Source organism: Phycodurus eques, chromosome 13 (assembly GCF_024500275.1).
Source record: "Phycodurus eques isolate BA_2022a chromosome 13, UOR_Pequ_1.1, whole genome shotgun sequence".
Classification (NCBI taxonomy): domain Eukaryota; kingdom Metazoa; phylum Chordata; class Actinopteri; order Syngnathiformes; family Syngnathidae; genus Phycodurus; species Phycodurus eques.
The window spans coordinates 12,011,164-12,133,785 of NC_084537.1; the positions used below are offsets into that span (position 1 = coordinate 12,011,164).

At 40.2% G+C, this 122,622-nt stretch overlaps 6 protein-coding genes across 16 annotated transcripts; 1 reads left to right on the forward strand and 5 right to left on the reverse strand.

Annotated features, from left to right (window-relative positions):
• Window positions 1–14,148: 14,148 nt before the first annotated feature.
• Window positions 14,149–23,931, forward strand: angptl4 (angiopoietin-like 4). Its single transcript, XM_061694441.1, has 7 exons — window positions 14,149–14,745; window positions 15,882–15,992; window positions 17,155–17,239; window positions 20,084–20,197; window positions 20,306–20,401; window positions 20,711–20,995; window positions 22,035–23,931. Exons 1-7 carry the CDS (start codon window positions 14,164–14,166, stop codon window positions 22,217–22,219), a joined length of 1,458 nt encoding a protein of 485 aa, XP_061550425.1. The 5' UTR covers window positions 14,149–14,163; the 3' UTR covers window positions 22,220–23,931.
• Window positions 23,932–29,495: 5,564 nt separating this feature from the next.
• dpp9 (dipeptidyl-peptidase 9) lies at window positions 29,496–52,433 on the reverse strand. 4 transcript variants are annotated; one of them, XM_061694145.1, is made up of 21 exons: window positions 52,299–52,433; window positions 49,518–49,598; window positions 46,734–46,972; window positions 46,420–46,532; window positions 45,345–45,518; window positions 44,921–45,089; window positions 42,598–42,708; window positions 42,282–42,410; window positions 42,131–42,192; window positions 41,946–42,046; window positions 40,955–41,132; window positions 40,627–40,786; window positions 40,419–40,498; window positions 39,873–40,025; window positions 39,634–39,769; window positions 36,007–36,152; window positions 35,746–35,892; window positions 35,462–35,614; window positions 32,217–32,359; window positions 31,924–32,035; window positions 29,496–30,131 (listed from the first exon to the last, which is right to left on the reverse strand). In XM_061694145.1, the coding sequence occupies exons 2-21, from the start codon at window positions 49,571–49,573 to the stop codon at window positions 30,039–30,041; spliced, it is 2,655 nt and encodes an 884-aa protein (XP_061550129.1). In that variant the 5' UTR covers window positions 49,574–49,598; window positions 52,299–52,433; the 3' UTR covers window positions 29,496–30,038. The 4 variants fall into 4 exon arrangements, with proteins under 4 accessions (XP_061550129.1, XP_061550127.1, XP_061550128.1 ...); XM_061694143.1 differs by having other exon boundaries at window positions 44,921–45,092; XM_061694144.1 differs by having other exon boundaries at window positions 44,921–45,092; window positions 49,518–49,635.
• A 431-nt stretch (window positions 52,434–52,864) lies between these two features.
• On the reverse strand, window positions 52,865–55,532 carry rps15 (ribosomal protein S15). Its single transcript, XM_061694046.1, has 4 exons — window positions 55,468–55,532; window positions 55,030–55,115; window positions 53,340–53,574; window positions 52,865–53,029 (listed from the first exon to the last, which is right to left on the reverse strand). The coding sequence occupies exons 1-4, from the start codon at window positions 55,468–55,470 to the stop codon at window positions 52,916–52,918; spliced, it is 438 nt and encodes a 145-aa protein (XP_061550030.1). The 5' UTR covers window positions 55,471–55,532; the 3' UTR covers window positions 52,865–52,915.
• Window positions 55,533–56,329: 797 nt separating this feature from the next.
• On the reverse strand, window positions 56,330–68,735 carry cnn2 (calponin 2). Its single transcript, XM_061694137.1, has 7 exons — window positions 68,596–68,735; window positions 64,769–64,890; window positions 64,629–64,695; window positions 63,704–63,841; window positions 60,774–60,890; window positions 58,186–58,332; window positions 56,330–57,699 (listed from the first exon to the last, which is right to left on the reverse strand). Exons 1-7 carry the CDS (start codon window positions 68,647–68,649, stop codon window positions 57,400–57,402), a joined length of 945 nt encoding a protein of 314 aa, XP_061550121.1. The 5' UTR covers window positions 68,650–68,735; the 3' UTR covers window positions 56,330–57,399.
• A 6,029-nt stretch (window positions 68,736–74,764) lies between these two features.
• Window positions 74,765–84,190, reverse strand: crsp7 (cofactor required for Sp1 transcriptional activation, subunit 7). Of its 2 annotated transcripts, XM_061693927.1 has the most exons (4): window positions 83,643–84,190; window positions 83,296–83,479; window positions 82,185–82,259; window positions 74,765–78,780 (listed from the first exon to the last, which is right to left on the reverse strand). In XM_061693927.1, exons 2-4 carry the CDS (start codon window positions 83,365–83,367, stop codon window positions 77,125–77,127), a joined length of 1,803 nt encoding a protein of 600 aa, XP_061549911.1. In that variant the 5' UTR covers window positions 83,368–83,479; window positions 83,643–84,190; the 3' UTR covers window positions 74,765–77,124. The 2 variants fall into 2 exon arrangements, with proteins under 2 accessions (XP_061549911.1, XP_061549910.1); XM_061693926.1 differs by having other exon boundaries at window positions 83,296–84,190.
• Window positions 84,191–85,839: 1,649 nt separating this feature from the next.
• Window positions 85,840–119,522, reverse strand: LOC133411603 (CREB-regulated transcription coactivator 1-like). Of its 7 annotated transcripts, none has more exons than XR_009769679.1 (16): window positions 119,364–119,522; window positions 114,726–114,842; window positions 112,622–112,743; window positions 112,420–112,479; window positions 109,723–109,817; window positions 109,135–109,220; window positions 108,998–109,038; window positions 108,552–108,748; window positions 108,241–108,386; window positions 108,028–108,120; window positions 107,542–107,646; window positions 106,052–106,156; window positions 101,330–101,413; window positions 99,451–99,625; window positions 97,440–97,786; window positions 85,840–86,253 (listed from the first exon to the last, which is right to left on the reverse strand). XR_009769679.1 is itself a non-coding variant. In XM_061694163.1 (15 exons), the coding sequence occupies exons 1-15, from the start codon at window positions 119,487–119,489 to the stop codon at window positions 97,581–97,583; spliced, it is 1,743 nt and encodes a 580-aa protein (XP_061550147.1). In that variant the 5' UTR covers window positions 119,490–119,522; the 3' UTR covers window positions 91,147–97,580. The 7 variants fall into 7 exon arrangements, 5 of the variants coding, with proteins under 5 accessions (XP_061550147.1, XP_061550146.1, XP_061550150.1 ...); XR_009769678.1 differs by lacking the exon at window positions 85,840–86,253 and adding an exon at window positions 91,147–93,235; XM_061694163.1 differs by lacking the exon at window positions 85,840–86,253 and having other exon boundaries at window positions 91,147–97,786; window positions 108,552–108,733.
• Window positions 119,523–122,622: the final 3,100 nt, after the last annotated feature.

Sequence of the window (122,622 nt, forward strand, 5' to 3'; positions counted from 1 at the left end):
ACACCACGAAACGCCTCAAATTGTATCAAAACCTCCTTTCCTCAGCAAGAACACTGAAGATGGTTCATGAATGTGTCTTCCAGCATGACTATGATTCAAAACATACTGCTAGGGAGTGGCTCAATCCCTGTAAAGTGAAAAGTCTTCTAAAGTTAACACACCACAGAGAAGTGTTTTGTTAACAACCCTGCCAAATTTGAATGATTTCAAATTGTAAAGTATACAAAATGGAGGCTTAAAAATCATGAACACTCAAGCACATCTCTGAATTCACTTTACAGGGTCTTTAAGGCCATGCAGAGGCAAAGTCGGTCTTCAAGACCTCAACGCAATAGAAAACGTGTGGCGGGAACTCAAGCTTTGAGTTTCCAAGCGACAGCCAAGAAACTTAAAGGATTTAAAGCAAGTCCTGAGCTGTGGACAAACCTGGTGAGCAGCTACAAGAAACATCTACTGAATTAGTTTTGTTTTGGAATCAAACACATATTTCAAGCAATAAAATGCGCAATATTGTGTAACTTTGAAACAAAAGAACAGGAAAGGCCTGAGGTTATTCAACAGGCTTTGTTGTCTAAAAACAACTAGCTTGAAAACAACTCCAACATCGTCCTCATTCCATGTCTCTCCATCACTCTTCCTCCCTCGTTTGTTCAGTCCCTCTCCCTCAAACAAACCAAGGCCACCTCCTTATTTGTCTCCGTGCTAGCAAGGTCAGACTCAACCAGTACAAAACAGCAACTGGGAAACATGTCTTCACACGCTTATCTGCAATACTGTCCCTCAAGACATCAATAAGAACAAGGCCATAGTGTCTTCAGTGTGTGATTGTGTTGTTTTGTATTGGGTGTATGGTCCTTTAAAGGCCCTAATGCTCAACCACATAGTCCTCTATGGTAGCAAAAAGTTGAAAATAATATTGTACATTTTGGGAATACGAGTTGACTAGTGACCAGGGGTTGAACGACTAGACTAGATTTTGTGGTCGATTATAATGTGAAGAAAGTCGAGGGCAAGCTGATTAATCGATGACATCATTTATACTTTTTTCAGTAAAGTGCCGCTCAGCAGTCCCCAAACCTTTCTGCGCCACAGACCAGTTTTGTGTAAAGCCTTATTTCGACAGACCGGCAATCAAACAGAAACAAATGGTTAACAGTACAACTCAGCATGTAGTAGTTGAACGAACCGGCCTGTCTCATCTTGTGTTCCAGAGCTTAACATGTTCTAAGACAGGACAATGTAACCAGGCTCCAAAAAAATGAAAAATTTCTTTGTTTTACTGTTTCGATTTCAAGAGTGCTTTTATTGTATTTGAAAATATACTTGCATATTTCGCAAGTGACCGTGCTACCGGTCTCATTTTTTGGTAAAAATACTTCCACACGCTTGTAGTGTGCCATAGTACGGCTGTGTGTTACAACACAGTGTCGTAAAGTGACACAATGTCATGATGTTGCTTGTTGCGCGATGTAATCACAGTTGTTGCCCGCGCAATTTTCAACATAATATTTGGGCGATGAACAGGCACATGGCCAAGCGGTGCTCAAGCACCTTCCCCTTTTGCCCAGGATGAAAAAAAGTGCCCTTTTAGCTGCAGCCCCTTTTTTTCCTCACTCATCAATATTTTGAAAATATTTAATTACCCTTTTCGGTCATCAATTCCACAAATTTGAGGGACATTTATTTGTGTCCTTGGGAGAACTGTACATAGGCTCCCACCTTAATTTATTTGGGGTTTATCAGAGGCACTTTAAATAGCGGCAGTTGTGTGCTGACCACCATTTAACATGTGATTAATTCTAAACGAAGCCACATCCTCTTTTATGAAAGGGTGTGTGAACTTGTGCAACTACATTATCTCTATTTCTCCTCTCTAAAAAAAATTCTATTGAGTTGAACAGGTTAGAGGTTGGCGGCACGGTGGCCGACTGGTTAGCGCGTCTGCCTCACAGTTCTTCCACACCGCTAGTCTTGCAGTCCTGCTGGTATGAAGATTTTAAGACGAGTGGCACTTGGAATACTGCCATTCTTATCCATAACGAGCTTATTTTCGTATTCTCGGCCCCGTGCCGACGTATGAAGACTACATGCCTTTGTTGGCCACACACTCTGCTGCTCCACAGAGCGTTATAGTCCGCCGACGGCAGCAGAAGGGAGAGTTTATGGTGAGTCCTCCATAAATTGGACGACTGGAAGAAGAGATGACAAAAACACGCCAAGCTTTTAAGCGTTGACGCAGCGTTGTAAAGTCGACTAGTCAATGAGTGCACCCCTTACTAGTGACATGGTGGCAATGGTGAAAGTTTCACATCCTCAATATCCTCTTGACTATCATATTCATACAGTATTTCATCAACAATACATGTGATTTAATACCGTTGTTATGTAGGTTATACATTACTAGAGTACAGTATTGCGAAAGGTTTTAGGTCACCACTAGCTTTGTTGTTTTAGTCACCTTTTTTAGTCCTAAACATCGTTTACTTTCGGAATCTTCAAAAGATAAACGATGCACTGACAGTGTTCAAACTGTGAAAAACAAAACAAGGTGCTAAGGTCAGGAGCTACGTGGCGCTAACGTGTGGTAAAATCTTGTGAGTGACCCTAATGGAGGTATGCACTGTTGAAAATGGATGGTGCAGACAATAAAGGGCACAAACTACAAAAACAACTCGTTGAATTAAAATGCCTCTACAACTGTTATCAGTCCAAACTGAGCATTAGTACCAAATTTAGTGTAACCAATGAACTGTCTGCTGAGTGTACTAATGCAAAGGTGTAAAAAGATATATCGGATAAATCTTGCCATTTTCAGTGTTTAACTTTGCCTGACTATATAATCCCTGCTACATTTGCTCTGTTGATGGAACGAAGTGGAACTTGGCAGGAGACTATAAGCTTTGTCTCTCCCATGCTGGCTAACAGGATGCACAGCAGGAAGGCCACGGAGCCTCCAGGGGAACGAGAGGCCTCGGAAATGGGCTGCGACTCGGGTCAGGGCCGTGAACTGAACAAATGGGGCCAATGGGATGCCATTAATACACTCAAGTCAGGGGGTCACTGCAGGACTCTTACTCCTTTTGCAACATCTGCTGTCTCTTCCTCCCTTTCAAATAGTTGTGTCTGCCATTCAGTACTTGACACTGTATGCTTCGAATCACTGAAGCAAGTTTAGGCAAGTTGAGCGTGTTATGTTTGACACGCGACTCTGTTGAAGATGGTGCTGCTGGATTAATCAGGCCAAAGTTGTCAAATTGCTGAAGTGAGGTTTTTCGAATGAAAAAAAAAAACTTTAAAAAACTTGGGATTCAAACTTATTTTAAAGCATTTTTTTCTGACTTTTACCAAGCCAAGGCAGATGTTGTACAGGGTTGAACAAATTTTCACAGTACACCACCCAAAAAAAAAAATGACAGTGTTGCCTTGAGATAAGTTTAATTCATTCCGAGGCACCCAAAGCAAAATTTCACAAATTAATCACTAAGATATATTCACATCATTTTTGGAAAAAGATAAAGAATATATGCCTGTTATATTGTCTGTCTACATGTGTTGCTCCACCATGAGTGTTCAAATAGTCATTGCTTAAACGGTTCATAACATTGCAATGCTATTGCTATTTGTTAGCCTATGTCATTTGGCATTGTTTTTTAGCATTATGCTAAGGTGGATACACAGGTTAATTGTACCTTCTGCCATCTAGTGGAAGAGCATTTAGTTGTTCTGCCTGTCACTATATGTCACTGGCATACAAAAGATAATTTTCCGACTAATTAAATAAAATTGTATAAGTCCTAAGCGGAACGGAAAATGAATGAATGAATGTATAAGTCCTGGTTGGGAATCATTGCTCTAAAGCACAACATATGTTTTACCTGTTTAAGAAGCACAGGGCCTGAATTCACTCACTCTCTGGAAATGCATGAAAGCTACATAAAAACCCAAGCACGATCAAACGACACTCACTTGGGAGCAAGATACCGCAATGAGGAAAAATAAGCATTAAAAAGGAAGAAATACTTGATGGTGCACCGCAAAAAGCCAAACACGGCCTCCACGCTGTTGATTGGTTTTTAAAAGAGAGCCAAAGAGCAAAAGGGGAGACTTCATCGTGCGAAGGTTGCGAAAACAAGCCAGGCATTTATTTTTAAAAGGCTCAGTCTCCCCTGCTGCGCACTTGGCATACCAAATGTCTTTTTCGCCCACAATTCATACACAAAGCTGTCACGACACAACAACAGCAGGTGCACACACAGACAAGAGAGGCCACACTGGCTCACATGCTCGACTGTTGATCGCCGTTGTGAAGAAAGGTGACAAAACAAAATTTTGGGAACAGTGGCCCGGCACACGGCTGCACTGTTTGCTGCTCCTCCACATGTTGGCACACTTGGTACCAACCCAGGAGTGGGCAAAAAAAAAAGCCACATCTGAGTTTTCAGATGGACAGATGGGCCAGGAAGTCTGTAAGAAAAAGAGTTATAATTTGTAAGTAACCTGGCTAATTTAAATGATATTTCATACAAATATATAAATCATAAACAGATTTTTAACCAACCAATTTTAGGGAAAAAAACAAAAATCTAAACGTGTGTGCAAATATTACATTACTTTTGATCATGTAAATGCTTGGTGTGCCGGATTAAAGGAGAAAAACTGGAATAAAAAATATAGTTGGTTTTCTAATTGCAGCAACAACCGTAAACTGTAATTCATCCCGAAGATGTTTCATGGGGTTGAGGTCAGGGCTTTCATGTTCTTTCACCCCATGCCTTCTCCAAGCAGATTCCAGTATTCTCTAGTGTTATACTCAAGACCACACTATCCGAGACCAAGACTTTGCCCGAGACCAGAACTCACTGAGACCAAGATAAGACCAAGACTTGCGAGTCGAGACCGAATCAAGACCAAGACCGTAAAAAATCAATTTGAAAAAGGATCATGTTGAACAGTTAAACAGCATTCTCTCTTGAATTTGAATTGTTTTTAAATACGTTTGACAGCCAAAAACATGGTGTGTGAACTCTTTCAAAGCACAACATGCCAAATTCTTTCAAAAAATACATCTCGGTACATATTTAAAAATGATATACAAGTGTAGAAATTGATTACGAGTGCTGCTACAAAGAGTGATAAAATAGCCAATTTAGTTGATTTGTACTAAGCTATAGCCAAAGTATAATACTCTTAAACGTAGTCAGTTTAAGTTGGAATTAAAACTTCAAAATTTGGTTCGCTGGTGTTACTTACAGTTAACGTTAGCTTACCTAAATTGAAGGTGTTTGTTGTTTTACCAAGTGCTTCTCATTATAACAATAATGAAGTTGCAGAATAGCAGATCAGTGCTGGTCTTGACCGGTCTCAATGGCCAGTCCAAGACTGGGCCAAGATCAAGACTTTGGGAGTCAAGTCCAAGAGAAGACCAAGACCTTAGAAATGTGGTCTCGAGACCAAGACCAGTCTCGAGTGTTACAACACTAGTTTTATGACTCTCAATCTGAATATTGAGGGATTTTATTTGGGGGGTCAAAATGATTTTTCATGTCTGTTTCGAACCCCTATCATTTTCTTCTCTCTATAAAATGAAAAAAATAATAATAAATATCGTGATGTGAGAAGTAATCGTCTCCAGTTAGGATTTTAGGGAACTTAGGTTGAAGTTACTAAAACCTAACCACTTTAACGGTATATATCAATCCATCTATTTTCTATAGTGCTTGTCCTTGTGAGGTTCACCGGTGAGCTGGAGCCTATCCTAACTGACTTTAGGCAAGAAGCCGGGTACACCCCAAACTGGTCGTCAGCCAGTCGCAAGGCACTGGTCTATATACTCATTATGCAAAATTGGAAGAGAGTGGTACCTTGAATTCAAAATAAATGATCATCAAAAGCAGCAGTCAAACGAGTGGCTGTTTACACACCTGATGAGAACTACAGCTGGGTCAATATTTAACACGATCATACGTGAATGGAAGTTGACTATTTGAAAAATGTTGTTTTTACAAGCTTAGATCATCTGTCCTCGAGCTACAGCAGCAACATAATTGAGCCACTGAGAACTCCAGTGGGCTAACTCCATCTCGATCACTTTGCAGGAAAGTGATTTAAAGTTTTATGGCTATCGCGCAATTGACAAATGTGATCCAAGTTCAAACATTCGTCATTCAATGTTTATCAATAGTTTCATACATTATGACAAATAACAGTCACTAACATGCAGAAGCATTGGCATCCAAGCTAAAAAATAATAATAATAAGTGCAATAATTGACCACCCTGTCAAATTTGGTACTAAGCCTTGATTGAGACCAGTATTCAGCGGAAACCTCGTTGGTCCAAATACAGTGGAGCCCCGCTATTCGTGGGGGATAATGACCTGCCCCGACCACGAATAGCGAAAATCCTCGAATAATTGATGCCCATAATTGTGTTGAAAATGTTTTTGTTTTGTTTTACCCCCCAAAACATCTTGAATAAGCAGGAATATATTGCCCAAAAAAGTTTTCCATGAAAAAATGCAAGTCGGTTCTCGAAAAAAAATACAAAAATAAAAATTGAAGTCTGGATATTTTTTTTAGACAATAACAAAAGAAATTGGTTAGATACATTGGAGTAGGCCTGTTTGGTTAAAAATGGATCGCTGTGATGCTTCGATGCAGAAGGAGGTGGTCAGCCATGAACGTGCTTTTGCTTGTGGCTGTGTTTCATGAAAAGTGATTTTGGAGATGCGATGATTCTGCCCCAACCGTCACGATATGAAAGATATGCCTTTTCTCTATTGCTTTCTGCACTAAATTTAAAAATGACAAAAAGTGAAGTAGCCCACTCGGTGCTCCATCTGTCGAGTACAGCCAGTCACCTGTTTCATTTCCATTCTGGCACAAAGAATGACTCATTTTTGATACTTGCTTCGTAGACGATTTCACAAGATGACAAAACTAATGTTACTTTCCTGGGCCACTATAGCAATTAGTAGTCCGATTGGTGAGATTAGCACGGATCAGGGAGATTAATGAGGCAATTGAACAGATGGTCAAGAGGTCACAGACTCAGTGTGTGGTCTCAAATGCACGACAACGTAGAGTCGATTTGCATGTAAAAAATGTGTTCACACATTTGTATCATTACGATGAGTTACATTCTTCCATTGACATGCTTGCTTGAAAGTTTCCAAAGAGGTCGATTAGATCATGGGAATTGGGCACACACCCACAGTAGTCATGAAAAAGAGGAGGTCTGGTTTTAAAACCACAAGGGGAACTAAAAGCGGCTGCGCCCTTTGCAAACTTTGGGGAGAGAAACTCAGCACCTTAGAGACATGTTGGTCAGAGAAAAGAAGAAATGTCTTCTGGAGAGTTCCTTCAGCCTATCTGTACAAATCCCCTGACATAATAAATATGCTTTTACGTGATTATAAGCATGGGATCTATCCTTGACCTTTGCAGGAGTCCTGTCTTGTTTTTCACTAAGGGAATATAATCATCCGAATATATCTCTCAGGAAGCCTCATTTCCAAATGACCTGCTCACAGTCGCACGCACTCTGTCTGTGCAAGTGAGAATACCAACGTAAGTACTCAGTGAATGTCTCCAGTATTAAAGAGTAGATGAATGCCAAACACTGTAAATGAGGGAAATACACTTTTCATTTCACACACCATTAAGAACCCAAAGCACACATGGCTTTTCTGTACTTTTCTGCATCCTGCCAGCTTTGAGGCTCATTTGGCGCGCGAGCTGGACAGGAATTGAAAATGAACAAAACAATCAAGATCATCTTTCTGGCTTAAGCAGTACAGGACAGTAAAAAAAAAAAACTGTTTTCGTATCATACAAGCACGTCCATACATGTGCAAGCCTTAGTAGTGTGGAATGAACATGAAGAATTTGTGCATGCATGTTTTTATGCTTGAAGACCACAACGTGTGGAAAAACCCACACTACGTAAAAGTTGTTTGAGCATTTATTCAGTAATAGTCATCAATCAAAACCAGGGAAGGGATATTATTCCTTATTATATTTGATATTATTGTAAGCCACAGTAACATTATACACAGTTAACGCTGCACTTAAATATAGCAAAATAAAAAAAACAATTTAAAAAAAAATATATATATATATATTCATAAAAAGTGTCTCGACAAAAATGCATTCCACATAGGTTAAATCCGTTGACCTAAATAAATGTTTGAAAAAAATGATTTCTAAAAGTTTAACTGAAATGTACTGTACCTAAAATTCAAATGCAGATGACGTGTCCCTAACAAATGTACTGTACTGGATTTAAAGAAACTGTTGAAACCACTAACATTCTGCACATTTAATTTAGTGATTCTATCAGGTGCCACAACAGGGAGCCTGCATGCCACACAAATCACTGCACTAGTAAAACTTGGGTTTTTGCATGTTAAAGATCACTTTTTCATATGCCGAATACTCTTTGTACTTAGTCCTCACTTCAAAGACTATTCAGCACACAAGTACGATCCACTAGTAGAATGACTGTGTCTTACTAGTAACGTTTTTTTTCCCACTACCGTATGGCATTTCTGACCATAGCTGTAGGACAACTACATGTTACTAGTGAGACTGTGCACAAGTTGACATCTGCACGCTGCTAGTCCTATTGAAGCGCTAAACGTTACCTAGTAGAATTTAATAATGTCCACTTGCACGTATTTGTCCTAATATGCCAACGTTGTGTTGCTAGTGTGCTGAAATGTCCTACTAGTTGTGTGTGGTCACACACTAGTAGTGTGTAATTGAATACTAGTAACTTAGTAACTGTTTTGAGCATTTTTCCGATATCCGTGATATCCAGTTGAAGGTTGTACTTGCAGGCCACAAGTGGCACTGGGAGAGGAAAAAATCATTAGTCGTAAGACTTCTTGGCTACTAGTGCACCCTAGAGGGTACTAGTTCATGGCCCTTAAATTGGATACTACAGATATTCAATACATGCTCAATCGGCTTTCCATATTACCAAGACATTGACATTTAGAGCCTGGAAATGTTGCTCACCTAAATGAAATGGGAAATAAGTGAAAGTTTTATGCGGGCCATGAGGCAATTATGCTGAAACAAAATGAGTCCAACGGGGAAAGAGTCAAGAGGTTGAACAATAGAACTCTTTTGTTCATGTCTGGGGCCACGGGGGGGCAGTAGTGAGCTTTATAGGGCTGGTTTACAGAAACAGGTGAAAACAATCAACTTAACCACCATTTGCTTTTTCAGCCACAGAATAGATAGACACTGCTTTTCCAATGTGAATGATCCAATTCATGATGTACTTATTTAATATAGTTTATATTGTATATGATGTTCAGTGCATTGGGAAAGTATTCACTGCGCTTCACTTTGCCCACAAATTATTTTTCAGCCGTATTCCAAGTGAGTAAATTCCCCCCCTCCACACACACACACACACACAACACCCCATAATAACAACATGAAACATGGCAAAATAAATATTTGGCTTTGAAGGCTTAAACACTATCATAAAAACTGACATATGTACATTTACAGCCTAAATTCTAATATTTGTTCCATGAGCCTATATTAATTTGACTTGCAACAGTGTTTTCTCTTCATTTCAAAGCATTTCTCTTGGCTGCACTGCTTCCCATGTGTACAGTATGTAGCTTTTGGATTTTTTGTTTTTTGTGTTGTCCAATCAGATTTCAGCCTGTATGTGTTGCTGCGTTATTCTAATGTGCCCAGGGCCTTCCAAATTCATAGCGCCGCGATTGTGAACAACTGAGGGAAGCTCCTTTTATACCCTATCATGACACTCACCTGTTTCCAATTAACCTGTTCACCTGTGGACTGTTCCAAACAGGTGTTGTTTTTTTAGCATTCATCCACTTTCCCAGTCTTTTGTTGCCTCTGTCGCAGCTCTTTTGGAATGTGTTGCAGGCATCAAATTCAAAACTAGAGCATATTTGCAAAAAAAAACCAAAAAAAACAATAATGTTCCTCAGCTTGAACTTTACACCTGTATATCTTGTGTTTGTAGTGTATTCAATTGAATAAATGCTGGAAAGGATTTGCAGATCATTGTATGTCCCAACGTCCCAACTTCATTAGAATTGGGGTTTGTATATAAATATGACTGTACGTCTGTCTGTCAAGTCTAATCTATTATCTGATGCGGGGTCATCAGTATGTAATTAGAGCAACAAACAGCAATCAAGGCAGCCTTTCGTTCCCATTTAGTTCATGCTGAGTCATGGATTAGTGGGTCATGAATAGAAGAAAGCAAGGATGTAGTTTTTGTGACAAGGGAGTGTGTTCACCTGGAAGTCATTTAGCCTGCAAATTATTTAATTTGAGTAGAAATTAAATGATATATATATACACACACGCACCATGTTTAAGGTACCTCTGTTCAGTTACATCATTAGTATTTGCTTGACACTGTTTTTGTACATTCTAAGATGTTTTTTATAGATCTACAGTAGTTTTTCGTTTATTTGTTCTTGCACTTTATTGTTGTCCTTGCTGTTGCAGTTTTTTAGGCTTATACGATATTCAATATCCCACTTATTGCTTCATCCCTTTGAATGTTGTGTAACTCAACACCAGTTCATTCCTTTTAGTGAAATTATTTCCATTTATTACACTCATTGTAATCCATCAAGGGTGGATTCAACAATGAATGATCAATAATTCATATTATTGGCATAAATTGAGTTTCAAAAAATCTAATTTCGCTTAGGGGCCCCATGGAGACTTGGGCGGGCTCCGGTTTAATATTTGATAAAAATGTATACATTGAAACGTATATATTTACATGTGCTATATTTAATATTCAGAAACAAAACAAGTGGCTGATACAGTATGTGTTCTAGTCCTGGCTTTTGTTCTTGCATCTTTTTTCATACGCTCCATCCCCTGCTCCATGACTAAGAAATCGGTGGGTGGTTTGGGTGCAGGGGATTTACAGATGTTCTGTGCTCAGAATCTGGGTAAAAGGTCAGCATGCCGGTTGAGATGGGAGCGGACATTTTGGGTGATTGAATAAGCAGCTGTAGGTGAGGTGTAGATCTGCCACTGATCGTTAACGCACAACTGGCCACAAACATTCCTGACTATTTCCACTCACACTGCACTCTTGTTTTTTGTTTTAAATGCGGTACTTCATTCATGCTGTTAATTTAATTATGGATTCATAAAGTACCGGCATATGTCTCTATTATTCATTTAGGCCACTGATATAACCCTAGCTAGATGTTGTTGTGATTTCTATAGGGCACAACTTTGATGAAATATAGATTGGTAGATAGGCTATAAAATTCATTTTTTGTCAGCAATAAGTGGTTTTAGTGAGCACAGAAAATAAATGAATGGTGTTTTTCCCATTTAGTTCAATCATAATATAAAGGATCTGAAAATGATATATTGCTTTGTGAGACAAGTCCTCAATTTATTTATTTGACAATATAATTCCAATAGCATTCTTCAATGATTCTAAAGTTGCCATAGAAAGAGTGTCAAATAAATTTTTGTCACGAACCACGTCGTAGTTATGATTTTCCTCCGAGGGCTGTAAATTCACCTAATCGTATACTTCAGTAATTCTCAAAAGTGTGGTAAGTTTACCACTAGTGGAACGTGTGCTCCCCCCAGTGGTAGATGTAAGAATCACAGTACAGTTCAGTTGTATTTAACTTTTAAGTTAATACATTTTCATTTAAAAATTGTTTTATTTTTAAACAATTGTTTTGGTAACATTTTTATTCAACTTTTATTTGAAATACACATTGAATCATTATTTAATTGCAGTTTTGTGTGTTTCTCTAAGTCGAATTTTAATGTTAGTGTTATTCATTGCCTTTTTTGGGTCTAGTTTAGTATAGTATTGAAGCCTATACAATGAAGGCTTTTAATTCAATTTTTTATTTTTTTTTGTACACAAGAATATGTGGCGCTCGGGATTGACCTTTTTTCCCCTATATAATTAACAAGACGAATACCGGTTTTTAGTCTAAAAGTCCAGACTAACTGCAGTGCAAAAAAGTGTAATTTCACAGGCTGTATTTAAAAAACAAAACAAAAGCAGATTTTTTCTAAATGGGCTTCTTGAAAGCAATTGTTTCCTGTAAATGGGTATGAATGGCAGGAAGAGTCTTTTTGCCAGGAACTCAGCAACTTTTGGCAATCCTGGTGGAAAAACCACGCACACTTTGTCAAGGCTTTCAGGAGCATAAAGCATGTTTGTTACATTCCAGACACATAAGCGAGGGCCCTGTAATTCCTCTGCTGCAACGAATTTCGCCCCCAGGCACTGTCAACAGTCAGCAGTTACCTTTCACCTACTTAGTCTGCAGACAAGAGAGGGTTAAAGGCGTCTGCTCCGTCTTTGTGGTGCAGCCCTGCATCACATACAGCTCCCAGCAGAGGTTGTAATGTGGCTCTTTTCTGTGCTGTGAACTTTCCCCTAATTCTCACACTGGTTCTGCCTCCCAGCAGAATATCCATGAATAAGGTAGGTAGCATCAATGACACCGATAACATCAATTAGGACATTAAATACCAGAGTCATCGAGAAAATACATTTTATCGATCGCCGAAACACAAAATCTGAATTATTTGTACCATATTTCAGACCGACTGAATATGAGCAACCTTCCCTTGGTGTCATCATCAAAAGTGAAATCCGCCAATCAGAAAATTCTGTTAACAGGAGGATTTGCGTTTCGGCCTTTGTTATTTTGATCTTGAACTATGTTATCGTTTCAGCTTGAATTTCTTTGAAGTTTTCATCAATTCACGAAAAGTGGAATACAATTCTGTCTAAAGTCTTGTAAAGGCTGGTAGATGACAACTAAATGTAATTTCTGTGGTTGAACGACGAAAGATTTTTTTGTGGTCCACTACAATGTAATGAAAGTCGAACCCAAGTTTTTCAGCGCAGTACAGCGGCCCACAACAGTTTTTGCACCACGAATGAATAAAAATACAGGTCACCATTACGCTGAATGCAGTTGTTGTAATTAGTGAAAGCCGTGCACTTCCTTTTCCTCCTCAACAAGTCAACCAGTCCCATCGTTGTTCTGGGACATTGGAGCCAGGCTCCAAAAAATTACGAATTTCTCTGTTTCACTTGTTCATCAGTAGACTTTTAAGTTTCAAACGTCGATGCGGACTAGTATTTGTTGACTAGTCAGATAATTTGTTCAACCCTGATTCTGCACTAAATTGGATGAAGACCAATGGAATGAACACAATCAGTTCTGTGTCACTGGTTGACTTTCAAGCTGTTCTAATCCAGACAAATTTCGTTCCCCCCACTCGCTCACACAGTTCTCTAAATAAGAGGCCAAGCGTGTTTGCTCGAAGCTGGTTATTTGTCACTCCGAGTTATAGTTTACTGTTAAACTGACCAACAAAAATGTATTAATTATTGTTCATTTAACATCAAAATATTTGACCATACCATAAAATATCAAACATCTGGTATATTAATGTTAACATATAATATGAAACAGCATAGACGGGCTAATGGAAATTTGCTTAGATTTTACGGTAAGTATACACCTTCAATCAACTGCTACTTTAAAACATGGAGCAGCAACACATACAAGCAGTTACAACATACAACAATACTCACGGGCAAATATTCTCCGTGCTCTCTCGTAACAACAACTATTACTGAAGCTTTGTTTGGGACCTTCTCTGCCTCTTCTTCTTACTTTTAATCACGGCAGTAGACCTCAGTTATGTTATGTTGGGGTACAATATGGTTCTACACTGAAATTGCAAAACTAAAAATTCAGACTTTCCTGTATACTGTAAAAAGACATTTTAAAAAGGGTTGCTTAAAAAAACTGCGATATAGAGGGCCCAAACAATTAATTGTGACGTATAGCCTACTTGTACTGTATACGCCATTCTGTGTTTCATACGACTAACTATGAGTCATGAATTCTGCCCCACCTTGTAGGTTTACATATGGGTGAAGTAATCCTATGTTGTGTTACCCAGCGCACATTGTACAACGTACAGGATCCCACGAGAGAGACGATGGTTTTGTTATATCATGATCCCCCTCCGCTTCTGACATGAATAGTTAGCAGAGAGATGTAGGAGGGAACGAAATCTGAGCGAGGGTGCTCCCCTCCTTCTCCTGAGGGAGCCAATGGCGAGCCGTTCGCAGCTCAGACATGAGGGCTGTGGAAGTATATAACAGCTCAGCTTTGACTCTCCAGCCAGGAGTCGCAGCTCGCTCATTCAAACCTAAAAGACAGTGGGACAAGAACCGACACCTGAAGACAATGAAGACCACTCTAGCAACTCTGACGCTGTGCCTGGTGCTCATCATGGCCACAGGCTTCCCATTCGAGAGGAAAGGGGGCACGGAGAAGGAGAAGCGTGTGCAGTTCGCAGCCTGGGATGATGTCAATGTCATCGCCCATGGCCTCTTGCAGCTGGGTCAGACCCTCAAAGAGCACGTGGACAAAACCAAAGTCCAGATGAGGGACATCTTCACCAAGATCAAGGTCTACAACCGCACCGTCGGCGAACTGGGCAAGGAGAGCCAGAGGCTGAGGGCCGAGGGGGAGGTCCTGAAGGCTCGAGCCCGAGGGCTGGAGGACAGAGAGGGGCAGCTGCTCAACGTCACGGCCGAGCTGAGGGAGAAGACGGACGAGATGCAGCAGGAGAGGACGGTCGTGAGGGACAGGCTGAGCCGGCTGGAGGAGAGGCTGGACGATGCCAAGAACGGCACAGACGCGCACACCATCCAGGTAAGAAGACTTTTACTGTTAGGATGACCTTGCTAAGTGCATGAGTAATTTGCATTCATTGAACACTTTTCACAGAGAGGACTCGCAAAGTGCTTCACATTGTTAAATACAGACAAGAAAAACACAAATCAATCTTCAGTCTTACTTGAATGTGTTTAAGTAGTAAAGTAAGTACTGAGAGGTAAATAAAGGTGCTTCACTTCAACAGTCCAGTCAGAAAATATGTTACAAATGCTCTTTAAGGGAAAGTTACAGTGCCCCAGAAATGACATGGGGCAGGAAAATGTAAATTGGGGTCACAGTACAATATCAATATAAGGTGTGCGGAAAATGCTAATATAGCCACGGAATAGGCCAAATATGTGCATAAAATATTAATTTGTGGCCACAAAACACTATTTTGTGCTCACAAAATGGATATAACGTGCACACAAAATACTAACATGTGGCCACGAAATCAATGTAAAGTACACAGAAAATATTAATTTGTGTTTTTAACATTATTGCCATGAACAACTTGGGACGTTTGGGTAAACTAATGGGGTGCACACTAGAAACAGCAAACCTCCCTCTATTGACTTGCTTACCCAACTGTCCAGGAATAATATACGTTTTATTTATTTATTTATTTTAGCACACATTACAGCATACCAACTTCTGTGCTACAAATTAATATTGCTAGCGCATGTTGTAGATACTTGTTGGTCGCAAGAAATGTGAAATGTGAAAAATTTGAAATGTGTGCAGTAGTGGGAGCAGGAGCAGTGGGGGGTGTGGGGGTTGGGTTTCCAAGGTTACGTGATGTACGTGTTGTACGTGCGTGGAAGCACAAGGCAGCGGACAAAGTCCTCTGCACGCTTCACAAACTACTTTCACTTTCCAACTGAGACACACTATCGCAAATGTTTTTTGTTTGTTTGTTTTTTTTCTGTTTGGATGTGCCTGGTGGTGCAACTTTACTAAAAGCTGTGTGTTGAAACTTGCGCGCTCTCGCTGGAGTTACATAAGCAGCAGTTTCACTTTGAATGAAGATCTGCACGTGTGTCTACTGTGCATTTGGGGAGATTTTCATTATAAAATGTCAACTTTCGAATTAATGTTTTTTTCGCCCCCCCCCCCCCCCCCCCCCCATTTAGATGATGCTGGAGGCCCAAAACAGACGCATCGATGACCTGATGGCACGTATGAGACTCCAACAGGAGAAACTCGACAAGCAGAACATGCGCATTAGAACCCTGCAAAGTCAGGTGAGCACAATGATGCCAATTTAGCACTTCGATTGCTACATTTAGAAACGTTTCAGCCTAAACTAGCAACAACTTCAGCCACTTTTGAAAAAAACAAAATGCACTCTCTCCACCTCTAAATTACACAAAATAATTTTCTGAGTGCATTTTGATTTCCCGCGGCACGTTGGGAGACAGTTCTGAGAACTGGGGTTCAATCTCCGGCGCCGCCTGTGTGGAGTTAGCATGTTCTCCCCGTGCCTGCGTGGGTTTTCTCCAGGCACTCCGGTTTCCTCCCACATCCCAAAAACATGCATGCTAGGTTAATTGACAACTCTAAATTGCCCGTAGGTGTGAATGTGAGTGCGAACGGTTGTTTGTTTGTATGTGCCCTGCGATTGGCTGGCAACCAGTTCAGGGTGTACCCCGCCTCCTGCCTGATGTTTGCTGGGATAGGCTCCAGCACGCCCACGACCCTAGTGAGGAGAAGCGGCTCAGAAAATGGATGGATGGATGGATGGATGGATTTTGATTTCCTACATTTACTTGATAATAGTTCAATAACCACAGCACAGTTTGAACCAAATGAATATAGATATGAATATACATTAGATAAAAACAAATATCTTTGTTGCGTTTATATTACTTTTACAAATAAAAATGCGATGATGAACAAACTAACCTAAATTGACAGATTTCAAGTCGTTTTTTTGGCTGAGATACTGGCAGTGATGAAAAAAAATCCATGAGTAATTGACCACCCAAAATTGTTTATACAGTACTGTAATTGCCCATAAATGCCACAAGATGGCAGCAAATGACTACTTTTCTCTCAATGAAGTGCCTCAACTCACTTCAACAGTTTATTGGCACTGAGATGCCACCAAATGATGCACAAAACAGTAAATAGGTGAGTTTTCAAGAATAACGGTTGATGGGGGGAGGGTGGGGAAATCAGCGAATTCAAAGCTGTGTAATCTAGGTAAAAATTCTACTTATTTATGGAATGACATCATCAGGCAAAGGTCATTAAACTTTTGGCAACAAATAGACCTGACTATAGCAATATTTTCAGAAAACTAGTTGACAATACTGGTTGATTAAGAATTGACAAATACAAATATGGTTATTCCCCTCAACAAAACACTATCTGTATGAGCATATATTTTATTTTGGTTTTCAGATCCAACAGTCAAGACAACGGTCGTTCACCAACACCGACAGCTTCGCTGCAAGCGGCGTGGCCGAACAACGCGACTCCCCAGTCGGTAAGTAAAAGCCAAAGAGGATCTGAAATCCGCTCTGACACGTCGTCTTTAGTCGAGTGCACACAATCTGACACCAAATGTGGCCGGCCATCTGGTTAGCGAAGCCGCGAAAGAAGCTTAAATCACTCGCAATTACGATCAAGGGACGCAATCAACCTGGGAACACGCTCCTTCGCTCAGCTTGACTCCAGCAATCGGCAGACGCAATTTGAGCGTCTTAATTAGGACGAAACAAAGGGACAGGTTTATATGTATAGCACCATTCATACACAATGGTAGGAGTGCTTCAAAGAAATTGAGATCGAAAAACAAGAATAAATGATAAGGTGAAAATCAAGTGAAACATCAAATCAGGGTAAATGAAAAAGTCACAAAAGAAGTTGGAAGCAAGACATTTTTGATTGATGAAAAAGCAGCAGTGAACTACAGTATATTTGTTTTCAGGCCAGATTGAAATGTGTCGTCAGATTTCGCTGCTTTAAGCCACTCCTCACATCCAGAGGCTCACACTGAACTTCAGCACAATTCCTGATCCTGACATTGCACATTAGGCAATGCCCCTTAAAGGCACACATCCCCAAATACGACAATACATACAGTAATTACACTTTATGAAAATTCAATTCATTTCAATGGGGAATATTAATTTGATTTGAGATTATATTACGGGACAACTGGTTAGCACATCCACGTCATAGTTCTGGGGACCGGGGTTCAGATCCCGGCCCCGCCTGTGTGGAGTTTGCATGTTCTCCCCGTGCCTGGGTGGGTTTTCTCCGGGCAATCCGGTTTCCTCCCCCATCCCAAAAAACAAAAACATGCGTGGTAGGTTGATTGGAGACTCTAAATTGCCCGTAGGTGTGAATGTGAGTGCGAATGGTTGTTTGTTTATATGTGCCCTGCGATTGGCTGGCGACCAGTTCGGGGTGTACCCCGCCTCTCGCCCGGAGATAGCTGGGATAGGCTCCTGCAGCACGCGACCCTAGTGAGGATAAGCGGTAAAGGAAAGGGATGGATGGATTATATTATGGAACAAATTAAACCCATAAATCAAAGTAACACTGTACATCACGCTCAGTTACCGCCGTACTTAGTGTTTTTCATACAAAAATATACTGCAGTTACGACATTTGTACTCCGTAAGTGTAAATTAATGATGTGTTTAGACTTGTGTCCGATTTGTCTGACATCAGTACAAAATCAAAAAGAAGCAAGGTTCTCTGGCAAAATGTCAAGTGGGGAAAAGTTATTTTGTCTCCACAGCGTTCAGTCGGGGTCACCCACGGAAAGCGATTTACTACTCCCGCTGATTTGTTATCATGTACAAGACTTCCCTAGAATACAATTTGTTCTCGGGCCTGTCTGTACACGTATCTGCGAACTTTGTACACACCTATTCCCGGCAAGTAATTAGAGACTTCCCACTTTCTAGTGTGCGCATCCCTCAAGAACAAGCAACCTTTCCCCCAGTTCCGTCAGGTACTCAGACATCCCTCCCCCCCCCATCCTTGCAAACAACACCCACACCTTCTCCTCCTCCTCCCGCTCCTCTCATTTTAATGACTAAGAAGTGTGCTAAAGTTCAGGAGAACCCCCTGCCCTGAAGCGGCACGCGGCCACAACTGGCCAAGGGTTCACGCTTCTGGGGTAAAGGTCGAAGCGCACAAATGGGGCTTCCACTTGAACAATAAACAAAAGGACAACCCAGATTATTAACATATATTTGAATAGGCTCTTCATCTGTCATATTTGGTATTGTGATCAAATTAATCTTTATCATCTACCAGACATATAATGGAGGTAGTATGAAATTTATTGATTGAAATGTACGTATGTATTCATTATTTTTATTTATAAAATAAAAAACTAGGCTTATTAGTGGGCTGACTCAATATTTGCCTCACATTTGACTCCTCCACTATCACCCTCATTGCAAAAACAGCAACAACCCCACCGAACCCCCCCCCCACACACACACACACACTCACACACACACTCACTCCATCACTCCCCACGCATGCACAGAGCACACGCTGGCCATGCACCAGCCATGCACCCCTACGTCACCAACAGGCTGCTGCGCACGTGAGGAAGGCATGTCTGAGGAAGCTTGAAGGGGTTTGGGCTCGCGTGGGGGTTGAGGAATGTAAAGGGGAGTCGCAATTGATTTGAGGGAAGGCGGCGGTGACTGGGGAAGTGAGCTTGGGAACTGGGAGAAAGGTCATATTTATAGCCAGGGGAGAATTTCTCATGCAATCTCTGCAGCGGTTGTCACTGCTGGGTCAAAGGGCCCATCAGACACCGTGTTCTATTGCCAAGATAAGACCACTTGGAACAATAGTGTTATTTGGAAGCACTGCTTTCTGTGACCTACTTATGAATACATTATTATAAAAAAAAAAAAAAAAAAAAAAAGATCTAAAATAAGAAATGCCATATTATTTAAAAAAGAAAACTGTAACATTATGCACAGTTTGAACATTAACACTGAACTTAAGTAATAATTTAATTAAAAGGCATTGTACATATACGTTACATTAAAATTGTACCGAGATAAAAGAAAACAAAAGGTAAAGATTAAATGCAAATGTTTCGTACTAAAAAGTTAAATACAACTGAACTTCATTTAGACTGTGATTCTTTTACGTACCACTAGAAGAAGTCTGTGTACCACGAGTGGTGCTAGTACCACACTTTGAGAATGAACACACACTTTCAAAAAAAATGCTTTTCTTGAGTCAGTAGTGGCACAATGGAGAGAAATACATGTAGTAAATGTAGCAGGTGGATTGAAGTGGCCTAAGGTTCTTTGTGTAAGTGTTTATCTACCTCTCCTCCCTCCAGAGATGGCATCCGACTGTCACGAGCTTTTCCTGCGAGGCGAGTCCACCAGCGGGGTCTACACCATCCAGCCAGACAACATCGAACCCTTCAAAGTCTTCTGTGAGATGACAGCCGGTGAGCGGATGGAGCACTTTTGCATTTTAGACAATAATTTTGCAACTTTCGCCCAACATGACGTCAAAGTCTCTCAAATGACGCAATTTTGTCTTTGTGTCTGTCCAGATGGCGGATGGACTGTGGTCCAAAAGCGACAGGATGGCTCTGTAGATTTTGACCAGCTGTGGTCTGCCTACGAGAAAGGCTTCGGCAGCCTCAATGGTAAATTTTTACTTCACACCTTGTCATGTTAACTTGCTTGGGTCCCATTTAGTATTAACCTGTGTGTATCAAAGTTTCCTTATTACTTAAAAAATATTTGGCAGTGGATTCAAAGAAATAAGATATGAATTAGAAAATGTTTCAATGACAAAACAAATGGAATACAGGGTTTCCCCAAATATTTGACATCTGTTTGAAGTAAGAATATCTGAGTAACTACGTATACTGTAGTAATTGATCAGATGGAATGGAGTTTTTATTCACCATCATTCCACTGATCGTTGTTTCCCTTCTGTTTGTTTTCATTAGGTGAATTCTGGTTGGGACTGGAAAAGATCCATTCCATAGCCAAAAATGGCGGCTACGTCCTCCAAATCAAGCTCTCCGACTGGGGAAATGACTTGGCATCTATCCTCGTCCCTTTCCAACTGGGCGGAGAGGAGACCAAGTACTTGCTCCAGATCCAAGAAGTTGGCACTTTCAGTCATCTGGAAAGCGCCCTGGGCTCGGACGCGGCTTCAGGTCTGCCTTTCTCCACCCGCGACCAGGACAACGACCACAAAAAGGACGCCAACTGCGCCAAACATCTCTCCGGTGAGATGCTTGAAAGATGCTTGAGTTTTTTTGATAGCTACCCAGCAGATCAAAAACATGAAAACATGACGAAGACTCTCTGTAACTTCCGCTAACAACATAGGCTAAACTGAGCTCCTCCCCGACATAGATCTCTGTCTCTCAGTTGAGTTGCGTCACTTTAACATACGGGGTGGCACTTCGACTTTTGAGTGACTCGACTGACAAGTCGCTCGGGCCATTTTTGTCTTCAGTTACAAGCATTAAATGGTGGCAGTGGCGAACTTCACAATAAGGAACAGATGGTGAACTATTGTTCAGAAAATTGCTGGAAGCAGTTTTGCCAACCCCCAGTTGAGGTTTAACCATTAAACAAAGAGAATTTTGCATTGTGTATTTAATCAAACTACTGGCCTTAACTTACTGGCGTCCGCTAGCTTAATGCTAACACACAATGTAAAACACCATAGACAAGCTAACGAAATTACTATTGATGGTACAGTAGTTAAAACCTTTTGAGCAACGGCAATTTACACACAAAGGGTACAACTAATATTACGGCAGCTTACTGCGTCATTGTGAAAATCTTCACTTTTATCTGTATTGTGTATTCTTCTGCCCCCTGGTGGCCAAGGCATGCAGTAGAAGGAGTACCATGTGAAGCTAGGACAGATTAATTGCATTTCCATTAACTTCAATGGGGAAAGAGGATCTCCTCCAGCCGGCTCAGCCTGTCCCTCACGACCGTTGGACTGACCGTTGTTGTGCGTTACAATCGTGGTCATGTAACAAATTAAACTAGGAAGTCAAGGCACCACTGTACTTCCTTGACACCAATTACTACTTTTCCATTAGTCAGGGATTTGGCGCCATCGTGAGGTCAGAGGATGTTCTAGAAAGAGCTCAAAAAGTTTAGGTTCCAGAGAAAAAAACGTAACGAGGCGAACGTGACTAGCGAATCGCAATTAGGCGGAGGTTCACTGTTCATTATTTGTAGTAAATAAAGGAACATTTTCAGACCAATTATATCTAACTTGCTTTCCTTCTTTTGCCCCCATAGGTGGCTGGTGGTTCAGTAACTGCGGTCAGTCCAACCTCAACGGGCGATTCTTCCAGAGCCCGCCGCCCAAACAGCGGCACCAGAGGAAGCAGGGAATCTTCTGGAAGACCTGGAGGGGGCGCTACTATCCCCTCAAGTCCAGCACGATGATGATTGCCCCTTCTGTGATTGAGATAAAATCTTAAAGCCAGAGACACAAGGTGGCCTAGGTCAAGACAAAAGAGGGGGAGAAAGATGTAGATTTTGGACTATTCTTTCTTTTTGTTAGAACTTGGTTTAAGCGGTAGAGGTTGTCACCCTAGTACCTCAGCCAAGGCCCTCAGCATAGACGCAGGAAGGGGTTTTCGGGTTCTCTTCCCTGGTATCCCCGAGTCGCAGATGGGAAGACGGCAGCGAGCGGGAATGTTTTCGACGTCACCTTCTCCTGCGAGTCGCGGCGACCCGAATTTCCCAACAAGTCAAGACTCATCGGAAGTCATTGGGAGGCTGATAATCAGCACCAGAGCACAGCCTATATTTTGGAATTCTTGTGGCATGGAGAGGCCTGTAATGCAGGCAGATTAGCTCTCTGGCTCTATTCTGGCCCTTTGGGTCCACCTCACTTACTCTTTTACCATTTTAGTTGTTTTAATGCAAAATGTCATTTCCAATTTCAGCTCTTATATCAATAATATACTGTAACTGTTTGCATCAAATTGTACCTTTTGGCTCCATCGTGGCCACTTTTGGCCAATTGAAACCTATCAAAATTAGATATTTTAATTTGTTGTTTACTGGATTTGAATCATACAATTGGGGTAAAATGGGTTTTATCCTCAACCTAACGCTTGAAAATTGCACACAAAAAATATTTCTCAACCAAATTATCTTTTTAGCAATTTTTGGACAAAAATAAATCTTAGTTTCCAAAAGAGGTGTGTAATGGCTTTCTAAACTCTAAAAGCACAAATAAATGATGACAATTATATTTTAAGATGTGCAAAAATTACATTTCGTTAGCCTAATAGCATATTGAGTCATTTTTTAAAAACATTTTTGGAAACAAGCAAAACAAATTCAACGAAGAAGACTCCAGTTGCCTCAAATCAACTTTTGTGGATTATTATGACCTGAATGACTGAGAATCTACACAGACACAAAGAAAAAAAAACGACATTTTTAACAAGCACATTGTACGTTAAAAATGAATGAGGCAATTATGCTGGTAGGCTCATGATTTTAATTATTGCGTTTGTTTTTTTACAACCTGCCCATTGTGTCAACAAAGTGGCATTTTCAGGGTTGAAAAATAAAAATTAATGGCTACCTTATAAAAATGACAAGAACTGATGTTACTAAAAGACGCACAAAAACAAAAAAGTCTTAAAAATTACAACCTTATGGTCACAAACAAGCTGAAAAGGTAGTAAAATCAAACAGACTTTTTGGGTTTTTTATGGCGTGTGTTGTGGACCAAGATGTGACTGATTAAACAAAGGTTCACGATTTGCATGGGCATGAGGTTCAAGTTTAGAAGTTGTGATGTAAAGTTTAAATCACTGTACACTGACGAGGCTTAAAACTGTTGAGACGAATGTCAGCTCCCTTCTCTGATTTTCACAAAACGACATTGAAAAGCATTCCAGCTGATGTATATTCTTCACTATTTCTGGGAGGGAGATTTGCACAATTTTAAGTCATATTGACTTCCTTACCAATGTTGTACTACAGTGTAACAAGGAATTTGTCTTCTGGGACTGTTACTCGTGTGCTGTGTCTTTATCTTCATGTTGTCTCCTTTTCTTATTTAAATGCTGTCAAAAGAAATATTGTCATATATTTGTAATTTATATTTTGATGTGAGTGTTTTTAAGAGACCTTTTGGCCTTCGGGAGCCAATAAAATGGGTTTAAACCAATGCTGCTATTTGTGTGTGTTTTCTATCTTCCTTGAAAATGAATTAACACTAATATATATATACATATATATATCACAAAGTTATCATAACAATTGTATAACAGATTTTTGCATCCTCCATTTTCTATGATGCACTCAACCACTGTGCTTCCTTTTGCATACCCAGCTATTCTATACTTATTGTTCCCCATTTAAGTCATAAAATGTGCAAAAAGGGGAAAAGATGGTTTATATTTGGCGATAATAAAGTGATGAAGTGGAATTCAACTTAAATATAGCAAACAACTAAGAGGTGGCAAAAGTATAAGTACAGATACTTCTGTGGGGGGAAAAAGACAAGTAAAGGTTGGTACTTGATGACAGGTGTGTGCTGTTTGAATGTGACTGCTTCATTCTGAACACAGCCACACTCCTAGTTCTAAGAGGGTGTTCACACTTGTGCAGCCGCATTATCACAGTTTGTTATTTTTACTTTTGTATTATTTTTCCTTGTATTTTTACTACTTTGGCATTGACAAAAAAAAGTAAACCTCGTAAAAAATCGTTTGAGAAATTAGCAAGTTATGACGTAATTTCAATGTCAGTGCATTGCCTTTGAAGGGAACATCGACCTTCCAGATATGGCAGCCACGTAGGCACGTCGGTTAACCAGGCTGCTACAGTGCGCCGGTTATAGTCTTCATGTCTATGGTCAGAACCGCTACACACATTTCCAGTTGTGTTAACGCAAATGACCAGGCAATACTTGATTTACAACCCTGACACAATCGATGAAATGACAGGTGACCACGCGGTGATGCTTCATTGCCTCCTTTTGAAATGCTATATGTTATGCTTTGGCACTTGGGGATAGAGCCCTGTATAGTTGCGCTAGAAACCAGCTGAGTAAAGAAATTAACATCGCAAAGAGAAATTATGCAGTAAAAATAGAAAAACCGCTAACAACTCTAAATCAGTCTTGTGTGGATTGCAATCGCTAACCAACTACAACCGACCATCCCCCCAAGAAAGAGAACAATAAAGGGCTAGATACAAAATATGACTTGAACACCTACTGCAGATTTGAAAAGAACACTTTGACACCCCGCACCCACCCAGCCTCACCACCCGACCACCATCACACCTCTGACTCGCCCTCCTGCGTTGACCATCCACGAACAGGATGTGAGACTTATCTTCAAACAACAAAAGATGAACAAAGCTTGTGTCCCCATCCTGCTTCAAAGTCTGCGCAGGCCAGCTCCCTCCAGTCGTCACACAGATCTTCAATAGATCTCTGGATCTGTGCGATGTACCATACTGTTTCAAACGCCCCACCATCATCCCAGTCCCCAAGAAACCTGCAATCTCTGCTCTGAATGACTACAGGCCTGTCGCCCTGACATCTGTGGTCACGAAGTCCTTTGAACGCCTCGCGCTGGACCGCCTGCAGTTTGCCTACGGAACAAACAGGCCTGCGGATGACGTAGTCAACGTGGGACTGCACTTCATCCGAGAACACCTCGATGGCGTGAGGACCTACGCGAGGATACTGTTCGTGCACTTCAGCTCTGCGTTCAACACCGTCATTCCCGAACTCCTCTCCTTCAAGCTTCTCCAGCTCAGCGTCTCGCCTGCCGTTTGCCAGTGGATTTACAGCTTCCTGATGGGCAGGATACAGCAGGTGAGGCTGGGGGACACCACCTCATCCACACACACCATCGGCACCGGGGCGCCCCAAGATGTGTCCTCTCTGAGGTGGAGTTGTTTCCCAAACAATCGGAGGAACAGGAGATAAGGCGACACGAGGCGCAGACGGATTCATCAGCGTCATCCATGACAAATGAGGTGAGCCAGCACATTGAATCTCCCACAACCCTCCCTGCCCCATTGGAGCAAAACTCACTCTCTACTAGCCTAAATTCTCTGCTCGGTGGGACGGACAGGATGAAGACTATTGTCAATATTAGAATCCAACGCACACCACGCCAAGAGCTTCCTCCCATCCCCCCTCGCCTGAAACCACCGTCCACTAAGATGCAAAGGGGCCCTCCTCCACCCATGAAGAACCTTATCTGCGAATCTGACTGAGATCTGCGGGGTCTTTTCCAGAATAAGTCAGACCCCTATGGAGATCAGGCATTTTTTATCCCTGTATTTACAAGGGACAGAAAGTTGGTCAAAGAAATATGGCACAAAAAAAGTAGAAATACAAACTATCAAACCATTGTCTCCAGTTATCTCTGCGAGACTAGCTCTTTTCAATATCAGGTCACTGGGTAATACATCAATGTTGATTAATGACCTATGATCTCGACTTTTTTTTACTAAATGAAACGTGGTTAACAGAAAGTAGCTGTAATACCATTTTAAATGAGGCAACACCAGCAAATTTTTATTTTATGAACAAGTGTCAAATAGAGAAAAAAGGCTGTGGTATTGCTGTTATGTTTAAGTCATTATTTCAGTGTAAAGAAATTATACTGGGTGATTTTAGCTCTACCAGGGTTCAATCCCCGGCCCCGCCTGTGTGGAGTTTGCATGCTCTCTCCCCGTGCCTGTGTGGGTTTTCTCCGGGCACTCCGGTTTCCCATAAACATGCATGAATTGGAGACTCTAAATTGCCCGTAGGTGTGACTGTGAGTGCGACTGGTTGTTTGTTTGTATGTGCCCTGAGATTGGCTGGCAACCGGTTCAGGGTGTACCCCGCCTCCTGCCCAATGATAGCTGGGATAGGCTCCTGCATGCCCGCGACCCTAGTGAGGAGAAGCGGCTCAGAAAACGGATGGCTAGATGTATTCAACAAAAATACAGACACTTGAAAAATGTACTTATAAACTATTTGTCCTTGGTTACTCCCACCACTGTAACTAATTAACTTAGAAGTAAGCAACATTTTAGCTGTGTCAAGTTGAATTTTCCTAATCACCTTCACCTCCTCATCAGGTGTACCGTTAACGTGCTTGAGGATCAATCTCTGCAGCAGCTGATCTGAAGGCAGCTTGCTCTCGGCTGACCTGACAGGGCACTTGGCACCGCAGGTTCAAGTCCAGGCTGTCACGTGTCCCATTTACAGTAACTGGATCTGGGCAAGGAAACTTGGAGAGCGCCGTGCTCGGGAAAACATGATTCGGTTTCACTCTGGGCAACAAGGCGCTCTAACCAGATTGCATCTTGCTTGACTCAAGCCGCAGAGCACATTGAAACCAAATGAAACATTTCAGTGAGGAGCTCGGTTTTTATTATGGCCATAAAGCAAAAGTTGACACACAAATGGTCAAAATGAAGCTCTTTTAAGGCTTTCAACATCAAGCTTCTATCTATCTGTCTGTCATTCGATCGATCTGTTTAAAAAGAATTCATAAAGTGATTCATTCTCATTATTTAACTGTAAGCTTCATAATGAATGTATTTATAGTTATTTAAAAAAATAAAAATAGTAAACATTTATTTTACTAGTTTGATTATTCTAAATAAGTATATTAACCTATTATTTAAAAAATAAAACATATTAAATGTATGTCAAATTATTTTACTAAGTGTAGTTTATCTTCACAATTAGTATTTAATGAAAAAAAATGTCAAATGTTGTTTGTTATTACAATATTTCATGGTAAATTAACCAATTGTTTAATGAAACAAAAAACAATGTATACGTAATAATTAATTTTACCAATTTTATTTTACTATTCACAATAAATAATTTAACAAAATAAAGATAGTTAAAATACATGTAAAATTGCTTCAAAATTGGTTTGACTTGCAATAACCAATAAGCAATTATATAATGAAAAAAAGTTACATGTATATATCCATCCATCCATTTTCTGAGCCGCTTCTCCGCACTAGGGTCGCAGGCGTGCCGGAGCCTATCCCAGCTATCACCGGGCAGGAGGCGGGGTACACCCTGAACTGGTTGACAGCCAATCGCAGGGCACATACAACCAACCAACCATTCACACTCACATTCACACCTATGGGCAATTTAGAGTCGTCAAACAACCTACCACGCATGTTTTTGGGATGTGGGAGGAAACCGGAGTGCGCGGAGAAAACCCACGCAGGCATGGGGAGAACATGCAAACGCCACACAGGCGGGGACGGGGATTGAACCCCAGTCTCCAGAACTGTGAGGCAGACGCTCTAACCAGTCGAACACCGTGCCGCCACATGTATATATAATACTCTTTATTTTACTAATAATTTTGTTCCACTGGATTTATGTGAAAAATTGTTTATTATATATTTATATTTACAATGAACATATCAAAACATTATTTAAGAGATTGCTGAATTAAAAAAAAACAAAAAAACATTCAAATTCAACAAAAGAAACTACTAAATTAATGCAACAAATATTATTACAGGTCTCTTGAAAATGTAAATGCTCTATGGGCTGGAATAAAAAGCCCACGGGCACCCGGGCTGTACTTTACCCACTTCTCTATGCTCTATACCATCACTTATGCTACTCGCCATCTAAACACTGAATATAGCTACAGTACAGAGGTTCTAAAGCATTCCATGACAAGGACTGTCTAAAAATATACTGCTAAGTACGACCCTAATGACCAATATTAAGATAGTGTCTTCATCAAAAATGAGAGGTTTTATTCCTAAAAAGTATATTTATTATTGTAAGCCACCGGACATTAACCGTTTTAGTATAGTGGGGAAACTATTGAAATTATTTAATTAAAAAATTATTGCACATAAAAATGGTACTTCAGTAAGAATTTTAAACCAGTTACATTAAATGCAAATGTATTGTACTTAAAAGGTTCCATACAACTGAAAACTACTCAAAAAAATGAACTGTACTGGATTTTAAAATGTTTATACAGGCTTTATTCATGTCCATCTATAAGCTTCGTTTTAATGTTTGATTAATTGCATGGTTTAAATGTAAATGTTATTTGTATTTAATTCAGTGATTCTTTATCATACCAATAGAGGGAGCCCATGTACCAGACTTTGAGGATCATTGCAGTATAGTACACTTTTATCCTACACTACAGTTTCAGGTTGACTATAAAAGCACACCACTGTCACACCCTCTCTGGTTCTTTCTGAGGCAGAGACGCATGCAGGCTACATGTAAAAGGGCAGCGGATTGTCTGCAATCAGGTCCCTACAGTGTTATTAGTACCACTACGATCAACAGGTTGCCTGGCGACTGTCATCTCTACAAAAGAGGAGGACAGAAAAGAACAAACATCTGACAAAGCTGACAAACTGAGTGCTGCAAATGTTAGGTCAGGTACAAATACAACTTCACAATGGACAACGTTACATGTAGCAGAAGAAAGATTGGGATTGATTCATCCATTTATTCATTGTCTTGTATAAATTTTATTCTGGTGGTACAAAGCTGTTGTAAGCCTCCAGTGCTCAACCTTCTGTCGGCTGTAATGCAGTAAAAAAAACAAAAAAAAAAAAAAAAAATACCGGCATGATCAATAGTCAAGAGGTACTTTGGCAAATATAAATTATGTGTTGAGAAGGCAAGCGGATGTCTCAAATGTGATGTAAGGGGACAGAAAACAGCAATGAGCTGGCCTCTGTCATTAAAAATTATAATAAAAATTCATAAAAATATTTTATTTTAAACACACTTAAAACAAGTGGACACGGGAAAAGTCTTCTTTCCGTTTCTTCATTGTTATACACCGAAAAGGTACAGACTCACATTATGTATGGAGAGTTCTGTTCTATTCTGTAATAAACTGTATTTTAACACATATATTATGTATAATGTGTGCAACGATGTATGTTGATTTCCATTTTCATATCCATGAACTGTAACCTCTTTCCTACTACTGACACCAGGTGGCTATAACACTTGATTTCAAAGGATGTGGGGGAATATTGGCAAGGGTAAGGAGAAAGAAGAAGAAGGGTGAATATGATAACACAGTCCACACATACTATTCCATATGTCCTTGTCTTTGTTCACCAAATCTGTGTTGGTGACGCACAGCACACACTGCACACAGAGGAGAGTAAAAGAGTGAAAGCGCAACGAACTGATGAGGGGATACTTGATTTTAGTGTGTGAACCGAGAAGGCGGACAGCTTGTGTCCGGTCGGGCGCTGAGCTGAGCTGGAGGGAGGACATTTTGTATTGTTTCAGAGGTATTGTTGTAGAAAGTGCAGCAGCATTATTTCATAGTGTTCTCCAGACTCGGGGCAGCGGATACTGTGTCGCTCGTTGGGGTAGACCTGCAAATTGATACAAAACAAAACTAGTATGACAGCAAAACAAGGACAATTCACTTTTACGCCTTTCTGTGACTCTTCCAGTCTCTCTGTATCTCTGCTTCAACCTGCTGATGACATTCTAAGCTCTGTGGCTACTTCTGTCTGAGAACAACCTCTCTGAAGCCCCACAATGGCGAGGTACCGTTGATCAATTTTTTGGTGTCGTCTTGGTCTCATGATGTCAAAATGTGAACAGCTTGATGAGGCGATTGTTTAAATAATAATTCTAAATGAAAAAGGAAATTAATTGGTCGATTCAGAAGTGAATGAGCAAACATGACATGCCGTGATTTGCCGAACAAGATTTTGAAGTTTTGATGAAAACCCTAGTCGGCCGTAGTAAAGCGGTGTCAACGTAACCAAACCCGAAAGAACGTAGTAGGCCGTAAGAAAACTCGGACATTGTCCGTAGTGGGGACGGGAAGCAGCATCCCACATTTGCCGCCTACAACTCTTCTAAAGATAAGTCATCTGTTCAAATTTACCTACAATGCCCACCGTTAGATACCGCTTTATAACAACAGAGAGAGCGAGGGAGTAGAAAAAATTGTACAGTGGTGTATGTAAATAAGTTCATTTGAATGTTTTGGTAAAGCTGCATGTGCACCCTGCGTTGATGCTTATTATGGGCCGGACCTGGCAGGGGAGCTACATTTGACTCGGTGCCCAGCGATGTCCATGTTTCCCCCGTAGAAAACCCTCAGAGAGAATTTGAGAAACTGGAGGGATCCCATCAAAAAATGAGGGATCGGGAGGGAACATAAGGGAATTTGTGGTAAACTGATAGCAGAACCGTATTGCACCTTTGAGCCTCCGGGACGCCGCAGCTACTTACCCCAGGGCCCTAATGGATCCCGTGACGGACCGTGAGAAAACTTAGCAAGACTTAAAATATGGATGGAAAAAAGGCCCAAATCCCACGGTGTACTATGTTTCAGACTACAATGCACTACAATTTTTGGCCATACCATTACAAATACACAATGTGGCCCGAATAAAACCGTGACCTGTGTTCTGCACGCAAACAAATAAAATATTTGTGCCATTGACAAACGGACAACTATGACTCCAATGCATACCCAGGCTTCCCCTGCGGGATACAATAATGGTTAGTTGCTTTCCCCCCTTTCTTTTTTGTCTTATTTAACGACAGAACATGGGCAAAAAGTTGACATACAGTATGATGCAGGGCAATTCTAAATCCAACAAAAACGTTGATGCAGCTTTTGTATTGGATCTTATTCGATTCTATAATCATCGAAAGTTTTATTTATATACATTGGTGCCTTGCGATACGGGTTTAATTTGTTTAATGACTATGCTCATAACACCTCTACCTCAAATCCACTTTTCCCATTGAAATAAATGGAAATGTCATTAATCCGTTATAGTCTCCCCTCCAAAAAACAAACATTGTTGTAATAATGTTTTTAATAAGGAAAATAGGACTCTACAATATTGTACAGTAATCCCTCGTTTATCATGAGGGTTAGGTTCCAGACCACCCCCGCAATAGGTGAATCACCGTATTTAAAAAATATATTTATGCATATTCAAAAGCAGTATGAACCTTCCCGGACTCTTATTAATCTTCCCCACACTCCTATCAACCTCTACCAGAAGTTATTCAGTAAGCTGCAGTAAATTTTGTCATTTTCCGCAGAGGATAAAGAATATAAGTCGGGGTCATTCGTATCTCAAGGAACCACTGTAATTTACTGTTGTAAATGCCTTAAGTGTGTGTGACAGTAACCTGAAGTTGATAGGGCTTCCCAGCACGGATTATCTGTGACACCAAGAAATTGGTGTGGAAAAAGTGCACATTTTCATCTAGAAATCCATGGAGAATCAGCAAACGGTTTGGCCTGGAATGACATCAACAATGAACACAATCAACCTCTGTATGCCAGTAGTATTCAAAGCCACGTAAATCTTCCAACCCATAATAACATAACAATACAGTGCATCATAACCCATTGCATGCTGATTTAAAAAGGGCAAACAAAAATCATATGACATAGACACTACAGATGCAAATAAACTAACTCGCTGGGCAGCTTGTCCACATGCAAAGCCACAGAGCCTTCCTCGTAGCCCTGCTGGTTGTTCTCAGGCACATCCATGTAGCGTTCCGTGTAGCCCGTGTCGTACGCCATCCATACAGTCACCGGGGCACCTGCAATGGCCAACTGGCAGAGGCACAATGTGGTCATGTGGTGGATGAATAGGATATTCAAGTACAACTCCAATTCCAATGAAGTTGGGACATTGTGTTAAACACAAATAAAAACAGTATACAATGGTTTGCAAATCATGCTCAACCTATATTTAATTGAATACACTACAAAGACCTGATATTTAATGTTCAAACTGATCAACTTTATTGTTTTTAGCAAATAATCATTAACTTAGAATTTTATGGCTGCAACACGTTCCAAAAAATGGTAGACGGGGTCATGATTACCACTGTGTTACATCACCTTTTCTTTTAACAACATTCAATAAACATTTGGAAACTAAGGACACTAATTGTTGAAGCTTTGTAGGTGGAATTCTTTCCCATTCTTGCTTGATGTACAGCTTCAGCTGTTCAACAGTCCGGGGTCTCCGTTGTCGTATTTTACGCCACACATTTTCAATGGGAGACAGGTCTGGACTGCAGGCAGGCCTGTCTAGTACCCGCACTCTTTTACTACGAAGCCACGCTGTTGTAACACGTGCGGAATGTGGTTTGGCATTGTCTTGCTGAATTAAGCAGGGGCGTCCATGTAAAAGATGTTGCTTGGATGGCAGCATATCTTTCTCCAAAACTTGTATGTACCTTTCAGCATGAATGGTGGCTTCACAGATGTGTAAGTTACCCATGCCATTGGCACAAACACAGCCCATACCATCACAGATGCTGGCTTTTGAACTGGTTCCGGATGGTTCTTTTCCTCTTCGGCCCGGAGGACATGACGTCCACAATTTCCAAAAACAATTTGAAATGCGGGCTTATCGGACCACAGAACACTTTTCCACTTTGCATCAGTTCATCTTAGATGAGCTCGGGCCCAGAGAAGCCGCTGGCGTTTCTGGGTGTTGTTGATAAATGGCTTTTGCTTTGCATAGTAGAGTTTCAAGTTGCACTTACGGATGTAGCGCTGAACTGTATTTACTGACATTGGTTTTCTGAAGTGTTCCTGAGCCCATGAGGTGATATCCTTTCCACATTGATGTCGGATTTTGATGCAGTGCCGCCTGAGGGATCGAAGGTCACGGGCATTCGATGTTGCTTTTCGGCCTTGCCGCTTACATGCAGTGATTTCTCCAGATTCTCTGAACCTTTTGATGATATTATGGACCCTAGATGATGAAATCCCTAAATTCCTTGCAATTGTACGTTGAGGATCATTGTCCTGAAACTGTTGGACTATTTTCTCGCGCACGTGTTCATAAAGATGTGAACCTCGCCTCATCTTTGCTTGTGAATGACTGAGCAATTCAGGGAAGCTCCTTTTATACCCAATCATGGCACCCACCTGTTCCCAATTAGCCTGTTCACTTGTGGGATGTTCCAAACAGGTGTTTGATAAGCATTCCTCAACTTTCTCAGTCTTTTTGGAACGTGTGGCAGCCATAAAATTCTAAGTTAAGGATTATTTGCTAAAAACAAAGTTTATCAGTTTGAACATTAAATATCTTGTCTTTGTAGTGTATTCAATTAAATATAGGTTGAACATGATTTGCAAATCATTGTATTCTGTTTTTATTTATGTTTAACACAACGTCCCAACTTCATTGGAATTGGGGTTGTAGTTAAAATATAGGGAAATAACATTCTGGTATAGCATGACTTTATGGAACAGTAAGGTTGTACATTTGGTGGCGCTCAGCTAAACAAACTCCTCCACTTGAAGGGATTTTCCACAAGGTGTTTTATAACCTTGTCAAACACTGATACCATATGGACAGCAATTGCAACTACAACTGTTTAAACATACAATACTCCCAAAAAGTTTGGGATGTTCAGATTTCCGGTGAAATTTCAGGATGAACCTAAAATGTACTGTAAACTTCATAGGTGAACTGAAAAGTTTTAAAGGAGGCCGACGTTAACTTGTAAAGGTTATAATGCATTTAGGTTCGTCATGAAATTCCAACCAAAACCCTTTTTTGAGTAGTGTAAATCAGCTTGCTGTTCAAAGAGCCCTACTTTGAAGGAGTATTAGGGTCACATTGAAGAGAGGAAAAATTACATTACAAAATTAAAGTTGGAATCTTATGAGAAGTTGAATATTTTATTCGTTAAAAAGTCTAGTAATTATTCGTAATACTACGAGAAAAAAGTTGTACCGTATATTTTAGAGATACAAATTCTATTTTTTCATATAAAATCTCACATTTTAACAAGTGGATTTTAAAATCCACCCAAACCATTAAAAAAAAATTCTCAAAAATATAAAACTATTCTTATGCTACAGCTTTAATTTTTTAAAAAAATCATACTTTTTTTAAATACAACTTTATTCTTGTAAAATTACGACTTTAATCTTGAAAATATAAAACTTTTTATTTTTAAATTTTTCTCCAAAATACACAACCAGTCAAACGTTTGGACACGGTTTCTCATTTAATAACATGAGAATGTGTGCCTAAACTTTTGACTGGCAAAGTATGACTTTATTCTCACAAGATTGTGTCTTTAATCAGGAAACGTTTTTTCTCCAAAATATGCAACTTTATTCTCGTAGGTTACAACTTCAATCTCATATTTTCTTTTTATTTTCAGTGTGGCTCTAATAACTACTTTGTAGGCAACATATACTGCAATGACAATAAATATTGAAATTATAATATAAATAGGCGGCACGGTGGACGACTGGTTAGAGCGTCAGCCTCACAGTTCTGAGGACCCGGGTTCAATCCCCGGCCCCGCCTGTGTGGAGTTTGCATGTTCTCCCCGTGCCTGCGTGGGTTTTCTCCGGGCACTCCAGTTTCCTCCCACATCCCAAAAACATGCATTCATTGGAGACTCTAAATTGCCCGTAGGTGTGAATGTGAGTGCGGATGGTTGTTTGTTTCTATGTGCCCCGCGATTGGCTGGCAACCAGTTCAGGGTGTACCCCGCCTCCTGCCCGATGACAGCTGGGATAGGCTCCAGCACGCCCGCGACCCTAGTGAGGAGAAGCGGCTCAGAAAATGGATGGATAATATAAATAAACTGAAGTAGGTGTTTTTTATTTTTATTTATTAATTTTTTTTACTAAAAGTGGTACAAAGTGTCATACAACATTTTCAGGCCTGCTCACCTTAAATACATTCGGTCGCTGGATGAGGCCCATGAGAGAAAGGAAGCCGCCATAGGACCAACCATGGATAGCCACACGGCTGAGGTCCACAAAGTTAAACTTCTCCGCTACATACTGAAGGCCCTCCACCTGGTCTTCAATCTCCACCTGACCCTGAGCAAACCAATTCACTGGAGTCCTTAAACTGAAATTCAAGGCAACTAACCTTGGAATCGAACACACATTGCCAAAGTCCTAAAGAGTTATTATTATATTGAAAAAATAATAAATTGTATTCAGGTTACCATTTTGTTTTTAAGTGCGCCTTCAAATTCAAGGCCCCTCTGACAAGATCCCCTCCCATCAATGACAACTACAGCATAGCCCAGCGAGGCCAGCGTGTTCAGGCGGAGGTACTTCATCCCCTTGAAGGAGTTGTTTACCAACTGCACCTGAGAAAACAAAGAATCAACAACAGGTTTACAGTAAGTACCACTCCTTGAGTCATGAAACCACTTAACAAACAACACAGCATGGCTCAACAAAGAGCACTTGTAGGCACAAACCTGTGGGCCTCCATACACAAAGAGAACTGTTGGATGCTTCCTGCCGGGTTGCAGGTTGTGAGGCTTGTAAACCATCCCGTAAAGCTGGAAGCCAGATTTGCCAGGAAAGTCGAAAATCTCAGGCGGATTGTAATCTCCTGGGCAACCTGGCAGAAACACAAAACGTCAACCGTTTGCTTCTGTAAATACTGATTGTGAACTGTCCCAGATTGAATTCTGTTATATTGCATTTTTGTATAGTATTGGCAGTTTCTATAACTGCCACATGATAGTGGTGGTATTAAGAGGTCGATTAAGTCAGGTATGTACGTCCCCACTGAAGGCCCAGGTAACAAATGCACAGCCGGCCACCGCATGTCGTGTAGCGTTATCCTAACAACCGTAATTTCTCGTGTATAATGCGCACCCATGTATAATACACACCCCCAAAGTTGACCTCAAAATTCTGGAAAACCCTTCGACCTATGTATAAAGCATTTTTACAATGCATGATTTTGCTTCTACCCATATGATCAAAACATGAAGTATTATCTGTATTTTGTTAGGTTTTTTTCAAATAATTATTCGGAAGTTAAGCACTTTATTTGAACACGTAATCTTTTTTATTTACTTGCTCTTATTTTGAAATTAACAGCCCTACTTTTATTTTGTAAATTAGAAAACACACAGTTGTGCTCATATGTTTGATTACCCTGGCAGAATTTGTAAGATGGGTATAATTCTTTAAAGAAAAGATGAAGGACCAGCTGAAACATTTAATTTTATTTTAATGGGATTCAAATTAAACGGTCAATCATTTCAGAAAAGCATTATCATTAAACAAAACATAACCACAAAGAAATTAATGATGGTTGTTGTTCAGTCAGTCATATTAAAAAAAACAATATTTCACAAATTCTGCCCAGGCATGTAGACTTTTGAGTACAACTCTACATATATGCAGTCATACGTAACCCTGTCATATTGGAATGAAAGTGTAGGCTAAATCTTTTTGTATAACCACTAGGTGGCGGTGGTATTTTGGAATGAAAGTGTACAGCTTTTTCATAACCACAAAATGGCGGCATACATATATAAAATGTGAAAGTTTTTTTCGATTTGTCCCTATACCTATGTATAATGCGAACTATTGACCTTTGACAATTTTTGGGAGGGAAAATGCGCATTATACATGTGAAATTACGGTACATTAATGGTAGTTGTGTCTCCCTCCTGTGTCAGTGAATTACATCAACATCAACTTTGGCACAAAGCTAGATGGTCAGACTCGTCTGGAGGACGCGTATGTGACTAAAAATAGACTATTTAGTCCTTGATCTTATCACGTTCACAACTATACAGACCCTTTCCAAAAAAAAATTATATCATGGAAAAGTTTATTTATTTCCATAATTCCATTCAAAAAGTTAAATTTTCATAAATTATAGCAGCAGGGCCCACAATTTAAACAATTTCAAGTATTTATTTATTTATTTTTACATAATTCGGGCTTCCAGCTCATAAAACCCACGAAATCAGGAATTCAAAAAATTAGAATAATGTGAAGAAATCATTTACTTCTCAGTTTTTGTAGAAATAAAAGAAGTAAATGAGGGTCATTTCAAAATTATATGTTAATCTTCAATACTTGGTTGGGAATCCCTTTGCTTTAATTACTGCCTGGCTGCGTGCACCGTGGCATTGAGGCAATTAGCCTGTGCATTGCCTGGGAGTAATGGAAGCCCAGATTTCCTTGATGCTTGCTGTCATTTCTTCTTTGTTTTTGGGTCTGGTGCCCCTCATTTTCCTCTTGATAATACCCCATAGATTCTCAATGGGGTCTAGATCCGGTGAGTTGGGTGGCCAGTCAAGCACTGTGATGGCATGGGCATCAAACAAGGTTTTGGTGCTTCTGGCGGTCCTGCTGGAAGATGAAATCTGCATCTCCATACAGATCCTCAGCAGAAGGAATCATGAAGTCCTCTAAAACATTCTGGTAGACTGCTGCGGTGACCTTGGATTTAAGAAAGCGGAGTTACCAACACCTGCACTGGACATTGCACCCCAAATCATAACTGACTGTGGGTATTTCACAATGGACCTCAAGCAGCTTGGGTTCTGTTCTTCACCCGTCTTCCTCCGAATCCTTGGACCTTGATTCCCAAATGAAAGGCGCACTGTACTTACATCGGAAAAGAGTACCTTGGACCACTGGCCAACAGTCCAGTCGTTCTTCTCCTTGGCCCAGTTGAGACGCTTCCTACGTTGGCTCAGGCTCAGAAGTGGCTTGACCCGAGGAACCCGACAGATTTAGCCCATCTCGCGGATGGGATGCGTCTGAATGTGGAGGTTTTTGAAGCTATGACTCCTGCCTGAAGCCCACAGTCATTTCTTTTGCTGATGCATCTTCTCCTGTCACATTTCCTTCCATTGATATGCTTGGCCACAGCACTCTGTGAACAGCCAGCCTCCTTAGCTATGAACTTTTGTGGCTTACCCATTCTATGGAGGGTATCAATGAAGGTCTTCTGGCCAGTTGTCAAGTTTGCAGTCTTCCCCATATTGAAGCCAACTGTGACAATTGAACCAAACTGAAGCAATTTAATGACACCTGGGGAAACCTGTGCAGGTGCTTTGAGTTTAGTAGATGATTAGGGTGTGACACTCAGTTGAAGAATTTGGGCTGATTTCTTCACAGTATTCTAATTTGTTGAATTCCTGATTTCATGGGTTTTATGAGCTCGAAGCCCAAATTATGTAAATATAAACAAATAAATACTTGGGATTGTTTGAGATTGGGCCCTGAAGCTATAATCTTTGAAAGTTTCACTTTTTGAATGGAATTATGGAAATAAATGAACTTTTCCATGATATTCAAATTTTTTGGAAAGGGTCAGTACTCTGTCCCACAGACTTGTTTCCATTGTGTGTTTCAAAATTAAAGTCACAGATTGGTAGGCAACCTTCACAGTTCACACTGGACCAGACGGCTATCGAAGAAAAGGTCATGCACAGACCGTACCCTATATAAGCTGTTCTCACTAAATAAATAAATACAAATATGATATATCACTGAAACACAAGAGAAAAGAAAGACTGACAATGTTACTGAAGGAAATAAGTGAAAACAGCACAAAGAAATCTTTGGCGAAGCAAAACAATGGCTACATGTCACAACAAAATAGAGTCCGTAATCCTAGGACATTCACATTTATTCATTGTTGTCCTGTTCACGAAACCCACTTGAAGTCTTGGAGCAAGAAGGTTCACACACAATTCTTACCCTTCGTCTTATCACGGAATCTTTCATTCAAAGCTTTTTGAGGTGGCTCGATTGCCTTTTTCAACTGCCAGGTCGATCATCTTCAACGTGGAGGATGCATTGTAGGCATTACATCATGTTTTTAGCACGATGATTTGGTTTAGAAATGATTGAAAAACGTGAACCATTAACAACATGGAGCTCAGTCAACACAATTTTGGTGGGTTGAAGAGAAGCTAAGAATACACAAGAATGTGATGATCCTGAGATCGGGAAAAATCACACGTACCTATTTATTGGAGATTAAATCATTAAGGTCATAAGGTTTACAGTACCATTCAATATTGAAAAAGGTTGACAAAGGTGGAATAAATTATCATGTTTACCGGGTGACTCCATCATGCTGGCCCAGACTTCAGGCGCTATGTGTAACGGGTAACCTTCTGAGCTGGTCAGTTTGTAGACGTGAACACAAGGAGGAGTGCTCACATTACTGTAGTGACTGACAAAAAAGTCAAAGTTCTGCCGAGTGAGAGAGGAGATAAAGCAGAGGAAGTCATACATACAAGAAAACAACAATCATTTATAAATTATGAGTAAAAAACAAGGCTAATAATAATCTTACTTGACTAACGGAGCAGCTATGAGAGAAGCCAGGTTTGGTTAGTCTGACCACATCTCCTGGTGAGTCATAGCTGACCACATAGAGATGATGCTCCAGCGGAGTGTCTCTGGTGCCTTGAAAATACACCAACTTTGTAACCTCATTCACCCAGATCTAATAAGGGGGAAAAAGTAGGAGAAATATGGTCAGGATTAAAATGACAATGGCTAGACAATTGCTGTAACGTATGTATGCTCAGAGTAGATTCTTTCTTTGGAGAAAGTCAGATATAGAGGTTGCGGGTAACAGGATGTAGAGTTTTTTCCTCAGTTCTGCAACCTGGGGTAAGTTATGAGCAGTAAAAAAAGCATTAACTCACTAACATCATATAACAGGACTGGTAATAGTAAAAATAATAATATTGTCGATTCGCTTTAGACTTCTACTGCATCATCACTGATGGGCGAGTGTTTCTAGGTTAATTGAAGAAAATGCCCCGATCCAAATTCAAAATGATATACGTTAAATTGTACTTGTAGTATGTATCAGAGAGTTATTTTATCTTACCTTTGACCCATGCCTGGCAAGCACCTCCCATTCTCCACTCGTCAATGCAACTTCCTCCTTGATAGCACATTTAAATTGTCCTGTTGGAAAATTATTAATGAATCAACATGTTCCTTGGGATTAAAAAAAAGTAATAAAACATTTTCATAAAGAAATGACTTTTTCAATAAACTGACAAACAATGGAGCACTTACACACTCATCCTTACCTTCTATGTGCTGGTAATCATCTGTCCAATTGTAGCAGCTAGGTTGTAACAGGGATGTGATTTTATACAGATGACTGAAACCTGTTTTAGACTCATTGATCCAAATGAAATTAAACTCTTCTTCTGACGTCTGAATAAACGGATAAAATATATCATGGACCTGTACAGAGAAGCACAAAAGGTTCATCTTCAAACACCGTAATATTGCAATTACAATCAAGTACAATAACTTTAAATCAGAGGATGCTCATTTTTAATCATTGTTTTACAAAACTCACATATAAATGGTAAATATACAACGTATATAAATACAAAAGTAAGGATGTACATTAATCCAGATGTCGGTGGTCTCTTCATAGATAATGTATGGTTGTGTGTTGGTGGGGACTCCCTCCAGACTGGTCTGCCTCTGAGCCGGATCATTTGTGACCGGGATGAAAAGAGCTGGAGGCAGCAGGACCAGCTGCAATTTTCTCTGACTGCGGTCCAGCAAAACTGCCCAGCCACTGGGAGGCAGGAGCAGACAGTGTTTCAAGACTTCTTTATAATGGAAGGGTTTGTTCTATTTTAACCTAGTCATAATATGTTATTGCTGTTTCAAACATTATAGAGAGCGTCAATATTTTACTTCAAACAGCGTAGACATACAGGTTCATTTATTTCAGTAATTCACTTCAAAAAGTGAAACTCAGATTATACAGATTCATCAAACAAATTGTAAATTACTTTTCAGAAGGCCAATTCATAAATAATTATAAAAGTTATTTTGATTTCTTATGTAATATTCACATTTCTTGAGAAAATGATTTTTGTTACATGTAAACTGTAATTATCAGAAATATGAAAAATAAAACCACTAAATATTTCTCTCTGTGTGTGTAGTGAATATATATAGGCTACTGTGAGTTTCACTTTTTAAGATGAATTACTGAAATCAAGTTTTCCACAATATTCTAATTCATTGAGATGCTCCTTTGGGTAAGTATAATGGCATAAACTCCTTCTTAAACTTTTTTATTTCAAGTAGCAAGTGTTCAAAACAAGACAGGAACATTAAAAAAAAAAAAGTACTTTACAGTGATTAAGTTAAAGCTGCACTGCACATTAAAGTTAAATAAGAATTGTACCTCAATAAATGCTTAAAAACAAACAGCTCTTAAGGATTAAATGCAAATGTAACTGTTAAAAGTGAAATACAACTGGATGGGACTAAGACAGTGATTTTCCCCCCCCACATACCACTAGAGGAAGCCCACGTAACACTCGTGATAACAGGACCACACTTTGAGAATCACTGGCAAAACGGAATCAACACCTACTATTTGCCGTCACTTGTCCATCCTACCCTAGCGATGTATTCTGTCCCTGGAAACAAGGAGGTGAAAGGGACTACCAGCTCTTTATCTTGCATGCTCACAATCTGTAGATACACAGACACAGTATTAGGAGTGTAAGGTGATGATGGCATTGAAGAGAAAAGAACAACAAGGAAAGTGTGACTCACTCTTCCTTGATGATCTGTCTTGATCTCTGCTAGTTTAAGTGTTGCCTGTGGATTTTTGCTACCTACAAATTCCAGAATAAAAGGTTCAATAAAGTAGCACTGAACACATTTTAGTAATGTACTCCAAAGTTGTGTGTATGACTATAGTAACCTGTACGGGGGTATCTGTATGCGTCTGCTTTGCGCTCTTCCAGTGCTGGAGATGGAACATGAATAATTTCTACTTCCGTCTCATCTACCTCCTCATACAGCAGATATACTGTTTTCCCCCCACTCGAGTCTATGAGGGGAAAAAAATAACACAGGACGCACAGCACAAAATTTAAAATATGCTATGTTAAAGACAAAGTCAACAATACTTAAAAGGTTGGAGAACAGTTATTGTAATTTCAGAAACATTTTTAGCTGTGGATTATTGTCAAAATGTCAGCATAAAGATTTAGCTGTCTGAGCTTGTTGGTGCTGACCTTCTTCTGCTGTGGGACTCCACCAGTAGCCAGTAAAACGATCAAACTCTTCTTGGATGACAAATGTTGCTACACCTGCAGACTTGGGGTCTTCTTTGACATTATCCACACCTGGAAAAAAAAGAAGGAAATGAAGCTTACATCCTTATGATGGTTAATGGATATCTAAAATACTGTCTAGGACATCTTTGCTAACAGTGTAATATTGGATGAAAGACATGTTTGTACTTTCAGTATACCCTTTACTAAATAAACCATTGAACCACAAATGTAAAAATCAGTCTTTTTAGCTAAATGGCCCACTCAAAAGACTGAGAAAGTTGAGGAATGCTCATCAAACAACTGTTTGGAACATCCCACAGGTGAACAGGCTAATTGGGAACAGGTGGGTGCCATGATTGGGTATAAAAGGAGCTTCCCTGAATTGCTCAGTCATTCACAAGCAAAGATGCGGCGAGATTCACCTCTTTGTCAACAAGTGCGTGAGAAAATAGTCGAACAGTTTAAGGACAATGTTCCTCAACGTACAGTTGCAAGGAATTTAGGGATTTCATCATCTACGGTCCATAATATAATCAAAAGGTTCAGAGAATCTGGAGAAATCATTGCATGTAAGTGGCAAGGCCGAAAAGCAACATTGAATGCCCGTGACCTTCGATCCCTCAGGCGGCATTGCATCAAAAACCGACATCAATGTGGAAAGGATATCACCACATGGGCTCAGGAACACTTAAGAAAAACAATGTCAGTAAATACAGTTTGGTGCTACATCCGTAAGTGCAACTTGAAACTCGACTATACAAAGCAAAAGCCATTTATCAAAAACACCCAGAAACGCCACCGGCTTCTCTGGGCTCGAGCTCATCTAAGATGGACTGATGCAAAGTGGAAAAGTGGTATGTGGTCCGACGAGTCCACATTTCAAATTGTTTTTGGAAATTGTGGACGTCGTGTCCTCCAGGTCAAAGAGGAAAAGAACCAGCTGGACTGTTATGGAGGCAAAGTTCAAAAGCCAGCATCTGTGATGGTATGGGGCTGTGTTAGTGCCCAATGGCATGGGTAACTTACACATCTGTGAAGGCACCATTAATGCTGAAAGATACATACACTTTTTGGAGAAACATGCTGCCATCCAAGCAACGTCTTTTTCATGGATGCCCTTGTTTATTTCAGCAAGATAATGCCAAACCACATTCTGCGCGTGTTACAACAGCGTGGCTTTGTAGTAAAAGAGTGCGTGTACTAGACAGGCCTGCCTGCAGTCCAGACCTGTCTCCCATTGAAAATGTGTGGCGCATTATGAAGCGTAAAATACGACAAGGGAGACCCCGGACCGTTGAACAGCTGAAGCTGTACATCAAGCAAGAATGGGAAAGAATTCCCCCTACACAGCTTCTACAATTAGTGTCCTCGGTTCCCAAAGGTTTATTGAATGTTGTTAAAAGAAAAGGTCATGTAACACAGTGGTAAAGATGACCCTGTCCCAGCTTTTTGGAACGTATTGCAGCAATAAAATTACAAGTTAATGATTATTTGCTAAAAACAATAACGTTCATCAGTTTGAACATTAAATATCTTGTCTTTGTAGTGTATTCAATTAAAAATAGGTTGAACATGATTTGCAAATCATTGTATTCTGTTTTTATTTATGTTTAACACAACGTCCCAACTTCATTGGAATTGGGGTTGTAATAATGTCCTACAAAATCCCAAGGGACAAGTCAGACAACCTGATCTGATCAGAACTGACAAAGATACAAGTGAAGAAGCTTACAGGGGAATATACACACAAACAACGATTCAAACTCATTGGCAATCAAAAGTTTGCAATTAATCTAAGAATCATATATTTGGGATGTGGGAAGAAACCAGACTGTTCAGATGTTTCAACATAAATTCAAAAACAGATTGTATGACTGTCAGGCCACATATATACCTAATGTGGATATAAAATGTAGACAACACACCCCTGTTCAAATGCCAGGGCTTTGTGATATAAAAACATTACAAAGAGAAATTTAAAACGATTTCCACCATAAATGTGACCGATAAAATGTACGACTCAATTTAGTTTTTTATAATGTTTTTCGAGAGGGTAAGTAAAAATAAACAACTGCAATATGGTTGCACAAATACCTTTTGGAATTATGGCCAAAAGGTTAAACCTTGGTTTCATTTAACTATAACAAATCGTTTAAAAAACATGTGGGAAAATGTGTGATGGTAGCCATCAGTAAAATACCGAAGTGTCAAAACCTGTACATTTGCAAATAAACAAAGTTACACAATAAACAAAATGTAATTAAATTTGACATCTTCACACCTTTGTGACAGTAGGTTAGTCTCTTTTCTTCTCCAGTCTTAATGTTAGCTATCCACAGGTCATTATTGTTGATGAAGGCTATGAAGTCGGGGTTTCCCGGGCAGATTTTTGGGTCCATTCGGGTGCCCGAGCACTGGGTCTTGATCTCCACAGGCTTTACCGGAGCAGACTGCTAAAACCAGAAGAGAAGATAAATATTTGAATGTGTCGGAAAAACAAAAGTGCAAACTGATTTAAGAAAGAACTTAAATAAACAAAGATTCTGAACGTTGTGATGTTCAGTTGTACTGAAAAGACAAGATTTCCGCAAGTGGAAATAGACAATCGTGTGGCCAGACCGTGTGCTTCTCGAATCCATCAATCTATGCCGTAATAACTTACAGGATAAATTATTAAAGAAGATGCATAACAGCATTGTACTCACAATGAAGCCATTGTTGCCTCCGTCCCGACAGTAAAACAGGCTATTGCTAGCCTGGAAGAGGAACAGGCCCGTCTGTGTGTGGTAGTCATAGGAGGTGATTCCAAATGCTCCAAGACGTTTACGCTCCCTCAGCAGTTCTTCCTCTCGTGAGTAGGCCCCTTGGTGTGGCGTCGCCTTATAGAGCAACAGAAATTGGCAAGTTTTTGTGACAGAAGAAAAATTAGGCCAAGATAGATCATTTCCAAACTTTTTCCATCATTACTGTGACCTATAAGCTGTACAACACGATTAAAAAAAAAAAAAACATCTTTTCAAGAAGGGAAGTAAAAAAAAAACAACTGAGATAATGTGGTTGTGGGATGGAGGGAGGGAGGGAGCGCTCACAGTTCTGAAGACCAGGTTCAAATCCCGGCCCCACCTGTGTGGACTTTGGATGTTCTCCCCATGTCTGCGTGGGTTTTTTCCGGACACTCCGGTTTCCTCCCACATCCCAAAAACATGCATGGTAGGTTAAATGACAACTCTAATTTGCCCGTAGGTGAGAATGTGAGTGCGAATGGTTGTTTGTTTGTATGTGCCCTGCGATTGGCTGGCAACCAGTTCAGGGTGTACCCCGCCTCCTGCCCGATGATATCAGGGATAGCCTCCAGCACACACGTGACCCTAGTGAGGAGAAGCGGCTCAGAAAATGGATGGATGGATGGATGGATGGATGGATAATCTGGTTTCCTCCCACATCCCTTATACATGTGTGGTAGGTTGATTGAAGACTCTAAATTGCCCGTAGGTGTGAATGTGAGTGCGAATGGATGTTTGTTTATATGTGCCTTGCGATTGGCTGGCGACCAGTTCAGGGTGTACCCCGCGTCTCTCTCTCACACACACACACACACACACACATATATATATATATATATATATATATATATATATATATATATATATAAAAAACAAAACAAAAAAACTAACAAAAAAAACCATATATATATATATATATATATATATATATATATATATATATATAAAACAGCATATACAGTAGAGCTACTGATGCCACATAAGAGTGGAAATTCACCTGGAAGTGATCAAGCATTTGTTTCCAAGACAAGACTAAGAGAGCCTCTTTGCGGATCTTCTTTGGGATTTCTGAATAGAGCAAGGAGTTCTCTCTGCTTCCGTAAGGCATTCCTGATAAATGCACAGAAAAGAGACAAAGACATCTTCAAATAAAACCAGAAACCAGGAGAAATGTAATTATGTGATTGTTTTCATGTCATGAGGTCATATTTGTGGTGCAGAGGGAAGAGAACATGACTTGGGGTCAAGAGACGAAAAAGCACGAGGGAGCAATTGAAAGAAAGCACAAATCATAAACTTTATGAACCTTACCGAGGTAGTATAACCGGTGGGAATGGGCAGCATTTTCATCCTTCTTCTGCACAAACTGGAAGTCATGGGGAGCTTTGTTGGCAATCATGCCAGAGTACTTCCTGCTACAGTGGATGATGTCACGGAGTCCTTCCCATGAGTGTTTCGCCACAAAAAACTGAGAAGGCACATCCTCCATCTCCACCACCTCTGTGCTGTCCGATAGGCCGTCCACAGCCGTCATCCTAACTGTAACACAGCTGAACGTTGAACATTACATACAGATTAGTGGTGCTGAAAGTACTTCAAACTTGCGTCCTCTTTTTTTTTAATCACAGTGGAACCTCCAAAGTTTAACACAATTTGTCCTGTTAAGATGGCTGACTTGACAATTTTATATATATATATATATATATATATATATATATTTTTTTTTTTTTTTTTTATTATGTAAAGTGAATGACTGTGTTCCAAGGTCAAACTTTAACCACAATAAAACCTTTAATTACAGGCTTTAAGTCACATTTTAACATTGTTAACTGTCATAATAAACATTTCCTACTGTAAAACAAAACCGAAACGAAAGTCAAACCGTCGAACATATCTGACACACACACGTTGAGCCTTGCGGTTGCTTCACCGGTATGTGCTGTTTATCAAATTCATAGCCAACATCGGTGGTTGTGCAATAGAAAAAAATACTGCACACATTTTCAGTACGATATAAATGTGCCATTTTTTTACGAACTTCTCCTTTTTCATGCTGATCATTGGCCATTATGGTTTACATGCATGATGTTAGTATCTGCTTGGTAAAATTTAATTGTCTATGTAATAGCTATTTAATAACATGCGTATCGTACTGAGAGCCCAGACCCTTTCCTCTATCAGATAAGTTAAATTTAGGGTACTTTGGTTATTATTACACGTTAGGTGGTCAAACCAATTAGTCGACGAGTCGACTTTACGACTGTGCATCGATGTTTAACGCTTAAATCACTAATCACATTTTTGGCATCAAGTCTTCTGATCGGCCAATTAACAGAGGATTTCTGACTCGCCTGTCTGCTGCCGTCCCAAAATTATAATGCTCTGTGGAGTAGCGAAATGTCCGGCCGACAAGGCAACACAATCTTCAAACATCTGCTTGTCCGAATACCAAAATAGGCTGGTTGTGGATAAGAATGGCTGTTAACCTCGCTAGCTTCGGCTGTTCAAATTGCAGCTAGTCTTAAAATTTTGATACAAGCGGTACCCCGGGAAGTCGTCACCATCGTCGTCACCAAAATGTTTTGCCTAATAATGCACAGACAACAATTATGTGCTAACGAGAAATGCATTATTTTACCAAAAATGCGAGCCATAGCAGTCTATCCTCAAACGCAAGAAAAAGCAAAAGTGAAATTGAAACAGCGAAACAGAAAAATGCTAATTTTTTTTGTTAAAGACAAACATGCACACGACTCCCACTAATTACAACTCCAATTAGGATAATGGTGATTTTTAATAATTTGTTTAGTTCTCTGTGCCGTTCCGAATACACTATATTGCCACGAGTATTCGCTCACCTGCCTCGACTCACATATGATTTTAAGTGACATCCCATTCTAAACCCATATGGTTTAATACGATGGTGGTCTACCCTTTGCAGGTGTAACATCTTCAACTATTGTGGGAAGGCTGTCAACAAGGTTTAGGAGTGAATTTATGGGAATTTTTGGTCTATCAGGACTCTGCGCAGGCAAGTTAAGTTCATCCATACAAAACTCTCTCATTCATGTCTTTATGGACCTTGCTTTGTGCACTGGTGCACAGACATTTTGAAAAGTGAGTGGTAATGCCCAAACTGTTTGACTGTCCAAAATCTCTTGGTATGCTGGCTGAAGCATTCAGATTTCCTTTCACTGGCGCTCAGGGACTAATATTTTGGGCATTTCCAACTTTGTCCGGAGATTGCTCCTTACTGTTCCAACACGACTGTGCATCAGTGCACAAATCTACGTTCATAAAGACATGGATGAGAGAGTTTGATGTGGATGAACATTACTGGCCAGCACAATCCCGACCTCAACCCTCTAGAACTCTGGGATGAATTAGAGCAGACACTGAGAGCCAGGTGTTCTCGTCCAACATTAATGTGTCACCTCACAAATGCGATTCTGAAAGAATGGTTATAAATTCCCAGAAACACACTCCTAAACCTTGTGGAAAACCGTCCCAGAATAGTTCAAATTGTTATAATTGCCGAGGGTGGACCGATGTTATATTAAACCCTATGGATTAAGAATGGAATGTCACTTAAATTCATATCTGAGTCAAGGCAGGTGAGCGAATAGTTTTAGCAATATACTGTATCTTTACGTGAAACCTGTCTGTGGCACCCAAAAAGGTTGGGTACCGCTATAATGCACTAAAAAAATATCAATGACGGGATCGATTAATCAACTTGAAATTGGCCTTTATCACATTATAGCCGACAACAAAAAATCTTCAGCCGTTCAACCCCTGTTACAAGTTTCTTCTTTGCCATCAATGGTACAATTCTGCGGTGACATCACCCCAAAACGCCAGAGAAAAAGCAATGCGGAGTGGAGTTAATTCTTTTGATGCTCACTGAGCATGATGTCACACCCCCAAATTTTATTTGACTTTCGAGACATATTTATAGTAAACTTGGTTGAACTCCAAATGATCCAACTTTTGGAGTATATTTCACTTTGGAGGTTCCACTGTAACTACTTCAAGAAGACTAGATCAAATGTGTTTATCTATCTTCATAAGCATCAGTGAAAGGAGACGTTGTACCTTTTCCAAATACCCTCTTTAGTCTCGCAAAGCTTGACCTTCTTGACTCTATGCATTCACCGGTCAACAGCCTCTCAAAGCCTGCAACATGCGAGTAGCAGGTACAGCAGGGAAATTCCTTCAATAAAGTTCACAATCACACAATTGTCCACATTCTCCAAGAAGATATGTCAAGCTTTAAAAATAGCTTGTTTTTCCCACTAGTCAATTTCTGCTGGATCATCCCAAAAAGCATGCCCTTACCAAAAATCAATGTCACAAAGTAAACCTTTCCCGAAGATGTTATGGAGCACAGTGGCTCAGAAGCAGAAAATATTGTTCAAACTATGGTTATGAGTAGTCTTCAAATTTTATTATCTGTTGGGTAAGACGAAAATATTTGTCTTCGGTTTTGGTAGAAGTAAAGTACAGTGTTCATGCAATTCTCCACATTCCTTCCTTTATAATCTGAGTTGGGTGAGGGATTAGTGTGAGGCGAACAGATGAAGGAAAAATGTACTGTATACTCTGGAGAAGGGGTGCATTTATGATTATCCTAGGACAGTGGTTCAAAGTGTGGTACGTGAAAGAGTCACTGAATTAAATGTTCAACCAGGCTTGTGCATAATGTTACAGTGGCCTAAACTGTTTTTTAAACCAGTACTGTAATTTGTTAAATACAGTTCAAATGTAATTAACTTTTAAATGGAATAAATTTAATATTTAACAACTGTTTCTTTTCAGATACTTATTTTGGGACATTTTTCATCTAACTTGAATGTGCAATACATTTTAATTAAATCATTATTTAAATGCAGTTTTTTGATTTTCCTAAATTTAAGCGCAGTATTGATGTTCAAACTGGAGATAATGTTACAGTGGCTTATATTTCAATTCAATTTTATTTTTATCGCCCTTAATCACAAATGTCTCAAAGGGTTTGGCAATAACTAATACGAAAATCTCAAAAGCAAAACAATGCACCCCACAAATAACCTATGCATACAAATATACTCTATAATATCATAATCTAGCAAAAAATCCAAATAACATCAATATTAAAATCAGCATCGGAAGCCCACAACTCACAGAGACAAAGCTCTTTTCATTCAACGACATCCCAAGATCTAAACCAGTAGATTGTAAATTGGTGGGTCAGGACCCAAAAGCAGGTCGCGGGCAACGAGTAAAAAATTATATGTATTATGATTTTTCCCATACAGTATAGATGTGTACCAAGTCCCCACACAAAACCTAGGTAAGCAAAAGGAAGTGTGACTGCCTAACACTCTAGCCACTAGTATACGCCGTAAACAAATACAGTGCAGCTCAGCCTCTGGCTCACAGGCATCATAGCTAGCAATACATTTGGCAGAATGTTTATATAAAACATTTTGTTTATTGTTCTTAACTTTTATTGATTAAATGCAGCTCCTAGGGTGACACCAGTTGAGAACCACTGGTCAAATCCCACTTTCATGAATAAAACCTCTGCCTTGTTTTTGATGGACACCAGGGCCTACTACACTATTGTATTTCTGTGGCAGTCATTCTGATGTTACTTGGAGAGCCAAGTATTTTTTTGGGTGGTACTTAAAAAAGTTGAAAACCACTGTGCTAGCAGGTTATCCCAGACCCACCGATTTTGATGGTGTAATTTAAATACTGTATGTTAAGACACTAAATATGTCAGTGATGACACGGTGGCCGACTGGTTAGAGTGTCTGCCTCACAGTTCTGAGGACCGGGATTCAATCCCTGGCCCCGCCTGTGTGGAGTTTGCATGTTCTCCCCGTGCTTGTGTGGGTTTTCTCTGGGCACTCCGGTTTCCTCCCACATATGAAAAAATATGCATGGTAGGTTAATTGACAACTCTAAATTGCCCATAGGTGTGACTGTGAGTGTGAATGGTTTTTTGTTTGTATGTGCCCTGCGATTGGCTGGCGACCTGCTCAGGGTGTATCCCGCCTCCTGCCCGATGGTAGCTGGGATAGGCCCGCGACCCTAGTGAGGAGAAGCAGCTCCGAAAATGGATGGATGGATGTACTGTATATAACTTAAAATGCAATGACAATAAAAACCAGTGCGCATGAAAATGACTTATGTTGGTTTGCGCTGTCACCTGGTGTCTAAAGTGGGATGAATGAGAAGGAACTTATGAATGAGCATACAGTACTATCTGCTTTTCTTGTCGCAGTGACAAATTGTACAAGAGTAATGTTAATTCATGGCTTCTGATAAAATCACTGACTTTCCGAGCAATGTGATATGTAAGTGGTAATGAGTAATATGTATGACAGAAAACGGGAAAAACACACGCGATGACTCATAAATGTCTGTGTTATCCTGACATAGAACGAAATATCTATATCGTCAACCGGATTGCTTTAAGTGTGGCGTACAACTGAATTGTAGCAATGTCCCTAATGTTGGGAGGAAGCCAATCGACAATAGATCTTTGTTCTCCCGGTTTTATTTACTGACACATAGGGAACACCGGTAAATTCCGATCCAATGTTTTTACAGTTGATTTGGCACACACACACGATACGATTAATCTGGCAGCGGGTGCCAACACCCGAAATCGTGTGACGATTGGCTCTCAAACAATGCTAACAGTGGATACATTCTTATTTCCTTTCATTTGACATCAGCGTTCTCTTCTGTCATTTGCGCTCCGAAGCTATCCGGCTAACGACTGCTACCGTTAATTTAGCTAGCTGGCCGCTTGGTAATGCTATTGTGGGAAAAAATACGTACATCGTCCGTACGAAACAAGCCGTAATAAAGTGAATCACTTACCAAACTACCCGTTGTTTTTTTTACCCGAGTAGACGGCTTTACTAGCTTGTTGTCAATATTTTTAGACCCCTAAAGGTTGTAGCCATTGCCCAGAGTGGCCACACAAAAATGTAGCTTGCTTACAGAGCGGAAAGGGGGAGGAACCTTTGCTCGGGTGGGTCGTGCACACTCCCGGAATACTTTCGGGAACGCACTGTGCCACTCCCGATGGGGTCATCAATGTTGGCGTCACTAATCCCCGCGTGACTCTTCATTCTGCAGCTTTTTCCGTGGCGCAGAAACATTTAGGCCGTCTGTTTACACCTTTGAACGAACCTCCTGTTGTGCATATGAAGCGCTGTTTTTTGCAACTCTACCACTCGACTCGAACTGTGAATATTCATATTTGTCATATTATGCAGATTTATGTTGCTTTACAATATTGTGCACGTTGAACATTTCCACCAGGATACAAAACATCCTGTTTGTCCCCCCTTTTTTAAAAGGGAAATATTTCTCAAAACAGATTAAAGAGGCAGGCAATCAACATCTGGAACTTAAAAAAAATATTTTAAAAAGCAGACAAGTTTCATGGAGTACCCATTTTTTATTTTATTTATACAAAGTGTACAGCCATTTTACTTCAGAGGGATGAAACGGGAAGAGTGTGTGGCTCCGATACCGGGGCGACCGTGCTTGACCGGCTTGTAGGTGATTGAGAACTCGCCCAAGTAGTGACCACACATCTCAGGCTGTGGAGGACAAAGAACTTTTTTAGTAAGATGACAAATTCCTTATATCAAGGACAAACAGTTATGTTTATTTTTCCAGACAGGAATGGACAACAGTAATACAACAGTCATTAGTAACAGTGTGCAAGTTTCAGCACACACATGTAAACGTACCCGTTATGACTATATGGTGATTGGCTAATTCAGAATTAGACAATGCAAGTGTACACACAATGGCATCTTTGCATAAAACAGATTTAGATTAAACTAAACATAATGACCATACAATCAATAATACATATTTAGCCAATGCTGGTTTCCAACAACTCACCTTGATTTCAACCTGGTTGAAAGTCTTCCCGTTGTAGACGCCAACCATGGACCCAACCATCTCGGGCAGGATTACCATGTCCCTCAGATGGGTCTTCACCACCTCGGGCTTCTCCATGGGTGGAGCTTCTTTCTTGGCCTTGCGCAGACGCTTCAGGAGGGACTGCTGCTTACGGCGCAGGCCGCGGTTCAGCCTCCTCCTCTGGCGAGCACAGTACAGCTGCATGAGCTGCTCACTATGGGGTGGGGATGGGGGAACATCAGATTGTGATGTTGCTTCAAGATATTTGTGTTACTACAAAGCAGCTTCAATGGTAAAATATCTCAACTAGGGAGTCAACTAATGATTATTTTACTCGATTAATATGTTGATTATTTTTTGATGAATCAATGACTTTGCTTTCAAAAACACTTACTGTAATTTCCATGTTTATTCAAAAACAGGACTAATTCAAATTGACAGTGCAGAAAATGCAGACTGCCTGCTCAATTTGTCTGACCTTTTAATTTCACTCATAACAAACACAGATTCAATTGCAAAGTTAATAACTTTGTTATGAACTTAGCAAAGCTAACAAATCTGTCTGTTTGTCTAGCTATCCGTGTCGACATTTCAAGATACTAGTTAAAAAGCCCAGATTACTTTAAAGAGAATTGTAGAGGGGGAAAAAAACTATCATTAAAATAAACTGCACTAATTGCTGTAGTAATGATTTATCCATGTTGTTTGGGACTATGATGTTAAATAGGTAAAGTGGTTTGTTTTGTTACTAAAACAGTGTGAATAATCATAAACGCTACTTTTATATGGTCGTGGTACACTTGCCAACGTTTTTCAATGTATGTCAATCATATGGTGTTAATGCTAAAAATGAAGTGGTTTTCGCAGGACAAGAGGATAAGGAGCCCTCATCGTAAGAACTGGCCCCTCTGAGTCAAACAATGATCAAACAAAAGTAAAGCTTTTGTTTTTCAAATTTGGCCTGTTTTGTTTGTTACTGCTTGTTGCGGACAAACCTCTTGTTCACAGTAACATATTTTTCAAATAGATCTGGAGTCACTGTCCATCTTTACATCATATGCACGGTCATGCTGTACCGCCACAAAAAAATGGTGCAACCAACTGAAAAAGTGTTACTAGTGCAAAAGTTAGTGTAGAGGTCTGAAATGTCAGAAAATAGGCCTTAATGTTGATCTTTGTTTTCCAAAGTAAACACAAATGTTTGCAAATGTGTTATTTTGCTTAAACAAAGATCATCAGTCTACTTTCATGGAGGACTACAGAAATCTGCAAACATTTACTGCTCACAGTACAGTAAAGGCTCAAATAAAGATAGTTTACAATATGTGTATTGACAAAAATTAGTACTTGTGTATCACTAAGTCAAAAATAAAATGGCTAATAGGAAAGTTGCACTTATGCTTTAGTGTCCTTAAACATTGGGTTTATCTTTTTTGTCTTCTGTAAGCCATTTATTTTTTTGTGTAATGTAAGACAAGTTTTGACATGATCAAAGTGTGTTGTGTATATTTAGGGTTTACATTATTTTCGCTATTCCAGTCGGTCCCTTGTAAGGGTTCACCATACAGAACAGGGAGTAAACTCTTCTGCCACAGTTGCACCATTAAATTGTATACATAACAACCCCAGAACAAGTATCGGAGATGCGTCCCTGCACTGTCCAACTTACTAGGACATGTCCAGAAGCTGGTCCAGATCAACACCCCTGTAGGTGAACTTCCTGAAGGTACGCTTCTTCTTGAGCTCTGCATCCGCCTGGGAAAAAAAATATTTAGAATTGATTCACTTACAATTAGCAGGTGAATATTAAGACGAATGTATCAGGTGATATGTTATAGATAGCCCCAAATCAAAACAAAATGCAGACACTTGAAACGGAATTGTTAACAGCGACCACCGCTCGCAGTTAGCCTAGCACAGCCCGTCACGAAACTACACAGCCAGTAAACACATTTAGCTGCTTTTAGAATCAACATTTAGGACTGGGGAGTCGTTTATCGAGTCAAATAACCGAACGGTACATTCGTTTGGCCCGAACATTTTTTGGGAAGGGCAGATGCAGTTAGATGTTTTTTTTTTTAAAGCTTAGCGATGTGTTAGCACCTACCATCTTGCCGAGAGTTCCGCGGCGAAAGGGGGACTTAAAATCACGTTTGCCCTCATATCGCGCGATTTCAGTTCCATCCGGCTGTCTTTTCCGGTGGTAATTTCCTCTAGTAAACGGTGGATGGCGACAAAATTCTACAAACACTGCTGATGTTTCAGCAGTCCCAACCACTTATCTGAAAAAGTGCGTTTTCGTTTTAACTTTCAATATTATACTTCCGACTTTGCACTAATTGTACAAATTTTACTCATATAAGTGGACTATATGTATTACTTTGCACATACCAGCACGCAAACATCTTAATCTTGTTTTTTCTTTAGATAAAAAAAATAAAATAAAATATTCATCGTTAGTGATGCGCTTTGTATTTGTTTGTACATTTTTGGTTCATTCTATATTATTAATACGAGTGTATATGTGTTAATATTGCTGTTGTGACAATGAGATGACGTCACATACCTGTATTTAAGTAATATTCAAATTGCCTATTATATTTTTCTATTATAGTCAATACTTTTGAAATTTATTTTCAATGGGTAACGGTCCAAAAGATTTGTGACCCCCTGGTTCCAAATCTCAAGTCCTTAAAACAATGACATCTTACGTATGGTGAACATTTCAATATTACCATAGTGGTGATGGCTAAAAATTACTTGTTTTAACTATAATCTGCATTGCGTCAGACATTTTACAGTATAGCTGTAACGTAGTGCGTGCAAAAACAATAACCAAAAATGACTTGGTGGCCACCTCTGACAAATATGGTAACTTCCCCTATAGTATGCATTAGTTTTACAAGTCAGGACTTTTAACTACTGTACACAAAAGACTATCATCACTAAATACACCAAACCACATCAGATAATGAATACACATTTATTACACTGCATAAACAAAAACTACACTTGCCAATTTATTCTGTACATGTAGATACCACTAAAGCATCATAACTCAACAGGGATGATGATGCTCATTCGCTCAAACAGACAAACCAAAACAAAATCCAATTAAGAGCGGTGATAGTTTTTTTTTTTCTATGTGTACATGACAAACTAGCAGGTAACTTTATGGATCAAATTGTTTTGCTATCAGTAAAGATCACTCCAAAGGGAAAACAAAACGAGCATAGTACTATATGTAAATGTTATTCAAGAGTCATGGTAAAAAATAAACCAGCCCCCCTCCCCCTCAATTCACGACTACATATAAATAAAAAATAATTGAGTGATTGGTTTTCACATCAACAAATGTAAAAGGAATGATTCACTTGATATAAGAATATCCAGTATTCATACTTGGAATGTTAAAAAAATGGATTGAGTAATGTTCAATCCCCACCCCCCTTCATTTGTCAAACAAGTTGGACTGGATATGTAGTCAATGGAAATGTATACTCTACTGTAAGAAAACGAACTGATCAAAATCCCTCATTTGCATGTAAAATCAAAACTGCTGTCTAAAATGACACCTGGAATTTAGTTTTGATAGATGAAAGGGTGTTTTAATCTGAAGTACACATTTCAAGAAAAATATGGTTCCCTTAAAAATCTCCCTAAACGTGACTAAGATGTTAATGATACACTGACGAAAAGGAAATTTGGCACATCAAAAAGCTCCCTGGGATACAAAACTACATACAAGGAGTCAAATGACTTGACTTTTGTAGTCACTTTCCAGATACAAAAAAAAAACACTAAACTAAAATCACACAAATACAGTTCATTTTGATATGTGTACCAAACACGGGGGTAAGAGAACATTTCATCAAATACTATAAGGACAAATCACAGACAGTGTGACATCCTTTGGATATAAAACTAAAACATCTGCCTTAAGTTTTTTTTTTGTTTTTTCTTTTTTGCAGGGCATGCCTCGGTTTACACAATCTCTCTTCCCCCTTTGCCAAATTTCTTTTTCTTCTTTCCCATCTCTTTAATAATCAGTCCCATCCTCTCTGTAGACCTGCTCCTCCTCTTGGTAACCCTGGTAACCCTCATCTTGGTAGTCTGGGATGTAGGCTCCACTTGCTCCATCAGTTTCATCCATGACTTCGCCGCCTTTGGAACAGTACTTGGCGTCGTAGATCTGCCGGCCCAAGCCGAAGTTCTGGCCACTCTGATTGGCTCCCTGTCTGTAGCCCATCTGGAGGGACATAGTGCTGTTGTCGCACTTATCCGTTCCCAGTTTATGGTCATAAATCATGCGTCTTGTCCCTGGCGCGGTCATTCCGGCCTGAAAAGAAACGCATCAGTAAGCTTTCAAGAACAACAGTGTACTTTTTTTTTTTTTTTTTTTTTCCATTCCCTTGATGGGGTTGCTCCCCGATGACAAGTGTGTGCTTCATAAAAACAAATTTAAAATAAAAAACCGCACATCCCCTCATACAAGAGTCAACAAGTTAGCTCACGGCAGAGGAATGACAGCCCTGAGGAGGATTTCCACTTGCAGCCCTATAATCCTCGTTTTATGACTAATTGGGACTATCTTCACAGTGGTGGTTTTTCTCCCGTCACAAGAGTCATTAAATTAATTGTTTGGTATAAAGATTGATTGTGAACTGCTCGAGATTTATGTGGCACAGTTGTGTACGGTTATATTGCGTCCTTTGTATACTATTGAGGTTTTCCATAATTGTAACGCGATAGTGGTGGTATTAAGAGGGTCCCCACCGAAGGCCCAGGTATAAAATGCATGTCCCGCCTCTGTATTTTCATGTACCTGGCTTGCCCCCTTGTTGGTACCCATTTGCAGACTGATGGTGGAATTGTCCATGGGTGCCAGCATTTGACTTTTGGGGTCATACAAATGCCTCCTGGTGCCATACGCATTCATACCTGCCTGGCTGGCACACTTGTTGGTCCCCATCTAAAAAGGACAAACACACAAAAAAACACACACACAAATCTCAGGTTCCATTCTTGGTTCTATGCCAGTCTTCCAGAGGAGATAAATAATAATAATAATAATAATAATAATAATATTTACTTACTACAATATTATCTTTGTTCATCAAGGTAGGCCAGTGACAGGAAGAACAAATGCTCTTACACAACAACCTCATCATTAGTTCAATATATTGCTGTCTGTACTTTTTGTGACATTCGTTTTGTATGCAGTGAGATTTTTCTCATGTAAAATACGTGACATGACTCAAAGGTTTGGAAACACGAATTTACAGTATAAAAACACCCCCTGGAAGGCATTCCCCCCTGTAAAAATGTCAGGGATCACAACACGTCAAATTCAGAGAGTCCTTCTTCATCTCACGTTTCTTTGTGACCATAGCAACAATAACACCAACAGAGAGACTTAAGAAGCAGAACAATGAGCAGCTTTGACAGACAAGTATGTGGTGACATGAGATCATGACAAACTGTGCGTTCACAACAGTTTCACCCATGTAGCCATATATACACCATATTCCACAGGGAACATTTTACAGCCTTGACTTAGTGCAGTTGTTATTTTTACCCACCCATGTGATAATATGACAAGTTTTTCCATCTCAGTGAATATAACATAAGAACTTCCACTTAAATTCACATTAAATGATACTTTAATTATTTAGTATTGTGTGTATTATTATGGTTGTAGTTTAAAGTGATGTAGAACTGTGTTATTATACAATAGCTCTTTTCTAACATTTTGGTTAGACCAAGTAATTACATGAGTAAAAAAACTGCCAGCTCTCAGGGTGATGCAGTACAGTTCTACATCACTAAACGACAACAATGAATATGTTGATGGAGGCTGACAGTGTCAATTCATCTTTGTAAAGGCAGCATTTTTTATACGACTTTTGTATCGGATATCAGTATTGTGCAAGTGGTCAAAATGTGTATAATGTTAAGTGTGTAAACATTTTCTGTTAAGTGTGTTGTGTGACTATTGCTGCTCAGCTGTGATTTAATTTCCACTTGCAGAATTAAGTCTATCAAATGTAATCTAAATGTTGAGTTAGTGAAATTCTATTTTAAGAATAGCGTTGTGTTAAATGATATGAAAACATTTGCTGATTTTAAATTGTTTTTATTTGGATAAATAAATGATTTGAACATTCATTCATTCAGCTTCCGTTCAGCTTCTCCTCACTCGGGTCGCGGGCGTGCTGGAGCCTAACCCAGCTATCTCCGGACGAGAGGCTGGGTACACCCCGAACTGGTCGCCAGCCAATCGCAGGGCACATATAAACGAACAACCATTCGCACTCACATTCATTCATACGGGCAATTTAGAGTCTTCAATTAACCTACCCTGCATGTTTTTGTGATGTGGAAGGAAACCGGAGTACCCGGAGAAAACCCACGCAGGCACGGGGAGAACATGCAAACTCCACACAGGCGGGTCCGGGATTTGAACCCCGGTCCTCAGAACTGTGAGGCAGATGCGCTAACCAATCATCCACCGTGCCGTAATTTTCATGTTCAAAATGATTAATACACTCAATACAGGTATATACAATGTCCTGAATTTATAATTGATTAGAATGATCTAGATCAGTGTTTCCAAACCTTTAATGAACCAAGGCACATAATTTACATGAGAAAAATTTCATGGCACCCCACAAAATAGTGTTCTAAAAGTATATATACTAAAATAATGGTGATCTCGTCTCAATTTACTCACATAGGTCATTAGTGGAAAATGTGGGCCCGTTTAGTTGAAAACAAAGCTAGTATTCTGTTATATGAATAGCAACAGGTCGATACACAGGTTAATTGTACCTTCTGCCATCTCATGGAACTGAATATAATTGTTCTGCCTGTCACTATACTTCACAAGCATTGATGGATGAACAAAGATGCATTATGTGCAGTAAATAATACTTTTGAGACCAATAAAGTGAAATTGGATAATTTCCCACACGTGGATGGGAATCACTGATTTAGCTGATGCACAAATTTACCAGGATCCTTTGTTTGGGATGACCACCTCAAACAAACAAAAACAAAGGTTGAGGAGTGAGTTCATGGGAATTCATGACCATTTGTGAGGTTACACACTGATGATTCTGATGAGAAGGCCTGGCTCCTAGGCTGCGCTCTAATTCATCCAAAAGTGTTCTACAGGGTTGAGGTCAGGATTACTTTGTCACACGGGGCCGGTAGCTTGGAATAATTTGTTTCCTTAATATATTAAAAAAAAAACATTTAAAAACTGTATTTTATGATTATTTGGGTCATCTGTGTCTGATATTTAGATTTGTTTTGTTTGGCGAACTTAAAGTGGGGAAAAATGCAGAAAAATAAAAACTTAAAGAGGGCAAAAATAACAGACAATATGATGAGTTACTGAGTGATGTGTACCTGGAGGCCAATAACACACTGTCCAGCCCTCATCTTCTCCTCATCAAATGTCCTCTTCTGCTTGTCTGCATATTTTACGCCAATGTCGACCCGCGACTGGGAGCCATTGGTCTTGGCCTGCACAAAGAGTCCAAGGTTTCAGTGCATCACTCTGCAAGCTATCACTCTGGCAGTTTTTGCAATCACTTGCCATTTTGTATTGCTGTTTCAAGGTGTACCGAGTATACTTAGGTTATCCCCTTTATACTCCCATCAATACATCCCACAATACATCTTGAAAAGTAGTGACCAACCAATTTTCAAGAAAAGCAATATATCCCATGATGCATTGTGCCAATACAGAAAATTCAAAGGAAAGAAATGGCAGACTGATGAGGGGAGCAGCGAGAGCTATCATAGAGAATTCCACCTACAAAGCTTCAACAGTTAGTGTCCTTAGTTCTCAAATGAGTGTTGTTCAAAGCAAAGATGATGTTACAAAGTGGTAAACATGCCCCTGTCCCAGCTTTTTTACAATGTGTTGCAGGCATTAAATTCAAAATGGGTATTTGATAGATGAAAGAAAAAAGCTTATCAGTTTGAACGTGAAATATCTTGTCTTTGTAGTGTATTCAATGGAATATAGATTGAAAAGGATTTTCAAATCTTCGTATTCTGTTTTTATTTCCTTTTTACACAACATCCAAACTTCACTGGAATTGGGGGTTGTTTAATCCTCTTGTTTTATGAGTCAGTTTTCCAGTGAACTTTAATTGGGTAAGACGCACAGCATGACGCAAGCATGCTTTGCCTCTTATTGGGATAACTGCGAGCGGGAGCATGAGTACAAAGGAATACTTCAAAAAGTGTGGTTTAATAAGTGTTTCATTCATAAGTTTGAATGTGTTTAAACTGTGCCTGGAGGGATAACTATAACAAAACAAAAAACTATATAGTCTCTCTATATTGCGGCTTTTCCCCTACTGCGGGTGCATCTGGAACATATCCCAACCGATAACTGGGGTTTAATGTCATATTATAATTAATAACTTTTTTCAATATTTATTGAGAGGGTTCACCAACTGATGTTGATCCAGTAAATTGTAATCATGCGACAGGAATGCTGTAATTTACAGGGTGCTTGAGTAATGCTCAAAAGCTATTTTTCATTTGACTGATGAGTGAACTATATAGTCCACTGTATAAAAATCCATATATACTGTAGTGATTAGGGTGTAGGGCATTGGTGTCAAACGTTTTTGTCTTGGGCCACATTGTAGTTATGATTTACCTTAGAGGGCCGTTGGAACAGTGAAACCATATAAATGTTTAATCATCACCAAAGCATATTATTACCATTACACAACAATTTGAGGGATAACTAGTCAGAAGACAAGGATAATTGTTCATGTATTGTTTAAGTTAATGTAGATGAAGGGTTTGGTAACAGAAAAATGCAGTATCTCAACATTATTGTGACAATTTGGAATTTGGGTACAGATTTTAGCAAAAATCACAGAAGTTGACGAGTATGATTTGCATTCGCGGGCCACATAAAATGATGTGGCGGGCCTCACCTTCCCCCCGGCCGGGCCTTGAGTTTGACATCTATGGAGTAGGGAATGAGTTGGAATTATTCTCTACACTCTAATCACTATATAGGGATTTTTAGTGAACTGGATAGTCTACTATATAAAAATCTTCAGATAGTAATTAGAACAGGCCTTGGTAATTATTTTCAACTGGGGGCCACATGCAAAATCTGAACTGTAATGGAGACCTGGACCAACAAAAATTTAAACTTTTTTCCTCATTACCTGCTACTGCTAAAGAGAAGAATCAGAATATTCTCTGAATATTTGAATTATGGTTTAGATGAAAGAGGGAAATAATACAATAGAAGTAATATGCAGTTCAAAACAACAACAACCGTTGCGTCACAGTTTCACTTTATTTCTAACTTGTTCATCTTCATAAATACTGAGGTGTTTTGCAGTAAATGAAAGATAAGTGATCAATTATATAAAAAGAAAAATAGGTTTTAAAGTTTTCAGAAAACATTTCCAAAACTTGTTCACAATATTTAGTAAGAAAAATCAGGTGTGCAAAAAGACAGTAAGTGGTTTTAAGAGCATTTTCTCATCATTCAGTGAGAAAAATCCAGTCTGTCGTGGGCTTGAACAACTGCCTTCAAATCTGGCTGAATGACTAAACTCAACATTTCCCGCAAACTTGCTGTCAAAAAAATTATTTACTTTTTTTGGGTGATTCTGTGAGATATGTCTTGTCTTGTCTTGACAGCTGCTTCTCTGGATGTGAAAAGTTTTTTGAAAAGTCCTTGCCTTGTTTGCAGCTTGGCTAGCAAAGCCTTTGACTCCTTTGGCCACACGCTGAGTCAATCCAATTCTTGTATTTTCCCTCGTGTTTGGTGACATAGTGGCAATTCAGATTATAGTCCTTGAACACAATTATATGTGCCACAAACTAACCGCACAGCTTTACCTTGGACTTCAGTCAAAAAAATATTAAGCAGCCCACGTCTTGTTGATAACGCGGCATTCAGCATCAACTTTTCTTTTTTTGAACGCGAGCTGACATTATTAATGGGATAGCCTGCATACAAGTGTGACCAGCATCACTTGTTACCGCCTGCAGTGAGCACTTGGCACATCTGGCTTTTCAAAATAAAAGTATTTTGAAAATTGAGTGTACAATAAATACAAATATATACTTGCCCGAATGTATTCTGAGGGACATAAGGCGGGCCGGATGTGGCCCGCAGGCCTTAAAATGCCCAGGTCTGGATTAGAACATAGGGAATGAATGATTCCGAACACAGCCTCTGTATTTCATGGAGCTGTTCGGCATGACAGAACATTCATACATGCCCTACAACATGTGGCAGTGACACAGCATTTCACAATGTCACCAGACAACAGCACATCACTTACCATGCTCGCCAGCGCCAGCAGCGTGGTCTGTAGCTGCGTCTTGTTGCCGTTCTCAAACACGTCGTTGGCCTCAAAGGTGTCATGGGGCTTCAGGCCATACGCTTTGATCGCTGTGATGAAGTTGGTCAAGTTCTCTAGCTAAAATCGAAATGAACCAAATGAAGATTAGTGCCGAGGGTTATGAAGTTTAAAAAAAAGGGAGCCCACTGACCTCTCAGCAGTCGCTTCGAATTGTCTAGTGTTGTGTAATCTAGGTTTATTAAATGTCTGTTCAATTGTATATTGGAACAGTCCAGTTCACATGCGTGCAGATGGTTAGTGCCAGTGACGTCACAGTAGGTGTGTGCGTCAATGACAAAGTGGGTTGGGACATACTGTACAAGTACACTGTAAGTGCCTTCTTACTTCTTGCACAAGAATGCATTAGTAGAGTGATTTACATCATGTTAATTTAAGAAAGTTACAGTGTCAATCGCTCAGTCAGTTACCATCCACTACTGGAAGCCGTGTGCTTTGTCTTTCACAAGAAAAGCTTACGTTAACTATGTAAATTATGCTAACTAAATCGTGTTCGTGACATTGTAGACATCAATTGTAAAAATAAACATTTGTAATTGAAATAATTTGTAAGTGGAATTATTAGATTGTTATTATTTAACCTCTTTTTGGGTTCACTTACCATTCTCTCTTAGCTAACCCCCCCCCCCCCCCCCCACACACACACACACACACACACACACACATTAAAAATACAAACAGACTATGAATTCACTTTTCTTTTTTTCCCCCCTCAAACCAAGGAGTACCTAGTACAAAGTTGCTCGTCGCTATTTCCAAGTATCACAAGAGGACGCAATCAATGCGATTACCCAATTAACATCACCACACCCTCATTAATGTGACAATGCATCATCGTCCCACTCACCTGGTGCCAGTTGAGTGACGAATGGTTGATCGTTTTCACAGAACCTGGCCGGAGTTTGTTGACAAGCCTCAGAGAGAGAAAAAAATATTTAAAGTGTCTCAAAGGACGATGACAAGGGAGGTTTCGTCATCTCTACTTACTGGCACAAGATGACTCCATTTTTGAGGCCATTGTGGAAGTCAGGGCCAATGGAGGCGCCGGTCAGGTCCTCGATCCAGATCCTCAGCTCCTCCTCCTTCTGGAGGTCGTATTTCAGTGCAATCTGTTCAGGAAGACGGGTCGGGAGGTCATTAGAATTCCTTGGGAAGTGATTTCACCCCCAATTTAAAAATAGTCGTCGTCACCAAGTTCATTCGCGAAGACAAGGCCAAGTCATAAAGACGCATTTGACGGACTAAAAGTGTGATAACAACATATCTTGTTTGTTAGGTTTATTATGACTGCATATTGTGGTCCACATTCACCACCTCAATTTCTATTTTCCTGAGCTACAGTATGTCTACACAGTGCTTTTTGTCTCGTTTTACACTCTTAAATAAAAAGGTGACTATGACTGAACACACACCCCCACACACAAGAAAGGATATCCTGTTTACTAAATAGCTAAACTCTCCCCAAAGTAAAGGAAGGAGGGGAGTGTGCACAAGGTTGTGTTTTTCTAGCAAGTTAAAAGCGTTTCAGGCTTCAAGGACGTGTTGAGTCAACTCTGAAGGGAGTCATTCAAAAGCAGCATTAGAAAAGTAGAACAGGTATCCTTCTCTTCTTCCCACCCCCACATCTATAGTGAAGGATAAGAACAAGCTGTCAATTTCCCTCAGAGTCCAAAAGGAGACATAAGTGTGAGACATAAAATAACCACAGACGCACACATTTTGCCAGCTTTTACCTTCCAGAGGAGACCGTTCAGGAATGCCTGAATTACATTCTCTTAATTCAGTAATCCCCATGAAAGAAATTTGAATTGCCCTCAAGGAGCCTCACAGACGTGATTTCCAGAGACACGTTGAATGCGAGGAATGCGACCCGCAGCAGTGTGGCTCAACGTGGCTCCTAATAGCATTTTGATGCCATTGGAAACTTGTCAAGAGTGGCTTTAACAAAACAAAAACAAAACAGAGAGGGAGTACAGAGGAGTTGAATTCCTGGCATTTTACAGCGCAACTGCTACGTCATTGATGGCAGGTAATACCAAAGTCAGCATCTACAGGCCTCCACCCTTCAGGTTGCATGTAGTTTTAAAATGTCTTTGTGTCTGTGCATATTTGGGGAGGAGACACGTTTCATTTTCTCCTATATAAACAAGCACAAATGCACATGGGTGGTGTAAGTGAATTTCCCTTTTGGTTGAATAAAGTATCTACCGTCTATCTCTTGTCCATCGATCAATCTATAAGCAGGTGATGGTGAGTTCAAGGAGTGTAGTAAAACACACAAATGCAATGCGCACACTCACACACCAGCTGCTGTCAGCCACAGCATTAGGGTTGGGCATCATTTGAATCTGAGCGATTTCGGTTCCGATTCCGGTTCCAAACAATTCTCGATTCAGATTCTTTTAGGGGGCTAGGTCAAACAGGTTTGCACGGTGTAAATAAAGGGGGTCCAAATTATGAACATCCATTTTCTCAGCAGCCCACAGCATAGACTAAAATGAACATTTGACTCGACGTTCTTTATAACCAGTACCAATATCAAACCTATGAACTAAAAGGCAATGAGTGTGGAACCAACCCAATTGACTTAATATTCATTAATTAATGTTTCAGCTAAAAGTTAAATATAGAATTGTTAAAATAGTTATTTTAACAGTTTTATTTTATTGTTTTCACTCACCCAGTTGACTTCACTGACAGCATTGTTAAAATAGTTATTTTTATTTATTATTTAAAATAACTACTTTAACAATGCTGCCCCTGTATTCTGTTTCAACACGTCAAATGGTTTATATGTGCAAGTTTTAACTTGACTTCTTGTTTTAAGCTTGTAGCCTTTTATTTTGAAGGGTACGCATCGGAACTCAGCATTTTGGCACAAAAAGTAACGTCACACACTGGTGATTTATTTTTTTATTTTTATTTTTTTTCTAAAATGCTGATTCCTTTCCCTACCCACCGATGAGGCACAAGGTTAGTGTTTGTGATACTGTGAGACAACGTTTATGTCAAGTTTGCAGTTGACGTGCAGTTTTAGCCCAATGTTAAGCGTTTTTTGGGTTTTTTTTTTTTTTGTCATCGCCGCTTACATTGGTTTGAAGACTAAAATAAACGCAAAAAACCATCATTGCAAAAATGCAAGCAACCGTTTACCTTGTTAGCTGTCTCAATGTTGGCATAGATGCATTTTATTGTTTCACACACAGTTGACTGAGAGTTGATTTCACTGAAGCTCCGCACACTGTAGGCTGAGGCTCGGAGCGCGTCAGACGCTGCACATCGGGAATAACTCCTTTGCACAATATAATCTTATTCCAAGTGTTGCACTGAGGCAACTGGTCATTCCTTTTAACAAAGTTAAGACACACGTTTGGTCGCCGCCACTGCCGTTGGGTACAAGCACGCCATTGTGCCCGTTCTTCTTCGTTGGTTTACCCCGTTTCTTTGTTGCTTTTCGCCACTACTTCTTCGCGGCCGGAGGACTGGATCTCGAAACAAGGAGCCAAATTTTTTTAATTTGAACGGTTCCGGGAGAACCGGACCATTAGTCCCGGTTTCAATCGGTTCTCAATTCCCAACCCTACACAGCGTACACCAGGACACTCACATGCAGATGTCACCCCACCCGGCTCCGCCTCTTAAAGACACATATCTAACACTGTGACTACTATATGTAAAGTATTTTTTTATGCTTGCAATGTTTTTTTGTGCTCAAATACATTTAGAATGCATTTAAAAATCTATCTATCGAGCTATGGGTCTATCCAGCTATTGTATCTATTGTAGCTACTAAATCAATTCATCGTATATACTGTATCAATTGTATCTACTGCTGTACTCATCAATCTACTCGACTATTTATATGTTTCAATCTATCTATAATAATCACAGGAGTATAGTGTTAGTATTTCAATGCCGTACAATAAAGTAAACAGAACTATGCTGGAAGAACTTATTGCAGTAAAGAAATATTATCTCCCCCATATGCTGTGGTATGTTAAGTGGATCCGGATGCTCAGGGGGAGACTTGCACACTTTCCCCACACAAACACACCACTTCTCTCCAGAAGTTTCCACAAGCAAGGTCATTTAGGAGACAACATTCCACACGGGGCCCTCATTGAAATGCATCGCCATAGCAAAAAAAAATAAAAAAATAAAACTTTAAAAGGGGGGGGGGGGGGGGCGGGGGGGAGTCGTAAAGGACGGACTTCAGCAACAAAGGTTCAGATCGCGACTTTGACCCAGAAAGTGGTAGAATTTTGCATTAAGAGATACTTTTGAAGGAGTACAATGAGGATGATTGGCCAGGTCTAATGGCCGAATTGCATTATGCGCTAATGTGGGTCACAATGCGGACGTGCAAACAGGATAGAAAATGCTCGAAAGTGATTTTAAATATGCCACAACGACACTTCTTTGCCAGAAGGACAACGCCCAGAGTATGCTTTGTACACACACACACGACTGCGATACTTTATTTAAAAAAATTTTTTTTTTTAAATACATTTGAAAAAAATAACAATTCTTCACGAATACTTTTATGATTACGGCAATATCAAACTGATCAACACATTTTATGCTACTTTTTCACGCATCCATTTGAGGAAGTTACATTTTTATTTTCGAAAACCTTTTTAACGCCATCCACCTCAACTAAAGAGGCGCATCAAAATGGAGGATCCGCAGATTCGCTACAGAGAAAAATGCAACAGCGACTGGAAGAAGCGCAAAAACGTTCAACTAACTAGCTGACAGTTTTAGGGTTTTTTTTTTTGCAAAAAAAAAACAAACAAAAAACTAACATTACGTACCTTGTTTCTTACTTCCGCGGTTAAACCGTAAGCGGGACCTTTGTTGAAGCTCATTGTGAGAGTTTAGATGTGTCAAACTGAGCCAAAAAAAAAAAACGAGTCGTTTGGAGTTTTGGGGGAAAAAAAGTGCGGAAAATAAATTGCCCGTGGCCGGAGGTTGGACTAAATACTTCCTTTCCCCTTTGACGGCCGCCTATTAGAAAGCGCTGACGGTTTCGTCCAAAGAGTGTGACTTGTACACACAAGCGTATTCCCTCCTACACGTGTACTCAAAGTCGTAACCTATGTCGAGAAAGTCCTGCCAGCAATGTGCGTGGGCACCAAATTGTTACCAACATTAAAGCCAGTACTTTAACACGTGGTGCTGTGTACACCTATCAGTGCCAGTTGGTTGTTATCAGGTTTGGGGTTTGTATACAGTACTTCTAGCCCAAGATACGACATGGGTTGGGGGGAATATATTGGGGGCCAGATTACAGACAAAACGTGCATAAAATGCTCAATTGTGGCCAAGAATGAGGTATAATGTGTATCCAAAATACAATCAAATAATATAGTATTAATATTCATGGACAGTTTGGTAATACAATTGAGCGTGCCTGCTCTACCTTACCATGCTCGATTTGCTGACCAAACTGTCCAGGAATGGTATTAACCTTACCCAGGAACTGCAATACATGCTGTCCTTTACCTGGTAGATAGCGTGTTGCAGTTCCTAGCGAAGTTGCACTCCATTTGTCTACAAAGACGTCCAAGACAATTATGGGAATATTTCGTGGCCACAAATTAGCATTTCGTGCACACGTTATAGCTGTAGTTTGGCCACATCTTTTTGTCATGTCTGGGGCTCCGTACAATTCACACAACAATAGACCCATACAAACGTGATGAACCGGTAACCATCTCGCATGAGCACATCCTCTTTGTCAATCGATCCCAGACTCCTCCTCTCGTCTTTTATTCGTTAGGTGCCGATTGATATGAAAAAGTCCATATATGGAAGGAAACTTCCCGAATTCCTGAAGGGTGGGAGTGCGGTGGGGGTCTCTCCCTGCATACCAGACGAGCAGTGGACACTTTTTTTTTTTTTTTTTTTATAGGTCTCACGAACTTGACTCACTGATGTAAGAAACGAAGCGCGGCGAGCTACTGAGCTGACGTAATGTCGGCGCCGCATCCCAAACTACCAAAGTACACACCGTGTGCTACTTTTACACACGTCACGAGCAGAGGGGCCAAAGGTACTCACACGCTGTACGTAAGTAGAAGTACATATTTTTGTACAAAAATAGACTGGTGAATGGACAAGTACTAATTCAACTCCTGTAGTTAGGTAAAAGTAAAAAGTTCAATTGTATACAATCGGCCGTTTAGCCATGACGTCACGTCACACGTCGTTCTACTCAAAGACAACCCAACCTAATATTTGATATACATGGCTGTAAAAAATAAAATAAATAAAATAATATCTTCTGCCAACCAGATTTGGGTCCCAGTCTGTCCGTTTAGAAGTACTCACCCACAAGTTCCACCTGTGTGTGTGTGTGTGTGTGTGGATATATATATATATATATATATATATATATATATATATATATATATATATATATTTTTAAGAAATAAAATTCGGGTATACCTAGCGGCGCGATCTAAAACACAAGTTTCTGTCATCTACCAGTATCATCATGAAATGATCTACTGTATACCCGTTTTGATTATTTGGCAAAGAGAAAATAAATAACCTTCTCTGCAATTGTCCAGTTTCTCTTAAAAGGGGACATTGCATTTTTTTTTTTTTTTTTAAAGAAACCACAGCACCCCCGAATATCCCCCCGTGGGGGAAAAAAACATGCCGCTCCCTTGTTTGCTGAAAACTGGGCATAAGATTAACAAACAGAAGCAGTTGAGAATATTCAGAAGTGACACAGAATAATCCAAGTGATCATCACAAAAACTATAATTTTGCACAATGAACTTATGTATTGCATATAGCAACAATATAAACTCGGATAACATTTGGCTCAAGTTGATTATAAAATCTCCAAAGCCTCTCTACTCCTTTGATAATTGCAAAGCTGACCTCAGTATGCTTTTTCAAATAAAACAGCGAGTTCTTGAAAGCCATTCACTGGCAGTATTTTGGTTCGCAGTTTGCAGCGCATTTGAAAGAAGTTGTTTTGGCATTCAACCATTTCGAAAAAGTTCTTGCAGTTACGGCCAGGGTTGGCTGGCCTTCCTGGCTTATAACCCTTCTCGCTGCTGGTACCTGGTTGGAACTTTTGGTTTGAGTTCTCTGCCAAGGACATCTTATGGGCTACGCTATTCGTCTGCTTTCTATCTCTTAGTGCGATGATTTGTCTTTGATTTATTTTTTATTTTTTTACTTGATTAGTGTCATGTGCAGGTGCAATGGATTGTGTATGTGTTTTTGAACAATGACAAGCAGGAATGAACACTATCCAAAATGAAATCGAATGAGACTTGTTTTTTTTTTTTAAGTGTAAGGAGTAGAAAGTAGACATAATTGTGTGAACATGTAAAGAGGAGAAGTGAAAAGTCGGCTGAGAAATAAACACTGCAGGAAAGTACAAAATTTCTACTTAAATAAGATACCAAAGTATTGGCACTTTGTTACTTGACAACCTGTGTATCCACTTTTGTTCGGCGGTGTGCCATGAGATTTTTCTGATATTAAATATGTGCCCTGGCTCGATCAAGGTTGGGAAACACTTCCCAAGATGACGAAATAGAATACGGTCTCTTCTTATCAACCAATAAAGCAGCGTGTTTGTTGCACAATCGCACATCAAAACACAAGTGACTGGTGAAGAGGCTTGAGTTGAGCCTCACTAACAGCTGCACGTCAGGCTGTTTATGTACACATGCAGCCGCTGGTGACATCATCCAGGTGCGCACAGGCCTGATTCAGAGTAAACACCTGGGGGGAAAATCACGACTCATCCTGCTTGGCGTCTGTGAGGCGACGTCAATTCATTGACTAATAGCAGGGAGTGACACACGCAAGCAACTTTATCTTCTTACTGCTGTCATTCTGGAGATGGCAAAACTAGTCACACTCTGTATTTAAGTAGAATTATAGATACTTGTGTTTCTTCCCCCCCCCCCCCCCAAAAAAAAAAAAAACAGCAACAAAGATTGTTGTAATCTGTATTTTAATGAGGAAAAAGCACTCCATAATATTGTACATACAATAATATGATAAATAGATATAAAAAATATATATATAAATAATATAAAAATAGAACAATAAAAGGAATTGAACAGTTTATTGGCCATAGTGCCAATTAATTGTTGAATTCCATCACTCTTTCTAGTTTGGCCACTGGACAGACAGACAGACGAATATCCTGTTTCTTGAAAAATTCAGTTCTGGACTAACTCCAAAAGTATTGGAACGACAATTTAAATTCCTTTGTTTTTGTTGTGTACTGAAGACATTTGGGTTTCAAATGAAATGATGAATTTGAGAAAAAAGTTCAGAATTCCAGCTTTCATGTCATTGTATTTACATCTAGATGTGTAAAACAATTCAGGACAGAGCACCTTTTGTTTGAAGCCACCCACCTTCCAAGTGAGCAAACATCGGAACAGAAATTATTAAATTAACTTTAAGTGAATAACATTTAATATTTGGTGGCATAACCCTTACTTTCAATAACTGCATCAAGCCTGCGACCCATTGACTTCAGTAGACTGTTGCATTCTTCATTTGAAATGCTTTTCCAGGCCTTTACTGCAGCCTTTCAGTTCTTGTTTGTTCTGGGGGGTTTTCCCCCCTTCAGTCTCCTCTTCAGGAAGTAAAATGCATGGTGTATTGGGTTAAGGTCCGGTGATTTACTTGGCCATTCTAAGACATTCCACTTTTTCCCCCTGATAAAGTCCTTTGTTGTGTTGGCAGTGTGTTTTGGGGTCATTGTCTTGTTGCATGGTGAAGCTTCACCTGATTAGTTTGGATACATTTTTCTGTAAATTGCCAGACAAAATGGTTTTGTAGACTTAAGAATTCATTCTGATGCTACCATCATGAGTTACATCATCAATAAAAGATAATAAATTCTAGATTAAATATTAAATTATAATTATATTCAAGATGATAAAAGACTAGTGAGTCCGTTCCAGAAGCAGTCATGCAAGCCCAAACCATGACATGACCTCCACCAAGGTTCACAGATGAGCTTGTGTGTTTTGGATCATAAGCAGATCCTTTCTTTCTCCATACTTTGGCCTTTCCATCACATTGGTAGAGGTTAATCTTCGTCTCATCAGTCCATAAAACTTTGTTCTAAAACGTTTGTGGCTCATCTCTGTACTTATTTGCAAAATCCAATCTGGGCTTCCGATTCTTTTTGCTGATGACTGGTATGCATCTTGTTGTATGGCCTATATATTTCTTCTCTTGAAGTCTTCTTCAAGCAGTGGATTGTGACACCTTCACCCCTGCCCTTTGGGGGTTGACAGTGAGGTCACTCACTGTTGTCTTTGGGTGTATAGAGTAGTGGACTTTACTACTCCACAAGGACATTTAGAGCGTGATGTCGACCAGTTGCCTGTCACGTGATTTTGGCTTGAGGATGAGCCACAGCTGCTTGCAGCAATAGATAAGTGTGCTGAATGAAATTAGTCTCTCACCCTAATGTGCTTAAGCTGTCTTGTCTTCTATTTCTGAATGTGCGGCTTTGGTAAGTGAGGGAATACCAGTAAGGGGCGAAAACACAAGTTGAGCAACTTTTCAGCCCAGACTATCAAAGTGGTAGGAGAGCGGGGAATTATCCCTCCACACACAAAGAGGTTTGTAATTATTTGCTAACCCTACAAATGCCCAGCATGCAGATCCCACTGCTGTCGTGGGCCCAGAACAGGTTTTTGTTGTTTGCCCAAGTTGTGCAACCGTTACCTGACTGCATCAATGGCAAGCGCACAGAGCAAGAGGATTAAAAATAAATAAGTAAAATGTATGTCACTTGCTGGAAATGCATCAGGAGAGCTTTTACCCATGTCGGGTCGATACTCATGTTGCCTAAGTACTGCCTAAATTTGCTGTATTAGCTGTCAATTGTTAATCAATATAGATTGCAAAGCATTCCCTATTTTCCCTGATTTTTAAAAATATAATACTGTACTGTACTGAATAATATCAGTGACATCAGCAACTAGTCGACATCAACTAAACTTTCATAACATTAGTGACCACTTACAAAACTCTAAAGTTGTGCAACTCCTACAAAAGTTTGTGTACTGGTACTGTTCTTGTCCTCACCGGTAAGACAATTTAAAGCACTAATAGAACGACAAGGACACAATTGTAGAACAACTCTGTCTGACCAGTGACATTTTTCCTAATCCTAGTTGCCTACCACTTTTGGCCTACTTTTATGCAATTAAATCTTACTTGTAACCTATTGTGCTGCACTTGTACTACAGGTATTAGGCTCATCTAATAGGCATGTGTCATGCGCTATTAGCCTCCTGAACCCTACTAGTAGCACCAAAATGCCCATCTGCTTTGACTCGCTAGTTACATGTAGTTGTTTGTAGTGTTCAGAAATATCAGTCAGTAGTGAAAAGTTACTATTAAGGCAGTCGTTCTACTAATGCGCCATAGTCCTATTATTGCTGAATTGCCTAACTGGTGAGCCATCTTAAGGCCCATGTACTAGTTTGTACTTTGTCATCACCAGTATGACACATTTTGCATACTAGTAACTGTTACTAATGAGGCAAAGCTGTGCACTAGTTGGTACGAGTGACAAAATTCAACTAGTTAAGCTTTAGCACTTGTCTAGCACTACACAGATGTCAACTAGTGCAGCTTTGTCTCACTGGTAACATGTACTTGTCCTACTAGCATGCTAAAGCTGCCCTACTAGTATACATAAATGTCATACAGTAGTGGAAAATGCCACTTTAAGACAATTGAATTGTCTCACTAGTGGGCAAAAAAGGTGTACTCGAACATGGACCTTAAATTGGATATCAAGGCCACCGAATATATGCTCAAATGGCTTTCCAAGCTTTCGCCTCTGGGAGCAGTACGGACCGAGTGCACCCCCTTGTGGACGAGCTAGTAACAACACATTTCAGAATACTGGGATGTTCCCAATCCCAAATTCACGCAACCCGATGTTCACACAATTAAACAGCCGCGATGAAGAATTGGATCATTTTATTTGTCAAAGAATTGAGAGATGTTAAACACTGAACAAAAACGCCCCAGTCAAAACTCCAAAAAACATTATCAACCAGTTGTAGCACTTTTATTGCCAGCTGTGTTGTGCACTTTCTTCTGCCACCTGTACTTGCACACCTCACCAAAAATTCTTTGTGTACAAAAAAAGAAAAGAAAAAAGAAATAAAAGAAGACAGGAAACAATGCATTTGCCAGCTTCATAATGATCACGGATTTTGGAGCTCTCTTGACAAACTATCCGGCTACGAGGACGGTGCCTCACACACGGAAGCAAATCCAGATTTACAATTTACCAAAGGCACGTTGGTAGGGAATAATGAGCGAGTGCACTAGCCAATTTGACATCTCGTAGGATGTTGAAGGATGCGTGTAAAGGGAACGCAAAATTAAGTATTCACACAAACATGATGTGACACTGGGCTCTCACTAGTCTCCATTTTGCTTGGCTTGACTATTGATGTGAACAAAATGATACTAAACTGAGCTCAAGATAGAATCTGTTTCTACATGTATTGATTTAAGTGTGGGGGCGACGACGACTGGAATGAGATCCATACAAGCCAATACAGTGGTGCCTTGAGATAGTTTAATCCGTTCAGTGACTCAAAACGCCCATCTCAAATCATCGTTTCCCATCGAAATGAATGGAAATGCCCTTAATCTGTTACAGCCTTCTCAAAACAACAAAATGTGGTGTATTTTAATGAGGAAAATTAGAACTCTGTAATATTGTACTTAAAAAAAACATGCAATAACAACAAATGAAGAATTAAACCGGTTTTGTCACACTGCTTCAATCGTCATTATCCCGCTCCTGCTGTGCACACCATGGCCACCTGGGGGCAGAATAATAGACTTACAGATATACTGTACATGGAGACAGATGTCGTCACAACTCCTTAGCAGTAACAGTCGTTTGCCGTTGAGTATTATATGTCCACGTTGCTCCGTATGTATTCAAATATTAGCTCCTTAAAGGGTTACAAAACAACCATGTAGACACTATTCATGAGCACTTCCATGGCATTTCCCTTTGTGTCAGCATTAAGCCAGCAGACATAAAGGTTACACTGTGGTTTTAAATACTCACGTAATGCTCTTCATTTTGTTTAGCAAGACCATAAACTTCCAACAGTGTCAATAAACAGCTTGAAGCCTTTTTTGAAGAACTGCTTATTAATTCTATCTGCGAAACTGCTGCTTGTTGCGAAGCGAGTTCACTGCCACTATACAGCGTTCCTATCTCAAGTTTGTGCTCACAACTCAAAGCAAAAAAAAAAAAATAATAATCAGAACGACTGCTCATATTTCGAAAAACTCAGTCAAGTCACCCGTATCTCAAGGCACCACTATACCTAAATTTGGAGCAGTAATGCGTACTGCAGCAAATAGTATTATGTGTAATTTAAGATTTACCTTCCAATTTATACTTTATGTATTTATAGTTTTTGAAACATTTAGGCACAATTTAAAACCTTGGAAGCAAATCTTCCAGAACGTTTATTTCTGAGTTGAAGACAGTGCACTAAGGCAAAGGGACTATGGAATGTTAAGCCCAAAATGAACTGATGGCCAATCAAGAAGACTGATGCATAAGAGGGGGGGGGAAAAAAAAAACAACTTAAAACTTAAAAGATGCGAATGAAAACACTGCTGCAACAAGGTACAGAAGAAAAAGCAGTATGTTTATGAACATCACAATGGAAGTCCTGTAAAATGTACTAGCCAAAATAAATAGATGTGTACATGACGAAATTTATAATTTACTCTTTTTATAATTCACATAAAGCTTCTCGTAACCGCCAGTATTTCAGACTAGGAGATATGTTCATATACTTGGAGATGAACACCGGTATGGCGGCCTGAACAGGACAGCTAAACACCAGCCCACCCTCCTATTGAGAACCACAGATCGCAGAAATCAAAAAGGTAAGAAAAAAAGAGAGCAGTATTAACCCTGTGAGCCTACAATACTGGTGACATTTCCTGCTAGCAGGGCTCATTCTGCCCTCTTTTCTTGTGAGCTAGTAGCAGCACTCTGCAACTTGGGGAGGCCTCCATCCTTCCTGTGGCTTTCAGCTTGAAAAATGAAAACAAAAGCAGCCCTTGGTATCACAAACTCAAATTTTTTTTTTAATTTCTCATCTTGTTTTGTACCAAAATCTCAAATCACAGAAAGAGGAGGAGGCACGGGAGGGATGAGGGAGTTTAGCAGGCCTGGCTTTTGCAAAACTAAATCCAAAATGATCTCGTTTGTATGGGGGAGACAGACCAAAAAAAAAAAAAAAATAAAAAAAAAAACAGGAGTTGAAAACGAGCCCTCAGTCGAGGCAAACGTACGGCAGGATATTCAGCTTGCTTTCATCCCCGTGAGGATCCAACGATATGCACTCTGTCCAGTCATACCAGGTGTCCTTAGTGTCCAAACACCCATTGACCCCGGGCCAGTGCTGGTTGTGTATCCTGTCCAGGTCCTCATCGCTGATGTCCCGACTCATGCCTGGTAGATCCGATGCCGCGCTGTCCGCCTGCAAAACGTGCATTTGACTCAACTCTTTCACTTCCTGTTCTTCCCTTTTCAGATACTGGGACATGAAAAAGTGTGCGCTCGGGGCCTGGACCCCAGACGAGGTGAGCACATTACTCTGAAGGTTCAAGTAGGACTGGATGATTTCGTTTCTGGACAGCTCCTTCCAGTTTGTCTGGTGAAAAGGATTAGGGTTGGTTCCCGGCACAGTGTCTGGTACAGCGACTTCAGTTCTCTGCTTGGGCTCGACGGGCTCAGGAGTGGGGGGTTCCTCGGACTGTGGTTCTTTGTGGATGAGGGGCTTAATTTGACGTGTGACGGGGTCAAACGTTAGCCTACGTTCTTTTAACCGTACTGGCTTAGTGGTGTCCTCTATTTTCTGGCCATCTAAGTTGACAGAGTAGTCTCTAGAGCGGTACTTCCTCCTCTTATACTCCGAGGCGGAAGTCAGCGAGCCGTCCGTGTCGTCCCACACGGTCGTGGTCACTTCGGACGCGGGCCTGTGGAGTTCTGAGTTGTGTTGCGGGCGAGGAGGGGGCGTGGGTGAGACAGAGGGGGATTCCAGTGTTGTGGATAAGTCTTGTGGAGGGCAATGAGAGGGGACCTCTGGTGAGGTGTCCCAGTGCATTGAGGACCTGTAGGAAGAGTGAGAGCTTTGAGCCGGGGGCGACGCAGGCTGGGGCAAAGGCGAATCCCTGGACGACGGGCTGGGGACAGACGTTAGCATTTGTGCATATGCCGCAGAGCGCTTGGTCGTGGAGTCTTGTTTTGTGCTCCTTGGACTGGTGGAAAGGCCACGGGGACTTCTGGCCTGATAATGCCCTCCTCCTCCTCCTACACCTCCGCCACCCCCATCATCCATTCTCGCCTGCTGCTGCATAACAGCAACCTTGATTAAAGATGAAGTGCTAGGGAGTTTGGCCACTCCGGGGGAGCTGGGCCGAGGCTTGACAGCATTTACGGGGATTCTATTGATTTTATCATTGTCAAGGTGCTCTATCCGAGATCGGTCGGGAGACGGGACGATGTCCTGGTCGAGCAGGGTGTCGGGGCTGCCGGCGATTCCATTGGTGGGCGGTGGTGAAACAGAGTTATCGTACGAAGTCAACTTTGAGATTTTTTCTGGTAAGTGCACTCCACTGTCTCTGTGCTCTCCCCGACGCTTGCGGCTGCTTGACTTTTCAGCCTTTGGCGAGTACGTGTTGTGAACGTCATTTCTGACTTTGACTTCAGCGACTCCCTTTGCCAATAAAGAGATGTCGGGCAGCGAGGCTTCCGTCCTGCATGGGTGAGAGCTGCCATTGGTGGAACTGGGAGCGCTCACTGTGACCACAGGCCCGGGTTCGATCAGCTTTTGCCAGTTTCGCAAGAGCTTCTTGGCCCGCTTGGCAAGGTCTTCATCCTTGGTCTTCTTCCGTACATCGTTGATCAGCTTTCCAAGTCGGGTTTCCTAATGCAAACATGTGAGCGTTAGGGAGAAATCAAATGCACAAATAAAGCTTTTCCACTAAAAGGCTTTGGTTGTCGCAGCAGTTGAAACGAGACAGGCTAACAAACAAAAACAGAACAATCTCCTGCATATTAGCAGTTCATTATTCACAAATTCACCTATTTGTGTTTTTTCCTGTTAAACCTATCCCACTGATAGTCTTTGAAAAACTAACTTTTTTCCCATTTTTTGTGCTCTTTCTGCTACGTCCTAACATGCCACAAAATGACTCCCAAGCCCTGTCTTAATAGAAATTGGTCTTAAGGAAGTATGTTCAAGGGATACATCTTGACTAAAATACAAGCTTTGTATGTCAGGGAGGAGCTTAAATTTAGCCTGGGTTATTGGCTAAAGTCTTGGCCACATCAGCATGCACAGTTTTTAATTTAAAAAAAAAAAACAAACTGTAATCAATTTATTTTAAAGGACATATTTTGCCAAACCAACTTTTTCCAGTATTTGGGATGTAATGTCTTTTTGGTGCCTCAGTAAACATGTTTAATATGAATTAAAATCATCCACGCATTCCTGAGTTCCAGACGTTTTTTATGGTGAGAGGCCTGAAATCAAGTAATTCGAATTTCTCTAGCGAAGATCTCCGCCTTCCCTTTCTGCTCCCAAGCCAGCGCTGTCAACAAACGTGTGCTCAAGTGGTTCTTCTACACAAAGGCAACCAATTAAAGGAAAGAGGCTGTCTTAGCCAAATATGGACAAAGTGGATACAACGCTAGGTCAAACAGAAGTAGCTCTCAGGTTTTTTTTTTTTTTTTTTAATGAAATTGACACTTTTGTACCAAGTCCATGTTAGAGGGTCGCTCATGGAGGTTTAAACAGCAAATATATAGAACCTTTAATGGGTAATAAACTGAAATATGATACTTTTTTGGGAATCATAGTTTGTGGTATATTTAAAGTAGGGCTGGGAAAACCAACCATAAGTCAACCACAAAAATTGGTCAATGCCAAAAATTTCTTCCATTTAAATAATAAAAGCATATTTGTGCCACCTGGAACCATGTTTGGCCACTGTCCATGTTTACCACACAGACATTTGTTGCACACGCACGCACTGAGTCTATGGAACATGGTTGAAAGAGAGGAGTACAGAGAGGGAAAAAGGTTGTCCAAGGTCTGAGGTTGCTTTAAACTATAAAAGGATGAAAATAAAGTGGTAGATAATTTCTGCAAAGGAGAGCTGGGGTAGCTTGGACAGAAAACATCCACACGGTGGAGGGGCGATTACTTGATTAGTCAACGGAATAATTGATAGGATAATCAAATCTAAAAAAAAGAAAATTGATAGTGACAGTCCTAATTCACAGTTTAACTATTAACGGTTCACTCATCGATGTGTATAGACATCAAGTACATTTTTTCCCGAATGGGATCCTTAGAGGAGGGTCTGCCGCAGCTTGTCTGTGGGCATCAAGTTCGTTAAGAACTGTACTTCTGAACTGATTCCTGCAGATAGCAGCAGCGCAGTGTTTTGGAATCAGCAAAGCTTTTGTGGAGAAAATGTTTAGGGGGTGAGTGGGCTTTTCCTGTCAATTATAAGGGAGAGAAATGGCAACATTTTGAAAGTCAGACATGTTCCCGTATCTCACATTCGAACAGAGCATGGATGTATAGTGTAAAGTGTAAACACAGTATGCGTCGCAGTAGTTAGTGCGTTGCGATTTTGAGAAAAGGGGAGGCAGTTCATAGAGTGAATGACAAAGACTAGGGCTGCGCGATTATGGCCCAAATAGTCACAAATATGTTGATCAATATTGTATGCACGATTGTATTACACGATTGTTAATCACAATTATTCCACGTTAGAGAAAAATATTTAATATTCAGTTCAAAATTATTCTGTAACTAACAAAGAGATAATAAAATATAAAGGCAAAACAAAAAAATGTTTTACTTCACTAAGGGCTAACTGAATAAATGTGCTATTACAAAGTACAATCACGAATTGCAACTTAATGGAAGCAAATACAGTTCATGCATACAACAATACCATTAAGCTGCAAGCACCAACTTTTCATTTGAAAATCCCCATCAATATAGTAAACTGTAAAGAACGGTACGTCGCCGTTGTTCTGCTTGACCATTGGTCGGCTGTGCACGGTCACAAAAAGCAAAGAAGAGTTGTGATTTCCCTCTCTATTTACTCCCGCCGTTTTTTTCGTTGCGGTCAGGCCAGCAGCAAATTTGAAGGCAGCTGCTACAACGATTGTTAATCGTGTCTTATCGTGACGCGTCACCTCTCGACCTACATGCTGAGAAGGCTAACTAAAAGCTTCATATATTATTACATTGGACATCAATGCCATTTTTGGCTGTTATTTTGAAGTTGGCACCAGCTTGCGGTGCCGGCCCTTAAATCAAGTCTTTACGATACGGTCGCCCCCTGGTGACTGGCTGACTATGTTGCAGGCACTGCTAAAAATTAAACGCTTTTCATATGCAGCACAGCCTCCATTTAAATGTAAAAAAAAAATCACCAATGATCAGGCTATTTAATCGTGGCAGTCAAAGTCACGATCACGATTAAATTTGATTAATTGTGCAGCCCTAACAAACGACATGTAAAAGAAGCCACTGACATTCAACCTGGGCCATGTGGTGAGTTAGCATTGCATTTCACAGTTGCATATCTGTAAATAAATTATTTTGCTATAAAAAGCCCTTTCGTAGCCTTGTTTTTGTTCGGCACAGTCACTGTTTTGCTTACTGGTTTCTTTTCACAAGTTTTTCACCGTGTGGTAAAACAAATCCATGTTCTACAGCTGATTAGTAAAGAACAGAAAAAGCTAGAAACACTCTTTTCTCGCGAAAGAAGAGTCTACTTTTTCTTTTGGTAGATTCAGTGCTTATATTGTTAAAGAAAACCAGTCAAAATGCTCTAAAACGGCTGACAATATGGTGAAAACTGCTTTGAAAATGTCTGACAGTGAATGAGCTAATATAGGCAATTATAAACATTTTCAGGACTATAATTAATGGCCACGATGTTGGCTATGATAAGAAGATGAATTTTTGAGAGCAGGCAGAAAGAAAATGGACAGCAAAGTGCAGCATCCAGAGCTAAGGCGCAGCAACAGGGTAAGCTAATGTTACCATACATGTTAATTTTGTCATTTCTAGTATGGTATCTTCAAATCTACAGTGAGTACAAGTGCGAAGCTACCAGTGGTTCAACGCAACCCTAATGGTACTGGCCCTGCTTGGAATTCTTGCTCACCGGCTTGAACCTTATGTAATTTTGCCAATAGAAAAGTGCTAATAGGTAGTAGAGCCATGCCAAGATGATTGGGTACTCTGCAGTGGAAAACGGGCAAAAGTCTATCTAGAAAAATTTTTGACATTTATCTCACCTCAAGTGCTTCTTTGGTGATAGGATACTTCTCAAGACAGGTAATCACCTCAAGTACAACCACCATATTGCATATCTGTAACAGAAAAAAACAAATAATTCGCCTTCAAACTGTTCAAAAATGAATTGTGAATTTAATACCATTATTTGCCATGATGGATTGATTAGATATTGGTGGAGAGAAATAGGTAATTGATAGATGATTGCAAAGTACTTAAAAATGTAATGTGAATTGCAAAATACAAAGGTAATGTGAATTACCACGACTAGGTCCATGGGTAATGGTGAATAGAATACCATTCAGATGACAAGATAGATAGATAGATAGATAGATAACCCAATGCAAACTAACTTAATTGTAATGGAAGGTGTGAGTAACAGGGCAGGTTAGCGACGAGGCATTAGCTTCAAAGTAAAGAGAGGGTCGTTGAAAGTACTTAGCAATGTGTCAACTCTCCTAAAGACTTAACCGTGGCAAACGTAACGGCAAACTTGCGTCACGAGAGCGTGTTAAAACTAGCCAGCACGTCGTTTATCAAAACGAAACTGGGAAATTCAATTTTTTTTAAGACGCCAAAGTCACCCAGGGTTAGTGAACATTTACCTGCGTTCACGTTAGCCGACCGTGCTAATGCTACAGAGAGGAGTCGGAAGGCTCGCTCGCTTAGCTTTCCCAAGCTATCGCTAGCCGCACCCGACACTTGTTTAACGGGACAAATGTGAGCGTTTAGCGGTCGGCAGCCAAAGTCTATCCCTTAGGAGATACGTGGATGGTGTTTCCGAAGAGTTTAAGTTAATCGACCGTGCGTTTGTTGGTGTTGTTCCGTTGTAAAGTTAAAAATGCTACTTCCCTGCTTTGGTGTTGGGGCTAGCAAGCTAGGAGGGGGGGACCAGCTACTGTTGCTAAATTAGCTTCCAAGCTGTCAACTCCACTATCCCCGGCGAACTTCTCCTCCCTTTTTTTTGACACATTCGCCATTGTCAGTGACAAACGCGAGTCACGCAGCTTTATGGCCACCAAATGGAAACACTTGACTCGGGCGCGTTAAGTTGGGAGTTTGCCGGACTTGCAGCCCCCACAGCCCCCGGATAGCCACTTTAGCTTTACTCACATTGCTCTGACTGTCGATGGCCTGCAGCAGCCGGTCCCTCATCTGCTGCGGGGTTGCCGAGACCGTTGTCATTGCCCGGAGGATGGAGGAAGGAATCCTCCAAAATGGAAACCGACAGACAATCGTGACTCAAACGCCGCCGCGGTGACTCGCCAGGCGTCCTCGCAGCATATTTCTCTGTCGCCTGGAAGGTAGACAAGTCAGTCTATTCCCCCTCCTGCTCACATGGAGCTTCCCCCCCCCCCCCTCCCACCACCCCAGTGGGATAATGTATGTGCTGTGTTGTGTGGAGCACAGAAGGATTGGTGCCTGCCTTGCTCGGCGCTGTGGCGACTGGCGAGACTCACTAGCAGCTGCTGGAGCTCTCAACGGCCTCGCGGTGCACGCTGGGATCGCTCGCTCTGACGTCCGCGCCGCCGACGCCGAGTAAACATCCACGCCGCGCGTGCACCTTCCCTACCCGGCCTGCCTCTTTTGTACACCCCGGTACCCGCTGCCTCTTTCCCGAGCCCCCATGCGGCTGAAGTACTCACACCCATGTAGAAATGAATTCAAAGGTGGCAAAAGTACTCACACTCTATGCTGCAGTAAAAGTCATGCAGAAAATTCAAATCTGGCAGAAGTAGGCTGCTCACATTCTCTACTTAAAGGTGGAGTTTGTAGTTGATAAAAAAGAAACATTTTCACATATGTTAAAACTAGGCAGCACGGTGGACGACTGGTTAGTACACCTGCCTCTGAGGACTAGAGTTCAAATCCGGCCTTTCCCGTGTGGACTTTGTATGTTCTTCGGGTACTCCGGGTTCCTCCCACATCCCAAAAACAATCAACATGCATGGTAGGTTAATTGAAAACTCCAAATTGTCCGAAGGTGTGTATGTGAGTGTGAATGGTTGTTTGTTTATATGTGCCCTGCGATTGGCTGGCGACCAGTTCAGGGTGTACACCGACAGTCACATGGGATAGGCCCCAGCACCCCTGCAACCGAGTGAGGACAAGCGGTATGGAAATTGGATGGATACGTTAAAACTGTCTGACCTGACTGTAGAATATTATTAAAATGATCTTTTGAAAAATCATCCATTTCTGGTCCAACCTTTGCAGCTGTAACAGCTTCAGCTCTTCTGGGAAGGCTGTCCACAAGGTTTAGGAGTGTGGTCATGGGAATTTTTTTTACCATTCTTTCAGAAGCGCATTTGTGAGGTCACACACTGATGTTAGACGAGAAGGCCGTAGCTCTCAGTCTCCGCTCTAATCAATCCCAAAGGTGTTCTATCGGGTTGAGGTCAGGACTCTGTGCAGGCCAGTTAAGTTCATCCACACCAAACTCTCACATCCATGTCTTTATGGACCTTGCTTTGTACACTGGTGCACAGCCGTGTTAGAAATGGAAGAAATGTTCCCACAAAGTTGGGAGCATGGAATTGTCCATAATATTGGCTCCCCAGTTCCAGTGAAAGGAACTCTGAAAAATTCAGCATACTAAGAGCTTTTGGACAATTCATTGCTCCCAACTTTGTGGGAACAGTTTGGGAATAGCCCCCTTCCTGTTCCAACATGACTGTGCACCAGTGCACAAAGCAAGGTCCATAGGACATGGATGAGAGAGTTTTATTTGGATGAACATGATGGGCCTGCACAGAGTCCTGCCCTCAACCTGATAGAACACATTTGGGATGAATTAGCCAGGCCTTCTCATCCAACAAAACTGTGTGTCCTCACAAATGTGCATCGAGAAGATCATGATCAGAAATTCCCTCTCCACACTCCTGAACCTTGTGGAAAGCCTTTTCAGATGAGTTAAATTTGTAAAAGGTGGACCAATGTCATATTAAAGCCTATTGATTAAGAAGGGGATGTCAGTTCCAATCATGTGAGTCAAGGCAGGTGAGCGAATAATATTGGCAATATAGTGTAAATATAGGGGTAGCCCGATGGCCTGGGGCCAGTAACCTGGAGTGTCTGCTCACCACCTAACTATAGACGCTGGCCCAACTGCGTCAGTACAAATTTCTAAGTCACCGAAAATTTTAGCCACCGAAAATGGTCCAAATCTGCATTCTTGGTTTTGATCGAAAGACTTTTATCACCAACACAACGTGCCCAAGACAGGATGTTTTGATGACGCAAAAAACAAGACCGGTGTTCTGTCAAAACAAGCTTCTTGTCGAACCACACGGTCCAGTCCTTCTACACATCCGCAAGCTGAGCTATCAAGTTAGACTTTTTGTGAAAAAGAGTTAAGGCATTGGGGGAGTGAGAATCACATACTCGTCCAGCACTTCAGGACAGACACAGAATTATTAATGTTTCTGCTCGACAGGTGAGTTTATTTCATCCATCCATCCATTTTCCAAGCCGCTTATCCTCACAAGGGTCGCGGGCGTGCTGGAGCCTATCCCAGCTGTCATCGGGCAGGAGGCGGGGTACACCCTGAACTGGTTGCCAGTCAATCGCAGGGCACATATGAACAAACAACCATTCGCAGTCACATTCACACCTACGGGCAATGTAGAGTCTTCAATTAAACTACCATGCATGTTTTTGGGATGTGGGAGGGATGAAGGAAACCGGAGTGCCCGGAGAAAACCCACGCAGGCACGGGGAGAACATGCCAACTCCACACAGGCGGGGCCGGGGATTGAACCCCGGTCCTCAGAACTGTGAGGCAGACACTCTAACCAGTCGACCACCATGTCGCGTGAGTTTATTTATTTATTTATTTTTTAATTATTATTTTTTTAACCTGTCCTGTTCAACTGCATGGACGACTGGTTTATGAATGTGCGTGTCCACATCAGTGAAAAGCGTGGTTTCGGTCAGAGACGCGAAGGGCATCTGATTAGGATGCCTCCTGCCTCCAGCTGGCCTGGGAACGCCTCGGGATCCCCCGAGAAGAGCTGGACGAAGTGGCTGAGGAGAGGGGAAGTCCCTGCAAAAGCTGCTGCCACCTGCGAACTGAAGAGAATGTATGAATGGTACTCATATTGAGCTTGTCAATATGTTCAAATATCTCAGAATCTGGCTGGATAACAATCTAGAATTTCAATATGTCAAGGCCTTAGTAAAAAAAAAAAAAAAAAAAAATGAAGTTCACCATTGTTTTCTTTTGTAGGATAAAATCAAGCTTTGCTGCTTATTCCCACGCAACCATTTTTTTTTTATGGGCCTCCTTCTATCACAATTAGATTATGGTCACACTGTTTATAAATGTGTGTTAGTACTAGTTAAACTCAAGTCACTCTACCATGCAGCTCTAAGATTTATTACAAACTCAGCATATAGAACACACCACTGTACCCTTTACTCATTCGTTGGTTGGTCCTCGCTTGCTACACACAGGCTGCAACACTGCTATACTTTTACATATAAGTCTATTCTTGACAAGCTTCCATGTCTTATCTGCACCAAGTTTGTGATGATTTAAAATTCCACGAATCACAGATCTAGGAACTGAGTAAATTTTATATTAAAGTGCTGTCAGTGCGAACAGAGGCCAGTAAGAGAAGCCTATTTTACCTTGGCCCACGGTCCTGGAATGACCTTCAGTCGACTCAAACTTGCCGAGTTGGTTTCTATTTATAGTTTTCAACTAATTGTTGCAGAATTTTTTTTTGATACCAGTTGATCCTGCTCTTATATGTAACACTTTGCAAATTGACTTTGAAGATCTTACTCACTGTGTTGTATTGTGCTTGCTTGCATTATGTACATTTCATCAGTATTTACTGCTCTGTGTGAAGTGTAATACAAATAAAAACAAATAAAAACTGTGTAAAGTGTAAAACAAATAAAAACAGAATACAATGATTTGCAAATCACTTTCAACCAATATTCAGTTGAAAACACGACAAAGATATTTAATGTTCAAACTGATGAACGTTAGTTTTTGTTGTTGTTTTTTTGGTTGCAAATATTCTCTCATTTTGAATTTGATGGCTGCAACTTGTTCCAAAAAAGCCGGGACCGGGGCAACAAAATACTGGGAAAGATGAGGAATGCTTAAAAGACACCCGTTTGGAACAATCCCCAGGCGAACAGGATAATTGAAAACAGGTGAGTACAGTCGGGTATAAAAAGAGCATCCCGAAAGGCTCAGTTGTTCACAAGCAACGATGGGGTGAGTTTCAAAACTTTGTGAACAACTGCCTGAGCAAAAAGTCCAACAGTTTAAGAACAATGTTAGTCAATGTACAATTGCAAGGCATTTAGGGATTTCATCATCTACAGTCTATATTGTCATCAAAAGATTCAGAGAATCTGGAAAAACCAAAATTGAATGCCTCTGACTCAGGGGGCACTGCATTAAAAATCGGTATTATTGTGTAAAGGATATTGCTATGTGTGCTCAGGAAACAATCGGAAAAGTTTAAAAAGATAAATCTTAGCTGACAATTCTTCACACAACAAGTAAATTGCTGCACATTTCAGCAAGAATGGACAGAGGAATTTGCCTTTGTGGAGAGTGCATGTTCCCCCCTTATCGTTCCCCTGTCGGGAGCCCCCTGTCCGCCATTCTAATTTACATAATTAATGCCACCACACTTCAGTTGTACAGCCGGGTTCACGACCCTGGTCCTGCATGCTTCTTCTCCTGTCCTTGTCCTGTTCTATCTTGTCCTGTCCTTCCCTCACAGGGTGTAGCACTACAGCCCCATGCAACACTCATATTTAACGTTTCATTGTTGTAGATAATGTAATGATTTACTTCACTCATCCCGTTTACAATTAGTGCTTTGTCTTTTATCTTTGTTTCTTTCTCCCTTCGAGAAACTTTGTGCTGTTCGACTGATCAAGTCGGATTCTCAATAAACCTCAATTATAATACCACAGCGGAAGCTTAAAAACTCCACTGTGACACAGTCAAACTGTTTCGGCATAAAAGGGATACAGATTTTCCATTCTCCTTGTCCTAACAGCCGAACAGGACAAAAAAAAAAAAAAAAAAGAAAAGAGAGTGCAGGTTCTGCTGTGTGTCTATAATGCAATGATAAAATGTAATCGATGAAACGGTTAAATATAAAGCAGCACTTTGACACACACCATGCTACATATGCATGGAAATATCCGGCAGGGCACAGCAGGAAGAAGGCATGCCAAGCGCTACTGTGCAGAGTACAAGCTAGTCGGCAGCAACTTTGGGTATGGACCCGACAAGATGACTGGAATTCGGCTAGCTTTGCTGGTTCCTTAGGAATAGTGAGGAACGGAAAGCCATTCGCAGACGGTGAATACGCCAAAGCATTCGTGCTTGAGGTGGCCGATGAACTTTTTGACCACTTTTCAGTTAAAGATAAGTCAATTAAACGGATAAAATATATGACTTTGTCAGCAAGAACTGTTGATCGTATGATCGTACGATCATGATGGCAAATCAAGTGGAGGAAACAAGTGAAGGACATAAATATCCTATTTGGGAGACAGAACTGTATCTGAGCCTGAGTCTGCTTGTTCCACAGGGTTCAATTTTAGGGCTGCTGCTTTTCTATTTGTATTTGCTGTCTCTGAGTTCCATCTTCAAAAGTACAGGACTTAATTCCATTTCTATGCTAACGATAGATTTATGTCCCCTTGAATAAGGAAGATTTTTTTTTTCCTTTAAAAGTGCTTTTATTACAGCTTGAAGACAAAGCCTGGATGGCCTTGAACCTCTTGACTTTAAACAAAAAGAAAACCCAAGTGTTGGTGTTTGGTCCCAGTGACCCTTATGAATCTCTCCTGTTGACTTGGGCAATTTGGCACACTTGTGAAGCCAACAGTTTTAAATTTGGGTTTTAAATTGGGCAGTGACTTTAAATTGGATCGGAAATTTGGTGCAATAGTTAAGTCATAATTATGTAACCTCAGGTGGCTGGCAAAGGGTGAAGCCTTTTCTCACACAGCAGCACTTTGAAACAGTAATCTATGCCTTCATCACATTTCGGCCGAATGACTGTAATGCACTTTGGAGTCAAAATGCTGCACCTCGCCTCTTAACTGGAACACATAAGAGGGAGCACATCAATCCTATTCTGGTCTCCCTCAGCTAGCTGACTGTGAACTTTTGACTTTTATTCCTTGTATCAAAAATAAATACTCAACTGCTTGAAAATGTTACTTCAGGACAGTAACGAAATATTTTTTACCTTGCACCACTGGAAATGACTGCATACATGGACCAGCTGCCACATTATGACTACTTTTGATTTTGAATGACACTGCTGCACAGGAATTTAACATTATCGTTACTGTACTGATGGCACGTTGGACGACAGTTCTGAGGACTTGGGTTCAATCCCCGGCCCCGCCTGTGTGGAGTTGGCATGTTCTCCCCGTGCCTGCGTAGGTTTTCTCCGGGCACTCCGGTTTCCTTCATCCCTCCCACATCCCAAAAACATGCATGGTAGGTTAATTGAAGACTCTACATTGCCCGTAGGTGTGAATGTGAGTGCGTATGGTTGTTTGTTTGTGTGCTCTGCGATTGGCTGGCAACCAGTTCAGGGTGTACCCCGCCTCCTGCCCGATGATAGCTGGGATAGGCTCCAGCACGCCCGCGACCCCAGTGAGGAGAAACGGCTCAGAAAATGGATGGATGGATGGATGTTGCTGTACTTTGCAGTCATGAAAAATCTAAAGATATACTTTGTTATTAAGTATTATTATTTTTGGGCTATAGTACTAGAGTAACTGACTCCAACCACTGGAGACAAATTCAATTATCTACTGGTCCTAAATTGCTGAGTGTATTATTGTGATTAATATAAATGGATTTTTGACAGCTGTATTCCTGCAGAGGGCGCCAAGACAAGTGTGGCTTCTACTATCGACACTCCACATTACGAGCTAACTTTGGTTAAGACGTCTACGATTGTCTTATCTCCATTTTATAGTTAGGCGTGAAAACCGAATTTTGCATGTTTAGTAGCTGCACTCATTTGCTTTATGACTCGCTACTTTCAAGTTTATATGATGACAGTCTCAGGTCGTACGTACATTTCTTTGTTTGTGTCCGGTGTCGCCAGCACACACACTCTTTGATGGATTTCTTTGTTGCGGGGGGGTCAACCAATTTTTGTTTTTGTAAGACATTTAGAATTAATATTTTTAATAAGAGACAATTTTGCATACTTGTGTACAGTATGTACGACAAAAGAAATTTAAATGTGGATTCTATGATCTGTCTATCCATCCATCCATCTCTTGCCCCCATTTAAAAAAAAAAAAAAGGTCTACAACAGTTCATCTTCATAGACGTTTTCCTCGTAAATTCCATGTACAAATAATAATACAAAGATACAAAGACATTAGCCGTCAGAAACTAAATACATATACAAATACATCAGGTACATTTAAAAACAAGCAACAGCCAACTTATGATGCATTTGGTCCAATTTGACGGGTCATTTATATAAGAAAACAAAAAGAACAAAAATTGCCATTTTTAAGGGTGAAGTTTGCAGTGAGCTCGTAACAACACAGTGCAGCCCTTCTCGGCAGAAAAACACGTGAAACTTGAGGAATTGTTTACTCTTAACAAAAAATATATATTATGTCATAATTTAGCTGCCATTGGATGAGGTTTGGACCAGCACGGCTGTCCTCAAAATGCACAAAAAAGACTCAGATGAGTGACATCTATGTTGATGGTTCGGAAATTGTTTTTGTACTTTTCACGTTGCATATCAAAGTGCATTTAAATGTGAGGTGATCTGTACAGGCAGTGGGCTGGTAAGCAAAATAATGCAATTAACATAATGTGAGAGTTATCAAGTATTAGACAGAACAAATCATATATTTATTTTTTTCTCCCCCCCTAATAGGGAAAAAGCCTGATGGCAAAAAAAAGTACTCACACACACCATAATGGTAGAAGAGGGTTTGAAATTATTTATCTTGGTCAAATTTATATATATATATATATATATATATATATTATATATAAAACTGGCATTTGAACAGGGGTGTGTAGACTTTTTATATCCACTGTCGCTTAACAAGGATGAAAAATAGGGTGCAGTCCGAGCTCAAAGAAAATGGCCCAACAACGATGTCTGTCTCACCATAAATAATGATAATTCCATATTGCAGCATGTTACATCATAGTGCATTTTCTTACTGTGCCATCATATTACATAAAGCACAAAGCAATATACAAAGCAAGTACCATGACAATATAAAAGTAGTAAGCACATATGGTACCGTATTTCGCAGTGTAACACTACGAAAAAAAACAGTTAACAGATAACTGATGGTTTTTTTTTTCTTCCAACTTATCGGGATAACATGATTCGATAGACAAATGACAGTTTAAACCAACAGGTAGGATATAAAAATCAAGCCATAAAAGGGAATCAGACTCAAGTCAGTCATGCAATCACAAAATTATTACAATCAATAAAACAAGCAAAGTAATGCAAAAACTTAATTTTAAAACATGATATATCCAAGGGCCCTCACATATGTGAGTACATCACATTTTTCATTTTCATTAAATAACATGAAAAAAATGGTTAAATAGACAGAAGTGCAGTCCGAGCTCAAAGAAAATGGCCCAACAAAGATGTCTGTCTCACCATAAATAATGATAATGACATATTGCAGCATGCATGTAACTTTAATGGGCATCTTTAATGTTGTTTCCCCCCCCTAAAATTACTAACAGCTTGAAAGTCATAAAATGAGATTTACTGAGAATTTGAAAGTCGTAAAATGAGATTTACTGAGAATTTTATTTTTTTTCTATTTTAATAATACAATTTTAGGAACATTTTGTAATATGTATTTTATACCTCAAAATGAATAACCGTGGAAACCAGCTGTATTATAAAAAAATCCCCAAATGAAAGGTGTATTTGTATCTGTGTGTATTTGCTGATCATGGGAAAATATCTCAAAATGTGTATTTGAGTTATAGAACAATTATTTTAATTTGCTAATAAGAATGTTATGTTTGATGAGTCCAGTCCACACAAGAGTTAAAGAGGTGTGGTATGAAAACTGTCTCTTTAAAGTAGTGTAGTGTAGTTGTAGTGTAGAAGTTTTAAGTAAACACACTGACTAATTGAAATGTGAACCCAGACACCAGAGGGGCGAACTAAGAATAAATTAGACAGATAGACACCATAAATACTATAAAAACAATGAAAGTAATCAGTATTACTATAGTGTATAGAAAACAAAGATCCTTTCAAACAATATCCCAAATCTGCTCATGGAGACCAAACAATAGAATCGACTGTAAATACAAAAGGTTATCGCATAAATACTCAAGGTCAAACATTTTTCCATAGACCTCAATACATTCTGATTGCATCAACAATGCTGTTCTAGAATACAGGCTGTTTAAATGTCTGGGGAAAAATATATATATTTCTACTACACTGATGTCATCTTTGGGAGCAATCAAGAGACTTCAATTTGTCTCTGCGAAGTTTTTTTTTTTTTTTTTTAAATATCAAAATACATACTGTATAAACATGGCAGCATTTCTGTGCACCGTATAAGAATTGTGTACATACTTAAGCTTCCTCTAAGCAAGGATCTAAAAGGTTAAAATCAGTTTTACTGACTGCAGTTCAAAATCAATTCTGTGTTTTGCATAGGTCAACTTCATCAATCTACTCACATTATGTACATGGAGGATCAAATGTACATACTATGTAAACACCTACGCCACAACAAAAAACCCATTTAGTATACTGTACTTGAAGGTAAAATACAAAACAATGTTTGTGACAAGTAACAAAAAAACATCAATACATCTCAAAAATACAGTGACAGTAACTCCGCTGTAACAGAAAATATTACTCAAGATGATGGAAATATGTCATTTCCATTTTAGCAATCTTTCTGTGAAAATTGAAACGTGGGAGCACTTAAGGCATAACAAGGATGCACAGTGATTAGAGTTCATGCAGAACAGATGATTGTCAAGGTGAGTCAAATCAAACTCCAGCATCTCCTGTGTGGGATTAAAACATTGCAAACTCAGTAAAGGGAAGTCTGAAGCTGCTCTCAGTGGGTCTCACAGTGGCACAGCATGGGTTTCCAGAACCTAGGACCAGTCAAGTATTTGCGGCCCCGTTAACCTGCTCCCTGGGTCCTACCAATTCAGTGTAGCAGTGTTTATCTGGACGTTCACAGCACTTATTGTATGTAAAACGTTCATACAATGTTGTGCTACAATAGACCCGCATTAACATCCTGCGATAGACAATCATCAAATCAACAAAGTAGCGACCATATGCAGTGTGTGTGTGTGTGTATATATATATATATATATATATATATATATACATATATATATATGTGTATATATTTACACACACACACAGCGGCTGAAATAAGTAACGCATCACCATTTTTCTCACTAAATAGATTTCCAAAGATGCTATTGACATGAAAATTTCACCAGTTGTTGGGAACAACCCAAGTAATCCAGACGTACAAAGAAAGTACCGGTAAAACAAATAAGCTAAATTAAGTTGTGCTTAATAAATGTGAAATGACACAGGGAAAAAGTATTGAGCATGCCAACTGTTTGCAATGACAGGTTCAAAAGCCTCCTGTATGGAGAAACTAGGCGCATGCATTGCTCTGGTGTGATTTTGGCCCATTCCTCCACACAAGCAGTCTTCAAATCTTGAAGGTTCTGGTAGATTTTCCCATTCATCCTTCCTTCAATAATGGAAAGTTTACAGTACCATTTGCTGAAAAGCAGCCCCACAGCATCATGTCCCCTCCTCCGAACTTCACTGTTGGTATGATGTTTTTAGGGTGATGTGCAGTGCCATTTCCCCTCCAAACGTGGTGTGCATTGTGGCATCCAAACAGTTCAATTTTGCTCTCATCCGACCACACTTTATTCTCCCAGTATTTAACGGTCTTACCCAAATATTGTTCAGCAAACTTTAAACAAGCTTTGGCATGCTTTTTTTTTCAGCAATGGGGTCTTGCATGGTGACCGTGCATACAGCCCATGGCGGCGGAGTGCATTACTCACTGTTTTCCTTGTGACAACAGTATCTGCTAATTCCAGGTCTTTTTGAAGCTCTCCACAGGTGGTCCTTGGCTCTCGAACAACTCATCTGATTATTCTTTGCACCTGATCGAGGCAAATTTATGGTGGTATGATTGGCTTTCCACTTATGTATTAAGGCCCCAACCGTGCTCACTGAAACATTCAGAAGCTGTAGATATGCTCCTGTAACCAATGCTATCGTTATGTTTTGCAACAATTAGTTTGCGATGGTCTTGAGAGAGCTCTTTGCTCTTACCCATCATGTGATGTGTCTTGACTCACACCTTGGCAATGACACCTTTTTGTAGGCCATCAATTACAACTGAACCAGCTAATATTCATTTGCACTGACAAGGGGCAGGATTGCTGTTGGATTATTTATAGATTTTAGGTGTTGTCTTGGCTTTCCGTGCCTTTTTGCACCTCCCTTTCTTCATGTGTTCAATACTTTTTTCCTTTTACCCATGTGTCATTTCACATTATTACACACAACTTAATTTCTGAGCTTATTTGTTTTACTTTGTATGTATGGATTACTTGGGTTGTTCCCAACATCTGGTGAAATTTCCATGTCAATAGCACCTTTGTAAATATATTTAAGGACAAAAAACAAATAAAAACTGAATACAATGATTTCAACCTATATTCAATAAAATACACTACAAAGACCGGATTTTCTTTTCAAATATTCACTCATTTTGAATTTGATGCCCGCAACACATTCCCAAAAAGCTGGGACAGGCATGTTTACTCCTGTTTTACATCACCTTTCCTTTTAACAACACTCAATAAGCATTTTGGGAACTGAGGACATAATTGTTGAAACTTTGTAAGTGAAATTCTTTCCCATTCTTGCTTGATGTACAACTTCAGTTGCTTAACAGTCTGGGGTCTCCGTTGTCATATTTTGTGCTTCATAATGGACTGCTGGCAGGCCAGTCTTATACTTGCACCTTTTTACTACGAAGCCACGATGTTGTAACACGTGTAGAATGTGGCTTAGCATTGTCTTGCTGAAATAAGCAGGGATGTCCCTGAAAAAGACATTGCTTGGATGGCAGCATATGTTGCTCCAAAACCTGTATGTACCTTTCAGCATTAATGGTGCCTTCACAGAAGTGCAAGTTACCCATGCCATGGGCTCTAACACACCCTCACACCATCACAGATGCTCGCTTTTGAACTTTGCCCTGATAACAATCCGGATGGTCCTTTTCCTCTTTGGCCCAGAGGACACGACGTCCATGATTTCAAAAAAATATTTAAAATGCGGATTCGTCAGACCCCAGCACACTTTTCAACCTTGCGCTAGTCCATCTCAGATGAGCTAGGGCCCAGAGAAGCCGGTGGAATTTCTGGGTGTTGCTGACATATGGCTTTCATTTTACATGGTCGCGTTTTAGTTTTCATTTGTAGATGTAGCGACGAACTGTGTTAACTGACTATGTTCCTGTGCCCATGTGGCAATATCCTTTACACAATAATGTCAGTTTTTAATGCATGGCCGCCTCAGGGATCGAAGGTCACGGGCATTAAATTTTGGTTTTTGGCCTTGCCGCTTACTGTGGAGAGATTTCTCCAGATTCTTTCAATCTTTAGATTATATTATCGAATTTAGATGATGAAATCCATAAATTCCTTGCAATTGTACATTGAGAAACGTTCTTAAACTGTTAGATTATTTGCTCACGTAGATGTTCATAAAGTGGTGAAACTCACCCCATCCTTGCTTGTGAACAATGGGATCACTGAAAATAAATAGTTAATTTGAGGTAATGTTTTAATTTTTAATGTAGGTATACACCCTATAAGTGAGATAAGTAGACTGTCCCAACGTTTTAAGTCGTCACAATGTTTTTCCAGTACAGGTACGTTTTTCCTTTAGTACTAGTGTTCTGCTGTATCGCTGTTGCCAGTGGTTCGATAAATAGTGCGAATAGTAGGGGCGAGAGTGGTCATCCTTGTCTAGTTCCTCTTTGTAAAGTGAAACTTTGTGATGTGACTCCATTTGTGGTGACAGTTGCATTGGGTAAGTTATATAACGTCGCGATCCAGTGAACATACGAGTCACAGAAGCCCAATTTGTGAAGTAGTGCGAAAAGAAAAGACCAGTTAACTTTGTCAAACGCTTATTCTGCATCTAGTAACAAGATGATTGCTTTTAGATTATTACACTGAGACATACTTATTAGGTATCTCAGTCGACTGAAATTGTTGGTGGACCTCTGACCTTTAGTGAAACCGGTTTGGTCACCAGGTATTATCGACGGGAGAATTTCTTTTTAATCTGTTGGCTAAAGCCTTAGAAATTATTTTGATGTCCATAATAATTGGTGACAGTGGTCAGTAATTCGCTGGGTGGTGGGGTCTTTCCCTGGTTTCAGTAGTAGTTTTATTGCGGGTGTGTTCATATGGCTTCTAGTTAGGCCTTTATCTTTCTCATCTTTCTATCTTTTATCTATATTTCCTTTTATCACGGTGACGCTCCTTTTATACCCAATCATGACACTCACCTGTTTCCAGTTAACCTGTTCATCTGTGGAACATTCCAAACGAGTGTTTTCTTTAGCATTCCTCAACTTTCCCCGGTCTTTTGTAGCCTCTGTCCCAGTTTTTGGAATGTATTGCAGGCATCAAATTCAAAATGAGAGTATATTTGCCCAAAAAAAAATAATGTTCATCAGTTTGAATATTAAATATCTTGTCTTTGTAGTGTATTCAATTGAATATAGGATGAAATCATTGCATTCTGTTTATATTTACGTTAATCACAAAGTCCCAAATTCAATGGAATTGGGGCTTATTTATTTATATATTTTTCCAATTTTTTTTGTTATGTTAGATAAATAATGGTGGCTGGCAACCAGTCCACGGTGCACCCTGCCCATCACCCAAAGTCAGCTGGGACAGGTTCCAGCTCACCCCCAACCCTAATGAGAATAAGCACTCTGGAAAATGGATGAATGGAGGTTTTGAGCCTGTGGGTGTCGGCCATTTCACAGCCCCACACTACGCCACTGCTTTTGCTTTACAATGCTTCGTCAGTTTGCCCAGACCACACGATTCCTTCAAACCATATAACCTTTTACCAAATAATCACAACTCATTTACTTGTCATTATCAGAACCGCAAACAGAGTTTGTACCTTGATGCTTTTAGGATGTTGCCACTTTTCCAGTCCAGAAGAAGGGAAGCTGGCCGTTCTCTTTAAAAAGCTTTTTATGGGAGTAAATCGGGCAAATTGGTGAATAAGCCAAAACGAAGCCAAGACCAGTGCACTCTGCAATCAGAGGCGATCCAGTCGAAAGGCATCCTCTGTGGTTGGGTCAGCGAGCACCATGTCTGGGTCATTGAGCATGTGCAGGCCATCAAGTGTCAGTAGGTCGATATTTAGGTCGTCCAGTGGGAAGTGGGCATCAACATCGAAGCTGATATCTGTTGACAGGGGGTCAGCTTGGTCCTTCGGCAGGCTGGGAGGAGACTCTCCACTCACTGCATAGGAGCCAAACACAAAATGTGAGGAAGGTAAATGGCCTCATTTGTCTCTTTGGCATTGAGATCCCACAACTAGCTTTTTACCAGAGGGGGAGGACTTGGGTCACATGACTCTTGTTTAGATAAACTTTATGAAATACCCAACCTGACTTTGACTTAGTATTTGTAAGACTTAATTGACTTCAACTTTGAACTACCAAGCTACCAGATTTAGCTTAATGCTAACAAATAATGCAAAAAGTCATAGACGGCTGACAAATAACACTGGTGATGTGGTTTTATAACCCTTTAAGCAATGGCTATTTGAACTCAAACGGTGGAGCAACATGTAAAAAGATAATATAACAATACTCACCAGCATATATTCTTTACCCTTTGCAAATATTTTTATAATATAACTCCAGCTCACTGAGGAGTTGTAACCGTCTCTCTGTACATCCTTATGTCTGTATTTCACTGCCCCTTGGTGGCCAAGGCGCACACATTGATCCATCCATTTTTTTACCACTTATCCTCACTAGGGTCACGGGCTGCTGGAGCCTATCCCAGCTATCTTAAAACAGATTAATGGCACTTCCATTAATTTCAGTGGGGAAAGATGATTTGCGATACGAGTGTTTTGAATTACAAATGTGGTCACTAAACAAGCTTGTACCTCAAGGCACCACTGCCTGGCAAGAAGTGTTTCTCAACCACAAATTGACTGTAAACATGACTTGCGTAGGCACGGTGGCCGACTGGTTAGAGCGTCTGCCTCACAGTTCTGAGGAGTGGGGTTCAATCCCCGGCCCCGCCTGTGTGGAGTTTGCATGTTCTCCCCGTGCCTGCGTGGGTTTTCTCCGGGCACTCCGGTTTCCTCCCACATCCCAAAAACATGCATGGTAGGTTAATTGACAACTTTAAATTGCCCGTAGGTGTGAATGTGAGTGCGAATGGTTGTTTGTTTGTATGTGCCCTGCGATTGGCTGGCAACCAGTTCAGGGTGTACCCCGCCTCCTGGCCGATGATAGCTGAGATAGGCTCCAGCACGCCCGCGACCCTAGTGAGGAGAAGCGGCTCAGAAAATGGGTGGATGACTTGTGTACAAACTTGGGTTACGTCACCGCTGTATAAACTACCTGCACTACCTCCAAAGGCAGGAATATTGTTGGGACGGGGTGGTCTTACTATTCCATGCTAATTTGCTTCTACTCACTTTTATGTTTGTAGCATGTCTTTTGTTGGTAAAAAAAAATCACTTTGGCGACTGCCATGTGTAGTATTCTAAATGGTTACCTGTTGTCATGGGTTTTTACCAGGATTTCATGCAAATGCAATATGCCCTGCGATTGGCTACCAACCAGTCCAGGCTATAGAAATTGGATGGATAAATGCAATGCAATAGAGTAAGTGCAAAATCGATACACTGCATTACTGCTGTTACTTGAAATAGATTTTATTTCACCATAATCACTAATCATAAAACACAGGGAGCATTTTTGTCTTTAAAAATACAATTGCAATATGAGTATTACAGTGTTTAACATTTCACACAATTTCTGATTTCAACTTATGTCAAAAGGAGTGTTTCTCGATCTCCAAAGGTTCTCTGCATTAAGGCTAAAACTCGTTCTAAAACATATTTGTATTTCTTAATATTTCTGAGTATGACAGAAGAGCACCTGTGAGAATGATGTTAGGGATGTTGCCATGGCTACTGTAGCCCAGCTGCTGAGAGCCCTGGTGGTTACAGTGGCCACCAGACAAGCCCATCATCTGGGAGTAGTTGAGGGTGGAGGTCTGGTTGTTGAAGCTGTCACAGCAGTTGGATGTTTCTGTCATGTTGAACTGCTCCAGCTGGCAATCACAAGGAGGAAGAAACAATACAATAGTGCAGGGGCTTTCAAAATCAAACAAAATTTTGCAAGAACCCCCATTATAATCCTAGCACTGATAAGACAAAGGCCATGCCAACCCCTAAATGCCATGGGAATTGCTATTTTTTTTTGACAATTTCAAAGTATATATTCATGAGCTGTTTAATTAAAAAAAGGAACCAAAAGGGCAGATTGTCATTAAAAAAATAAAATGTTCTCATATTTGTTGAAACTCATTATGACTTGACAGTAGTACATGATAAATGTCATCTGTGATAAAAACAAACAAACAGCCAACTCTGGCAAAATATTGTGCCTTTAAGTTGATATGCAAGAAACCAACGTGCCCGAAGAAAAACGACCAATCAGAGACAGAGGGCGTGACTTTTGAGGCGTCAAATAATTTCTTGCGCACTCACGGTCACACTCCTCACACGCACAGCCCCGTGGCCTCACAAAAGATAAAGCTTCAAACCGATAACATTTAGGACCCTATTTTTGTGAACGGCGAAAATCCTGCGCCACTGGCGGCACGACTTTGCGTCAGAGACAAGTTAGACTATTATTGGTAATTTCATAGCTGAGCGAAGGCCAGCGGATCTGAGGTTGGGCGGGCTGCTTCACTGTGTGAGTGTTTACAGCCGACGATTGATCGCAGTTTTGGGACATTAGGCGAAAGTTTTGGCCTGGAGACCCTGTTGTCCGACGTTATGACAGCCAGCGGTGTGCCCGTCAAAGTCCGCATCTGTCACAATGCCACCATGCAACTTACAGAAATGCCTTTGCCATCCAAAGGAACTCTTTTTCAAACATCTTAGAGGCATTTGTGATGCGATCAATACAAAATCGAGCTGACAAAACAGGTTTATATGTCATGAGCCATCCTGCAGTTCTTGTGTTGGAGCCTGGGTGGCGCTTTGCGCCCTCTATCTCTCCCTCCCCTCTCTCTTTCCAGCACCTTCCTCAGCCGCGCACCTGTCACCAATCCGTCCTCGTTACCACCTGCATTTAAGCCTGCCTGATCCCGGAAAACCTTGCCAGAGTATTGAAGCTTCCAAGCGGTACAACGGCTCCCCAGTCTCCAAGTAAGCCTACTCAATTCCTTGTCATCGTTCTGACCTTCGTGTTCTTCCTTGTCCTCAGTCTATCCTCCGTGTCCCACGTCAAGTGGATTTCTGCCACCTCGCCGTCAAGCCAGCTGCCCATCCTCGTCACTGCCTGCCACGTATTCTCTGTAAGTTTAGATCGATTTTCTGCCACCAAATTGTCACTCCACCGGGCGCATGTCAAAGGACACACCCTCGCTGCACTAGAACGCTCAAGCTTGTCGCAGACCGGTCTGCCAAATTGGCAAACACGGGCAGCTACAAAAATAGAGCTCTTAGTGTTATAGTAACATTCAATCATGAAGAAGATGCTTTTACCGAGACGGGTGATTTGTTTCATTATGTACTACTGTCAAGTTATAATGACTATGTTAACAATTATGACAAAAAAGTGGGTTTTTTTTGTTCGTTTTTTTTTTTTTTTTTAAACTAAAAAGACTCCCCATTTAAGGCACATACTTTAAAATTTTTTATCCAAGACCAATTAGCTTGAGAACTACTGCAATAGTGGAATATCTGTTACACATGACTGTCCACAATTAAAGATATTTGGACTTCGTGTTTTTGAGGCAGCATACCTGTTGAGAGAGTGCACTGGTCTGAATGGGCGGAACCTGCTGGTCATAGAACTCAGCAAAGACACCATCCAGTATGGAGTTATGCTGCAACAATAAATAAAGTAAAAAAACAACAAGGTAAACATTTTTCATTCAGGCTACAGATTAGTTATTATAATAAACAACAACAAAAAAACAAAGGCAAAAAAAAAAAGCAGCAAAATCTGCAAACTTTAGGAATAACAAATTCTCTACCAAGTATTGGGGGCACACAAAGAAGAAGCATCACGTAAGGAAACAATACATGGGTACTTCAACTATTCACTGCAATATTTGCAAGCATGTGTAATCTGTGTGATACAAAGACAGAAAAAGACCAAACGTTGTAGGAATTAATCACAGTTTTGTCATATTTTTTGGAGCTTCTGAATAAAAACAGAAACTAGTATTTGGGCCACAGTAAAAAAATGTTTTATTGTAAGTCGGAATCTTACCGGAATAAAGTATATTTGTCATATATTTTTGTTGTACAACCCCAATTCCAATGAAGTTGTGACGTTGTGTTAAACATAAATCAAAACAGAATACAATGATTTGCAAATCATGTTCAACCTATATTTAATTGAATACACTACAAAGACTGATCAACTTTATTGTTTTTAGCAAATAATCATTAACATAGAATTTTATGGCTGCAACACGCACCAAAAAAGCTGGGACAGGTGGCAAAAAAGACTGAGCAAGTTGAGGAATGCTCATCAAACACCTGTTTGGAACATCCCACGGGTGAACAGGCTAATTGGGAACAGGTGGGTGCCATGATTGGGTATAAAAGGAGCTTCCCTGAATTGCTCAGTCATTCACAAGCAAAGATGCGGCGAGGTTCACCTCTTTGTGAACAAGTACGTGAGAAAATAGTCGAACAGTTTAAGGACAATGTTCCTCAACGTACAATTGCAAGGAATTTAGGGATTTCATCATCTACGGTCCTTAATATCATCAAAAGGTTCAGAGAATCTGGAGAAATCACTGGATGTAAGCGGCAAGGCCGAAAACCAACATTGAATGCCCGTGACTTTCGATCCCTCAGGCGGCATTGCATCAAAAACCGACATCAATGTGTAAAGGATATCACCACATGGGGTCAGGAACCCTTCAGAAAACCAATGTCAGTAAACACAGTTCAGCGCTACATCCGTAAGTGCAACTTGGAACTCTACTATGCAAAGCAATAGCCATTTATCAACAACACCCAGAAACGCCGCCGGCTTCTCTGGGCCGAGCTCATCTAAGATGGACTGATGCGAAGTGGAAAAGTGTTCTGTGGTCCAACGAGTCCACATTTCAAATTGTTTTTGGAACTTATGGATGAAAGAACCATCCGGACTGTTATGGACGCAAAGTTCAAAAGTCGGCATCTGTGGTGGTATGGGGCTGTGTCAGTGCCAATGGCATGGGTAACTTATACAACTAACTTATAACTTGTAACTTATACATCTGTGAAGGCACCATTATTGGTGAAAGGTACACACAGGTTTTGGAGAAACATATGCTGCCATCCAAGCAACGTCTTTTTCATGGGCGCCCCTGCTTATTTCAGCAAGACAATGCCAAACCACATTCTGCACGTGTTACAACAGCGTGGCTTCATAGTAAAAGAGTGCGGGTACTAGACTGGCCTGCCTGCAGTCCAGACCTGTCTCCCATTTAAAATGTATGGCGCATTATGAAGCATAAAATACGACAACGGAGACCCCGGACTGTTGAACAGCTGAAGCTGTACATCAAGCAAGAATGGAAAATAATTCCACCTTCAAAGTTTCAACAATTAGTGTCCTCAGTTCCCAAACGTTTATTGAATGTTGTTAAAAGAAAAGGTGATGTAAAACAGTGGTAAACATTACCCTGTCCCAGCTTTTTTGCAGCCATAAAATTCTAAATTAATGATTATTTGCTAAAAACAAAGTTTTTCAATTTGAACATTAAATATCTTTTTAATGTAGTGTAGTGAATCAAATATAGGTCGAACATGATTTGCAAATCATTGTATTTTGTTTATATTTATGTTTAACACATCTCAACTTCATTGGAATTGGGGTTGTATATTTTTTAGACAATTTTTATGACTGAAGTTGTAATACTGTAAGAATAAAGTTATATATTTGAGATAAAAGCCATATAATTTTTGGATTAAAGTCATATTATTAAGAGAACAAAGTTGCATTTTTACAAGCTGTGGGAAGGAATAATATCAGAGGAACAGTTGTGGAGGGCAATTCTGAAAATCACTTATAAAATACTTTTTTTCTTGAAAATCGACGACTTTAGTCTTGAAAGTCAGACTTTTTTCTCATAATATTAGGACTTTTTGTATATATTTTTTTATTTTCAGAATGGCCCAAATACTTATCTCTCACGATAAAAATAAAATGTTTAAATCTATGATTTTTTTGTTCTTCCTCCTGGACGAACCTCTTGGATCATTTCCTCAACCGGAGCTCCTCCTAGTGTGTGCGTGCCTGCGTGTGCAGCAGATGTCCCCACGAGGCTGAACCACATAACACGGAACCAGCGTGACAATTACAGTTTAGCCTGCGGTTAAAGCATCAGAGCAGGAAAAGATGTTCTAATGCACACTGCCAAACCATCACTTAAAAGCAAAATCTTATTTTTATGATTACTATTTTTTTTTTAAACTAACTTATCTTTTCACTTTGCCTTTAAATATGTTCATTCAGAATTTAATTCTATACCTACTGTAGATTTAAAGGCTTATTCATTCTTTTTTTCCTGAAAAGCTAGGATGCAAAAACAGCTAAATATTTACAATAATGCAATCCCCACGAAATCTCTTTAACAAATACAGAGGGAGTTACAGATTAACAACCCTGAGCCGTGTTTACCTTGTGTGTGCTCTGTTTATCTAAATGCACCACCAAGCAAAGCCAAGCTCAATTTGTTAAGATCCATCCTTGAGAATGATTAACACGCCTAAAACACACACGCAAGCACGCACACACGTGCGCACACACACACACACGCACACACACACTTCCATGGGGATTGCCATTTCCTGCTGCATTGCCTAAAATCCCCCTATCTTGTGTAAAACCATTTCCATATTCTGATGGGTATTAGGGGAGGGAATACAGAGGATGCGATACAAGAAACGCAAAGCAGCGGGGAAGCAACGTCTGGCACATTAGCTACATTATGTCACTCATAATTTTATCACAAATAGACAGATCTGGGCAATGCATGAAGTAATTTTGCTTTAAAATGTAGACATGATATGCTCTGGTTTTTCGTGCAACAGTAAATTAACTACATATAAACAGATTTGTAAATATACTTTCGGTCAGCAGTTATCAGACTCTTTGAGTACTAAGAAAAGTGCCCCCGATGATGTTAAACATAAATACCCCTAAATTGGAATTGGAAAAAGTTGCCTATTTTCGGGGGGGAAACGTCAAAGTGACAAATACATTTAAAAAAAAAATAATAAAACATTTTGTTTCAACAGATAAAAAAGTCCTAATGTTATGAGAATTTTTAAGAATGCGTTTGGGGCTTTCACTTGTATATTGCGTTTCTAACTTAAATGTACTCAAAGCGCTTTAACACTGCCTCCTCATTCACCTACTGATGACGCAGCATCAGGAGCAACTGGGGGTTCAGTATCTTGGTCAGGGACACTTGGACATGGGTTAGGTTAGGAGAATCGAACCCATAAGCTTTGGGTTGGGAGACAACCACTCTACCATCTGAGTCAAACCGCCCCCAAAGGAAAACAAAAAAAGTAAGCTATACCAGAACAAAAATGTATCATGTTGGGATAAAAGATCCTATTCTTATGAGAGTAAAGTCATATTTTTTCAAGATGAAGTAGTAATACTGTACAATGATATTAAAGTAAAAGTTGAGTGAGGGGAGACATTTGCTTCATTCTCACAATATTACAGGTATACCATTTATTCTGTGAAAGACACCTTTATTCTCTAGAAAATAGGACTATACTTTTGAAAAAATATGCCTTTTGTTCTTGGAGAGAAAAAAAAAAAAATTTAAAAAAAGAACCAAGAAAAAAAGAATGCATTTTCCCCCCGAAAAAAAAAATAAATCCACTTTATTCATGCAGGAATGTCAGATGTATTTTATGATACGGTGGGGATCCCTGCATATTTGCGGTGTTGCATTTGCGAATTGGACCTATTCTTGGATTTTGGGGGGAATTTATTACCCGATCCCCATCTTATTTGCATATTTTTCCATGGTAATTATAATTAATTAATTAATTAATTATATTATAATTATAACGGGCGTCAATTATTTGCAGATTTTTGTTATTCACAGTTGGCCTCGGAACCTATTTCCCGCAAATAGCGGGGTCCACTTTACGTCACAATCATATCAGAGCTTTTCATTGGACCAAAGTTAAAGTAGGGCAGACTAATTTGTTTATTATTTTTGTTTTATTAGTGTCCCGGTCCCCATATGCCTTTTTTAAATGATACGACATAATTTATTGCAGATTATTTTGCAGACCACAAGCTATGTCTCGCAGAACCCCGGAGATCCGGGTATGCCAGTTTGAGAACCGCTGCTTTATGTAATATAACTGAACATTCCTTTGCCCAGATCTGCTGTAGCCATGGAGAACACAGCAACAAGAACCACAATGCCAGGGACGGGGGTCGTTTAACACAGAGCCAGTCTGCAGCCCGTTTGTTCACACGCCCTTACTTGAGGCGAACCTCCAGGTGAGAAGCCTTGGTTGGAAGTGGGGGAGGTTGGAGATTGATTGGCAGAGGATCCCACCCTGCTGCGGTATTGTTGGAGTGGGCTGGCCTGATACAAGAGGATATGTTTTGAGTCATTCAAAAACTTCCCTTCATGTGTCACTAAGGTGTAGAAGGAATATGGAGTCTTGTAAAACATTTTCAGTGGTGGCTTTAAAATGATACCAGAAATGTATTAGAAGTCAGATTGCAGACTGTGCCACATTTTTTAAACTTTAGCACATTTCCAGTGAACACCCAGGAAAGTATTAAACTGTAAAAACTCCTGGAATTTTGCAAGTGACTAATGGAACCAGATACCACAAATTAATAATAATAATGCATTACCCTAGTATAGCGCATTTCTACACTCGAGGACACTACAATTTCATGCATTATTCATTCACACACGCTGGTGGTGGTAAGCTACTTGTGTCGACACAGCTGCCCTGGGGCAGTCCGACGGAAACGTGGCTGCCATTCTGCGCCTACAACCACTCGGACCACCAACAAACATTCAACCGCATTCATTTCTAGACAATGTGGGTTAAGTGTCTTGCCCAACGACACAACAACGACATGCGCTCATTCATTATGGGCCAATATCTGAATAAAGTCGGTTTAAAAAAAACATGCTAATAAGAATAAGCCGTATCGAAAATGGATGGATGGATGTTCTCCATTTCAGATAAAACTGCTGTTGTGGCACCATCTACATTATTTTGTTTCTTACTTCCAGCACATCAACATTAAGCCACCCTATCATGACAACACTACCAGGAACAAGAGAGGGCTAACTCCATTTTTGTAATTTTTAAGTCAATGAAATGGCATATCTTTCAGATGAATACCGGTGTAAATCAAGGTTTAGTTCCAATTTTGTCATATAGGGGGGCAGTCCCATATTGCACCCTTTTCCTGATTCATCAGTACAGTTTTTGCAGTCTCCTGCAAAAAGACATAAATGGTGTTAGCCCACTCTATTTCTTATTGGCTAAATTCAAAATGAAATTCCTCATTCCAGATTGAAGAAGATTACAACATTCATGCATAAATCCATCTGACAAATGTTGTTACATAAATGACTATAACAACAACAAATGACTAATACTGTCAAAAACAGACACTTTTCAAAGATGTCAAGTTCGAATCCGAGCCAAGCTAATGTAGGAGGTTAGCAGAGATCTTAGGATTTCATTGACAAAATCTACCAAAGAAAGAGATCAGCATAGATAAAACCCATTCTGAAAATAAAATCTTTAAAAAGTGCATGTGCATATGCACTTCTGGTGCATTATTTTCCAAATGAAATAATCTGTAAATCATATATTTTCAGGGGTAATGTTGTAAGATTCGTTTTAAAGTATAGTACATACTGTATTAGGTGATGCATTTCAAAAAGCAAACTTTAGGAAGAAGATGGCAGGAAAGAAGTGGCACATATCCACACCTCACCGTATTCATGTCCATGGCCATGGCCATGTTGCATTGTGAGGACATCTGACTGTCCGTCGTGGTGCAGGAGGTCACAGTGGATGGCATCTGGACCGTACCTGTTTGCTGGGAAAATCAACAACAGCTTTGTGCTTCAAGTCGCTTCCTAATTGGCTATCGCTCTGTTTCACGAGCCCCAAATCCGTGGATCGGCCCAAGAATTTGCGATTGTAAATACTGAATGTTTAACGATAACAAGCAGATCAGGAGGGAAAATAACACACCACTCGTAACACACACCACAGGATAACTGAACAGGAAAATCTTTCAGAGACATCCAACAATCAAGCCTTTACTGACTTGGATCGCAATGGAGAAAAAATACTCAAATTATGCCCGACGTCAGTACTTTAAGCACCCAAATGTCCTGCCTTGTTATTATTAATTTGACATTCATCAAAATGAACACCAGTGATTGCATGTAAAAAACCTAAACAAGAAACTCACAGGCTGGTTCTGGTGTATTTGGGACGACGGCCGCTGATTGAAGAAGGCGTACTGGGACAACTGCTGGTCCAGGTTCATGGTGTTGATCGCAGCCTGTAAACAGCCATGGCCAATGCAGTTGCTTTAAATGTTTAAAGCAATTACTGAGCCAAGGCACATACTGTATTCACATTGGAAAAATCTCACAGACACCAAAAGGGGTGTCGGGTGTACCTGAGAGAGAGGGAGCGGTGCCGATGTTGGTGAGTGCTGTAAGTTATGTTGCCAGTGAGGGTCTCCTGTGTTAAGAACGAGAGGCTCCACGTTGTCCTGCCCAGACTGCATCTCCATGGTTACTGTGGGCTGAGAGGAATTCACTCCTACCCAGCATACAAAAACAATGGCATGAAACACACAGTGGAATCAGCACCCAAAAAAATAAATAAATACATAAATAAAAATGAATTAAAAAAAAAAAAAAAGGTTACAGACAGATTAACGCACTCCATGTGTTCAACAATGAGCATTGTCGATTGTTGCACTACCTCGTGTTTTATCCAGCATCTGTGCACTGTTGTTGGGAGAGCTGAACGAGAGGGCTGCCGCTTCATCGGAGTCCAGCGGGGTGGACAGCGGAGGAGGGAAGTGGACGTTTGACAGGTTAGGCAGAGAACCACCAGTGCTGTGAGCAACTGGTTTGAGATGCTGCTCCGGTGATGGAAATATGCTGGCGGAAAAGAGACTGTTGCATTGAAATCCAGAGCCACCATCCATTTAAAAGTGGGGGAAAAAATTACAAAAATGAAAAGTATTTTTTTTAACTCGATGATTTTCTTATTTATCCTTGATTTAAAGAGGAAATACTACAATATGATGTAAAATAATACACTGGTGCCGTGAGATACAAGTGACGTGACTTACGAGTTTTAAAAGGAATTTATTCACATAAATTAGACAATTTAGAGAAGGTGAAAAATGCCATAGAACTCACTGGATTCCAGGGACTTCGTAGGATTTGGATCTTGAAACATCCTGAAAGGAGAAAAGATCATGTACATCTTGAGTTGTTGTGAAGAGCGGGTTAAAACTGACAATGAAATAAAACATCTCTGTGTGTAGACACTGCACCTTTTTGCAATCCCAGTTCTGTTTTTGCCCTTCTTCTACAACCTCCCTTTTGAACATTTGAGATCCTGGTACCGTTAGTAGCAGAACTACAGAAAAGGAGAGAAAATAAAAAGACACATCCTCAGTCGCTCGGGGTGACTCCAGAGGTTGTGAGAAGTAAGGATGACAGCATGAAATCGCTGCCACATTTCACCCACCACATCCACTTAACTGTCAATTGAAAGCAACAAAATATTATGGGGGGGAATGCATCATAAAATCCTAACAATATCTTTGAGTAAATAAATTACAAAAAAATAGAAATTATATATCACCCCCCCCCCCCAACCAGAACACACACGTTAAGATCAGGTTTAATAGTGATAAATATTTTTTTTTTTACTTGCGGGATGCTGGTATCTTCCCAGATGTACAGTTTCTTTTGATCCATATTAAAACCAAATGTGTTAGAGTCACTTATTAAAGCCGTGTAGCTGTATGTGTGTGTGTGTGTGTGTGTGTGTAGACATCCATCCATCCATTTTGTGAGCCGCTTCTCCTCACAAGGGTCGCGGGATGTGTGTAGACAAATGAAAACCAATGTTGTACCTCTCTTGGGCTGAAGCTCCTGTGAGCCACACATGAAGGATGCCTGCTGGCCAGGAGCTAATGTGCTCTGGTGAAGCGCTGAGTCAGAATTTGTCCTGCAGCATAGGCAGACAAAACCAAATCAGAGGCTGGCCAATATGTTTCCCCTGATCTATTTACACACATTTTACATTTCACGTGATCCATATACAGTACCATTGTGTAGACAATCACTGAGCACATGAAATGTGTGCAGATGTCTAAAATGTATGTCAACAACCAAGACGGAAATGCAACAAGTACTGTGCCGTGAAAAAGTATTTGACCTTTCTCAATTTCTCTTTTTTTTTTTTTTTTTGCATAGTTTCCCCAGTGTCACTTTCCCCACTAGTTTTTAAAATCATTCAACAAATATAAATATCAGACAAAGATAAGTAAACATAAAATGCATAAATGGTGATTTTATTCATTAAGGGGTAAAAAAATATTCAAAGCTACCTGGTCTGGTGTGAAAAAGTAAGCAAGACAAAATGATGTCAGCCAAAAGATCTCAAACATCTACAGCAAAATGCCACAATCCAAGGAAATTCAAGAACAGATGAGAATTAAAACAATCCAAGGAAATTCAAGAACAGATGAGAATTAAAACAATCTGGTATATGCACAACTTCCTGCCACAAAACGGGTAAAAGCACTTCCTCCTCACTCGGGTGAATGGCGAAGGGGGCCGTGACATACCACCCTTGGGAACTTTAAATGTCTACAATGTCTTTTTTTAAACACCACAGATGACAATAGCAGATGTTTAGGTTACGTTGGTGTTTACGTATCTCATATTTGGATAAATAAATTACATACTGGACATGTATTTAACTTTTGACCAAAGACATCAGCAATAAAGAAGAAAAAAAAATCCTAAAAAAATGTTTAGGAAGTTCGGCTTCAAACAATCATGTCATCAATATTAGTTATGCTTATTAGCGTACCATACACTGGAAGTCGGAGATCCTGTTTTTCATGTCGGTCACGTGACGTTGCACATACAGCGGATTGACATCAGTCAGGAGAGAGTTACAAAGTCATGGCTAAAGATTTAAGACTCCTGCAAACTACAGTGACTACAGTGACTACATCCATCCAAACTACCTCCATCCATTTTCAGAGCCGCTTCTCCTCACTAGGGTCGCGGACGTGATTATTGATTATTGATTGATGATTATGATGATTAATTGCTAAAAACAATAACGTTTATCCGTTTGAACATTAAATATCTTGTCTTTGTAGTGTATTCAATTAAATATAGGTTGAACATGATTTGCAAATCATTCTATTCTGTTTTTATTTATGTTTAATACAACATCCCAACTTCATTGGAATTGGGATTGTAATTAAACACATTCACTCCCATTGACGGCTTTATAAGTCAAATATCCATGTTAACTGGGAAGGCTGGCAGTGAAGGAGTTAATGGAATGTATATAGCTGTAACGTACCACAGTGATTCTCTGAGTGTACACGGAACAAGGGCTCCCTCAAGAGGTACACTAAATAATCATTGAATTAAATATCTATCCATCCATCCATCCATCCATTTTCTGAGCCGCTTCTCCTCACTAGGGTTGCGGGCGTGCTGGAGCCTATCCCAGCTATTATCGGGCAGGAGCCGGGGTACACCCTGAACTGGTTGCCAGCCAATCGCAGGGCACATACAAACAAACAACCATTCACACTCACATTCACACCTACGGGCAATTTAGAGTTGTCAATTAACCTACCATGCATGTTTTTGGGATGTGGGAAGAAACCGGAGTGCCCGGAGAAAACCCACGCAGGCACAGGGAGGACATCCAAACTCCACACAGGCGAGGCCGGGATTTGAACCCCAGTCCTCAGAACTGTGAGGCAGACGCACGCTCTAACCAGTCGGCCACCGTGCCGCCTGAATGAAATATAATTATGTAATAATGTTGCAGTCGCTTAATTATTTTTCTTAAGTGCAGTACAGTACATTTGTTAAGAACAGTTAGTTGTATTTAACTCTTAAGTCCAAAATGTACATTTATTTTTTTATTTTAGAAGTTTGTTTTCAAATTTAATATTTAACTTTAATGTGCAATACAATTCATTGAATCATTATTTACTGTTCAGTTTTTTATTTTCCTATATTTAAGCATGGTGTTGATGTTCAAACTAATACATAATGTTACAGTGGTTTATAAGCTTTTCTTTTTAATCCAGTACAGTACATGTATTGCATGAGATGTATACACACCTGTAATGTACATGATTCTATAAGTGTACACAGTGATACGCATCACTGAAATAAATGTTCAAACTGTGCATAATGTTGCTTAAATTTTTTTAAAGTTCAGTACAGTATGTTTGTTATGTACAGTTCAGTTGTATTTAACTTTTAGTACAATACATTTGCATTTCATCTTTAAGAACTGTTTGTGGTAAAAACATGATTTAGGTACAATCTTTATTTAACTTCAGTGTGCAATACATTTAAATTGAATTATTATTTAAATAGTTTTTTTATTTAACTATATTTAAGCACAGTGTTGATGTTCAAACTGTACATAATGTAACAGTGTCTGTAATATGAGAAATGATGCTCAGGCAGCTGTAATTCCTAGAAAGGCAATGTGAGGGATTTACAATGATGACTGTACAAAGAGCACACAAAAGGACACAGAATCACTCAGAGCCGCTTACCTCCTCCAGCTGGTATCAGGTGGTGGCGACAGATATACCGAGCCATACGGACAGCTGTCAATGTGACACTGAAGGTTAAGAAAATACTGTCGCAATCATTCAAGACAAAGTACATTATTTTTCAAACTGCATATGAACTACAGTGAAGACAAGTAGATACGTTCCACAAATAAAATCGCATTATAGCGAGGACACAAAGGATATTTGGCGTCCATGTTTGTCGACAGTGAGGGGGTTCTGATGGGGCGACGATATTCGGTTGCGGTAGACTCTGTCCACCAACCCGTGGTGTCGTGATGACCTGTTCATGTCCATCCGTGACTTCTAATGACACCAAAATTAGGAAAACATTGACAAAACAAGTTGAAACTGTACTTTTGACTTCTTGCATCAATCATTTAAATGATTCAAGCTAATCTAATAGGCAAGTTGTTATTGTCCTTTGCCTGCAGTGTTTTAGCTTGTTCAAATGTCATGTGATACGGGAACGTAACAAGGACAAACATGCGCCAAAATTCGTAGTGTGTGCTAATTAATATTATTTGCCATCCAAGATCCCATATGTGTTTCAGGATTGTTCGCCTTGGTGGAGGTCTGCACTCTACTGAGTGTCACTGTAGTTACCAAGGTTTAATTCTGTTTTAATCATAATTAAGATCAATGTGCACATAAGATATAGTGGACCGTTGGTTCACAAATTGAACATCCGTCCTTCCATTTTCTGTACCGCTTATCCTCACTAGGGTCGCGGGTGTGCTGGAGCCTATCCCAGCGAGAGGCAGGGTACACCCTGAACTGGTCGCCAGCCAATCGCGGGCACATATAAACAAGCAACCATTCACACTCAGATTCACACCTACGGGCAATTTAGAGTCTTCAATTAACCTAGCATGCATGTTTTTGGGATGTGGGAGGAAACCCACGTAGGCACAGGGAGAACATGTTAACTCCACACAGGCGGGGCCGGGATTAGAACCCCGGTCCTCAGAACTGTGAGGCAGATGTGCTCACCAGTCGTGCACCGTGACAAATTGAACTTTTTTTTTTTTTTTTTAAAGTAAGTAAAAGCTAAACATAAGAATAATGTTCGGCGGCACGGTGAACGACTGGTTAGAGCGTCTGCCTCACAGTTCTGAGGAGCGGGGTTCAATCCCCGGCCCAGCCTGTGTGGAGTTTGCATGTTCTCCCTGTGCCTGCGTGGGTTTTCTCCGGGCACTCCGGTTTCCTCCCACATCCCAAAAACATGCACGAATTGGAGACTCTAAATTGCCCGTAGGTGTGAATGTGAGTGCGAATGGTTGTTTGTTTCTATGTGCCCTGCGATTGGCTGGCGACCAGTTCAGGGTGTACCCCGCCTCCTGCCCAATGATAGCTGGGATAGGCTCCAGCACGCTCGCGACCCTAGTGAGGAGAAGCGGCTCAGTAAATGGATGGATGGATGGATGGATGGATGGATGAAGAATGATGTTCCTTTTTGAGACCTCGCTGCCCAGTTTGGTTTGGCGAAATCTACCATCTGTTCTATTGTTAATAACTAAGAGCCATAAACGCCAGCCCATATGGCTAAAGGAGTGACTCCTTTAACTAAGCAAAGACCTAAATTTAGAAGCGGTAGAAAAATTATTGTTCGTGTGGCTAACTGAAAACAAGCTCACTGGTGATGGTGTTAGCATTTCGCCTCTTTGTTTCAAAAATGCTAAGACATTGCTCACTGATTTCTTAAAAAACACAGGTATTGCTCCATAATAAAGTGTGTTTTCACTGATCTCTATATTGTACTGTCTTTATTTTTAACTAAAAACTGATAAGAACAAGGTAAACGTAACTTCTTTGTCATTCATTTTAATGGGAAACATTGCTTTTGTGTTATGAAACAAATCCACTGTAAAGTGAATAACAGTTACTGGCATTACACGGTCTGTGGATGGGCATTTTACTAAATTATTTTGATCAACTATACAGAAAATGAATGCTCAATTAATCACTTCATCCTTATCTTTAATATTAATTTCAAAGTGATAGTAGAATCGCTCTCAAATTGCTTTAAACTACTGTTTCCATGCCAGTGTTGTTGTCAGTGAGTTTAATAATTCTAATCAGAGGAGTTGTCACAGTGGAGCTCTGCATGGATGTAGTTCAATACATCAGCAGATTAGCGGAGACTAAATCAAGAATATGATTATCTTTATAAAGGCTCTATTTCTTATAATGATTTTTGTATACATGAGAGTATGCAGGTTTGTTGTGAATGGTTAGATTTTATGTCAACAGTAAAAGAGAAGCATAAAAATAAAAAATTAGCTGACCTGAAAGGAAAATTCAGCAGTGCTGTTTCCAATCTGATTGACGTTCGGTAAAGATCCTCCATAGTACTGCCCACGGTTTGGTCCCAACTGCAAATACTGATTTGTATGCAACTGTAACTGTAAGCAAAAAAGAATAAATATACCCACTGAACAATCAAGAACAATATTTGATGATAAAACAGAAACCTGCAATGAAACATGCAATGTTAATTGAGAAGGCACGCAGTCGCCCCCATATTTATTTCAAAATGGAATGCAGCTCTCTTTCCCATCAGGGGAGAACGTAACAGGTCAATACAAATTTCTCATGCAAGCTCACTGTTGGCAGGGCAGAAAATCTAATAATAATGACTTTTCCTGGATCACGGTCCATTTAACTGCGCTTCCAACCTGAGAGTTCATGTCTTTAAATACATTCACCCACTGCTATGTTGACAAAGGATTATAGATTAGAAGACCTTTGGATCAGAAAGACGCCACTTCAAACCCTTTCAACCACAACACAACAACAGAGGGAAAGAAGCACAGAAGCAAAAAGCCACTGTAACATGATGAACAGTTTGAAAATTCCACTAAATGATTCCTTCGCATACCACTCGTGATGCTCGTATCACACTTTTAAGAATCACTCTTCTCTGACATACAAAGATCTGGCATCAGCTGCCATAGTATCATCCATCCATCCATCCATCTTCCGTACCGCTTCTCCTAACTAAGGTCGCTGGCGTGCTGGAGTCTATCCCAGCTGTCTTCGGGCGAGAGGGGGGGGTACAACCTAAACCGGTCCCCAGCCTACCTACTGCTGCTGATTATTGTTCTCTGTTTGAGTAATAACACTTGATCAAGCCTTTTCTAAAATTCCACACTCCAAAATAAGTAAAGTATGTATGATTATTGCTGATATCGGATCAGACCGATATCGGTAGCGGCCAAAATTCAGGGCTGCAATATCGGTATCGGATCTGAAGTGAAAAAGTTGGATCCGGACATTCCTAAGTTAAACTTTTTTCCTTACCCAGTCTGTTCTGTGAGGAAACCCTAATAATCACTTGATCACATGACATACATTGGATATAAAAGGTCTACACAGCCCTGTTCAAATGTCAGGATTTTGTTACCTTGAAAATGTAGAATTATGAACAGTCCCAATGTTCAAATAGCAGCCAATGTTAGCACAAAACCATGTTTGTGCTAGAAAGCAAAAAAATAAACAATAAAAATAAAAATAAAAAAAGGCAGGAAATGCCTGCTAGAACATCTGAACTTTATTTGATGTTAATCAGAGGTGCTTTAAAGGACCTGATGTATCTAATCCTGTGAACATTGGCACTTATTCCATAGGTCTCGATTTAGAAATGATGTCTGCAGAAAAAAACAATCCCCCCAAAATAGACTCAGTAGTGATTTTCGGCAAATTTTCTGATGAAATATTTGATTTTCCACCAGATTTTGGCTCACCCACATTTTGACGCATCAGCCGGTCATGACCTACCACATCAAGCGCAGAAGGCGAGGACATCACCTCACTGAATTCATACATATTCTGCGGTGTAATTTGTTCCTATATTGAAAGTCTGGATGTATTTTTTAGACAATAACGAGTGAAAATAGTGATAAACATTTTAATTGGCTTGCTTTTTAAAAAAAAATCGATTATTGAAATGCCTCCTAACATTACGAATGGTTCAGTGTGACCACAGAAAAATGCCCAATTATAATCTCAGTTGTTTGTTTTGACTTCACTTTTTGAAAAGATTTCTTCTGTTTTTTTTCCAATTGGGTTGTACAGGGGGACGGCCAGGTGGTGTCGTTTTAGCACATCTGCCTCACAGTTCTGAGGACCTGGGTTCAAATCTACCCTCCCGGTTTTCCCCAGGTACTGCGGTTTCCTCCCACATCCCAAAAACACGCATGGTAGCTTCATTGAAAAACTCTAAATTGATCATAGGTGTGAATGTGTGTGTGTGAATGGTTGTTTGCTTATCTGTGCCCTGCGATTGGTTGGCGACCAGTTCAGGGTGTACCCCATCTCTTGCCCAGAGTCAGCTGGGATAGGCTCCGGCAGACCCGTGACCCTCGTCAGGATAAGTGGTAAGGAAAATGGATGGTTGGCATTGTACAAGTTATAGGTCACATTAATTGTAAATGATTTATCTTGGTCTCATTTTTTTATATCACAACAACCTGGCATTTCAACATGGGGGTGTAGACTTTTTATATCCACTGTAATTGCACCTGCATTCGTTAATTATCATTTTCATGATGAATAACTGGGGCCGGATCTGGACTGGCCTTGATTTTGTGATTTATATATTAGAAAATTTGATTTTTAAAATGTTTATTTTGTATCGCGACAAGGATACAAAATAAGTCGCAATCCATTCATTCAAAATAGCATTCATTATTTTTAGAAAACATTAAAGATGGATTTCTTTATCACTATAAATAGCGCACATAATGTGAACACTCCACGACTGTCAGGCCAACATTCAGGGGATTTGTTATGGAGGCCCGTATGCTTTATGTGGCTTAAAATCCACATAATCTGCCAAGCTTCATCTTTGGTGTGTGGCTCTCACTCAAGCAGTATGCACAAGCCACAGGATGTGTCAGACAAATTCACAAAAAAACAGACAATCAAATATCATAAACACACTGCACTCACTGTCACCGTCTCTTTACAATAAAAAAAAAAAGAAGAAATGACCACAAAAGCTATTGATGGAATATGTTAATCAGAGAAATACAGTGCTAGAAAATTGGAGGAGTGGTCAATGCAATGTGATTAACGTTAATAACCTTTGAGTACGACTGAACAATTAAGCAAATTTTAATCGTGATCGCGATTTTGGCTGCCACGATTAAATGAGCCTGATCGTCAGTGATTTTTTACATTGTGCTCCATGTGAAAAGTGCTTCATTTGCAGCAGTGCCCGAAGCACAGTCAGCCAGCCAGCCACCAGGGGGCGAACCCATGGTTAAGGCTTCATTATGGGGCGGCACGTGCTCCATAGCCAGCTTCAAAATAAAAGCCTAAAATGGCATTGATGTCCAATGTAGTAATATATGTAGTTTTATTTTGAAGTTAGCCCTCTCAGCACATTGGAGGAGAGGTGTCCTGTCATGGTAAGACACTATTAAAAATCATTGTAGCGGCTGGGAGAAAGGCTTAAAAAAAAAAAAAAAAAAAACTATATATTTTTGGGTAAATGTTTTGAAATTATTAGCTATAATTTATTCTTATTTAAAGATTAATTTTGCACTGAAAACTGTTACATATTTGTTGAAAAGTAATGTGATAAAGATTTTTTTTTTCCTTAACAGGAAGAATAATCGTGATTAATAATCATGATTACATTATTGATCAAAATAATCGTGATTATCGTTTTGGCCATAATCACGCAGCCCTGAATGTTGTTAAGATGGAAGCAAAAACAAAACAAAAAAGTAACGTTACGACAGAAACAAAAACCGGCAGATCCTCATTGAGCAGTCAGTCAGTCAGCCAACCTCCCTGCTTTCTGCAGCTTGTTACTCACTATTTTGCGCCACCCCAGCTACCTACTAATGCCCCCCCCCCCCCCCTCCCCCCTCCATGGCAGCGAATAAGCTACACTTCTGACAAGTATTGTTATCATGAAGGGAGGACGAGGAGTAATTAACATAAGAAATGCTAATTGCTAAGCTACTGTGAAACGAAGTCGCAAAACCCTGAAATAAGTGATCGGATGGTACAGTACACTTGTCACGTACAGTAGGTGAGCCTGGCTGGAACTGCGTTGGGACAGTAACTAACTAAGAACTATAAATTAATGTGTTTGGAGAGACAATAATGAAAAAATAAGGCTCCACAGCCACACGGACAGGACCGGAACCAGAAATGCATTAGTACGTCAGGGACTCACCACTATGTCACGTGAGAAAAGGGGCCTATAACTTTAAAGCTACATTGATATAATAAATGTTTATAATATGAGATAACCTTTATCAGTCCCACAATGGGTACATTTGCATTGTTTCAGCAGCAACAGTGCATACAGGAAATACAAAAATAGCATGCAAGAGAAGACATTTGGCCGCCATTACAAGGTTGATGCAATAACTAAAGAGAAAATAAATATTGATGCCATCATTTATTGCCGATTACAACTACAGCGTAACGATGATGTTGTGCATTTGAACAGTTTGCAGAATTATTTCTATCCTGCGGTAGTGTTCCTGACATAATTCGAAAAATATATGGCGATTCAGACAAATTGTTCTGGAGTGAATTTTTATAGGTTGGCAGCGCTGAATTCATAGCCATAAATGCAGTTTTACTCATAATTGTCATAATAATCTCTTATTGGACGAATTCAACTCGCAAGTCAAGGCACCACTTCCCACTCGCACGCCCCTTTTGCTGCCACTTGCGTGGGACAAAATCGAATCAACTTGGCGGCGGAATAGAAAGAGAGACAACATTGCCATCTCTGTACCACTTTGACAGTTGTATATTAAAAATAGGAACGAGACAAAATGTCTCCATCTGTCAGGTTTGTTGTTGTTTTCTCTCTCCACGCACATTTGACAGCTCGAAGACAACAAACGAACACAAGTGAGGAGGCGGAAGGCGTTTTGACGAAACGGCGTCCTTACCCTGGCAGCCCGAGTAATGCTGAGGTCTTTCATGACTTCCTCGAACGCCGCCGTGTCTTGTGCCTGCTTTTGGTTATGTAAAGCGATCTTCTCGCTGAATTTGCGTGGATTGTTCGGAGTCGCCATGTTTCGCTGCTCTGCTGGGCTCCACTTGCCGTCAAGTGTGAGTGGCAAATCAACACTTCCGGTCAGAGGACTATACCAAAATAAAACCAATGTGTAGCGCTGTATTATTTTTGTAGTGACTGCAAACTTGATATACTTTTATATCATCAAATACATCATTTTGTACAGGTGCTTGAAAGTTTGTGTACACTGTGTATATTAAAACAGATTTTCGATTTACCAGTGTGTGTTAAATCAATTGAAATAAATAAAAAAAAAAAAACTGTGACAGTGGGGATGGTGTTCTTTGGGGGAGTTTGCGTTTCCATACTTTTTAAACAGTTAACTTACAATTCCATTGCAACATGCTGCCAATTGTGTCTTGAGTTTGTTGTCACATTTCTGTCAGGCCAATTATACATTACTCGTGCACTCACTAGTAGTAGTCTCGCCCCACTGCACTATTTTCATATCTGTTGTTGACCAATACTGGCCACTCATGTGCCTGAGTAGCATCTGCAACATTTGCACAATCAACATTGCCCCAGATTATCGCACCACTAGTCACTTGGCACTACTGCACACATTTCCTGAAGTCTCTGCGCCCTTTGCACAATGGTCATTGCACCAGACTATTGCTCTATTAGTAATTTCAAACTGCTCTAATTGCTAGAGGATTCTGCATCTTTTTGCACATTGTCAAAAAAAAAAAAAAATAATTGTACCGGCATTACCACATTACTGATAACCTTTTATTGCTCAGTGACTTTTTATGTCTTTATGTCTCAAAAGTATTTTCTGTCAATTGACTGTTTGTTTTTTTACTAGCACGGCTCCAACTCCCGGAGACAAATTCCTTTGTGTGTATTTGACATATTTGGCAAATAAAGATGATTCTGATCACATTTGCACTGACCGCACAGAAAAATTCACCTGTTGTTTTTTCAAGGGAGGTCATGGGCTGGGGGGGTCTCCAAACAGTAAAAGACTCCCAGGTCATGTAGATAGATAGATAGATAGATAGATAGATAGATAGATAGATAGATACATCCTTACTAGGGAAATGAATTATATATGTGCAGTATTTTTATGTTACAGTGGAAGCGTTGTTCTTGAGGGAGTTTGAAACAGTCTCAAGAACTGTCTGGTGCCCCTTCACATTTGCACAGGTCCCCCTAGAAACATGCACGTCTGTCTTTGAAGGTTCATGGCAGAATAAAAGGGTCCAAGTCATGTACAGTAGATGTGTATTTTTTATGGAACAGTGGGTAGTCGGGACGGTGTTCTTTGGGGAGTTTGAAACAGTCCGGTGAACTATCTGTGTTTCCACCACATTTGCAATAATATATATTAATTATATATATTATATAATTATGTTAATATTAATATATTTTTGAAATGATCTCTAGTTCATAATTTGACATAGACAGTTATTCTGAGGATAGTCTTAATCGTGTCCATGGAAAATGAACAGTATTTAAGGGTTAAATATTATGTAACAAAAAAAAAAAAGAGAGAGAGAGAGAGACCAGTGTGGAATTGGTGAACGCATTTGTAGCCACAATTCAATGCATTTATTTTTTTACTCAAAGTCGGCGTACTTCCGGCTGGTAACGGCTGACTTGGTGAGCCTGTTGTTGCAGGTCGCGGGGCGGGGGTGGCCGGTGGAGTGGAGGCGGACCGCACATCTGGACTGCAGAGCCGAACTCAAAACTCACGTCTTATTCCAGCACCACCCACTTGTAAAATACATAGTCTGAACCTCACGTCACTACAATACAATAGTTGTTCACGATTGCTGTTGTCCTGGGTTTGCAAAATAAGTGGTACTTTGACTTGCGAGCAGTACCGTCCCGAGCTTTTATGGGGTCCTAAACAGAATATGATTTGTCAATTGTCCCCATTGAAATGAACTGAAATGCCACTAATGCATTCCAGCCCCTAATAACCAACACCAACAAAATGTGACATGTTTTTTTTAATGTTTAAATATAGCACTGTATTGTATAAAACATAATAAAAAAGAATGCATAGAAATAAATTGCTTTAAAAAAAATATGTAATTATAGTACATACTGTTGTATTTTGTATTGGACGTGTGTCTTTAATGGGCGTGGCCTAGTGAGTCTTCATGTGAGCGTCTGAGCGTGAGTTGTGGCCTGCAGCAGCTCCTTAATTGTAATTGTTCTCATTCCGTATTTGAGCGTTTGGCAGTTTTTCCCATTCAATAAACGGCTGAAAGTGCTTCAGCAAATTATGGCTCTCCTTGCCGACATGCGAGAGAATTACAGTACTTTTTTTTTTTCACTTCACTTGAGCGGCGGTGTATCTGAAGCTCACTTGTAACTCAAACTGGCTCACAACACAAAGCAATATATCGACCAAGCCACGTCTCGTAACTCAAATTTTTTTTTAATTTGGGCACTCATTTCTTCCTTTTTTTGGTTTGGATTTTCATCGCTAACGTCTTTTCAAGTCACCCCTCTCAGTGTATACTTGCCCATACTTGTCTCTTAGCTGCGGTAGTAGGATTTGATTTTGAAGTAACCATGGCAACATTGAAAAGATGTGATTCAAGGGCAAAGCGTAACAATAAAAATTGTTCACAAGATTACTTTGGAAAGTTTAACCATTTTCTTTGTTTTTTTTTGTAATTGACATGGAGAAACGTTGCTGTTCCTGGTGGTCTGACATTTTATTTTATTTCATTTTTTGTTCTTCCCTCTACTGCTGCATGAATATTTGTGGCCTTGCAAGACACGAAGCAAGTGACTCTCATTCCAGGTTACCACTGTATTATCTGTTCATGTGTTTGCAGCAAACAATCAAATGTTGGGTGTAATGTCTGTCCACACACGAAAATGGCATTTGGACTATTCTCATCTTTATTAGCCAAGTATGTTAAAATACACAAGGAATTTGGGAATTTCATGTGACGAGAAGTATTACTGTTTTAATATAGGAAGAATTCCATCATCGATGAGTTAACAGGAACACCAAAGAACATTCATAAAGCAGCCATTCCGTCCATATTCTGGAGTGTTTTTCCTCAGCCTATCTTAGCTGATTTTTAAGCTAGAGGCAGGCTACACCCAGGCCTGCTCGTCAGCCAATTGCAGCGGCCTAAACAAACAACTTCATACAACAACATACT

What these genes read in the sequence shown, in the direction of transcription:
- dpp9 (XM_061694143.1), bottom strand. Translation starts at nt 49,573, where the DNA reads ATGCATAGAGTCAAGAAGGTCAAGCTTTGCGAGACTAAAGAGGGTATT. An exon ending in GAGTCCCACAGCAGAAGAAG is followed by an intron (nt 42,411 to 42,597) that starts GTCAGCACCAAC and finishes TTCCCCTCATAG; the next exon opens with ACTCGAGTGGGGGGAAAACA. An exon ending in AGCGACCGAATGTATTTAAG is followed by an intron (nt 32,360 to 35,461) that starts GTGAGCAGGCCT and finishes TGCCTCTGCCAG; the next exon opens with TTGGCCATTGCAGGTGCCCC.
- cnn2 (XM_061694137.1), bottom strand. Translation starts at nt 68,649, where the DNA reads ATGAGCTTCAACAAAGGTCCCGCTTACGGTTTAACCGCGGAAGTAAGA. An exon ending in CCGCGGAAGTAAGAAACAAG is followed by an intron (nt 64,891 to 68,595) that starts GTACGTAATGTT and finishes CTTCCTGAACAG; the next exon opens with ATTGCACTGAAATACGACCT. An exon ending in CGTCACTCAACTGGCACCAG is followed by an intron (nt 63,842 to 64,628) that starts GTGAGTGGGACG and finishes TTTCGATTTTAG; the next exon opens with CTAGAGAACTTGACCAACTT.
- crsp7 (XM_061693927.1), bottom strand. Translation starts at nt 83,367, where the DNA reads ATGACAACGGTCTCGGCAACCCCGCAGCAGATGAGGGACCGGCTGCTG. An exon ending in CCATCGACAGTCAGAGCAAT is followed by an intron (nt 82,260 to 83,295) that starts GTGAGTAAAGCT and finishes TTTCTGTTACAG; the next exon opens with ATATGCAATATGGTGGTTGT. An exon ending in TCACCAAAGAAGCACTTGAG is followed by an intron (nt 78,781 to 82,184) that starts GTGAGATAAATG and finishes TGTTTGCATTAG; the next exon opens with GAAACCCGACTTGGAAAGCT.
- rps15 (XM_061694046.1), bottom strand. An exon ending in CAGCTTCTGGACATGTCCTA is followed by an intron (nt 53,575 to 55,029) that starts GTAAGTTGGACA and finishes CCCACCCCATAG; the next exon opens with TGAGCAGCTCATGCAGCTGT. An exon ending in TCAACCAGGTTGAAATCAAG is followed by an intron (nt 53,030 to 53,339) that starts GTGAGTTGTTGG and finishes TGTCCTCCACAG; the next exon opens with CCTGAGATGTGTGGTCACTA.
- angptl4 (XM_061694441.1), top strand. Translation starts at nt 14,164, where the DNA reads ATGAGGGCTGTGGAAGTATATAACAGCTCAGCTTTGACTCTCCAGCCA. An exon ending in CTTCTGTGAGATGACAGCCG is followed by an intron (nt 20,198 to 20,305) that starts GTGAGCGGATGG and finishes GTGTCTGTCCAG; the next exon opens with ATGGCGGATGGACTGTGGTC. An exon ending in AGGCTTCGGCAGCCTCAATG is followed by an intron (nt 20,402 to 20,710) that starts GTAAATTTTTAC and finishes TGTTTTCATTAG; the next exon opens with GTGAATTCTGGTTGGGACTG.
- LOC133411603 (XM_061694162.1), bottom strand. Translation starts at nt 119,489, where the DNA reads ATGGCGACTCCGAACAATCCACGCAAATTCAGCGAGAAGATCGCTTTA. An exon ending in AGAACTGGGATTGCAAAAAG is followed by an intron (nt 109,039 to 109,134) that starts GTGCAGTGTCTA and finishes TTCTCCTTTCAG; the next exon opens with GATGTTTCAAGATCCAAATC. An exon ending in CACCGCTCCCTCTCTCTCAG is followed by an intron (nt 108,121 to 108,240) that starts GTACACCCGACA and finishes GGCTGTTTACAG; the next exon opens with GCTGCGATCAACACCATGAA.